This window comes from Athene noctua, chromosome 21, assembly GCF_965140245.1.
Source record: "Athene noctua chromosome 21, bAthNoc1.hap1.1, whole genome shotgun sequence".
In the NCBI taxonomy this organism is placed as follows: domain Eukaryota; kingdom Metazoa; phylum Chordata; class Aves; order Strigiformes; family Strigidae; genus Athene; species Athene noctua.
Genome location: NC_134057.1, coordinates 11,376,806 through 11,517,618, shown reverse-complemented (window position 1 = coordinate 11,517,618; position 140,813 = coordinate 11,376,806). Strand labels below are relative to the sequence as shown.

General features: G+C 46.6%; 5 protein-coding genes across 12 annotated transcripts in view; 3 read left to right on the top strand and 2 right to left on the bottom strand.

The window, feature by feature from the left end:
* The window catches only part of GHITM (growth hormone inducible transmembrane protein), a 10,606-nt gene extending 4,666 nt beyond the window's left edge, over window positions 1-5,940 (top strand). For all 3 annotated transcript variants that reach the window (XM_074924342.1, XM_074924343.1, XM_074924344.1), the window contains exons 5-9: window positions 564-705; window positions 1,779-1,887; window positions 2,982-3,170; window positions 3,716-3,887; window positions 4,705-5,940. In XM_074924342.1, coding sequence (XP_074780443.1) covers window positions 564-705; window positions 1,779-1,887; window positions 2,982-3,170; window positions 3,716-3,887; window positions 4,705-4,792 — 700 coding nt within the window. In that variant the 3' untranslated portion in view covers window positions 4,793-5,940. The remainder of the gene's footprint in view (window positions 1-563; window positions 706-1,778; window positions 1,888-2,981; window positions 3,171-3,715; window positions 3,888-4,704) is intronic.
* Window positions 5,941-38,667: 32,727 nt separating this feature from the next.
* CDHR1 (cadherin related family member 1) lies at window positions 38,668-87,352 on the top strand. Of its 3 annotated transcripts, none has more exons than XM_074924431.1 (17): window positions 38,668-38,857; window positions 39,613-39,708; window positions 48,861-49,006; window positions 49,716-49,766; window positions 51,710-51,799; window positions 52,295-52,381; window positions 54,054-54,170; window positions 55,851-55,994; window positions 58,032-58,110; window positions 60,973-61,073; window positions 62,860-63,063; window positions 65,941-66,093; window positions 70,599-70,763; window positions 72,878-72,945; window positions 75,568-75,796; window positions 76,743-76,997; window positions 83,707-84,714. In XM_074924431.1, the coding sequence occupies exons 1-17, from the start codon at window positions 38,797-38,799 to the stop codon at window positions 83,914-83,916; spliced, it is 2,256 nt and encodes a 751-aa protein (XP_074780532.1). In that variant the 5' UTR covers window positions 38,668-38,796; the 3' UTR covers window positions 83,917-84,714. The 3 variants fall into 3 exon arrangements, with proteins under 3 accessions (XP_074780532.1, XP_074780530.1, XP_074780531.1); XM_074924429.1 differs by having other exon boundaries at window positions 38,669-38,857; window positions 84,596-87,352; XM_074924430.1 differs by having other exon boundaries at window positions 38,683-38,805; window positions 84,596-87,352.
* Window positions 87,353-88,119: 767 nt separating this feature from the next.
* Window positions 88,120-93,815, bottom strand: LRIT2 (leucine rich repeat, Ig-like and transmembrane domains 2). The gene is made up of 3 exons (XM_074924419.1): window positions 93,649-93,815; window positions 92,496-93,277; window positions 88,120-91,251 (listed from the first exon to the last, which is right to left on the bottom strand). The coding sequence occupies exons 1-3, from the start codon at window positions 93,756-93,758 to the stop codon at window positions 90,449-90,451; spliced, it is 1,695 nt and encodes a 564-aa protein (XP_074780520.1). The 5' UTR covers window positions 93,759-93,815; the 3' UTR covers window positions 88,120-90,448.
* A 4,828-nt stretch (window positions 93,816-98,643) lies between these two features.
* On the bottom strand, window positions 98,644-117,299 carry LRIT1 (leucine rich repeat, Ig-like and transmembrane domains 1). 2 transcript variants are annotated; one of them, XM_074924364.1, is made up of 4 exons: window positions 117,208-117,299; window positions 108,964-109,430; window positions 105,133-105,438; window positions 98,644-102,653 (listed from the first exon to the last, which is right to left on the bottom strand). In XM_074924364.1, exons 1-4 carry the CDS (start codon window positions 117,216-117,218, stop codon window positions 101,671-101,673), a joined length of 1,767 nt encoding a protein of 588 aa, XP_074780465.1. In that variant the 5' UTR covers window positions 117,219-117,299; the 3' UTR covers window positions 98,644-101,670. The 2 variants fall into 2 exon arrangements, with proteins under 2 accessions (XP_074780465.1, XP_074780464.1); XM_074924363.1 differs by lacking the exon at window positions 117,208-117,299 and adding an exon at window positions 111,959-112,208.
* Window positions 117,300-124,833: 7,534 nt separating this feature from the next.
* Window positions 124,834-138,733, top strand: RGR (retinal G protein coupled receptor). 3 transcript variants are annotated; one of them, XM_074924392.1, is made up of 7 exons: window positions 124,841-125,052; window positions 127,981-128,145; window positions 128,858-128,983; window positions 135,020-135,173; window positions 135,725-135,842; window positions 137,263-137,376; window positions 138,305-138,731. In XM_074924392.1, exons 1-7 carry the CDS (start codon window positions 124,974-124,976, stop codon window positions 138,446-138,448), a joined length of 900 nt encoding a protein of 299 aa, XP_074780493.1. In that variant the 5' UTR covers window positions 124,841-124,973; the 3' UTR covers window positions 138,449-138,731. The 3 variants fall into 3 exon arrangements, with proteins under 3 accessions (XP_074780494.1, XP_074780493.1, XP_074780491.1); XM_074924390.1 differs by having other exon boundaries at window positions 124,846-125,052; window positions 127,981-128,137; window positions 128,862-128,983; window positions 138,305-138,730; XM_074924393.1 differs by lacking the exon at window positions 137,263-137,376 and having other exon boundaries at window positions 124,834-125,052; window positions 127,981-128,137; window positions 128,862-128,983; window positions 138,305-138,733.
* Window positions 138,734-140,813: the final 2,080 nt, after the last annotated feature.

Below are 140,813 nucleotides of genomic sequence, written 5' to 3'. Positions count from 1 at the left end.
GACCAGGTCGTACTGCAGAAACCCTCAGTCACATCTAGGCCTGTTGCTATTGTTACAGCTCTCAAAATGACGCTCGTGTCTTGTGATGTCAGATTATCCCGTGCACTGTGACTCAGCACTTTGAGAGCTGCTCAGCAGGCTGCTCAGTGCCCAGTATATGTTCTGTAGACATTTTGCCTTAAAGCATACACGCGATGTTCATACACGCGATGTTCATACACGCGATGTTCATACACGCGATGTTCATACACGCGATGTTCTGGTTTTCCATAGTTAAAAAGCATTTGTTACTGTTTTCCAGGCATGCTTCCTCCATAGAATTGAACTGTAACGATCAGTTTGTAATTTGCAGTGTTTCTAGAGTTACCTTAGATGAGCGAGATTTGGAAGTTCAGCCCCCTGTTGTACTCGTGGCAGAAGTTGCTAGACCATATCATCCTTAGGAAACCTCCCTTGTATCCATAGCTGTGAATATATTTAACACCCTGACTGTGATTTTAGTTGGTCTTTATTTTGATGTTGGCAATTGCACAGCTAGGTATGTATGACTGTTTGTTTTTCAGTATTTGGCCGCAGTATGTCAAAGACAGGATTCACTCTACTTACATGTACTTTGCGGGAAGCATTGGCTTGACGGCGCTCTCTGCCGTAGCAGTGAGCAGATCTCCGGCACTCATGAGCCTTATGACAAGGGGCTCCTGGCTGGTAAGCTGACATCCTAAACACAGAAACACTCACTGAGAAGAGACCCTAGATGGGATGGTTGATACATGTGAATGTGATATATGTTGATATACGAAAATGTTGATAAACGAAAACCTGAAATGTAAACTGCTAGTTGAAAAGTAAGGCAAAATTTCACTTAACACTAGTATGATTCAGGATTTGGTGATTCAAATTATATGCTGACATGCACCTTCTATACTTTATTTGGTAGTTTGTCAAAGACAAACTACGTGAGCAAAAAAAATGCTATGCTCTTCTTACCAGCTCTATGCAAGTAAGCCATCTGAGGGTAATGACACTATTTCTGTTGCTTTCTGAAAATGGAAACTGAGGTCCCTGTGCGTTCTTGCTCCTCCCAGTGCTCTTGTGCACAGCTCTTTGAAAGCTGTCTCCTGTTTGCTCCGGCTGAAACAGTACTGGTGGGCAAATCACCCAGGCAGGCTGCTAACGCAATGTGCCTGCTTAGTACATATTTGGTGTGTTACGTGGAGTGGAATGAGAATAGTTAAATGCCAACACATACAGAATTTTACAGAGGTTAATTTAATAACGTGTCCTCGGTGATAAATCAAAGTTGTAAATTTCTGACCAGTTTGCTAGCTACTGGATGATTCTGCTCTGAATCATCAGTAAGGGGAGGCCATGAGGTTTAAAAATCATTGATAGTAAAAGCATGTGAACTGAGTATTGGCTTTGGGTGGAGAAATGTGCAAGAAGAAAGGCAGGCTGACATTTCAGGTACCTTCATGAGGGTTAGAGTGAGGGGTGGAACCATATGTTTTCCTTCTCTTACCTTACACAACTTAAGAGATTGTTGCTATCTTACTCCTAAACTTGGGTTCCTAGAAGATTGAGTAAAAGTAAAATTGTATTTACTGCAAGCAAGAATCTGCAAAGATTTAACTGTAATCTTACAGGGAAAAAAAACTGGTAAATGGTCTAGTTACGAGTTAGGTTGTTTTTTTTCAGAATTATGCTATCGACTTTTAGACTAGGAGGTTAAAATGGAGACCATAAGTCCTAACTTGAGCCCTGTAACGCTGCTCTTACAGGCAATAGGTGCAACTTTTGCAGCTATGATTGGTGCTGGAATGTTGGTCAGGTCCATATCCTACGAAGATAGTCCAGCAGCTAAACATTTGGCTTGGATGATGCATTCAGGTATGTGACTGTAGAGTTCATTGTAGGCGTGTCTGTGCTTCAGTGTGACTGGATTCTTAAACAAAACTTTGGCTTTAAGGTAAATTTTTATGTACTGCTGTAGGAGAGTAAAGTTTTTTCAGACCTCCTTAATGTCAGGAAGATTTTTCAAGTGTCCTTAACACAGCTCTGATTTCCCATAACCTTCTAAAAGTCGTGCTCAAATTAAACTTGAGATACAAAAATGCCACACTGGATAGAATTAATTGGTTTCATAGCTGCTTTGGTTTCGTGACTGCTTTCTGGCACTGTAGCTTCTGTAAGCACTGTTGCCTACACTTGCCATTCTTCAGCTGTACAGGATAAGAAAGTATTTGAAAACCTGACTCGAAAAAATGAGATTTTAGTATTAAACTGTAGCTTCTTAGATACGTGTTCCCATCAGGTACGTAAGCTGTGAGTACAGATCAGTTTCTTACTAGTGATACCTACTTCAAATAACAATGGCTGTAATTTTTCAGAGCTGTTTTGCCAGAAGTAATTTATGGTTCAGGAAGGACATGTGGATGTTAGGCACTGGAATCATATTTGCCTCCCAAGAGCTAACATTTCTACCAAGAAGAAATTATGTTTATTTTAGTGATTGTTATGAAGTTAAACAACCTAATATAATATTATAAGGGACAAGGTAGAGGTTTCATACATAACAAAACCCCTGACTTACTTGCCTAACTAATTACTGTAGTAGAAGTCTGTCCTGCTTTTCGGTGTTGAGTGCTCCTATGGCTATTGTGTGGTTGATTTGTCCATAATAAATATCTCTTACCAGCTCTTTTTTGACCAGTGTGTTGACTTTTGTTAGTCTTCCTTCCAAAGACCAGCTCCCTGAAGTACTCTGCAGAACTAGTTAGAAGTAGGTCATGGAAATTAAGGTTGCTAATTTACCGTGCTCCCTTCTAGATAGGTGCACAATCAAGTGCGTTGCTAATTTGTCATGTAAGTAGACTAGTTTGAGCCATGTTGTCTGACTGGAAAAAAAAAAATTTGTTTTGGCAGGTGGTGTTATTACTGGAACTGTTCCAAATCTGGGTGTTGTTTTGTTTTCCTTTGGCTAGGTGTCATGGGTGCAGTGGTGGCTCCTCTGGCCTTCCTGGGTGGTCCGTTGCTGATCCGAGCTGCCTGGTACACCGCTGGCATCGTCGGGGGGCTCTCGACTGTGGCTATGTGTGCTCCGAGCGAAAAATTCCTGAACATGGGAGGGCCTCTTGGAATAGGCTTAGGCTTTGTTCTTGCCTCTTCAGTTGGTAAAACACTGTTTCATACTGTCACACAAAGTAGGTTATAAACTATAAGCTGCTATGGTGCATCTTGTGTTTAATTGCAGATTGGTCTGTCCAGTTAAGGTTTGCCTTAAATAGCCTTTGCAACAGTAGCACAGCAGAAAATACCCTGTTAAATCTGAAAGCAGACATGAACTTACAGTTCTAGCGAGTTTTAATCTGACAGATGGCCAATACCGGTGGCTTTTAGTTACTGCCAGTGACTAGGGAAGGCAGTAGACGTGATCTTAGTTCTTGATCCACTTGTTATTCTCCCTCCTATGTTTCTAGGCATTGTTGCAGTCCTAGAGACAGAAGTCCTTTTCCATGAAGTACCTGATTCCCTAGGGCGTTCAGAATTACCGGATCAGGCTTTATATGTGTTTTGATACTCTTGGTATCAATGCACCACGAATTGAGAATTGAATAGTCATTGAAAAGCATGTGCTACGGTAACTGAAGTTTGACCAACTCGGGGTAGCAGGTACACGTAGTAGTGTTCTTTAACGCTATTGTACATTCCTCTCCAGGGTCCATGTTCTTGCCTCCTACTTCTGCCTTTGGTGCTGGCCTGTATTCGGTAGCTGTTTATGGTGGACTGGTACTCTTTGGCATGTTCCTGCTCTACGATACACAGCATGTTATCAAGCGTGCAGAAACGATTCCGTACTATGGAGTAACAAAATATGATCCAATCAATGCGTAAGTACTCTGCGTTAACACAGCTGACCTCAATGCTTGTGTAAGAATTTGCTTCCAGCTATATCAAAGTAGGCTTTAAAAGCATCCAGGCCTTTTGTTTACCGTTCAAAAGTGTTTTGCTGTTAAATGTGAAGAATCACGGAGTTTAAAAATACAACGTGAAAATAGCTGCTGGAGTTAAAACTGAAACCATCTGCTTGAAATGAGAGAAATGGGGTTGAATGTGTGGTGTCACATGCTTCCAGCAGTACTTCCCGAAAAGTGTTTTTGTTTTCTGAAGTATTGCTGGGAGAATTTATAGTCGCTTTCTGAAAGTATCTGTTAATATCAGCTGAGAAAAAAAATGTTGTTTCATAGTCACTTAATATTCACTGGTCTTTGTCACTAAATAAAAAAGCTTCATCGGTGTGATAGATAGGGAAAGAAGGATCAATTGACTCTCAGTAAAGACCAAGTCTGACTAATAAGTAACTTGCTTGTAAATGTCTGATCTTGGGTGAACTGTTCACCTTGATTCTCATTTCTTAGACTTAGAATTGAATAATACTGAGCTGCTTCAAAATTCTTGGCGATAAACAGATAAAAGTACAGCATAAAAGCAGAGGGCTACTGCATGACAGCTGAGTCCTGTCTGTTAACAGACTTCTGTACATAGTTCCTACTGGCAGAGGTGATAGAACCAAGCACCGAGGACAATCGTATTGACTTTTGTTACAGATGCTTCATGAAGGCTTTTAAAAATGAAATGTAATGGTAGGAAACACCAAATAATACTATTTCTGTTCAACAATATTAATTTCTGCTTCCTGTTTCCTAGGTGCATGGGCATCTACACAGACACACTGAACATCTTCATCCGGGTGGCCACCGTGCTTGCGGGCGGGGGAGGCGGCAGGAGGAAGTAAACCAAGGCTCCTCTGCAGCTGTCTGACAGCCCACCCAGTGCACAGACTAAATAAAAATCCTGGTTACAAGCCGTTTTGCTGCAAGTCAGAAATTTAAAGCATTTCAGCATATTGTTTCAGTGCAATGTGATTCAGACTTAATAGTTTTTCTTCAAATACTTTCCAGCTCTGTGTTTCAAATAGCGTGAACTGCTTCTAATTGTACGTTATTTTGGGAAAGTAAATTATTTTTAATATATGAGTAAAATAGGCTTACCTGCTTTTTAGTGGGTTTGACAGCAGTTCAACTCTTTCTTTTTTTTTACTGTTACCGCATAGTAGAGGAAGTAATTTCTAAACTGATATCCTATATGCAGATAGAGACACAAGCTACTTCATGGAATGCTGTTGAGATGCATCAGTTTTCAGTTAAGATTGTATAAATGATATTTTAGTGACACATTAAGATAAACTGATCAAATTGGATACGGCACAAAATGCAGTAATGACTTAAAGCTTTCTGAAATTTCTGCCCAGGTAGAAGTGGTAGTCAGAAATGCATTGGATTTGGCAGGTGAGGTCACCAAATAGTGTACAGGAGACAAGATGAGGAAACTGTGGCATCTGTCCCCTGTGAACTTCGGTCTCTTTCTGCAGTACACGTGAGAACTCCTTGCTTTAATGCTGACTGGATGTAATGGCTGGGTTCTCGGGATACTAGATGTATCAAGCTGTTGAGTAGCAATAGAGGTGTGTCTTTCTTCCAGTGACTAAAATCTCAGTATCGCAGATGAAGCCTTGTCCTTCAGAAGAGCTCCTAGTGCTCATCTCTTACAAGCTTGTACAGTTGGCACAGAAAGAGGGAATTGAGAATGGCCTGCTGTAAGCCCAAGTATCACAAATTCACCCTAATGTTGTATGCTTTAGTTTCTACCTCTTCTCCAAACGGGTATGTTTAGCTTGGTCTAAAAGAGATTCCCCTATCAGTAAAATTGATTTAACATTCAGAAATTTGTCCTTACCAAACTCTGTTGCTGTATGTTGGAATAACAAGTGAATTCTTGGGCACAAGAAAGTTTTGAGCTAATGTCAACAACTCGGACTTTCAATTTCTGGTAAATATGCTGTTTATGTATTGACTTATGGAACAATAAAACTCTAGCCTCACAGGTTGCCTACTCTCACTTTCCCTGTGTTAACAGAAATATTTTAGTCCTCCTGCACTAATAACTTGGTGAAGAGTACTATAAATTTTTATTTTGGCTACAATTTCCTTTCTAATAGCGCGCATGTTCCTCTCTCGGAAAAAATCCACAAAGGTGCTTTCCAGTTTCACTGGCTAGCATCTTCTGGGGGATGTATCCCAGATGGAAGACGTTCATCTAAACTTGCTTCAAGTGGTTCTGTTGGTGTAACCTGTTGGCTACTGACTACAGGCGGTGCTGCTTTTACATCCATCATGCTGTAGTGTATTTTTAGTCTCTTCAAGCGTAGGGAAGAAACTGGATTGTGCAGAACCTTGTTGCAACCTCTTTGTGCCCAAAGATGATATGGCATAATCTAGTTCCTGGTGCTCTCACAGCTCAAGGAAGAGAAACTAGTACTTGGATGGAAGAAATCTCTGGATCATGTCAAGTGTAAACAGCCTGTTCAGAGGGTTTTATCTTTTTAAGCAATTCCCTATGCTTAATATACATACTGTTCCTGTAGCTGAACACAGCAGTGTGCTCAAATTCTGAAATCGACAGGGAGCTGTCTTACAACAGAATTCTAATACTTGTGCCTGCAACAAAAGAAAACTTGGGCCAAACTCCTTTGTCTAGATTCTGAGGACAAAGTTTTAGTGGTTGACTGAACCAAGAGAGGGATCCTGGATTGTTTGAGGCAGTAAGGTGTCGAGCACAACACTACTGAAGGGAGGTGTTTGCGTGGAAGTGGGGACCAGCAGGAAGGTCTGATAACCTAACAGAAATCAGGTCGAATAGTGCCTGGGGAAGGATGAGCACTCCCTTGTGCTCAGGCTTCTGAAGAGATGCGGCTTGACTCCTGCGGATGAGAATATATCACTGGGAAAGTACCCTGTGCTACCTAGGGAAAGACAAGATAGAAGCATTGTTCCTTTCCGTTTGAGATCTTAAGTGAAGAATTAAGGTTTGTCTTATTTAAGACAGCTCTTTGTTGGGGAGAGGTGAAAATCTAAGATGTGATAGTTTGGTAGACACAAGAACAGGTGCCTGTTTTTTCTGGGAGAGCATCTGAGGGCTTGTGCTGGCCTGCTGTCAGGCTACTCTTGGAATGCAAATAGACAACTTGATAAACCTAAACATTCTTTAAGTTCTAGAAAGTTCTCAATAGAACTTTTTAGGATGATGTTACTGTTGGCAATCTATTGTGGTGGGGTTTTTTAATCTCCTCAATTGAGAGGTCTAATTGTAAAAAGAGATTATTTGAAGTAGGCACCACTCTTTCTGGGAAACATTTTCTCCTCCTGCCCAGCCTGAGCCTCCCCTGTGGCAGTTTCCAGCCGTTCCCTCTTGTCCTGTCCCTGATCCCCTGGGAGCAGAGCCCAGCCCCAGCCTCTGCAATGTCCTGGCAGGAGCTGCAGAGAGGGATGAGGGCTCCCCTCAGCCTCCTCCTCCTCACACTGAACACTCCCAGCTCCTGCCCTGCCTCCTCACAGGATTGATTCTCCAGCCCTTCCCCAGCCTCGTTGCCCTCCTCTGCCCTCGCTCCAGCCCCTCCAGATCTCTCTGGGATTGAGGTGCCCAGACCTGGACACAACCTCCAGGTGTGGCCTCACCAGTGCCGAGCACAGGGGGACTGTCACCTCCCTGCTCCCGCTGGTCACACCAGTGCTGATACAAGCCAGGAGGCCGTTGGCTTTCTTGGCCTTCAAAATCTTGAAAAAAGTAGTTTGAGTTGCACTTGCTGAAAAGAAACTAGATAAAATTGCAGTCCTTATAGAGTCATTATTTCTGGAGGTGGTATGCAAGATGCATTAATATTTTCTAAAAACCATTCTAAGAAGAATCTGCATTTTGTATATGAGAATTTCTTCTAACTGGGGTGAAGCAGTTGCTTGTGGCATAAGGAGAATAAAGGTCTTGTTATGTTTAGAGATAAACTAACTTCGGAGCTGTGAGAAACCGGGGAGCATTAAGAACTTTCAGTTATGGTGATCCAGTGTAGTCCTCTGGGAGGATGTGCTGGCCTCGGTTTTCCAAGGGCAGAAACTGCAAGCTGTAGTAGTCCCTGTGTTAGAGGCAGTGATGAGCATCGGGGATACGGCAACTAGCAAAGGCCAGAATGAAGACCAAGACTGAGATTATCCTTTCTCCCAGCAGTTTGTGGTGAGTTGATGGTCACTTAGGAGACTGTCCTGGAGCAGGGTTTGAAGCATCTTTCACGGGGCTTTCTCAGCAAGTGTCCTGCAAGTAAAGCCTCGTGTCTCTGGGCTCTGTGGTTCACTCTCCCGTCTCCTCCGGTCACTCCTCTGCACAGCCTTGCACTGTGAAGGTGAGGCTCGTAGCTGTGTTTATTTTGCTTGGTTTTAACTTTCCTCCTGCAGGGAATGTGGTGAAGATGGAATCGCAGATGTGTCCCCTTTCCCCCTGGTTTCTTGGGTGATTTCTGGACTCTCTAGTCTTTCAAGGCCAGAGACGTGTGGTGAGGGCCAGTCTGTGTGGCAGCTCTAGGCATCTAAACAGAAAGTTTACTGAAACAAGGCAAGGCTTCAGTCCAAAAACATTTACATTGAATGCAGCACTAAGTGTGCTATGCCCGAGGGAAACATTTTTTTCTTGTGGTATTCTGGTCCTCTAGTTCAAGCAAGATGTGATTTAGGAAACTGTTTTTGACAGCTAATCTGCCAGAGCTCACACCTCGGTGATGGGGTGATGAGAGGAGCTGTGTAACCTTCTCGTTATGGAAGCAGATCTGTTCCTGCTGTGTGTCACTTCTTTCCCGAGTGGGGAAGAACACAGACACCTAAACAGGGAGGGTTATTCCTTTTGCCGTTTACCATGGCTCTAAAAGATTAATTCTTCTTTCAGCTGCTGCTTGAGAAAGCACTTTTTCTTTCCTTTTTCCTTCTTTCAGAAAGATGATAGAAGAATACAAGACACTGTTGGATCTTCCATGCACAATAACTAGCCTGGTTGCCCAATGCTTAGTTCCAGAAAACGGTATGAGGAAATGGAGTGGCACAATGACCAATGTCTGGGCAGGCACCTGGCTCTTCTTCCTGAATAGATAAGGCATTTAATTCAGCTGGCAAGCCTCCAAAGCAGAAAATACTGTGCAGCTGTCAGCCCCCAGGGCTTCTGGAAAGATTTTTGTGATTGATCTGCATATTGATTTCTTTCTTAAAAACATAGATAAATCCTGTTTGTACTGATCTGTCAGGAGGTGGTTTCAGGAATAGCAGAGGGAGTTTGTCCTTCTGGGTGGGTATAAATGCTGTTACTTGGGCCTCTTCCTGGTTCTTCTGTACATTGTGGATATGCTGATCAATTAACACAACAAAAATAAGTTGGTAATATGCAGTCCAGAACTTGAACTAGGGTGTTGAGGGGCTAAGGCAGTCTGCATTTCTATAGTGACAGGAGTTTCGACTTTTCTTCCTGCCAGCTCATGCAGAGTTGGGAGCTGGCAGGAGGGAAAGACTGTTCCTCCTCTGTCTGAGGGGTATGTTCCATCGTTTGATTTAGTGTCAGCTGCTTGTGTCAGCTTGCATGAGCTAAAATCCCATGATCCAGTTCACTGGGCACCATTTCAATGCAATGAACACAGTCTGTCCCCCAAAGCATTTATGGTCACCTCAGTTGTATTTATGTGACTAGGAAGGAGTGGAAGAAAAAACACATACTTCATCAACAATGGTTTTACTTTTAGCTAGAAGTGTGATGGGATAGGAGAACTCTGCTGAAGCTTTTACTGAGAGAACAAGTTTTGTCTGAATCTGTCTCTGTACAGAGACAAAAAGGAGAGTGAGTTTTTGCATTTCAGCTCAGCTTGTATTTCTTCTCATTCCCTTGGGGCTCAAATATAACTTGAAAACATATCTGGTATTTTGTTTCCTTACATTGTCTTGGGCAGGGGAGGAATCTGAGAAGTTACTCTTGCTCTTACAAGCCCTTCAGAAATCCTAAAGCAATGTATTACTTTAAGAAATGCAATTGTTATTGTTTGGTTTTGCAGTTTGGGGTGGGGTTTGGGGTTGGTTTTTTTTTTTTTGTGGCATTATTTTTCTTAGAATAGATGGTGATGGATGAGGATGCTTAGGAGGAAAAAGTGATCTTCATCTCTGGACGGACCATCGCTGCAGTCAGGAATAAGGTGCATTGACAGTGATGGTAATGTGTGCTGCCCTGTGTCCTGGCTAGGTGGGATGGTGCAGTGATTTTCTCCTTGCACTCAGCAAATGAAGGCCTGTAACTCAAAAGCCATTACCCTGATACACATAGATTATCTCATCTCTGCTAGCTCACCATTGCAGAGGTGGTGAGTGAGTGTCCAGGAAGAAGTTCAGTAGTTCTGTAGATACCTAGACCACTGTACAATTTATGAAAATGTCTAGCTAGTATTTTTCAGGGAAGTTACATTTTAATCTTGGATTTTCCAGTTAAATATTTAATTCTATTTTCCTTGATAGCGGTCAAAAGCTTTTTTTTTTTTTTCCCCTGCCCAAGGCAAATTCCTTCTTGGCCAATTCATTTTCCAAGAAGATGATGTTGTCATGCTATTTCTCTAAATGAAACTGTGGCAATTAAAAAACAGATTTCCAGTAATTCTTGTTGGTGTTTAGCAAGAAGTGGGAATGTATAATGTGTTACAAGATTGCTCATTCATACAAAAACCCCACAAACCCGCTGTGTTTCAGTTAAAGCTTAGCTCTTGTGTACCGGTTAGTAAAAAGAAATGCCTCACAGTAGTGCTAAAGGTTTGTTCAGAAACTTAATGCCAGTGTCTGCGAGAGCAGACCGAGTGTGTCAAAACTGAGCAAAGGAATTAACAAAGCTAGCTTGTCTTTCTGAGCCTACTCCCGTTCATCGCTGGAGAGGAGAGATGGATCTAGAAGTCATCACTCGGGGATGTTGGGGGGGTGTGAATGAGACATTTGTGTTTCTAGAGTGTGTCAGTTCTGCGTTATACTTGTGTTCAGAGGCTGTTCCTGCCTGGGAAGATGGGGGGTGTGGGTGGGGGAGTGACTGGTCTCAGCCTTGTGCCAGCAGGTTGCTGGCCTCTGTGGCAGCCGGCCTCCCGGTGCCAGATCACAGGTCTGAGCAGCGTCCCCACCGCGGGCTGCACAGATTGATCAACTGCTTCCTGTGTTGCAAGAGCCTGCCTCCACTTTATTACGATGACTAAAGGTCACTGCGATGGTTGAATGTCGAAATAAAATCCAATTCTGCCTTAAATACGATGGAGAAAGGTGACTTAAATGCATCTTTTTTTTCAAAATGAGTCCCTTTCAAAATTTTGAAGGGAATGTATGGCAACCATTTTAAAATACTGTTTGCTATAAAGATCATTTATCAAAGAAAAAATAAGCTGCCTTACTAAATTATTTTCAAATAATGATGAGTTAAAGAAAATGTCCTGCTCATTAATGACAGCAGAAATAGGGAGGAATCATCTATGTCTTTTGGAAGGCAGTCCAAGTTGTTAAAGGCACCGGGCATACCCAGTCTGAGTGTTTTATAGGTGTACTGGTATATAGGTTTCATGAAGGGCGGTGCATGTCCCCTCAGCCTCCAGCAGTGTTAGAGGTGGGGCGAGCTGGATGGACATGACAAAGCTAATTACATTCAATACTTTCATAAGGGGAGACTTAAATATTTTGTATTCTGGCATGCAAACAGAAAATATGTACGTGAGTCAGGTCTGGCCTTCTTGCTTTTACCCCGGCTGACCATGAATAACTTAGGAAAATAACCGATTTATATGCTTGTTAAAAAAGTTGAAGTAAAATATTTAAAATTATGCAGCTGCTTATTGACATCATCATTTAAATTAGAATCACTTGAAACATAATGGAAATCCTTAGAAACATCCGTTGTAGTCAATATTTAGGATTGTGATTTTAATTTAATTGCAGGATAAACATACGCCTTGTTTTTCATGTTCTTTAGCATACATCACAAAATAGGGAATTCCTGTAAAAGGTGGGGGGAATTTAGCCATATTCTGTTTACGTATCACTGAGTCATGCCTGGACCCGCAAAAAAATCCCACGGAGTTTTGTGGTCGTAATTAGGTGTGCCAGTTGTCCTTCTCATGTACTTAGAACTAACAGCACAGAAGCACTGGCTGTAGCACGGAGAAGGAAGGAAATGGAAAATGAGCAGGCGTGAGAAATGAGATGAATGTGCTTTCAAGAAGAGCAATTACAGAACTAGGTGGAGCGTGTTTGATAGCCATGTGAATGTGTGCCCTTTGGGAAAAGAAGGCAACATAGTCAAGGGCATAAGGCAGAGGAAAAGCTCTGACAAAGACGGAGTCAAGCACCTCCTGCTGCCACTGTTCTGTGACCTAGGAAGGAGCGGCAGGGATAAATAGTGGAAGGAAGAAAAATCAGCCCTTGTGGTAACGGCAGGCATTCATCCTAGCCTAGGTAAGGGATAACCAACACCTGCATAGGATCTTGGAAATGGGGGGGGGAGGGAAAGAAGGGTAGAGGTGGTGACATCAAAAAAAATCAGACTCATTTCTTGGAAAAAAATAGCTTAAGTGGAAAAAAAAAAAAAACAGTTGAACCGTTGCAACAAAAAATTGTTCAACTACTACCAGGTCACAATAAAGGAAAAAGACTGGGGCAGAACGGGATGAGAGAAACACATGGGAGTGGCAGAAGGGAACAGAGCAGTGTGAAAAGAAAACAGACTGAAGGGACAAAAACTGGAGGTGACTACGAACCCCGGGTGAGGAAATATCTAAAAAGCTGACCTAAATGAGCCTAATTACTGGCCCAGGCATGCTGAGTAGGGGACAGAGCCAGCAATGGCAGAGGTTATGTGTGGGTAGATGACGTGAAATAAAGATTAAGAATCAAAGAATGTAAGACTAAAGACAGTTTCTCTTATAGACAGTGGCCTGTCTCCAGCAGAACGGATGAGAGTATCTGGGCTGCAGATGCTGTACACACTGGAAAAGAGAAAACATGAAAATAAAGTGTTGCCATGCTCTGGCGTAGCGATCACTGATCCTCTGCTCTGAGGGCAGAAACACTTTGCAGGTAACATCTTCCTATTTGCTCAGCCGACGCTGTGGAGGTGGTGACAGCCTCCCTTGGTACAAGCAGACGTGGAGTCCTGCAGGCAATCCTTCAGGCTCATCTGGCAGAGCCCTTTGTGCTCTTCTCGGCACTGTAGTTCTTAAGCAAGTGGCTGGCTGGCTTCTCCAAACTCAGGCTGAGAAATACAGGAGCAGGCTGGAAGGCAGAGGCATAAACCATTTAAAACTGCTCCCCTGGGCAGAGAGCAGAGCTTCCCAGCACCGGCTCCATTCCCCCTCGGTGAGGTACTGGGGCACGCAGTGGTAAGGACAGAGGTTTGTCTCACTCCCATCCCAGGAGCTGGAGGGCTCAGGTTATTGTAGCGGAGGAGACCAAGTAGCAGCCTGCCTCTTCCAGGCAGAAAACAAAGGGCACATCCAAGCAGCACATGCTGCTTCCTTGCTTGGGGTGGCTGGTAAGGTTACAATGGAGTTATCTGTATTTAGAAAACTAAGTCTTTGTAAACACTCCTGTTGCCAGTATTCTGTTGTGAATATTTCAGAAGAAAACCGGGTTTCTTCTGAGGTAGGTGTTGGCAGCAGCTGTGGTGCATTTGACATTCCAAGGCTTTTCCAGTGTAATGAAATGAACATAGCTGGAAATGACAGGAGCATCAGGTGATGAAGTTCTCTTACGCAACTTGTTTCTCTTCTTACCTGGTTCTGTATTCATTTTTTATTTTCTATCATGCACAGGAAGAGAAGGCAATTCAGTGCCAGAAAGACATGAAAGATTCTTTGGGTATAAAGTCTTAGCAGGTTTGAGTTAAGATGTGCCTTTTATGAGTTTTTTTCATTCCTATGTTTAAGGAAGGAAGCCAGTTGGGTGAGGCAGCTGCCATTTTAGGAGACAGATGAGATGCACTCAGTGATGTGACTTTCCTTTTTATTTTTTGTTATCAACAAAGATACCCTGATACCAACAGAGTCATTCTTGGGGGTGGCAGGGGGGTCGTGGTGGGGAGGGGGAGAGAGAGCACAAGAAGACCTTGAGTGTAAATTTCAGATATAACCACCTTAAAATCAGTGAAACTAAAACTGGTTTGGGGAGTAAAAAGCTTTAAAACAGTCAAAATAAGTAACAAGATCTTTTGGTATGAGAGCTTTAGCCATTTATCATTAGAGAGACTGTGTCTTTCGGTTACAAACCAGGCTTTTTTTTCTAAAACGTTCTGGTGACATGGGTGCCACCTATATATGGTCAGGCTAAGTCACAAAATTGACTTGTCAGTAAAGCAAGACATTTCCTTTCTTTTTCGTTCAGGAAAACCAAAGCAATACAGCTTTTGGAAAAAAATCTTTCAATCATGTGTTCAGTGTACAATTTTTTTTCTGTAAAAAAGACTAATTCATTCGCCTAGAAACATGTGTAGTGACACACCTTAAAACACGCTATAGGGACAGTAACATGTGCTTTGCTTTCTTGCTTTCACACTCCACACATGCATCCCTTGTTGCCCCATCGTTCCCAGATGTTTCAGTAGGACCTGGGATTCTAAATACAAACAAAAACACCCACTGAAGATATAATGGAGAATTTGGCTTGGAGTCAGCTTGGTAGAAAAAGCCTCACTGACTTTAACAAGACCAAAATTTAGGATATTCTAATTTCCTAGGTTTTCACAGGCTTAAAATATGTAGAAAAATTAACGACTTAAAGATTTAAGTGATACTTGATTCAAGATTTAAAAGTGCAGTGGGTTGAGTTCTGTGGAATTAGGTATATATCAGTTTTACCTTTGCAGTCGTCAAAGCCATACTGAGAATCTCCATTAACTGCTTGTATCTAGACAGCCTTCGCAGCCGTCCTTCCGTACGGTGCAGTGTCACCGGGTATGCACGAGCTTGCCCAGAACTTTCTCAGGAAGTGTAATGGAGATAAAATACTGTGGTCACAGTGAGCTACGGCCTCGCTTCAGTGCTCCCACCATTCCGACAGCCTGATGGAATGTTGGAGAAAAGTGAGTCCTACCCATCCTTTCACGTGCCTCACTGACATTCCAGATCTCAGCAAACCTTAGCAAGTAGGCTGGCTGGCCCACTCCATTCCCCAGCTCTGTTCTACACGTGCAGTTTGGGTTCTTTATTGTTTGTTTGTTTCCTTGAAAAAGATTGTGTCTCCTTGTTTTCAGCTCTCTGTGCAGATATTTGGTGTATGCAGGGAGGCTGTCACTGCTCAAAATCTCTCACTGGGTATTTGAAATAAAAGATTCAACAAAACCATTGGGACTTTTCTATACGGGAGAGTCACTTGCTGTGTTGTTAAAATCAAGTGAGTGCTTTGCTGAGCAAGACTGGCTAGAAATACATTCAAAGGTTTTCTCGGGGTGGGATGGGCTGTGGCATGGAATTAACACAAACCCAAGTTTGAAATTCTTTGGTAACAAATCCACCTTGGTCTGCTAAACTGGAAAGTTGCTGATGGAATGGAAAATATTATTTCAGGAAAGGCAGTCTGAAAGGGTTCTGTTCGTGCCAGCTTAGGTTGTGTTCTGTGCTCAAAGCGATGAGAGCCACACTTTCTTCTCCCTTTACAGCTCATCTGAAGCAACGTAATATTTCTGCTGGTACATGGAAGCTGTAAATTGGATTGAGTTAAGAAAATGGACTGCAGAGATGTTTCGATATCAAAAAGTCCTTCCTCTAATGCTGGTTTACATAAATAGTTCTAGTTTATATATTTTATGTAGCTAGTTCTTTTTTTTTAAAGTACTTAACTGATAAATCTACTTCAGTAATAGTAATGACTGTTCCTGATTTAGAGGGGAGTATAGAACTTCTCTACAAATTAAAGGATTGATTCTCTTAACCGGCAAAAATGTTGATTTTTAGAAGTACAAGATTGAAGGTTCACATCTGTGTTTCAACTATTCAGAAGGAGCCTGATGTCATCAAAACACTGACACTCTTGTCCATTCATCTTCCTCTGCATCGCTGACGGAACTGTGAAAGTACTTTCTGAGAAGCTTAGCAGGGCTGTGGGCTGGGTACCGCGCTCTAGGCTGGACCGCTGAGGTGTGCCGGTGCTAAGGCAGGGCTGTTCATAAAGCACTTTAACGATAATGCTATCTGTATCAGGTGTTGGTAGTGATTTGATCCGAGAGCCTTGCGAATGTCAGCCTTGGCAGAAAAAGACTGTCAGGTATTAGAGGTCTTTACAATGTTTAGATATTGCTAGGTAGGAATGTAGAAATAAGCTTTTGGGGCTAAAATTGGTAGATAAAGGTGTGACCCGATTTGGAAGGCTGCTGATCCAGGGCAAGAAACAAGCCAAATCCAAAACGTGAAATGTGAAACATTTGTCATTTAGGGGCAGGGGGAGCGGGGAGGGCAGCGTCTGTGCAGCAGAGCGAAGCTTCTGTCCTGCCGCAGCCCCGAGCCTGAGCCGCTTCCAGGTCACTGCACAGCTCACAGCGTCTTCTGGTGTTTGAGACCCAAAGCTCGTCAGAGTAAGCTGTGAGAATTAGATGCTGCCACACCGAAACTTTTGCCTTATTTAAGAGACTCAGGTCTGCAGTTGATCCCTGCGTGAAGGACTCTCTTTTTTTTTTTTTTTTTTTAATGCATGCTCTCTGAACCCTGATACTGTGTTGAATTTGATGGACTTCTTAATCTTGACTGTTAACTGGAATCTGTAACAGACTTAATTATCCAGATAGATACTGATAAGTTAATAATAAACTCAGATGACTGATGCTTAACCAGCTGTCTTGTTAATTATGTTAACGACGCATTGGCAGTTGCTTTGATTTAAACACTCTGGGTTTGGTTTGCCTTTCAGTTCCAGGTCAGTGTCCACACAGTTTCATTTCAGCTGTGCTCTCTGCCTCTCCAAGGAGCACACAGGATCACCCAGGGAGGCTTCTGTGAGCCACAGGACGAACAGTCTGCAGCAGAGCATCCCGGTATATTCTGATGCTCAAAGCCAGGTACTCCTCTGCAGCTGGCAGGACACTCTCTGACGCAGCTGACTGGTTTTGAGTAAACTGCTTCTTGTAATAGGAAGGGCTGTTCCTTTCCATCCCTTGAAGTGCAATACAAAGGCCAGATCTCCGCCCATTCTGAAGAGAGCATTCCTTTTGATTTACCTTATAAAAAGGTAAGGTTGCACTGGAGGCAGACCTGAATGCTGCTTCAGCCTCCTTGAAGACGTCCCGTGACTAGTTGGAAGGATGAAGCTCCTGGCACTGTGTGGCTTTTTGTTTGTCTGTCTTTTATGTGTCGATGCCTTTACTGCAGAAGGTACAGTATATTCTAACACAATTGCCTCTTTTTTTTTTTTTCCTATTCTTTGCTTAATCTCCGTGTTGATTTTAATTAAAGAAAACAAACAGAGCTTGGCAATTAGAAAGGAAAGAATGAATGTAGGAAAGGACTTAGACTGCCGAATGCATTTGCATATCGATGCTTGAGTTTGTACAGCAGTGTTCCCTCTCTCTTACTTCCTGTTGCATGTACTACAACATGATTAATTTTTACCTTAGTCTGTGTCCTGAATGTCCTGAAACCCGCTCCTCTGAAAAAACCTCCTGTTCTGTTTTTCCAGTAGATAACAGTCTGCCAATATAGAAATAATATATTTTCTGGATACTGAGAAACACATGAGTGGGAAAAGTTTTTACCATTATGGAGCAAGGGACTATGAAACTGTGAGGTCACCAGAACTGCAGTAAATGGAGAAGTTCTTTATACAGTAGTGAAACAGGGAAAAGTAGCTCTTCTGCCGTTCAATCAGGCTTGACTTTTTTTTTTTTTTTTTTACCACTGATGCACTTTAATTACTGTATTGCCTTGTGGCACCCAGTTACTCTTTTGCAGTATTCCGAAGTGCACAAATTCACAGAGCAGTTTAGATCTTAAAAACAGAGGTTTTTCCATCTGTCTATGGAGAAGTCATTCTGGGTTTGCAGGGAGACAGTTTAGTAGGATTTTAGAATTGAAAGGTGTAACTTTTGGTTACCCGTTCAGATTTGATGTTTGATGTTATAAATCCTGGGGACCCACCGTGGTTGATTTCTCCTCCCTCTGATGTGTCCAGCACATAATGTGTCAAGTGCAATCAACAGCTCTTACGTAGGTCTGTTGGGGAGGGAATAGTTAAATGGTTTTGCCCATCCAAAGCAATTTATCCTACACTCCTGTGCATATGGACAGAGAGATACTCTTTTTTTCAAGTTCGTAATCTTTTATATTTTCATTAAGTGACAGAACTATAAAGAGAGTGCAGAGTCTCTCTCTTAGGTTGACTGCTGGAGTTTGCTGCCTGTATTTTCTGCCAACATGTGACATTTCAAAGGGTAAAAAGCTTTGCAATCTATCTGGCATATCTGCTAGTAATGATGGAAAAGAACAAATTAATTCCTGTTCTGTGCTACAGAAAAAGCCATGCACAGATGTAAAAATCAGTCACGGTGACCCTGCGTTTCACAGATCTCTCTGTACAAGGATTTCAGTGGTAAATACAATAATCAGAATTTCTGGGGGCTCTAACCCATTGCTGTGTATGTTCAGCTGTTTGCATTATCTGTCTCCACTGGTAATGTATTATTTTTCGCCCTTAGGTCGGAAGGTGAAGAAAGTGTGCTGCTTAAATCTGCCCAAACTCCACAAAAAGGTGCATAAAGGTAATGAGATTTAAGGTTTCATTACGTTAATTAGGTAATCATTATAGGTAAGTCACAGCACTTAGAGGTTGTTTCATCTGCAGACCTCACAGCATTTGCCACGCAGGTAGTATTCTCATTGCACCGCTGAGAAATTGTTCTCTTTTCTCAGTCGCGTTAGGGCGTGTTTGGGTTGGGCAGAAGTGAGTGTAGTAGAGAATCCATTTAACGCTCACTGTGTAAAACAATCAGGAGAAATACGATCTAGTCTAATCAAAGCATAAAGTGTTCATACTGGTTCCTGCTTACCCCAAGGGCAGGAAGAAGAGTACCACCGCAGAGCTCCTCGCTGGTAAGAGCAGAGGCTGCACAAGTGAAGTTTTAGGGTAGCTCTGCCTTGCTGGATTCCGGCACTGTCTCTCTGGGGCTGCACCCATCTCCATGTTTTGAGGAATCAACCAAAGTGTGATTCTGTAAATTTCAAAAAGTTCAGATTTTGAACCCGCAGCCCTACCAGGAACAAGAATTACTTGAGATGGAATTTGTTCTAAACGTGGGTGTCTACAGGCTGCGCAGGAGTACTTGCGTTGAAGTATTTAGCAGCCTTTTCTAGCTGATGTGTTCCCTGCCTAGAGCAAGTGGAAGGGGACAGCTACCCTGTGCTCTCTTGGGACCATTTATTCTAAGGGGTAATGCAGTGGCCTTCAAAGTGAGGGCCAAGCATTGTGTTGCTTTTTGAAGTAGCGGCATTCTGGATAGGAGCTTACAACGGTACAGCTGTCCTTTCAGAAAACCAATCTTCATTACTTTTTTTCTTTATCTTTTCTGACGGGCTGGTGCCTAACTGTGAGCTGGTAGTCAGATGAAAATACTTCCAGCTACAAGCTCAGTGTTTCCTGCCTGTGTGCCGTTTTGTTTACTTAAAATACCCCGTGTACCTGCACAAGGCTTCAACCAGCTTCATTTGCTTGGCTCTGAAACAAGATCATGCCAGGAGGGAGTAAGTCAGCTGCTGGGAGTTAACTTAGCTTCTTGTTCAGATGGACAATGGAAGAATTAAATCTAGTTTTCTAGTTCTAGTTAGAGCTACTTTTGATAGCAAAAGAATGATTTCCTGCAGAAAGAATCAGAGTTTTTTTAAAGCCGTTATTGGAATTTCTGCCATCATATCAGTGCTCTCACTGTATAAATGATAGTTTTGGCAGTCTTGTCCACTTTGATATATCCTTGCTATGATGATTCAGCACCATCACTAGCCCCAAACCACTCAATTTACTTCTTTCTGTATGTCCATAGTATCCCTGGTTTCAGTGAGACCCCAGTAAAAAGAGCTAAACCATGAACAAGTCTAAGATAAGAAGATTAGATATGCTCTTTAGAATAACGACATTTGATGTCTTAAAGTTTCTAAATTCATTAAAATGGCTAGCTGATAGCTTTCATTAAAGGTACAGAATTTGGTCTAAAATAGTCTATTTCCTATTTACTTATTTACCCTCTTCTAATCTTTTAATCATAAAATTACTAATTTCAAGTTCCCAGTGAGCTGATTCCAGCTGATAAAGTACTTTAAAGGCTTTATTTCTTTTTGTATTTAGGTAACCTCGGTGGAAATCCTTGTGTTCCTCTGCGGTTTTCCTTTAGCTGGTGCCTTTCTTTCCCCTCCAGTATCCCACTGCTGAACCGTGGGCTCTGTTTTATAGGCAGTCCCATTGGTGTCAGGGGCCGTGAACACGTTGCAGGTTTATGCCTGTGGATCAGGGGCTTATTTCTGATTTAACTTGTAAATAGCAACCGAGGGCTGCAGCTATAAACTGTCCACAGCAACAGTAGTGGGCTCCCAGCCCATCCCGAAGGATTACAGAAAGCAGTGATGAACACAGAGGTGGCTCTTGCCACTCTTGGCCTGAGTGGCTCAATCTATAACCTTTCCAAAGTAATGAGATTTCACACGATGAGCATAGCTATTACTTTTCAATCTGAGGTACCTTCAGCTATCTGACAAAATAGCAGGCGTTTCAGGCTTTATTCATGCGACGGGCATGAAATCTCTCTGATAAAAAACTCTTCCGAGGAGAATGTTCCTTTGAAAGCAGGCTGCTGTTTCCCATGGGTGGAGTACAGTGGCTCACAGAGAATGGAAGGCACTGTGCTGGGGGGGAGAGGGAAGCACTGAGAGAGCACTGCAGTAAAACCTGTAAATTCACCACAAAGATTTACAAAGGAATTATGAAACACCTTCCTCTGTTGCAGACTCAAGAATCACAGAATCGCAGACTGGTTTGGGCTGGAAGGGACCTTAAAGACCATCTAGTCCCAACACCCCTTTTTTTAGGTCAGGCACTGCTGTTTGGTTCTGCAGGGGGTGCCCCTGGATGCTGGTGGCTGGTGCAGACCTGCTGGTGTGACGAGCCTTGCTCTGCGTCCCGCTGACTCTGCTGCAGATGCAAAAGCTCAGACCTGATGCAGCGAGTGCCCAGAGCTAAACGCAGCGTTTTGTTTCGGTTGCAGTTCTGCTCTGGAGCTGTACAATGTTGGCTTGGCTTTGTGTCGTCGTTCTGAGCTTTCTGTGGGATTTGTTCTTCCGTGTTGCTGTCCTTCCTAGGGGAATGGCGCTGGCTTTGTACACTGCGGGCACAGCACACACTCAGTGCTTCTCTGCACTGTTCTCTGGGCTGGGCATCTGCCGTGGGGAAGCTGCAAAAGCCACTTGAAGGCTCAGTGCAGCTTAAGGAGGGGATAATTTAACCATACTGGCTACTTTTGAAGCAAACCCACTGATTTTCTAGAACTTTGTTCTTCCATCAGAAACAATTACTGCCCCAGAAAGCAAATATTTCAAGCTAATGTCAGCCTGTGGCTTCTTCCCAGGAAAGATGGTGAATGTGATGGTAGTAAGGGGCAGATACTGTGTAATGTGTTGATTGTGGGACTCGGGTTCTAGAGAGAGAACGAGAGTACTGCCCCTGTGTCTGTGAAGCCCTTCATCTGACTGGGGAAACTTTCAGCAGCAGCAATCATACTTTGGGTGATTGTGTACCCTTGGTACAGGGGGGAAAAGCTGCTGGGAATGAGTGATCTCTTGCAATCTAATGAAGGGGAAAAAAAAAAAAAAAAACAACAAACCAACCTGCCATCACATTCCTTTTTATTTTCAGACCACTGATAGTCTAAGCTTGCCCATACAAACATGGCTCAGCTTCAGATATTAAAGTTTTGTGCCATTCTTCACACTCCCAATTAAACATCTCCGTTTTCTCTTCCTTCTATCTTTGTTTTACAGGTATAAATTTCAAAATGACTCAGATGGAAATAAGGAAACACTGCAAGCCTTGTCCTCAGCGAGCCCATCTGATGGCTTCTGGACCCCTTCCACAGTTAAAATGAGCAGACTGTGAGCAGGGTGAAAAGCATCTGCCTGCCAGCGCTTTACTTGCTTGAGGGCCCTCCTGTCACAGATAGGACATGACTCTATATTACTTTATTTTTGGTTTGGGAAAGGCTTCAGTCAGTACTGCTTGTGCATTCACTCAGGCTCCTTCATCTTGTTAACGTTAGCCTGGCAACTAAAGAGTCGGGCAAAGCTGTCTGGCTGCCACTGGACTGTGGCAGTTCCATATTCCTCTGCTCCAAACGGGGATTTAGCTCCTCATATGAGAGAAAGAGGAGAGCTGGCTGAAGGGCCGGCTGAATCACTCGGTTTGCATTTTTGGACTGCCTAAAAGGTGGGAAAAGGCTGATGTTATTGTTTCTAGTTATGAGTGTGTATGCATATTTAATCTTTTCTGTGAATGATTTATAAAATAGTTTTCTTTGTAGCTAAGCACATGATGATTTTTCCCGCAGCCTTTGTTCTCAGTGCTTGAAATCCACTTGGAAGTGAATTTCTAGCGAGTGAGAAAGAGCTCATCGTTTAGAAAGAGCTGAGGAACTAGATAAGCAGGGTTGTTAAAATAGTGGTAAAGGACCAGATTCAAGTACAGTGCTAAACTTTGCAATATCTCCTCTAGGGGTTTAAATCTGGCTTTAAAAGCAAAGGAACTGTTCTTTAACTTCCCAGAATGTCATCAGGTGGTTATTAAACAGCCTACTGAAAGGGTGTTAAAGCTAATCACATTAAATCTCTTCTTTCTGAAGCCAGAAGGCAGCTGTTCTTTTAAGACACCTGAGCTGTGTGTCCACCTTAATAAATAAAACTCACTGGAGCTTGAAATAAAGGCCAAGAATAATACCAAAGGGCTGGATAACAGTGAAACTGAAGCACCCTCTGCTGATGTCGTTAGCAGTGACTGGGTTCTTCGCTCCAGTATCTCCTGTCCTCCTCTGACCGTCCCCCGCGTATGCTGCCAGTTCTCTGCCTGGGGTGCCCCCTTAAACCAGAATTATTGGACGTTCATAAATTTGATTTTCCTTCTAGTGAATATGAAGAGGAGCAGAAATCTTTTCTGCTGTTGGGCAAACTGCAGATTGCAAATAGCAGTTTTTCCCTCAGTACTCACAGCACTGCTGTTTTCCTTTACATAACATTGTATGATAGAAATGGTCTCCCTTCAGAATTTGCGGGGGTTGAATGGGACAGTCGAGGCCTGTTGTAGCTCACACAGGCAAATGCATTTCCAGGGGTCAAGTTTTGGGGCACTTGTGTGTGGCCATGCTCTCTTACTGGCAGTGTTTCTATTGTACTGAGCAATTGAACCTATTTCTGACTCTTGTGCGTGCTTGTTATTATTTTATTTTATTTTTGGTTTTGAGATTAGATAGATCTGACTCTTAGCTTCTTATTTTTGAAGAGCTTACCATGCATAGCATTTTTATATTGAGAATAAAGGAGCTGCCAGTCCTTCTCACAAGATCTGAGGCAGAAGGTTGGTGAAGGATCTGTGGTTGATTGTTCTGCTGCTGATCACTGGGCAAACATTTTATTTTTATTTTGTCTTTTGAAGTTCGCAGAAGGAATCTGTCGAATGCAAATGACAAGTAAATGTAAAAAGCATTTTTGGTATTAAATGTGTTTGCAGCAGAGTTTTACGCTGTAAAATATGGCCACGTGTGTTTACAGCTCTGTATAAAGTCTTGCTAACAGGTACGAAGATTCCGTTCTCTAATGTGAGTTTAAGCCCATTTCTTTTGCATCTGAAAAATGCTGTGTGGTTTTTTTCTTTGCTCCACAACCTCGAACCAGTGTGCTCCACATTCTCCAGTCCTGCTGCAGGTGACATGTTCTCTCTGACAGCAGAAACATAAGCCCCGAAGACTGTTTGCTCAATTGGAGAAACGCTCTGGGTCTCTGGAGGGATGCAGGGACATCATCCAGTGCACTGGAGTATTTTTACTCACTTAGTTTCCCAAACTGGCCTCAACCTAAGGTGGTGGGCTACTCAAATTAAAAATGTTACTTGTGTGAGGTCTTGGTCTTGACTGAACAGACTAAAGCAGGAATCCCTGAGTATTTCAGCATGAACTGTGACTGCTGCCCAAACATGCTTTTTTGCCTTGTCTAGAGGTGTCGGGATGTCGTGTGTCAGCCTCGGAAGGTGATTTGTCAACAGAGTTTGACTGTTATGTACCAGGCCGTTTTCCTCATCTGGTAGAACCGAGCTACCATCTGATTACGACTTCACTTACAGGCATCTGTTCTTCCTTTTGTTTTCCTTTCATTTCTCTGTATATTTGTTTGGCATTACCTGAGGAGAAACATATTTGCTCAGTGGCTTTTCAAAGTACACAGGCTGGATGCTTATATAAAGTAGTAAATTTAGCTTGTCCAAGCTGACAAATGCATTTGTTTGTGTCTTGTGGTTTTGTGTGCATTTGGCTGTCAAGCATGAAGATTGCACAGCCTTCGAGTTTCAGTAAAGGTGTTTCTGAAGTATCTCTGTAACTGCCAGAACAGATGTTGGATCCTGGTCTGACCTTGTCAGCTAAGTGAGCCAGGCGGCCCCTCACTTTGTTTAGAGTTTAATACCACCAGCTTACACCAAATCACTCTGTCTTATTTGGCACTGTGACTGTGAATTGTCAGGCGCACAGGAGAAATCATCCCTGCTGACAGAGCGTGTGGGGGCAGAGGTAGGTTTGGGGATCTCATCTTTCAAAGTGGATAGTAGAAGAAATAAAACGATGTATTCTACACACAAAATATTGTCCCAAAAGGTGTAATGGGGGCTTCTGCTGTTGGCTTTTCAGCCCTCTAGACTGTGTGGCCCACAACTGATGCAAGGGCCTGGGTAGAGTTGCAGAATTAGCTCTGGACAAGTTATGTTTATCCAAACCATGGTCTACCGAGGCAATCTCTTGTGGTTACATTTGCCAAGGAAAACTAAAATTCTGCATGGACAATATCATTTCAAATAATATACTCAAGGAAAACATAAAGCAGAGAGATACATACTGCCTGTTGTAGCTTTATATATTCTGATGAAGTAACTCTTACCAAAACTGAGTGGAAGATTCCTGGCGACTTCAGTGTTCATTGGATCGAGTCTGGAGAGCTGTTGTCTGATGCTGTCTTGTCTGATGTTGTGGCTAACTACTCCCTCATGAATAGCTTTAGCAAAGCATTTTCAGATGGCGAATGCAGATTGGGTTCATACACACTTTTTACTGAAGTTTGTTCTGGGAAGAATTTGTCTAAAGCTCAGCGATGACTTTCTCCTCTTGTAGGCTGAAGGTGAGGGGAAAACCCCCTTACACATCAGTCTCTTTTTGCCTCAGATCAGTCAGTTCTTCCTAGATGTGAGCAGTTGTCTTCATCAAAGTTAATTTCTCTGCAGGACTCATCAAGTATTTTTTTTTAAATTGCGGGTGGGGAGCAAAGGGAGCTCCCTAGACCTACATTAAACGACATGAGCAGGGGGGTTGATCCCAGTGCCCCTATGTCTGTGGTTCCCAGTAGCCCTTCAGCATGATAACACTTATGGCAGCCACTGGATGACCTACATCGTTTCTGAACACGAAGCTCTCTCGTCATGCTTTGTCTTTTGATCTCAGAGCAGGGGTATCAGCACAGAAGGAATTCCTAAAAATTATTTCTGTTTTCAATGTGTCAGTGGTGGAAGTCTGCTGAAAAAGTTGGGTGTCTGGATATGGATTTGTCCAAGTCATCATCCAGCCTTCGTGCCAGCATTTGTTTGCATGGTTCAGATGCGCTGACTGTGAGTACCTTCAGGTGAGAGGGATTTAATTCCACATTTTCGGGCTGATGCTCCACGAGGGAGTGGCTAAGGCCAGAGATTTGCTGTAGGATAAGCACCTTATGTTCACAGTGCCATCTGGTCAGCCTCTGAAAGCGTTATCAGAGAAATCAGGTCACTACGGTGCCTGAGAGATCCTCAGCTGAAGAGTCGTCTGTCCTCTGCAGCCTGACACAATCACAAGAACCTCTGCAGCCACAAGAAGCTCTCATACCGAGCCCAGTTTTCTGCCAAGACTCAAGCTGCATCCAGGATGTTAGTTCAAGAGCCGGTCAGTCCCAGCTGCAGTAGAGCACAGGGGCTCTCAGGCGGTGATTTCACCTTGTGTAGGAGGCATTCGGGCCTAAGCATGTGAAAGCTCAGCGCACACACAAACGCCTGCTCGATGGACGGTTGTGATTAACTGCCCGCTGGGCACTGGTGCAGTCTCCTAGCTGTGTTACTGTGCACACACATTTGTGATAGGTGTAGTGCAGTGGCACCGGCTAACGTGTCCTGGTTAACGGCAACTCTGTTCAGAGGCTAAAGAGCAGCAGTTCCCCTCACCTGGCAGGCAAGGTCGCCCCTAGAAATTAGGTCAGTGAAGAAGAGTGGTTTTCTGCTGGGTTCTGGGATGTTTGGCCATCAGCACTGATCCCGACCTCGGTGGGAAGAAGAGGAATTCCTGAGGCACCGTCCAGTTAGCCTGCACCCAGGACAGTTTGCCCGGTCTCTGCAGCACGCTCTTAAAACTGGCTCCCAAAGCTGGAAGAAGTGTGCTGGGAAGTGCTGCCCCTCCCAGGTGGGTTCTCAAAGCAGAACTTGCTCTTTGCTTTGTTGCAGAGCCCTGTGTCACAGTCAGTGCCAGCTGTGTGGCACGTTCACTGAGCAGTGCTAAAACCTATTTGCATTCCAGAATTTTCCCCAGGAGATCAATATGCCTGGGAAGAAAGATGTTTTCATACAGAAAAAGTGTGAACAAGTCCATCTGTTTACAAATGCTATCAGAGAAACAGTGAGATGGTTGACAACAAGATCCTGAATGAGATGAGATAATGCAGCAGTGTCTGCAAGTCCCTCTTTGAAGTGCTCTTTTCAACTCATTAGCTTTCCAGTTGTTAACTTTTAATTACTTGGGAGACAATAAATGATGGCAATTGTCACTGGGCTCTTATCTTGAGGTTGTTTGAATGTACCAAGGTTAAACAATTCAGCATTGTCATTTGACTTAGTTAAATATCTACCAAGGCTGCTGCTTTCTCCTGCAAGAATCTTCAGGTGAGTCGTTGATGAAAAGCGAGATTAAAAGAAAATCTGAGCTGAAGTCACATCTCGTAAAGTTTATGTGCATGGTTGACCTTAACCTCATAAGCTCCACCTTTGATGATCTTTGAAACGAACTCCCCTGGATTTCCACCAATTTAAGTCAAGACTGAACCGTTTTGAAAACAGATCCTTCAGTCTGAGAAGTCAAGCCAACCTTTTCTTTGAAATTTTATAAATAAAGTGTGCTTTACACCTTTTCCTGGCTATTGAACAAAACTTTATCTCTGCTTCCTTCCCCAACTTTCTTTCCATGCTTTCTTCTGGTCCTACACATGATTTTACCGTTTTTGATGCCAAGTCTTCCTTGTTGGTTGTTCCCACTGACTAGAAAAGTCCTCTTCTGTCTCTTGACGTGATGGTCCCCCACCCATTCTTGGTCTGTGTGGGATCTTATCCCAGAGAAATTATTCTGCTCTTTGAATTTCCTCAACTTTTTTTCCTTGTGCTGAACTACTTTAATTTGTCTCCATGGAATTTCAGTCCACGAGACTGACTGGAGTGAACATTGTCAAAAAGTCATGGTATAAAATGGTGCTGCTCTGCATTTGTTGTTTCCAGACATTATTTTTGTACCAAGTGAGATGAGGAGCTAGGAAATTAAAATGGGATATAGAAATTAGGCACTCAAGCAGTGAAGATATAACTTAGTTTAGAGATAAAGATGAAAGACTTAGAGATCAGGCTAGGGGCTAGAGGCCCGTTAGGTAAAAGATAACTAAGATTAAATAGGATAATAGATGATAGTCGATGGGCCAGAGAGCAGACCAACGTAGAAACCTTGGTTAATGGAAGCTGTGAGGGAACGCTTCCTGATGGAATAGGAAGAAAGCCCTAAAAACTGGTCAAACCCAACCCCATGGTCCGGCCTGAGCCCAGGAGGCTACAGAGACTGCGCGAGGAACCGAGGTACAAAGCTCAACAGTGAGGAAGAGGAGCTACTTCATCTCTGCGACCCCAGCCCACAAGCACCGGGACACAGTGCGCAGACGCGACTGGGAGGAGACCGGGGTGGGACATATGAAAATGACTTTCAGGCTCATTATAATATGAGGCGGGGATAGGTCATGCATATGTATGGCAGTGTTATGAATATGTGATGCTTTGCAGCATAAAGCCAGGACAAGGTGCCAGGGGAGGGGCACACGTCTGTGGCGGAGCCATCCCCCGTGCGCCTCGGCGCTGAGTAAACACACCGGCCTCATAACCACCGGCTTTCCGCCAGTCACAAGGACAGTCTCAGTTACAGATCTGAGCATCTCTGTTTCAGGGCACCATGTAATCATCTTAAAGTCACAACCTGAGTAGGGATTTTTCTGTCATTTAACTTGTATTTCAGCCTTTGCTGCCATAACTTTGGATCGTGTAATCTCCGCTACCAGATGTGGAAGTCTGTTCCCAGATACTTGACACATTTCTCAAATTAACATCCATTGTTGAGATTCTTGCTGTATAGTTCTATTGATTTCTTTTATTGACAGGTTGTTGGCCAAATCATTCAAATAAGAGTAGTACTTTGAGATAAAGTACCTGAATGTGTGGGAGGAGACAGTGAGAGCACAGTGCTCGTAGCAGAGCTAGAAAGCATGAAGAGCCAACCCCTGGGCTCTAGCCACGTTCAGCTGCTTGTTTTGGGAACCAACGTGTGTACAGGACTGCTTCCCGCAAGAAAAATGCTAGATCGTCGCTGAAAAGTGTATGTGGGAATAGAGTGGTAGTGCCATGTGTTTCTGAGGTAAAGCAAATTACTTCAAAGCTGAGTTTTTACAGAATCACAAAATCATCGAGGTTGGAAAAGACCTTGAAGATCATCCAGTCCGACCGTTAACCCAGCACTGACGGTTCCCACCTACAGCAGATCCTTAAGCACTAAATCGACCCGACTCTTCAACCCCTCCAGGGATCCCGGGGACTCCCCCCTGCCCTGGGCAGCCCATTCCAACGCCCAACAGCCCCTTCTGCACAGAAATCCTTCCTCAGAGCCAGCCTGACCCTGCCCTGGGCAGCTTGAGGCCATTCCCTCGGGGCCTGGCGCTGGGGCCTTGGCTCCAGAGACTCATCCCCCCTCTCTGCCCCCTCCTGGCAGGGAGTTGCAGAGGGCCAGGAGGTCTCCCCTCAGCCTCCTCTTCTCCAGACTGAACCCCCCCAGTTCCCCCAGCCGCTCCCCAGCAGACCTGTGCTCCAGACCCTGCCCCAGCTCCGTTGCCCTTCTCTGGCCACGCTCGAGTCATTCAATGGCCTTTTTGGGGTGAGGGGCCCAGAACTGAACCCAGTAAGTGTTCAGTTCATTTAGGCCTTTTGTTATAGATAGAAAATTTGCTGAAATATACCTTGCTTTCTAGGTTAAGGACAAGCTCTGATGTAAGGCTGCCTGGATGCTCGGATTTCCTCTTGTTGAAGGCAAAGGCTGGCGTGGGCCTCGGCCACTTGGATCTCCCAGATCCCAACAAGTTCAATACCTCAGCACTTCGTTCAGGCTGAGAGTTGCTGAGCTGTGGGATTCCCTTCTAAGAACGGTCGAGGCACACGCCTGCGTTCTCAGCAAGAGAGGTAATAGGAAGATCCATCTGCAACCACGTGCCTGGGACTTACCTGAGTCAAACCCCGGGGGTGCGCAGCCCCTGTGGCCTGGAGCTGGTCTGGAGCGAGGGCTCCAGCTCACCTGGGGTCAGTCCTGCCCCTCCTGTACTGAAGAGCTGAGTGTGGTTGTCCACGGCAGTGAAAGGAGCATGTTTAATTTTCATACACACCCTGGTTCAACAGGTCACATCACTGCCTTGTAAGCAGCACCTGTACAGCGCTGGCCGTGCTCGTGTGCCAGCCCCCAGTTACGGGAGAACACGAGCGAGTCCTTGCTCTGCCTTCACAAGTCTTGTTATTTTTCTCAGCCGCGCCAAGTAAACTATAAAATTTTGATTCACTCCTTATTCACACCCCAGCTCTGAGTTATATGTACAGTTTTTACAGGCAAAACAATGAACAGCACTAGTTCTTCCATAAATTACATTGGGCTGTCTGTCTGCTGGTAAATGGCATCCTTCCCTCCCACAGACCTGTGTCAGGATCCGTGGCACCGCATCCATCAGAGATCATGCTGCCCAGTGAATGCAGGTATCTAAATATATCTGGATATTCTCGGGACTATTTGTTCTTTTTCCATCCCCCTCAAAACAAAATGAGAAGAGGGATATGTAGCTTTCAGAGAAGCAAGGTTACTGAATTGTAAATGGATTTTGCAGTGGTCTTTAAAAGCCTCTGAGCTAGTAAAATGTCTTAGCAGGAACTTTAATTACATAGCAGCTGTGGCAAATGTTCTCCTTTCCCCAGTTACCTGCAGTGCCTTTTTTGCAAACACTATAAAACACTCTCTGGCAGACTACAACCAGGAGGAGCCGTATCTGAGATGAAGCACTGGGAGAGTTACTCTTTTTTCTCAGGAATTCCCCAGACCTTCTCTGTGCCACCCACGGTGAATGATAATAACTTATGATAAATCATGCAGGAAAGTGCTCTGACATTTTTGTTTTGCAGACTAGTGTTTTTTCTGAGGGGATGAAAGCACTGTCTCTTTGCCTATCTAGAAAAAAAAAAACAAAAAAAACCCAAAAGAACAAACCACCAGTGCAGTTTGTTGGGAGGCATTTTGACATCTGTTTGAAAGTCACTGTGGCAATGCTAAAACTGTTGGATGTTTGGTGTCTGCTCTCCCTCTGTTTTCTTCCCATTGTCATTTCGTAATTCCTTTGGAGACACAGACATCACGGCCGTGGTTCCCTCAGGACAGCGTCGTATAAAACTGTAGCGTGGCATTAACTGTGTTGTGGTGTGCAGGATAGCAGGGCTGTCAGCCCACACAGAGGAGTGTTAGTTAAGACCACTTTGTCCTGAGGAGCCCTGGGTGCTTTGTGTTCCTAGGCCATTACCTTGTGTTTGCTCTCTACCTGTGTAACTTTTATTGGTTCCTGATGCAGTACAGTGAGTCATTTCTCAGTTTGTGCCGAGCAGAAACTCTATCCAAAGTCCAGTAAACGGGGGCCCACAGAGAACAAAAATTGGTTTTATTTAGATATATGCATGGAGTTTGGCATTTAAAATGCTCTAGCAAGAGAAGATTCCAGTCTGACTCAACTATATTAGGCCATTTAAGGAGTTAGGGACAGCAATATCTGACATTATTTTGTGCCTTACAAAACAATACGCCCCTCCATAACCTGGTCTCGGTCTGTGCGTGCTTGGACAATAAAGTGACTGTTTCCTCCTTCGCGGTCTGTCTTGCAACCTCATGACAAACCCTTGCTAGCAGTCACTGAACGAGGCTTCTGCCTTCCTTCTGGCTTCTCGTGGCAGTGGGAGTGAACACAGGTGAATGTTTTCACTGCGGGTAGACTGCCAGTTTGGGTTCATTGTTTTAAAGAGCTCTTGCCCTCAGATTTGGCCATGATGGCAAAGTGTGTTTCCTCGGGCGTGAGGCTGTGTGTGGATAGGATTGGGCACCTGCCCTCGGAGAGCCTTGCATTGGAAAACACAAGAAGTTTCTTGCTGTATCTATTGCTTTGAATGTCAGGTGTATATGGGATACAAGAAGATAACCTGAAAGAAATTTAAAACTTAGCATGAGGGTGTTGCATCTCTCTAGAGCTGTGAGGACATATCCCACGCTCAGCATCGCCGAAGCAGTTGGGGACGGAAGAGTTATGGTTATTCAGGAACGTATTTTCTTTCTGTTAATTCATTCAGTAATCCTTTATCAGTGTCTGGCAGCACGAGGCTTCCCCGGCTTGTGAAGAGCTGGGCTGGGTGCTGATAAGAGCCAGGGGTGCCTGGGTGGGGACAGCCTGCCTGTGGAGCGGGAGCTGGTGTGTGTGACACCTCCGCAGCCCTCGGGCACCGCTGCCCTCGCCCTGGGGGTTTCTGCAGTTGTGCTGGGCCGGTGATCCAGGCTGTGGCAGTTCTTCGTCAGAGGAGCAACACGGGAGGGGCTCACCAAGAGGAAAAAGCTGCATCCCGGAGGATGAGGGAGACGAGCTCTGCTCTGGATCAAATATGAGAGCGGGCTGTGGGATGGGAGGGCATGTGCCGAGTGAAGCGTGTGCCCTACGAACAGGAGACTGAGACTGGGAGAGGGTTTCTGGTCTGGGTTTCTCTGGCTTTCCTGATTATCCCCAAGGAAGTTACCCCCTTCTCTCTTTCCCCTTCCGCTTCCATTGCAACAACAAGCATACCCACCCCTCACAAATGCCTGAAGCAGGCGGTTCTACCAGTAAGAGTCAGTACAGCAGAATGGAAAACAGTTTTTCTCCCTGGGAAGGCCTGGAGGGAATCCGTGTTTGCATTGCCACAGAAATTTTTAGTTTCTCTGTGTAATAATATTAAGCACAATATTTATGTAAAAAACAAAAATATTTCATATCGGAATGTGGGTTTACTGCAATATGAACATTTTCCAAAGAAAGAAGATGAAAATGTTTAAGGTCAAAAGCTGATTTTCGTATTAGAAAAACTGATGATGAATGGAAATCTTGTACTGATCCTAATAATTTACTTTGTCAAAGCCCAAGACAAAAGTTGCTAATTTTAACCTATGAGTTAGTTATAAGTGCTCCAATTTATTTATAGACACAAGGGAGAAAAGTAGATCACATACAGGCTAAAACTGCCTGCAATTCTTAAAAATGATGAATAAATCAAACCAAAAAAAATTGCCTTTCAACACTGGGAAGGAACCAAGTACCAGAAAACCTCGCTCTTGAAAGGAAATCAAGCCTTCTGGTTGCATGACTTTTGCCAAGATATTCTGTGTCAAAGGAGGAATATAACATGATATATCTTGCCTGACGAAACTGCAGTTTACATTCAAGCTTTAATTATTTGTTTGCCTGGAATTTCAAAAGCAACCGGCCACGTTGGGTGCTTCTGTCCTTGTTACCCTGGTTAGGACACTCCAAGGACATTCAAGCTGACATAAAGTTTGTAGTCACGTCTCTGAATCTTGGGTTCCCTTTCCATGAACAGGGAATGTTTTTATTCTGTTTTGTGGGGAGTATCTCCCTGTTTTCTTCATGGTATGTGTTTTATCAGACTAGATGTAAGGAAGACATTTTTAATGAAGAGGGTGGTGAAACACAGGCACAGGTTGCCCAGAGAACTGGTAGACGCCCCATCCCTGGAAACATTCTGGGTCAGGTTGGACGGGGCTCTGAGCACCCTGATCCAGTTGAAGACGCCCCTGCTCATGGCAGGGGAGTGGGACTAGATGACCTTTAGAGGTCACTTCCAACCCAAACTGGTCTGTGAGTCTATCCAGGGTTTTACCGTTCTCCTGTACGCTGAGGTTTAGCCTGCCTGCCCAGTGGAGCTGCAATATAAATAGGGGTGTGCGGACAGCTGAGCTACAATTCATGTTCTTCAAAGCCTCAAACCAAACAGTTCAGTATTGCTTTCAGTTTTCTGTTACTGAGATGAGAGAGGTTTATGGATCTGGTCAAGATCATTAATGATCACATTTTGATGACTATAATGTGAATTTAATGATCTTGGGCTGATTATTTATAGACTGTCTGTGGTAGAGAAGAAAAACTGAACTTAGACCCCCATGAGTCAGTAACAATGAGATCATTTTCCTTTCAGATGTAGAAGTGTTAAACTCAGTCAATTAATAACAGAATATCAGAGTGAAAGAGAAAAAGGTGTTTGTTGGCTTGCATTTGAATCTTGTAGGTCTATAAAAAAATCCGAGTCATTTAAACAAATTTGCATATCTGAAGTAATAGGAGTGGGCTGTGGAGAGATGCATAAACTCTTACATAGGAGGTGGCTTGTTTGTTCTGGCAACAGGGAGGGTCAGAGTCTGGTGTTTATGGCCAAGGGCTCAAGAACGTGTCTCTGATTAGATTTAACCTTCAAGAACGCGGGACTGCTTCTCCTGTGCTGTTCCTACCGTGCAGTGGTATTGTGAGTCCGCTTCCCTCTTGCCGCTGGCGGTTCAAAACAGAGGCAGTGACTGACGGTGAGGACAGCCGAGGGGCTGCAGGGGCTGTGGGCTCCTCTCTCCCGCCGTCAGCTCGGCGCAGGTTCGCGTGAGCCCCCAGTGCCTCCCACAGCTTCTCTCAGCAGCCAGGCAGAGGCTGCGGTGCTGTGCTAGGAGAGCGCAAAGGCAGCTTGTGTAAAATCCTTCATCGCTGAAAACTGTCCTCTGGAGTGGTCATCGGCACTTGTTCCTGGATTTTCACCAGCATTTGCACTCCAGTGATGGCAGCTGGTGGAGGGTGATGGCATGTCCCAGTGTAAATCATCTCTTTAGCGGGAGGAGTGATGTGGCTTGGGCAGGTGGGAGTGTTGTGCTGTGTCTCGTTTGGATGTGGGGGGAACTGTGCGTTCAACTTTCTTTCAGCAGAGCCATAAGCAGGGAGTTGAGACGAAGAGCACTGTGACCCCCCCGAGGTCCCGGGCGAGAGCGAGCATCCAAGCAGCTGGGGCGTTTGGTACATTTACTTTACCTGGTGCTGTTGTTTGGGAACAGCTTGGACAATTCTCACACCGCGCTGTGGGACCTGCTGGTGAACTGACCCCTCCGCGTGCAAGGAACAGCCCAGGGTTGGTGGGGTGCCTCTCTCCTTCCACCCTGCTCCCTTTGCTTTCAAAGCTAAATAATAACTTCCCTGTCACCTTCGAAGGTGTGACAATAGGGATAGTTTTGAGAAGAGCCTTGAAAATGGCTGAGGCTCCACTTCTCTCCGTCATGGCTGTTGCATCGAGGGAATCACCCTGCGGAATGGTGACTCCCACTGAGCCTGTCACGTGGAGAGGGAAGGCCAGAGGGTGATCTGGCCTCTTTCTGCGCGTGCTGAGGTTTATATAAGGTGTGCCACGCTTTTTGTGTTGAATTTATTTACACACACAAACGCACACACACAAAATGCTGAATATTCCTCTCCAAGGTAATTCTTAATGTCATATGCGCCCAGAGTTGGAGGGTGAGCATGAGAGAAAAACTGTTGTGATAGGAATGTGAACTTCATTACTTACCAATACTGGCCAGAGTCTAGAACAGAGGGGTGTTAACTCAGATGAAAGTAGCCATAAAATCTGAAGACTGTACCTAGTTAATATAAAGCAAAGCAGGACAGTGGAATCTAATTTAATCTCTGTTACTTCTTTAATTTTAGTTTTCTCTCTATTGTTAAACTGCAAATGCATGTAAGCATCCGAAAACTGATTGAAATGCAGCTCATGAAAGCCCCGCATTTATATTCCAAGCAGGCAGTCCACAGGTAGGCAGCTCTAATGTGACTGCCCTGAGGTGAAAGGGCCACCCACCGTGTGACCAGGGTAATTTATCCCTGTGCCAGCTCAGTCCCTGCCCTCTCTGCTCAGCCTCACGGGGCACTTGCTCGCTGCCAGCTCTCAGCAGCCCGTCTCCCACCCCAGCGGGGCACACCCTGGGCTCATACTGCTACTGCTGCGAGGGGCCGTGGTCTTGTGGCATTTTCTGTGCCATTTTAGTGTTGGTGTCTGTTGCCAGTTCTCGTCTGACCTACATTTTGGGTTGAGCTTTGGGACTGGGCTCAAGAACAGCAATCTTTGTGAAGCCCATGATTCCCATATCCAGGGATGTGCAAACAGAAAAAAGCCACCTTCAACAACTGGTGGAAATCCATTTCTTGTCAGCCATCCTTGGTTAAGGATGACTCTTGGTCTTAAGCTTAAACTGGGGTTTAGGGCTAAGAAAAGTAAATATATTGGGACTCAGGTTTTTCCAAATTGCTGAAGGCTCAGAGAGGTAAGAGGGCAGGAGCTGGCCTTTGCATCTGGCTGGTTTTGTGTCTGGTTTCTGCGCCCTGGAAGATTCTGGTTTCTGCTTGGGGTGTGGATTTGTGCTGGGGAAAAGAAGCCTCCGTGGCTCAGGGTGTCCCAGGGGGCCTCACAAAGCACAAACCATCAGTTACAGCCATGCTGCATGTGCCCAAGCTGCAGTCAGAAGGGGAAAAGTCTGCAAAAATATTCATTGAGTTATCGTAGCATCTTTCAACATTTAAACTTTTATTTTATAAAAATTCAGGTTGTCTGACAAACCCCGGTAGATATTGCTAATCGGTGACCCAAACCCAGAAATTTTGTTCTGAAAATATTGGATCTTTCTAGATTTGCTTTCATACTGAGCATTAAACAAACAGAATGCCCTGGGAAACAAATTGGTTCAGATCAGGTGGGTGTATTTCATTCTTCTTTTATGTTTCTTGATATGCTAAAATTCTACAGAATAGAAAATTTCTTCTGCATAGAGAGAGGAATCCTTCCATTCCCAAAACTGTTGGGACAGAACATATTGCTCTTCTGAAACCCCCTCCTGGCCCTTTTCTTCCCAAGGAGAAAATTAATCAGAATCAGCCTGGCTCCATGAGCTGCATTAGCTTTGATCAAAGCATGTTTTCTGACAGAAAAAAATACTCTGCCAGAGTGTTGCTGTGTTTAGGTGCATGTCTGAGTGTGCATAGAGGCATATTAGGCGAGGTTTTCAAACTCTTGAGGGGATAAAGAGCTCAAACTCATTGAAATTCAGGAGGAGTGAGACATTTTGCTTCCTTGGAGATGCAGACCCTAGAGATTTAGATCCCCGGGGGATGCAGCCAGGGGAACAGACAGCTATTAACTTTGACAAGAGCTCTCCATCACTTTTCTACGAAAACACTCTGCAGGAAAAAAAAATGTGTTGTTAGTTCCAGATTGAGGAAGCAGGTGAGGACATTTAGGTGCTAATACGTTTCCTTTTGGGCACGATGGAGGTGCATTCTGTGATTTCATCAGGGCTTAATATTACTGTTGACAGTGGTGGCGTGGTTAAATCTGTAACAGGGATTACATCTATATCTGTCTTCTGTATGTGTATCCCCACCCACACAATTTTCTGCTTCAGATCCCCATATCATGAATTTAAATGCGCTAAAAATACATTTGTTTTCCTTAGTTGCCTGCTGCAGAATTCCCTGGGCTCTGCAGGCCAAGGCTGAAGTCGGATGTTGGTTTGACGTGGAGCCTTTGCCAGCGCTGCGTGACAAGAACGGCCTTGCAGTCACTCCCAAGGTCTGGTCTTGTACCAGACGGTTAGGAAAAGGTCAAGATGACAAAGAGCCTTCCCCAGTTTAACTTCTGAGCTTGTGGCGGGTGGTAATTTTGAGCCTTACTGAGCCAGAGTTTGCATCTCCATCATCGTGTTTGCCTACTCACTGATGAGCCTAATCTTCATTAATTTGCCTAATCCAGTTTGGAGGCTTTTTAGGCTTTTGCCCTCTGTACCGGTCTCTGGTAAGTTCCACAACGGATGGTGAGTTTTGTCAACACAAAGTGCACAAGTTTTACTTCTCCCCTCTGGGAGCCTTACGGGGGTTTGTCCTCCCGGCAGCGCCGTAGGTCCTGGGCAGCGGGGAGGCGCAGCGCGGGACCGTCGCAGCACCGCGTCCCCCGGATGCCTCCCCGTGGGCCCAAGGTCCCCGGGGCTGCGGGAGCTGTGACTGTGCGGCAGGATGGACCCGATGGAAACCCAGAGAAACTGCCCAGCCCGTCCCTCCCCTCCGCGGGCGAGGGGTGGCCCAGGAGCGCTGCCAGCGGGGGCAAGAGGGGACTCAACCTTCCCACTGAGTGGTTTCTCAGAGGGTTCTTTCACGAGGCTGTCAGATGGGGAACAGAAAACTCCATCAGTGCATCCTTAAAGGGCAAGTGCTTCGCCTCAGGTCGAGTTTAAAGAACTAAGCCTCTGTGTAATCAGCTCCTCGATTGGAAGCTAAATATCACCAGATATAAAGTTCCTTTGAAGCAGCCAAAAGCTTCGCCGGTGAACAACTTCCCAGAGCGGCTGTTAACCCTGTAACTCGTTGGATGGTGTGTATTCTAACTCAGTGCAAACACCTTTTGCGTGCAGAACACCAAAACAAGCAATGAAAAAAAGCTACTTTGCTCAGTTTTTTTCCAGGTGTTGGTGGTTAAACACACTTTTCAGTATGTTGGTTACAAATTGCCTGCTGAATGTAAAAGATGCTCTCAGAAATTCATGCAGTTTAAGAATTAAATGATCAGGCCAGCTCATTAAAAGAACGTTTTGGCTGGTTTTGGTATGCAATTTTGTGTATTTTTTGCTCTCATAAATGTGATTGTTTCCTTTACAACTGTAACAATCACGTTTGTTGTTTGCTGCTTATGTTAGATTTTCTTCCTCTGTAGCTTCTCAAGATTACCAAAGCTGAAATAAAGAGAAACCTCTTTTAGCTCTCAAGAATAGAGGATGGGCTTAGAGAATTAAAGATAAGAGTTCAGAAAGAAAACAACTTTCTCCTTTACCTTCTGACTTGCATCTTTGGGCAGCATGAATACGGTACTGACAGCAGAACCTATAGGAGTTACACCGATTCCTCTAAATCTTGTCTCAGAAATTAGTCCCACAGCTCCCTGCAAAGTAATTGGTCTAATTAGGTGGTAGGAAGGAGCTTCTTTAAATTCCTCAGAAATTAAGACGTGTCATCCGCTTAACATCTTAGCATCTGTTAGTGCCTCTTGCACATTTCTGCGCGACATCACTCTGAAGGACACATTCCCGGACCTTTCAGAGAGAAAAAAACAAAACCCTTGAAACAGAGAAGAAATTGGCCCTTTCTTCAGTGGGATGAAGCACGTAAGGCATTTCACCCCCTCCTTATTTCTCAGTTTGGTGCACGTTTGCCTGGGTGAGTACAACAATCAATTTGTTCAGTAAAAATACAGGAGGATATAAGCATAACCCTAAACCCTGTAGTAATCCGTACTGATGTGGTAATGTTGTCCTGAAATATTTTCCTTGGCAGCTGATCCCTGTGCAGTGTTACCCTCTGTGTTTATGTGTTTGGGGTTTTGTTTCAAATTGGGCTCTTCTGACTCTCTAACAGTCAGACAGTAGAATGACAACTAATTTGTTGTTTCTTGTCTTTTTTTTAACTTTGCTGTTGTCTGGCAGCAAGTAAGTAATTATTTAATTATGGCTAATTGCTCATGCTGTAGGCATAATTTTAAAGCAAAGTGTGCTTAGAATACTGGTTAATCCTGGCACTGGGCAAGTTTCAGACTTGCACGTGTAGGGCAGGGGAGAGGTGTACAGTGATCCCAAGCTGAAAAGGTTAATTTTGCAAAGACACTCTCTGGGACTGGCTGGGGGTTTTAGAGAGGTCCTGCTACTTGTTTTGTTTCCGTTGATTTTGTGGTTTTTCTTCCATATACTCTCTCTCTCTGTTTGCTGCTGTACGAATACCGGCACAGAGGCGTGTAGATGTAATTTTATTAACAATACCCTCACAGATAACGGTTCTGAGGGGCCGTTGCAGCAGCCGGGTACGTTACGCACTCCCAGCACTCCCAGAACAGCTCGTGCTTGCTGAGAGTCGGGTAACAAAGCCAAATAACTACCTACAAAATGCTTTTCTTTGGCTCTGTTTTGTTTCATTTGCAGTTCAGGCAAATTATGCACCCTATTTCTTTGATAATGGAGCCAGAAGCACAAACGGGAACATGGCGCTTCTCAGCCTTTCGGAGGACACACCTGTTGGTCAGTATTAAAATGAGTGTGTTTACACTGTGAAACTGGACCTGCTTGCTCTTTTGATTAGCCACATATATTTTGTCGTAGGTTCTTGTTCTCTACTGTGGTCTTAGACGGTTTTCTCTCAAGCTTTTAATTAGCCTCGATTTAAAATGACATGTTTGAACTGTGGCTGTAATTTAAAACACGAATTTTAGCTCCTCTTTTCTTGTTCCCCCAATCTATTCGCATCACCAGAGCACAGACCTCTGGGGTTAGAAATAAATCCATGGTGGTGAGGGACTTCTTACCAATTCTGTAAATGCTGATGAAGAGAAAGCCTAATTGCTAGTAATTTCAACAGCCTTGGTAAAAGGGAGCTGTACATTGAAAAGTAACCGAGGCATGATTTTCTTTGTTATCACATTTTTCATGTTTAAGGTACAAATGGTAGAAAATGTTTCCACTTGTAGTGAAAATTGCTTTGTTTAAATAACTGATGTTTTTTAAAGAGGTTGTGTTTTGTTTTACTGAAAATTCAAAATTTGATTCATTTTTCAGCTTTCAGCATTTTGAGGCAGATTTATTTACACTTCTTTTAACTGCAGTTGCGATAAGAAAAATTAAATAAGAACAAAAAGGTGATTTATAATCAGTACTTTCCATGGGGGAAGAATAACTTCCTAACGTTTAAAAAATTCTGTGTAAAGTACATTACAGCGATGAACACCCCTTTTCTTCAAACATTGCGCTGAGATTTTGTTTAGGATTTGCTCCTGTTTGTCTCCAGCTGTTCCAGGCTAAATCAGAAAAGGATTTAACTATTGCAAATGGAGTACCAGAGCACGCATTTAGCAGCTGCGTCGTGCATAGAGGAGAGGGCTGGTTGTGTGGTGGGTGCACCCCCCAGGGCTGGGGCAGGTGGGGAGGCTAAGAGTGAGGAAGGGGCTCGGAGGGCGCAGCCTCCTCTGGAAGAGCCACGCTGCTGCCTCGGCCTCCCGAAACATCACCAGGGGCTCTCACTGCCTTAGGAAGCAGCTGCCTGGTGTTGCTCAGAGTCTCAGTTTCTGGCCCAGTGGTGTTAACGCCAGCCAGGACCCAGCCCAGGGGGCAGAGGGCGGTTGGGAAGCAGCGATTTCCCCTTTGCCTGCTCAGCTGGAGAAGAGGAGGTGGAGAAGGTGGCACATGGTGTGGAAGTGACGCATCCAGGCGATGAACTTAAGAAGAGCTTGCTTATGATGTACCAGGGATTGTCTGTAAGCTCGGCCAAGCTTAAGTGGAAATCTCAGCTGAAGGCCGACAGCAATGTCCTGGCACTTGCAGGAGCCAGAGGCAGACCAAGGAGCTGCGGTTTTTGCTGCACGTCTCCCTGGATTCACATGGAAACCACACTTGCCCAGCCGTGGTGATCTGGGCAGCTCTGCTGGAGTGAGATGAGCCAGTGGAGTCACTGGTCTAACAGTGTGGGTAAGGCTTGCAATGCCAGGTAGCCACAAAATGGGACCCTGACTCAGTTCGGGGTGGTGTTTGCCAGCTCCGCCACTTAAACTGCAGCCGGTACAACTCACTGCCTCGCTATCAGACTCCCGTCCCCTGGTGTGCTGCCAACCTGCAGACATTTGCAGAGCATCAGCCTCCCCCTGCCAGCTCCGGGAGCCTCCAGCTGCCGGCGTGGGGATGGGGAGGTGAAGATGGCGCAGAGCGGCAACAGTGTCAGAAATGCCTTTCCTGTCAAGACCGGAGCACCGAACAGTCTCTCGGCTGACAGCGCTCCCTGCAGCAGCAAAGCACAGCAGGAATCTTCTAGCACTGGGGCCCAAAGGGTCTGATTCAGGTCTGCAGGCCGGCAGCAGAGGAGAGTGTGCATGCCCTGAGAGCAGCGTGAGGATCAGAGCCTGTGTTAGCATTCTTCTAACTAGCCTGGGTGAGAATAGTAAGAAATATGTGACAGGTTTTTGCATGTGCTTTTGTAACATCAGCGACCAGACTGGTGATGTAGAGGTCCCCGGAGAGTTTGTGCGTTGTTTGCGGCAGTGAGGAAGCTCAGGGCGCTCGGTGCTCAGTGCTGCTGTGCCTCACGCCTGCTGGCTTCATCCAGGACGTGTTTACATGTGTTTACACTGACCAGCTTGTGCTTAAAACCTGCGGGATAAATGTGCTTTAAAAGGCAAGTGAGAAGAGGCTTCTGGCTTAAAGCTCCAAAGGTGCCACCAAAAGTGTTTCTCTGAGGTGAAAGATTAGGAGATGTGGAGTTTAAGCTTCTGCAGAGGGCCTAGAGAAACCTTCAGAAAGGGAGTAAAAAGCTTATTTTTGAGAAGCCCAAATGTGGTAGCTTTGCCACGCAGCTGCCAGTGGGTCTTGGGGCTAATTCCCAGAACCCTGTGACTAAAAGCTGTAGGTACTACAGGGTCCTCTCTTCTGCAGGCACTTTGGGAAGTTCCCTTGGGATGGGGCTGCTCAATGCAAACTGCTGCTGCTCCCCCCTGCCCACGTCAGCACAGCCCCTGCCCGGGGTGGTTCGGCAGGAGCCTCCCAGGGAAGGGCACCCATGACAAAGCTTCTGTGCTTTGGGTGTGAGTTCAGCTCTGCGGAGGGCAAGGGGACCCGGGACGTCGCTTCACGTCAGAGCTCGGTGCGGGCTCACACGCTCTCCGTGCTGAGGGACCAGGCTGGCCCTTTTCTGTCACCCCAGCGAGGGCTCTCACGCTGCAGAGGAGGCTGTTACTCGTCATCCCTCTGCCCCAGTCTCCTCCTCCAGAAGAAGGAATCTGGTCTCCCATACCCATGTGCAGTCCCAAACATCCGGCAGTCACCTTTCAGTTGGAGCAGGGTGATCAGTGGCAAAACCAGGTAATTAAAACTTCTGTTTGTTTGATTCTGGATGGCTTCACTCAGGCGTACGTGCTGCACAAATGGGCAGGTTGCCATCAGGTCTTCCCTGTCCTTACGTAAAATTTGAAGTGGTAGGCAGGACGCTTCTCCTGGCAGCAGCCAGTGTCTGATCTGACGATGCCATGAACAGCAGCTCTGATAAACCTCCAGGATTTTCACAGTCTTCGGCCCCACTGCGATTACGAGGGGTTGGCAGCGATGTGTGTTAGTTCTCAGGCATCTGTAGGCAAGGGACATGCGACGGTTTGGAGCACTGGAAAGAGACAGTGAATCGGAAAGAGCAGTTGCAGTGCTGCAGCTGCAGGAACGCATCAAATTCAAGAAAACCACGTTATCATGCTCATATTATCCTTAACTTGACCTTCTTTTCTCTTGTGCAGTTGTGCTTACTTACAGATAGTTGTGATCTACCAAGTTCCATACATTGTGACACAAGTTATCATAAACCCCGAAAATAATATTTCTGTGTGAAAGCTTGAAGGTGTCTGCAGGTTCCCAGATCCCCTTTCTTGCTGCAGAGCATGAGAGCCCTTGAGGTAAGGAGGGCCAGAACAGCAGCCCCTTCCAGTGCCAGATTTAAGACGAATGGGAAAGGTTATGAACTGAAATAGCAGTTGCAGTTTGGTGTGGCTGTTTGTCAGCCACTTAGGTGGGTGAGTAGCTCTTTGCAAAGAGTCGCAGTTGCGTGTGTACGTACAAACGTACAGGCGCTCCTCAGCAAGGTCCTGGGGCGTGTGTGGATGCTATTTCAGGTTGTTTGTTTCATCCTACCTCAGTAATCCTGTAAGCCCTCGTAGTGGGGACAAAGCGGGGCTGAGAACAGCTGCAGAGCAAGGGATTGAAGCATGCTCAGGAGGCTTAAGTTCATTACTTTCTGAAAGCCCAAGCCTCGTCGGGGCTCTGGAGATCTTCGCATGCCTCTCATTCTTGCATTTTTCCGTTCTATTTTTCCCCATGCCCCCAGATATGCACACACACACCCCTCCACCCCTCCATTAAAAGCCAGTTTGCAGTGGAAGTTCTTCTTTGATCAAAGCTACAGCCGCCAGGTACCTACCACTGACGCCTTCGGGTCCCTCCATCCTTCAGGCTTCCCCTGTTGCTCCTGCAGGCTCCTGGTCTTGTTTCTTCCCATCATTCACATCTGTCTGCGGGAAGCCCTCTTGTCCTCCCCGGTATCCGCTGTTTCTCCTCTGTTTCTGTCACCCTGCCGTTCCCCAGACTGGTACGAGTCCCTGCTGATGTGTCTCCTGGCCCGTCCTCCAGCGCTCAGGGATCCTGCCCTGGCACTCTGCCATCTCTCTCTCTGTGTTTCTGTCTTTCATCCAGCACAGATGTAGTAGTTGAACCCGCAAGGAATTTTTTCTGCTCGCGATTCATTTCCAGCCCTCTTTGTCACATAAAAATGCCTGAGTGAAAGAATGAATGTGCTCTCTTTTGAATTATAATTCCTGTCTGACTAGAATGGACACAGACACGGACAGTTTAGTCCATGTTCTGTCTTGGAATCTCAAGACCCACCAAGACCTCACATTCAGATGACTCCAGAAAGGCTGAATTGTTTAAAGGTGTAAAAATATTCAACTTCTTGCAGAAACTAAACTCTTGCCCCTAGGAAAGCTAGGAGCTACCAGAACAAAACTGTTAAACACAGTTCAGATCCCTTCTGCATCACTGCAGCAGAGCTGACGCTGTGCAGAATGGGGCCCCCCCAAAGCAGCGCGCTGCGGAGGGGCACCCAGGGCTGGCAGGGGCCTCGGCCTTCCTTATGGTTTTATGCCTTCAACAGAAACTGCAGGTACATCAGAAAATTGCCCTCGGATGGCTTCTCCTTGGAGCTGGGTGCTGTGGGTGCCATGGGGACACGCTGTTGCTGTCCATGGGGTGAGTTTCGGGCCCCACGCTGAGCACTTACCCCCAAACCCACCCTCCCCACCAGAGGGGCTCGCGGCTCCAGGGCCTGGTTCAGCTGCTGCTCTGGCAGCCCTGGCTGTTGGGCTACAAGCCCTGGCTATTGGGCTGCCAGCCCTGGCCACGTCTCCCCTTCGCCAGCCAGAGGGGGGTCTGGGGTGCAGGGAGGGAGCAGGAGCAGGACTTGCTCCGGGAGGAGCGGCCGCTGGCCATCAGTGGGAAGGAGCCACGTCTGAGGTAGCCTTGGTGCACGGTCCACGTCCTGCAGGAGCCCGAGCTGCCCGTGCCTGCAGTGTGAATCAGCCATGCGTAGGCTGTTTAACTGCCCATCACCTTTCCTGGGGGGGAAACGGGCATTTGGCTGGGGCAGTGGGGAGCGGGCGCACAACCCCAGGCGAGGATGTTGGCTGTGACACTGGGAGGAGCGGTGTCCTGCCCTGGGAGCGTGGCCAGGGGCGACCCGCTCAGCATCTTGTTAACAGATGTCAGCTGTGCTGGCAAAGGGTAACGGGGCGACTGGGCTGGGCTCAGAATGTGCTTGGCTTGTTTAGCTTGGCAGGGAGGGGATTTGATTGCCAAGTGTCACACAGCAGGGAGGGAGAGCACATCTCCAGCAAGAGGGCAAAACCGGCCCCAGAGCGCATGGACAGAGGCTGCCATGAATAAATTTAAGTCAGAAATGAAGTAAAATGGAGCACTGGCATCATGGGACAGCCGCTCAGCCTGAGCAGCAAAGAGCAAATGACTTTTAAGATGGAAAAGGCAAATGGAGTGAAAGGCTGGTGAGGCTCCTGGGGAGCAGCCGTGGCACAGAGCAGCGTGCGGCTCCCTGGGATTTCTGCTGCACCAGCCCCCGAGGGCTCGGAGCAGTGAAGCTCTTCCCACGGGGGCCCTGACACAGCATCTGCCCTATCTCTGGGTAGAGACTCTTCTGTTCCCTTATCTTACTGACAGGGAGAGGCTGTTTACTTGGTACTCACTGATAAGATTTTAGCTGGTTTTGTCATTTATTTCCTTTTCAGCAAGTGGAGGCAGCACACTGAGAGGAGATTTTTAATTGGCATTAACATTGTGCTGAGAAGTGTTCCCAGGGTGTTAACGATATGGAGAGTATTGTGCAGTGAAATTACAATTCAGACAAAATTAGGAATTATAATGAGCTGGAAAAGAAATTTTGATCCACAATCCAATTTAAAAGGCACACAAGTGTCCTGTATTATGAAAAATGAAGGTGTGTCAGCTTTAGCTCAACATGAGCCACCAACGTGCACTCACAGCCCAGAAAGCCCCCGTGTGCTGGGCTGCACCCCGAGCAGGGTGGGCACAGGGCCAGGGGGGGATTCTCCCCCTCTGCTCCGCTCTGGGAGACCCCCCTGCAGGGCTGGGTCCAGCTCGGGGGCACCAACAGCAGAAGGACACGGACCTGCTCGAGCCTTATAGCATCCTTTCAGCACTTAAAGGTGGCCTGAAGAAAACGTGGGCATGGACTCTTTATCAGGGAGTATAGCGACAGGACAAGGGGTAATGGTTTTCAACTGAAAGGGCATAGGTTTAGATCAGAAATTCTCCCCTGTGAGGGGGTGAGGCCCTGGCACAGGCTGCCCAGAGCAGCTGTGGCTGCCCCCTCCCTGGCAGGGCTCAAGGCCAGGTTGGACGGGGCTTTGGGCAACCTGGGCTGGGGGAAGGTGGCCCTGCCCGGGGCAGGGGGTGGCACTGGATGGGCTTTAAGGTCCCTTCCAACCCAAACCAGTCTGGGATTCTATGATTAGTTAGGAAGCAAACAGTTCAGTGTGAAGATCAGTGATATCCCTCATTAATTGCTCAGAAACCTCAGTAATCGCAGTCTGTACCAATATCATTTAGCGGCAAGAAGATTCCTGTTTTCATTATAAGAAAATTCCTAGAAAATGTAGGCGACAAGATTGTGAGACTGGACAATGAGCCCCGGTTCAAATGTATTCACCTAAACTGCCACAGTCTGTCGTTCTCCAGCTCGACCCTGTGATCCCCGGGGGGTGTCGGTGTGGCAGTTCAGGGCAGCCCCAGGCACAGCACTGGCCCTGGTGCCTGGATGTTGCCCGCAGGTCCAGGGGACCCCAGACGCACGTTGGGGCGTCCGTCGTGTTTCTGCGCTGCAGACACAACACCGGGCAGGACAGCCGGCGGTCTGCAGAGTGGAAGGGACAGGAAGAGTGAAGAGGAAGGGCAGGAAAACAATTAAAGCAGTGAAACCTCCTAATGACTGCAAAAGGCTGAAGGAAAGCGCCGCATTGATAACGATGTGAGCGCTGACCACCCACACGTGAATTCCCCATTTGGCCCCCAGCTGTGACAGCAAGACAGAGCTTTTGAAAACAAGAATAAATGCAGCCAGTGCTGGTGCTGCAGAACCGTCAGCAGTCTTGAAATTTCTGTCTGTGCTGCAGACAGCTACAGGATTTTATCTCAGGCCCAGTTTATTCCTCTCCTTGCATTCCTTTGTTCTTACAAGTTCAGCTGATACAGAGAAGTGTCTCATCATGCTGCTCATTGCCTTTCCCTAATACATTTTTTGGATCTCAGTTACAGATACGTCGTTATTTTCTACTCTGTTTTGCGGGAAAAGGCCAAGAAAAATGTGGAGGTGTTTTGTAGTTATGTGAACCTGTTCTACAAATCGCGGTTATTTGCTGGCTGGCTGAGCCAGCTCCTAACAGGGTCTGCTGTTTGTGCTCCTGTGGGCCCACTGGTTTTTGCACTGTGAACAGAGTTGCCAAATATTGCCCTGGTAATTATCATAAGTTGATTATCATAATGATAATCATAAATGAGCGCAGATCCCACGCGGCTTGGCACAATCTCTCGCTATGTAAAGTAGACAGCCGTGTTTCCAAGCATCGCCACTGATGCCTGCAGGTTCCTTGTCCATTAAGCCCACTGCTCTCTTTGCTTCACACTTTGCGTCCCAAGGAATACGCCAGGGAGGAGCAAAAGGTCCCATTTTGCAAATCTGAGGAAAATCGAGAAGCTGATCTGTCAGTGCTGTGGGCAGGGCCTCAACCAGAGCTCTAAAGTCAAACGGAAGCTTATGGATCTGCTCAGTGAAAAACTTCACTGCCACCGCAGAGAGGGGATGAGAAAAAGGATTATGACTTTTGAGTACGGAATTAAAAATCTCTCAGACTTGGGGCCAGAGTAGTTTAAAGCTGGAGTCTCCTGGGCTCCCTTTACCAGTGTTCCTCCTTAGCTTTATGCTGACTTTCTTAGCAGGGATCCTTCCATCATGTCGGTGTTTCCCACGCACGAGCAACGCTCAGTACTACCCAGTGAGTCTTGGCTACAGTACTTGGAGTGCAGAGACCTTTGTTAGACGTAAAGCAGTTTGTGTTCCGAGCCTCTGTAACTTGAATATCTCATTTAATTTACCCAGGGCACAGCAGATTGGAAGGAAACAACAACAGTGGTTTGTACTTCAGGCTCAGTTAACTGATATTTGTGATGTGCTTGAAGTTATTTAGATGAAGATATTAACGCACAGTAGAATGCAGGTTTAAAAGTATAATACTAATAAACCCTCACCATGTTTTGAAAACATGGGCGTTGTAACTCCCCCAGGGAGTATCACTTCTGGTAAACAAAGTCAGTTTACTGGAAAAACTGGCATCAACTTCTCGAATGATTAAAATTAGAAATAACAATCTCTTCTTCCCCAGCTGGTGAAAGAAATACATTGATGAGTTTAGAGATTGTATTCACTGGTGTGAGCATGAGTGGGTGGGTCGAGAATTAAACGAGAGGGAGCTAATGAGGGGGAGGGGAGTAAGAAAGAGGCTTTTGCATCTGTGAGCTGTGCAAGTGGAGAAGTGCGCGAGTGTCCTCACCCTGCCCAGAGCCTGGGTGCTGCCCCGCGGGAGCGCTGCCTCCAGCTGCACGTCTGCTGGCTGGGTTGCAGGGGGTTGCAGCAGGTTGTGGTGGATTGTGGCGGGTTGCAGTGGGTTGCAGGGGGTTGCAGCAGGTTGTGGTGGATTGTGGCGGGTTGCAGTGGGTTGCAGGGGGTTGCAGGGGGTTGCAGCGGGTTGTGGTGGATTGTGGCGGGTTGCAGTGGGTTGCGGCGGGTTGCGGCAGGTTGCAGTGTCCTTGTCCCGTGGCGCAGGGGGGTGAGGGCCTCTTGCTGCTGCTGAGATTGTCCCTCCATCCTACAACAGCATCACTTCAAGCTCACCTGGGCTGAGAGTCAAGAGCTTGAGCTGCCCGCTTACCCGTGTGTCCCCGTAACCGGGTTTAACGGACAGAAGCGTTGCCTGACACAGGGCAGCGAGTTCCCAGGGAACGCACCAGGGGAACCCTCACTGGCTGAGGTAACCACAGGGAAATGCTGTTGGATTACACTTTTCCAGGTACCCATGTGTACACTCTGAATGGAACGGACCCCGAAGGAGATCCCGTGACGTACAGCCTGGCCTACGAGGCCGGGTCCAGACGGTACTTTTCTGTGGACAGGAACCTTGGGAACGTTACGCTGATCGAGGAGCTGGACAGAGAGGTACAGTGAATGCTTCACTCCACGTGTTCATGAGGAATTTCCCTCAGTTTAATTTGATCTGTGGCTTTGAGGGACAATGCCAACTTATTTGACGCTGCTATCGAATGTTTTGACTGCTGTCTGTCCAGATTTTGCCAAAAGAGAAGTTTACTCTTCCCCCCCCTCTGGACCCCGTCAGGATTTCAGGGGCAGTTACAGTCCTCTGACCCTCAAACCGGGGATTCTTCCGTAATTAATAGAGATTTGCGTGAGCTCTGTTCCAGGACACTTCTCCAGTTACATCACAGTCCTTTACACCATGTAACCGCGGGGTAAAGATGTTCCCAGCAATAGTGGCCTAAACACAGCCTTGTTCTGTGTACATTGGGCCTTTCATGTCTTCTTTGCAGGGATGGGTACACATAATAAACCCTTCAGAATACTGTCTACTGAGATAGAAGAATTTGGAAGCAATTGTGCCTTTTTAGGGAGTCTTTGTTGAAAAGTTGATTCTCGATTCTCAGACCAACCATCTCTTGAGAGAAGCCGCAGAAGGACCAAGGGGCCCCGCAGCTGGACCCCCTGAGCACTCTCCCCACCCTCTGCGGTGTTTGCTTTGTGGTGTTGGTTGTTACTTTCATCTCCCTGCTGAGACATATTTAGATCTGCAGTCCTTTTCCAACCAGGGCAAACACCATCTCTCTAACAAAGGACTTTCCTTGGTTTACAGAAGGAAGACGAAATTGAAGTTATTGTCAGTATTTCAGATGGCCTGAGTACAGTGAGTATTAATTATGCTGTAGCTTGTCAAAGCGTCTGTCCCCACATACCTCCTCCTATTAAAGTACCTTACAGGGACGATCTCATTTTATCAGAAAACACAATCTCATTAGAGTCTTACCTCCTCTGTCAAGAGCACTGAACTCCCAGTAACTCAAGTCTCACTCCAGCTCCTTGCCCAGCTATTTGAGGATAATCACAAAGTAGTGTGAGCTGAAGGACTGACTTAGTGAAGTCAGAATTGCAGCAGTTTCCTGTGAAGTTTCACTGTCAGCTCAGTGAGACTCATACCTAAGGAAGATCTAAGGCTTTTTGGAGAAATGCATGACATCCTAGGAACCAGTGTTGGACACCCGAGAGCTGACCGTCCCTCCACCCCGCAGTGTTTTCTGGCATGACGTCAAGATTTGCTTAGGCCAAGATGTTGGGGGGTTTCTTGTCTGCTGCTGAATAAAGCTTTGATCATGCCTAATCGTTAAGGACTGTCCTGGTTTCAGCTGGGATAGAGTTCATTTTCCCCCTGGTAGCTGGTACAGTGCTGGGTTTTGGCTTTGGTAGGAGAAGGATGTTGCTAACAGCTGATGCTTTAGCGGGTGCTAAGCGGCGCTTATCCTACGTTAAGCACTTCCCAGTTTCCCAGGCTCTGCCAGCGAGCAGGTGCAGGAGAAGCTGGGAGGGAGCGTGGCCGGGAGAGCTGACCTGAACTAGCCCAGGGGATGTTCCGTAGCGTAGAACATCCTGATCAGTGCTTAAACTGGGGGGAGCCGGCTGGGAGCTGGTCGCTGCTGGGGCACCGGTCAGTGGGTGGTGAGCCGTTGCAGTGTGCATCCCTTGTCTCGGGTTTTATTTCTCTCTTTGTTACAGTCCTTTCCGTTACAATTATTATATCTTATTATTGTTGTTATTTTATTTTTTTATATTTCATTTTATATTTATTATTTAGTCATTAAACTGATCTTATCTCAGCCCAAAAGTTTTCCTTTTTTTCAGTTGTCCTCCCCATCCTACTGGGAGAGGGGAGGAGTGAGCAAGAGGCTGCATGGTGCTTAGTTGCCAGCTGGAGTTAAACCACGGCAAAGACTTATCTGAGGCATTGCACAAGCATCCAAACTCCCTCGGCATTTTCAGTTTATGGACATCACAGTTTTACTTTTTTTCAGTTGTCTTTAGACATCCCAGTCAGGACATTAGTCTGCCAATGAGAGGGCCTGGGCTGCACCGCTGGAGGTACCACAAAAGTGTCACCCTCTTACTATCCACAAGACTGGATACCTCTAGAGCTCCTCCCCATCGCAGACAACTTAACTGAGTTATCAGTATCAAATGTTTGGGAGGTGCCAGCACCCTACAGACACAACTTCCCTGGCAGCCTCTGTGAATAGGAAATAATGGGGTCACGGTCACACGTCCACTTGCGAACAGCTGGGAGATTTTGTTGGTCAAGTGTGTTTGCTGCTGTATTGTTAGAAAGAGAAAACACACTTTGTTCAAGATGGGTTGTTACGTATCGGTGGCATGTATTTGTACACGCAAATTATGCATGCTATTAGTATCATGGTATCAAATGAGGCATTAATGAATGCTCTTGGCTGTCAGGTACTTTTACAGTCTCTTATGTATTCTCATAAAATAATCATCGTATCTTGAATGCCATGAAGAAGAAGGAAGACTTTTGAATATTAGCCCCAATCTGTAATTTATAAAGTACTCTGAGACTCCTTATTTATTTTGGAGACGTCTGGGTGTTCTCCAAAACTCAAATTCTTCTCTGTTGTGGGATTTTCTGTATTTTCTTTTATGTGCTCGGTTTTGGTGCTACAAAGATACTCTATGACAACATAATTTTTCACTGCCTTTGACTGCACCTTAGTAGGCAAATGAACAGGTACATGTCGAAAATCAGCTTGAGTTGATATAATATACATTCTTCATATTCTATTTCAGGTTTCTGAAAAAGTCAGGATCCTTGTAACAGATGCTAATGATGAGAGTCCAGAGTTCATCAACACACCTTACATAGTCCAAGTGCCAGAGGTTTGTCAAATCCCTTTGCATACCTGAAGTATATTTCAATGGGATGTAAAGAGGGGCTAGAATGTTTTTGGTAAAATAACAAGATGTACGGGACTAACTTGCATTCGTTTGTTTTAGGGTTTGGGTGCTTATTCAGTATTCACTGCAAATTTAGGGAATAAGTACTTAGGGTGTGCTGTTTTGGGCTAAGCTCCAAGATGTGAATCATTGGGAGTTTTTAGAGTTGACTTCTGTGGGAATAGGATGGGCTCTGCTTTAGCTGAGATTTCCTGTCATTTTTATTCCAAATAGTGTTTCTTCTTTCTTGTTCTTCTCCAGTTTCCTCCATTTTCAATCTCTTCCCTCTTTTCTTTCTGCTCTTTGCTTCCCTCAGTGTGTTTATATTTGTCCTGTCGTCACTCTCTTCTCTGCATCCTTGCATGCTCATTTTTAATTTCTTGTAAGTCACTTGGTTTTCCACTTCTGTGTGACTCTGGTAACTCTCTCTGGTCACAGAACACTCCCTCTGGCAGCAGTATCTTTAAGATTGAGGCAGTGGACAAAGACACGGGTTCTGGAGGAAGTATCACTTACTTCTTGCAGGTGAGGTATTCCCTGTTCCTTCAAAAACAATCTCTCCTTTATTGAGCTCTTAGAAATCAGGCTAGAAAAATATTTTGAGGGTTGAGCCTGCTGCTAGTGTCTATAGGACCAATTTTATCCCCCGCACAAGAAAACAGGCGTTGACAAAACAGACGCTGTCCAGCAGCCGGCAGCCCAGCGAGCAGGAGCGGCCGGAGCCACCAGGACGCCCCATGGTGGGGCCTCTCTTTGGGGGCGTGGGGCGAGCAAGTCTCGTTTGTGATCTTGCATGTATATGGGATTTCTAAAGCATGGAACAGCTTTCTTCAGGAAGCAAAACGCAGCGGGAGCCCAGATGTGCACTTAGGGCACTCAGACGGGTACGTAAGGGAGACCTGGATCGCAGTGTGCGATACGAGCTGCTCTGTCTCCTCGCTGGCAAAGCTGTGCCTGCTTGAAACCGGCCTTTTAGTCACTGCCACTGGTGAGGAACAGAAAGGGCTCCTTATTTAAACTGGCTTTCTGTATCACAGACCTTTTGCATGCCAAAATGGCAACTCTTTACATTACATCCTTCAAATTCCTTCTTCCTACAAGCAGCTTCATCCAGATTAGCTGCAGTTCCCCTTATTCAAAAGGCAACAGGAAAAACAAAACAAAACAAAACCAAACCAAAGCCAATTTGTTGCAATATTTACTTTGGATACAAATACGGAAACAAGTTGGAAGCTATTTACACAGCACTAAAGCTAATCCTGTTAAGAGCTTGGGCATACTGTGAAAGAACACCTTGAGTGCCTTGTTGAAATTTAGTTTTGATTTCACCAATTATGATCCATTTAAAATATAATATGTGCAGGTTTCAATTTTGCACAGGGCTTTTTCCAGTAAGATGATAGACTATGGAGCCAAGGAAGAGCAATTTCAAACTTCTATGCCTAGCTGATATGTTTGTGTGGCAAAACGACACTACATACGTGTGTTTGTCGGAAAAATGTTGCCACGTCTTTTGACGCAGCCTCTGGGAATTCTCAAGTTGCACAGAAAAAAAGCTTCTCCAAAAGTCTGATGTAGGCAGGTGGTGACATCTACTGTAAAGGCCAAGATTGTCTGCCAGTGGCCACTGGGTATGGCTACCCAAGGGGAAGTGACTTTGTAGATGACTCCAGTCCAGAACAATGGAGGGAGACATTTTTTAGGCCCTTTTGGAAATCAGATGTCTTTTAGATTTGTGTATTGCAAAAATCACCAAAACATCACTCTGTTGACAATAATCTATGCATGCAAACTCCCTGCTTTTTTTTTGAGCCAGTAGAACTTTGAAACACTGAGGGATAACACTTCTTTTCATCTTCCTTTTCCCCTCGTCTTTTTTTCTGTTAAGCCTTGATACCTCATTCCATGCAATGAACTGTGTTAACCCAAAATTCAAGATTTCACAACAAAATACTAAAAGATTAAAAATATCTACATTGCAGGTGACTGATATATTCTGAATAATGAGAGCCTCGTGGTTGGTTCATGAATTGTTCATAAACACACAGAGGTGAAATTCATCAAATACATTATTCACCCAAACCGTATCATTATTTCAGTCTTTTCCCTCAGCAGATGAAATAAAAGATGAATCCCTATGGCAATCTTATTTCCATACCTGTAATCTCTCACTGTTTCTTCTTCTCTTTTCTTCTAGAACATCCATGCTAATAAGTTTACGATAGACCGTCACAGCGGTGTTCTGCGCATCAAACCGGGGGTCACCCTGGACTATGAGAAGTCCAGAACACATTTTGTCGTTATTGTCGCCAAGGTATAAAGCTTTTATCTGAAACTGGAGGAGGTGGGGGGTTGTATTTGGGTAGGACTTAGTTTGAATACAAGAGTGGCTTAAAGGGTTGCTGAAACACGAAGCATAACCCTGAGGCAGCAGAGCCGCTCCCTCTGACGTCTGGAGGTGTGGGGGGTAACAGGGAAAAGTGAGGGCGCAAAGGGGACGGTGTCTGCTGCTGGACGACAGCTGGAGGCCTCGGGGCTGGGTTCCCCCGTTTTGCTCAGGCCCCAGAGCAGGATAGTGAGCCCCGCTGCAGAAAGTCACCTAGAAGTGAGGTGTTGGGGTGCGCAGCCCCAGCTTCAAGGAAGCATCAGCCTTTGGGCAGATGCAGGTGCTGAGGCTCCCTCCCGTGAGGGGGGTGGCAGTCCCTAGCCACAGTCACTAGCCACAGTGACACACAGCCGGACCCAGTGCAGCACCACAGTCACACACAGGGTACAGCTGGACCCACTGCAGCACAAGTGACAGACTCTTTTTTTTTCTGGAAAATACTTGTGGATGTTTCTTTCTTTCACTTCTCTGCTGCCTTGTGGCAGGAGCTTTTTCAAATCCTTCAAACATCGGTGCCCATCCCTTCCTGCCACTGTTCATCCTCAGCAGTGCTGCGGCACAGCCGAGGGTTCATTGGGCATTAAAAGTTTATGGATTCTGCAGTAAAGTCTCTCAGGATCCTGTGGGGACCTGTCACACAGACAGACTCGCATGGGTGGAAAGAGGACAATTTTGCTGTTACTTATGGAGACTAAAAGGACAATTTTGCTGTTATTTATGGGTGCTTTGAGTTCCTCGTGTTTTATGAAAAGCATACGGATCTTTTTATGTATTTATTTAGCCAGGGTTCATTTGAGGAGAAGTAACAAGACTTGGTTCAAATGCTGCCTTTGGGGCAGTAAGGAGGGAAAAAATTAGCATACCTTTTCCAAAAAGTGGAATTTTTAGAACTGGTGCAGCAGACACGCTGAACAATTCACACTCTTACACACCAGCATGACTGCTGACCTCCAGCTGGTGCTCTGAGACTGAGGGTGTTAAAAGCTTCTGAAATTGGAGTCATCTTCCTAATTGGCTGCGCTGTATCAGTAGCACAGAGCTGATTGTAGTCAAGTCCCCAGAGACTGTTTATACACTGTGGCCGTCAAGCAGTTCTCAGCTGCACAGCTCCTCCGTGCCTTGACTTACCGTGCAGGAGTCCCCAGGAGCCTCTGGCAGTGTGCACTGTTTAATTCCCCCTTAGAAAGGCACCACCTCGCTATTGCACGTTGTCTTGTGTTTATGACAAGGCTGTATGTGGGATGAAAATCTGCAGACCTCAGTCACTAACTTTTTGCATCAGTTTCTAGCTTTCCTTTTTCCCAGAACCCCCCCCGCCCCTTGAATTCCCTGTCCCCGTGCTGTTGATGTATGACTGCGTGTATTAGCACAACCCCTTGTAATAGAGGAGATTGCTTCCGAAACACTGCCAGCTGTCTTCCTAATCAGAGAGGGAGCAGGACAAGGGGAAAAAAGAAGGGAACAGGGCAGCAGAGATTGATCGTGTATTGAGAGAGAGAAGGGATTCCTGGGGCTGTGCTTCTGGAGGCTCGTGAGGGGCACGCGGTGCCATAAGCTGATTCTCAGACATATTTCAGCAGCGGGATCTGATGATGATTTCTCGTCTAGGATGGTGGAGGGAAGCTCAGGGGAGACAACAAAGTGTTTTCAGCCACAACGACAGTTACTGTTAATGTGGAGGATGTTCAGGACACTCCCCCCATGTTCATCGGCACGCCCTACTATGGATATGTCTATGAGGACACGCTCGCGGTAAGTGCCGGGTGTCGCCAGGAGGCAAACAGGAGCAACCTTTCACATCTCAGTTAAGATAGCCCTATGGTTTCTAGCACAGGCTTTATTGGAAACTGAGACCTAAACTCTGGTTTGACTCCTAGGTGGAATGAACTGACCACATCTCAGACTTGTTCTTACTCTCATCCATTGCAAATGTGCCATGCGAGCTGCCCGGTGCTGTCATTAAAGTCAGAGAGGATTCTGCCCGTTTATGCTGGTCTAAGCCCAGACAGTGATGAAGACCTCTGTTGCTCTCCCTGGCAGCGTGGTTGCACACTCTTTGCCTGATCTTCCCTTGAGTCTCAGGGAAGGTTGATCTTTACTTTCTGTCCAGAGCTCCAGTGCAGCTGCAGCCCGTGCATGGCTCTGTGTTGCACCTCGGTGCACAGGCTGTTCCGTCTCAGCAGAGCAGGGAAGTAATGCTTGTGTACTTTGCAGATGGTTGGAATGAATGGCATTATGGATATTGATTTACTCTGCGTAGTTATGTATAGATCTTTAAATAACTATCAGGTGCACACAGGAGTTAGTGTTTACTATGGAAATGAGAGTCAATAAAAATGTTAATTACATCCAGCTTGAGCTCATAACTTACACCATTATGGTATTACGATGATGGAAGCACGAATCCGTCCTTCCCAGTGTGGGTTTTGCTATTAGAATGAACTCCACAGAGAGAGGCACTAGCTGCTTGGAGCGTTGTTTACACTTTTGGAGTTAATTTTGTAAACTTACTTCTTTTCTCCTTGGTGGAGTTGTCAGGGTTTACAGGTACTTTGTCACCTTCAAGGGGCCTGCACTGCATTTCACCCACTAGGCGGATTTTATTGCAGCTTGCAGCATAAATGATAATACATACGGTTCTGTATTTCCAGTTGCTCTAACAGAACCTTGCTCTTTGAAAAATTCACTCAAGGGTTGTCATAAAAATGCTCCTTATTGCTATTTGTAATTAACTGACAAATACTTCAGTGTTCCCTGTTTTTACAGCCCAAAACAGTAACACTTTAGCTCACAGGCCCTAAATTGCACAGCTCATTGCCACTCGGGCAGGCATTGCAACGCTGACAGTCACCAGTTCCCTCTGAGTTGATCGGAGCCGCCACAGGAGCAAATGTTCTCCAGCAGGCAAGCTCTGTACGTGTGGCCCGTGGCCACGCTACTTGTGCACAGAGAAAGACAGCGAAGGATTAAGGACAGTTAAATCACCATAATTTTCATCGCAATTTTATGCCCTAGATGTTCGGCTGGGGCCGAAGGGCCCCGATGGTTTCCCAGCCTGTGTCCCGGCACGCTGCGTGGCCACGGGGCAAGCTGCGGCACCGGGACCTGCACAGCAGCGACGGGGGCATCTGCATGACCCAAACCAAACCTCGGCTCTCAGACTGGTTACTCCAAATCCTCCCTCCAAGTCTGTGGCTCAGCGCGGGCGTCCCTGGCCGCAGCCCCGACTGCTCCTGTGGCCGCCCGTCCCCGTGGCAGCCCGGGGGGCAGTGCAGTGCTCCTGCTGGTCCCCACAGAGCGCTCAGTGGGGCAGAAGGGCAGAAGGGCAGGGAGCAGGCTGGCAGCAGGCTCTCAGCGGGGCGTGGGGGAAGCCTGGCCGGTCCTGGGGCAGCTGAGCCCAGAGCGCGGCAGGGTGCGCTGCCCTGGGTGCAGGCAGGAGGTGGGTGAGGGCGGGCACACAGGGGTCTGTGGGGGGGAGCATCAGGGGTATCCCCGCTTGGTGTGGAGCTGCAGAGCTTGGGCTGCCGCCTCACTGGGAACCACTACAGCTATTGCTGTGGAACAGCAGGGAGTCGGTCCGAGGAGAGGCATTCAGCTCCTGCTCTGCGGAATCTAGCACTGATTTTTTCTGGTGGGAGTCCATGGCCCTTGCTGTGTTCCCCATACAGCACAAGCAAAAGTATCCACTCTCCCCCCACCTCACTGCAGAATGAGCTCATTAACATGCAGCTGCAATTCCACCGCTCTTTGATCACAGCACACAGACTGTGATTTCCCATTTCTCCCCAGGGCTCCGAGGTCCTCACTGTTGTTGCTCTTGATGGAGACAGAGGAAAGCCTAACGGCATTCATTACTGCATTGTGAACGGTGAGTAGACTTGTCTGGTACGAAATCTGAAGGGCAGCTCAAACTAGATCCGACACTAAATTAGAATGGGATATGCTAGGGTTTAATAAAGCCGAGGCAAACTCTCATGAAATAATGTCAGGTACCTCGAACAACTCCAGGGCCCTGTCTGCCAGAGAACAGCCAAGATATGATTCACTGCTCTTTAGTATCTGCTTCACAGAGCGACGCTCGGAGTTGTTCATGTTGCGGATTTGTTAGGCACCGGTAGCCTGCCTGTCACGTCAGAGAGCGTGAAGGGAGACGCATTCACTGCCACTGAGCATCTCTATCACTTAATCTGGGAGGTGAGAGAATGTATGGGGAGAACGGGGCGTGGTGGTTAGATGGATATTTTTATTAATATTGTGATTAAATGGCTAAATGGCCAGACCTCTGATTTCTTGGAAGAAATTAATTTACCAGTGGAGACACTGGCTGTATGCTGCAGTGGAAGAAAGAACATGTTATCAGAAGATTAATGCTTTTCATCAGCTATTCTGAGAGTGTTTATCACACATCTTTTCATAGCATAAATGTGAGGCTTAGCTGAATTAATGATTCATTAGCTGGTGGAGTCAACAACTTAGTGCAACTGAACTCCAAGCTACAATTTTAGTTTTGTTTGGTTCTCTCTTCCTCCAAAACAAGACTTCCATGGCAACTGGGCACCCCAACTCCCAGACGTCAGAGATCCCAAAATTTTGGGAGGTGTAATTGCAGAGCTATGCAGTAGGTTCTTCACTGTGTTATGTGATCTGAAGAGCAAGGTCTGGAGAGGACAGAGAGGATTGCAATGAGGTTCTGCTTTGACGTGGGATGGGGCCCATGCTGAGGTTCCTTCTCCTCAGTGCAAGGGAATAGATAGAAGATAGTAAAAGGAAGGTAGAAACATTGAGAAAAAAAGGTTGCAGAAGAGAATAGATGGAAAATGAGAAAAGATAAAAAGAAAGGTGGAGAATAAGAAGTAAAAACAAATAAGTGGGATGAAGATATGCTAGACAAGGGAGAATAAGCAAAGGCAAATAAACCAGAGAAAATGTCAAAGAGAAATAGGATTAATGAGGAAAGGTATTAGATTTCTGAAGAAAATAGAGGAGGACAAAAAAGGCGCTATGGGATTAAAAAAAAAAAAAAAAAAGGTGATTAGGAAAGAGTGGAAAATGAAGATGGAAGAGGATGACAGATAAGTAGCACAAAATATGACTTAATGGAGAGCAGGCTTTCCTCATGCACATTAACACAGGGTATTGTTACCATGAGATGGAAAAGAGGGGAAGGGAACATGCTTTTAGTGCATAGAAAGTTGATGAAATAGAGAACAGAAGATTACAACAGGTACTGCACCTCAGGCCCTGGCATCGCTCACGACAAGCCATTATTCCAATCCCTGCAGGCTGGGTTGTGAAAGGGAAGGAAAACGCTAACAGCAAATAGGAAGTTATTTGTCTTTATAAGCATTCTGTATTTGGTGAGTGTGGGATAATTTTAGAAAATACTCCAGTCCTCTGACCATGCTGTTCGAAGGAACGCCCGTCATGTGACTTACCCCGAGTTACCAGTTTCCCCGTGATAACTAGACAATGACGTGACGTATGGTGCCTTGAAACCGCTGTGGGCTTAAGCTTCTGCCCAGCCAGTGTGTGCTTGCTAGGCCGACGTATCTTACTGACTGGCCATGTGTGAGTCTGTTCAGTGTTTGTCTGGCGTGCTTTAGTGAAGTTGCAGTTATTGCAGGTATTAGCAAAACGTGATGCTGTGGGATGGCTTAAAAATCAGTGTTGGAATTCAGTTAGAGAAAAAGAGAAATGACTAGGCTTTCAGGTCGTCATCCCTTATTTCTGAAGGCTTGATCTCCTTCATTGTAAGGGAATCCTCTCTTCTCCTTTCCACAGGAGGCTCTGCCACAAAGCACAGGTTGTGCCCCGTGCTGTGGGAGGTGGCTCGTGTGGGTGCCCACAGCCCCTCGGCAGAGCAGGGCAGGGCCCCCGGCGCTGCTGGCTGGTCCCCTGCCTGGTCCCCAGGTTGTGGCAGTGATGGGAGCAGCCGCTGTGGTGACCCCGCTGCCTCCCTGCAGGCTGGTGTGTCCCGAGGGAACGTGGCCCTGCGGCTGACCCTCTCTTCACACCGGTGGAAGTTAAGGTGCCCACAGCAAATCAGCCTGCAGCCCTGCCCTGCCTGTGTCAGGCTCTGCCTCAGTGCAAAAGGCCTTTTACCCCAAAAGGGAAAAAAACAAAGGGTTTTGCCCCAGATCCTTAAAAAATCCCTTTTTGTTCAGGACAGCCTTGAAAGATGCTGAGAGTTCTTTAACAACCGAATGTCCAAAGCCAGAGGAGGCTTCTCCAGAGATGCTGCCTGCAGACAGAGTGACTGTGTTCTTCTTCCAGACAGATTGTCAGACTTCTCACCTTGGTTGATATTAGTGAGAGAAATGTTCTTGTTTCTCAGAGATTTAATTATGCATTTGCTAATTAAAATGAGGAATGCCTATTTTTGTCTAAACCAGCATATAAAGAAGACAGCATAATAAATGAATGCCAAATCTGCATGCCTGGTTGCTGAGGCTTGAAGGGAACCTGAGCCACGGGGAGAAGAGGAAAGTGAGGGCAGCTGCCCCACTGAGGGCGGGGGGACGACACCCTTTTTGGCCCTCGTCTGTGTTTTCATCTCACTGTGAGCAGACATAGAGATGCTTCATTTTTTAAAAGCAGCTTCAGATCTGCTGATAGATATGGGTACACCTGTGGACAACGATAGGCTTAATGACGTGAATGGTTGGTTGCTCCCGCTTGTCCGGGAGAAGGAGGTGTGGTGTGTAACTACAGCATCTCGGGTTTATTGCAGGAAGTGAAGGCTCATTCAAAATCGGCAACACAACTGGAGCCATTTCGGTCATAAAAAGCCCAAATCAGCTGAAGAAAGAAGTGTATGAAATAAAAGTTCAGGTAAGTTCTGTGGCCGTTTGAAGACTGTTCGTCTTAAATGCGATGAGTAGGCACAATTGTCTAAAATAGCTCAATTTATAGCTGGTTTTACCTGTTTTAGAATGTACCTCCTATATTTGAGCGGAGTGCCAGGCAGTATGAAACAGAACAAACTGCTTTTGTTCCTTAGGATATTTAGTGCCTCAGATTACTTCTTTGACGTAATGAAGTCATCTTGTCCTAATTTCATCTCTGAGTCTAGAGAATCAACACGCCTCACAGTACGTAGATAACGGGTCTCCGTGCTTTCAGATGTTACTGCGAAACTGGGAGCAAATGCCCTGTAACCTCTAAGTGAAGAGCTGGTGACTGTCAAATCTATGCTCAGTGATCGGACTGGGGTAGATCGTGCAATGTCACATCAGCATCCACGCCTGAAGCACTGATCAGCCACATACAAACACTGCTAACACCTCGGTGAGCTAACGCCTTGGTAAGCTGGTGTCAGTGTGACAGGCTGCATTATTTTAAGTAAATAAATAAATTAAATAATAAATTATTTTAATTCTTTATTGTTTCTAAAGACCCAGAGTTTAAAACTCTAAAGTTAAATTGTGAAAGCTCTATCAGTTTTCTTCACCAGACGCATATTCCAACCACCTGAGTTTGTCATGGTGAGGACAATATTGTCTGAAGGCAGCTCTGAGGCCCTGCACACTGCCAGAACCAGTGGAGCATCCCCAAGGGCACTGGGGGATCATGCCTTGAACTCAGGCTCCATTTCTTCCCCTAATCTCTCTGATTTACTGCAGTCTGCTAGCACTTCCCAGATACAAGATTAGTTAAGCCCCTGCAAGCTTTTCTGATCTCCTAGATACAGCTGCGGCAACCTGGAGCTCATGCAGGCTACAAAATCTGCCTGAGGAACCACAAGGCTGTTGTACGACCCAGTACAGGTGGTGACAGGTGCTTCAGTTACCAGACCAGCATCTTCAGAGAAATTTAGCAGTTTAGTGCCTTTGGTTTTGATCACTGAGCAAAAAAACATGTCAGAGAGAGCTGTTTTGCTACAAAAACACCAGCCAGAGTTTCTGTCCTGACAGAAGGATCTAATCTCATCTTAGGTTCAATCCAGTGAGTCAGGCTGCACACTGGAATTGTTGAAACCCAGACAGATTTGATCCTTCAGTTCGGAAAAATGCCAACTAGGTTTGCTTGTCTGTCCAAACTGTACCCAGTTTAAATTAAGCTTGTCTAGACAGCAAAGCAGAATTGTAAATCAGAAACTAAATCTAAAAAAAAAAAAAAAAAAAAAAGAGAGGTGTGTCGTTTTCGTTTTTCAAATATTTACCTAAATACCACAAGGATAGTTTTTCTCACAGAGTTTTCAAGGCTGCAGTCCTTGCAGCAATGTTAAAATCAACTACCTGTGGTACCACAGCAAATTTAAGGATTGTCTTCTTCCTTTTCTATTCTGTCAACACTTTAGGCACGCAATTAGATCTTGCCTCTATTAGATTATCTGTCTTTAGAGAACTGTTTTCACCTAGGGTGAGTTACTAAGCTCACAAAATGAGGAGGAGAATTTTTTCACTGGGGCTTTATTGGGACTGGTTTATTATCATAATCTTCTAATCGCCATAAACTGCAGTGTGAAATGGGCTGAGATTTCTAGAGAAATACAAGGCTGTGAATCTTCATACAAGTTGTGTGTTGGGGTGATTTGGACATGCAGAACAATGGCTGACCGTGGGACTGGGGAAGGAGAGCATACCCTCAGCATTGTTCTCTCCCCTGCCTGCCGCAGGCATCAGAGGTCAGCCAGGAAGGTGATGTCTCAGTGTCCGCTTTTGCCACGGTGACGATACGGGTGGTCGACCTCAACAACCATCCACCAACGTTCTACGGAGAAAATGGTTCCCAGAACAGATTTGAACTGACCATGTACGAGCATCCCCCAGAGGGCGAAATCTTGAGGGGGCTGAAGATTACAGTCAACGATTCAGATCAGGTAAACGGAAACCGTGTGGACTTTCAGATTCCTGCCGCGTTTTCCCGACAACAGAAAGAGCCGCCAGATGGGGAAATGTCATTTTAGGGACTCAGCTATGTCACCTGCATTCCACAAAAGCTTAGGGCAGACAAAGTGGTTGTAGGGTCCATTACCACAGAGAGTTTGGGCCACAAAGTATACTCTGCCATAGGCTGTTATGTGGATGAGAAGGGTGGTCCCAAAGCTGCAGCCCAGTTCTCGTGGCAGCTGAAGTTGGACAGACCTTAGGAACGTCCCCTGGCTGGATTCACTCGTGGTCAGTGTCATGGCCAAGAATGTGCTCCCTTTGGAGATTTACTTGGTGTTTCCAGTCACTTTAGTAACTTCAGGTGCAGTTGCTGTGCGTATCTTCTCAGCCCTGCAGGACACAATACCGTCCGTGCCCTTACACTGGCTTTATTACAATATATTATCCTTCTGGCCCGTATGTCACAGCCAGAGTCTGGAGTGCACGCTTTGATAAATCATTCTCACTGGAGTGAGATTTTTAGGTAATCTTAAAAATTATGCCAGAGCCAAACTAACTCTAACCAGATAAAGGAAAAGAAGACTTCATCCATCTCAGCCTGCTATCTGACTGACCTGTGATGCCCGTAGATGCTATGGTGATGGTTGCTATAGGGATCCCTGAGCTAAATCCTCTATGAATGGCATCCATCTGAGTTAGCCTGAGGTTAGGTGGTGACAACAGAAAAGCTTAATGCATCTGAGAACTGTATTACTATTGGAAAGAGTGCTCTTATATAACCGTGCTCAGTATTGTGCTGTTTTGGCTGTATTGTGCTCTGTCAAACCCACTGGCTTCTCCCCCTCCCTCCTGCTGCTCTGCAGCCAGCAGATAAACGCCTGCTTCCAAAGCAGCGCCTCGCCGACTCTGCCGCTGTCACGGGGGACGCAGCTGGAGAGTGAAAGAAACAAAACCCATCTCTTCTATTTAGAGACAAAATATGTGTGTATCATATGTAGACTGACAAAATATTCAGGCTGCAAGTTAGGCTCTGAAATAAGCAGGAAACTTGCTAAATGCACGGTATAGATTTCTCAAGAAGCTTCCTAGCAACAGTGTAAGACATCAATCACTCTAGAGGGGTGGGTTGCTTTTCTTTTAAGGCACAGTGTTTTTCCTTCCACACAAGAAGACTGTATAGAGACGAAAATTAAACATATCTCTGTTTCTGTCACAGCCATTAGTGACTCTTCTGGAGGAGCGGACGGTGCAGGTGAGGAGGAGGAGGTGATGGGCAAGATCTGTTCTGGGCCTACAGTTGGATGGAAATGCCATCTTGGCTTGCAAGAACAGAAATTTCTTCCTCAGCCTTCTTCATCTGACAGACACAGCTTAGGGCTCAGCGCTGTTGGTCCTTCGGTCCTTCCCGTGTCCCGTGGCTGCCTGCTTGCCCACAGGCGGCAGCGTGGCTTGCTCCCAGCCGCCTGGGCTCCCTGGGCATCCCTGCCAGGAGCCACCCAGCTGTTGGGGGAGGCAGTGCTCTCCCTGCCCCGTGCCACTGTCCCTCCGGCACGTACAGTCCCGAGTGCAGAGGGCTTTGTGTGCTCGGATGGTTCACTTTCCCCATCAGCACTGTTTTTCATAGTCCAGCAGCTCTGGCTTTGTGTGTTTGACTTTACTACCCAGCAAAAGAGCCTGTTGTCATCTCTGTAGCTGTGGGGCTTGTACGACCAACAGTGCAGACCACTGGGTCTGGATCCAGGGTCCTTCTGTTCCCCTGGGGGAACTACTGCTGAATCCTTTTTCTCCTGACATGAGCTAGGGCTGCAGCAAGAACTGCTCACAGCAAGGCCTCCGGGGATACATCTGAAGGTAGAGTTACCCTGTTTGAAAGTTATTATTAGAAATTCTTCATCTCAAGATTCATGCTAGGGGGTGAATCTGGCTCGTTTGTCACAGGGTAAACGTGATATTGTTTGAGGAAGTGGTGAATTCAAAGAGTTGCTGAAGTGGGCTCAGCTCATTTTCCTACTTCCCCTGTAAGGCAGAAGTATGAGAATCTCCATTCCATCTTTTCTCTTGTATGCTCCAGCTTGGCTTAAAAGAATTGGTCTGGCCAACTGGCTCTGGCTCATTCTCCCCATTTCACACACCGTGGTGGTAACCCTTTAGATGCTGCTGCTTCCCTGTCCTCTGGCCAGAAGGTTTATCTGTATTATGGGATTTGACTTCTCACTTCACCTGGAGCTGTCAAATGTCTGTCAGATTTTATTCTGCACAAGTGGAACTCCTCTCTCCCCCCCCGCAGGTGCATCAAATCCCAAAAGGTTTAGCGGCTGGAACTCTGGGCTGGCTTAACTCAGTCAGCACAAACTGTGGAGTACCGCCTCTGTCTGGAAATTTCACATCTTCACGGCTCTGCAGCATCATCCAAGGCTGCGAGCTCTGAGGACACAGGCTGGTTTTGAGGGGTCCATTGTCCTGACGCAGGCAGGTCAGTCGTCCTTCCTTGGCAGGACCAGGAGGAGGCAGGACGTGGTGTCACCTCTGTCAGCTGCACTAGCTCCCTGCGTGTGGTGCCAAGCCTCAGGCTGCTTGCCACGAGTCCCTCTCTTAGCCAGCCCTGCTTCAGGGTCCTTCCATTGTGACTGAAAGAATAACCTAGCTCGTCAATCTATTTTAAGAAAAGCTGTGTCTGTCTTGTGACCGGGGCTGAAGGGATTATATAACTAAGCTTCTTAGCAGTCTCTTGCCCAGGGGATGGAGAGCAGAGGCCTCTAAGCACTAAGACTCATTTTAATTTTATACAGTGTGAAGAAACAGAGCCAATCTAGGCTGTAAGAGATGCATAATTCACTGAAAACTGCCATATCTGCTTTTATTCACAGGGAGCCAATGCTAAATTCAACCTCCGTCTTGTTGGACCTGGTGGCATCTTCCGAGTGGTTCCCCAGACTGTCCTCAATGAGGCTCAGGTTACAATAATCGTCGAAAATTCTGCTGCTATTGACTATGAAAAATTCAAGGTGTTCACCTTCAAGGTACTTCTGCTTTCCAGGCCCTCTCTGCCTGTGTGCATGATGTGTGCATGATGGCTTATGTATCGGATGGGATTTAGCTGCTCGATCCACCTGAAGCTGCCTGATGCATTGTCAGTGATATTATATTCCACGTGAGGGAAACTCGTTTCTGCCTCTGGTTCATCAACTTCCAAAGGTTTAATGGGTGCATCTGTGGATTAATTTAGTCCAGTCAGTGCAAAACGTGGTGTATTATTTCTCTGTGGAATCTGCACATGTTTGCTCTGAGTCATTCTAGACCGAACCCTAAGGGTGTTATTTCTGCTCTTACAATGATAAATTCACAGGGTAAAATCCTAATTTCTCTGGAGCCAGAATTCTACCTGCTTAGTCCTAAGTAATTTGGTTCACGATCATGGTTTTGCATGTTGGCCGGCTGAAGGCTCCAGCTGACTGGGAGCTCATTTCCCCAGATCGCTCCCTGCCGTGTCAGAGTGTCAGTCTCCTCGGCCGTTTGCAGACTGACCTGAGGCGATCTCGCCCGTGCTCTAAGCCAGCCAGACAAGAACCAGCTTCCATCCAAAAGCTGGACCCTTGCATTATCACCTTCCCTGATGGATTCATTGGCTCGTCAACAAGATAATTAAGTAGTCTGGTTTTGTGTTGGCTGCCTCTGAACATAAATGGTTCACTTCTGACTGTAAAGAATGGTGTAGACAATCCCTATAATAATTTAAAAAAAAAAAAAAAACAAAACAAACAAAAAACGGAACTATCTAGCTGAGTATTAACATATGCTAGTTTTGATTTTGTACAGAAAAGTGGCATTTTTTGCACAATCCAGAAGGCAACTTCCTGAATTTTGTCCTCACCCTTGCTGCATGGTTTGCTCTGTGTCCTTAGCGAATCATTTCGCTGCGGTATGCTTCATGTCTCCTCTTGTAATGTTCCGTAGGCATTTTGAGCTTCATAGGTTATAGATGCTACAAAAAAACGAGGCATCATTACTGTGTTAAAATGGAAGATTCTGAAAGGGCTATAAAGTGCTACCAAAACTAATTAGAATAAGTGCACATTTATTCAGGTTAAACTACCAAAAGACCAGTAAAGAAGTTACACGTGGCCTCCTCATGAATACTAATAGAAATCAAAGTAGTTAATGTGATTGTCGTGAACACTGAAAGAATTAATTACCAGGAAAAAAAAAATTATATATTTTTTAGCTTAAGCAATTATTCACTTTTTTTTTGGATAAAATTATTTCTGCTGGAGGGAGACCATAAGGCTTTACTAAAAACGTGGAGCTTTTGTCTCGATTCCAAATGGAGAAGGTGCAGCTGGATGATATGGCAGTAATAAATGGCAGCAAATACTTTATAAAGACCTCACTGCCATCTCCATTTCCCTGAAAAGTTCAGATCACTTCCTACCCGGTTTTAGAGTTTTGGATGAAATATTTTCTTATTTCTATTCAACACGTATCCCACAGCAGCTTTGAGAATCTAGTACCAGGGGTTTTTTTCTGTAAACAATGATCCCTCTCCTCTGTTTTGTTATTGAACGGCAAAATGCCAGAGAAGACTTGAAGCTAATTTGGCTGGGAGGTGCACTGAAAAACTACCCACAGCACAGGCTACTCGAGAAAATTTATGTTCCATTTAGGGCTGTCTCGTAAATGCCGTTGGTGGTCAGGACCTCCTTCATTTTCAGCTGTCCAGGAGCTAGAGTGGGTTTCCCCAGGTTCCTGCCAGGTCTGGCAGCTCTGGCTGACTCCAGCCTGGCCTCTTGGATTTCCAGTCCCTCTGCCACAGGGCCCCGGTACTGCTGGTCCCACCCTGCCGTGCTCTGACATGCTTTGGGGGCCAAACCTCCTGCCTCCACCTCCTCCAGCTCGGGGTGCAGCCTGCCTTGAGAGGAGCCTGAGCAGATTCTGGAGATGCTCACACCCCCTGCGGGCCAGGACTGCATGAGGCTGCAATTAACTTCAGCTGCCAAAATCAAATTCTATTTTAAAAATTTACCTGCCACTTTTAAGTTTACATCTCAGTCTGCTCTACTGGCTCTGGTATGAATCGTTAATACGTAGTCCTGTGAAATAATAGTTTTCTGCTATTTTTCTTCTCCCTCTGCGTAAAACAAACAATACAGCTCTGCATAAGGAATTGCAGGCAGGTAAGCTGACAAAAATCCCTCCCCGAAGGAAGATGTTGTCAGCGTGTTGACATAGCTGGGCTATGGCTGCTTAGGGGAGAGGGAATAATGAATGAATGGAGAAAACAAGGTAAAAATAAGCTCTCAAAAGGTGTTCTCAGATGGGCTGATTCCAGCAGCAAAGATTACTTCACTGCGGACGTTGTAATTTGTTATAGATCCATGTGCACAATAAGCAATAAGATTTGATCTGTGCTGCTTTAGGAGCTGAGATTGCTCACGAGCAGGTTTTTGCTGATGTCTGTGTGACTGTCCCTTCAAAAATTTCTTTTGCTGGAACACCACCCAAAACTCCCAAACGCGAATGGTATCACAGAGACGCAGTGACCAAACTCCCCTTTTAGAGCAGAGGTGCCAGTAGTGATCACAAGCAACCCTCCAAGATTAATTTCTTCAAGAACCCTCCCACTGTTTATTTCCAAGCATTAGAAATGTTCACCCAGTGGGCACAGCTCCGGGAGATGACACTGAGATGGCATTTTCCCTGTCTACTTAGACGGCTCCCCACCCTCCCCAGACCTCTAGGGGATACAAACTTCTCCAAACGTAGCAGAGCGGGGGCTCAGCAGAGCGTGTGTCCCGTGGCCAGGCAGCGGTGCCACCGCTGTGTCACCGCCTGCCACCTGCCCCGCGGTGGGAGGGAGGGGGAGCCCCCACAGCCCTCAGCTCGGTGACCCCTGCACCATCAGAACAGGAGATGCTGTGGCAGCCCAGCCCCACCTTCCAAAGCTCACTTAAGCGTTCACCCTCTTTGAGGGAGCTCCTGAGACATGCGGCTGCTGGGAATTGAAACCCACGCAGCTAGATTTTTTTCAGCTGAGCCTTTCATATCTCAGTTAAGCGTCCCGCTCCCTAGTCTGTTAGCGGTGTGCTGTCCTCGGCAGGTCTCTGGAGCTCTCCTGCTTTGCGTTACAAGGTCTCTGCCCAAGCATGAAAAACAAAAGGTTGGCCGTTGGTCACTGTGTTAGTCATTTGAGTTCAGCCCCTACAGAGCCCAAGACTCACATCCTAGTGCTGGTTCTGGGGGATGCAGACACCCACCGGGGACCAGGCGCCTGGGCTGGAGGCTGTGAAGGCCTCGGTGTGTCTCTCGGTGCCTTTTGCTGAAAGTGCTTTTTCTTGCTCAGTCTCACACCACCTGAGCAATAGCCTTGCTGCTCCACCAGACCAGGCTTCCTACAGACAGTTCCTTAATCTACTGAGGAGCAAACAGAGGCACAGCAGAAACACTGCTGCTATTTTGTGTTAAACTAAGAATAAGAAAGAAAACCTTTGGTGCTAAGTAGCTGAAGTCCCGTGGAAAAGGGCTGTCCGAGGCTCTGGAGGTGACTCAGATACCAAATACTCGCTCGGGTCTGTTCCAAAGCAGGATCTGATAGCTGCTGCCTGCTGAGAACCGCCCCGCACCAGGCGCCCGGGTTATCCTCGTCCTTCCCTGTGGTGGCTGCTCCCCCCTGCATCAGTTAGCTGTGCATTAAGGGAAATGTGAGAAACCAGCTTGGTAACCCAGCTGACATGCACTAGTGAAGCTCTGCTGCCGGGCAGCCAGAACATCCTCGCCAGCCCTGGCCTGCTCTGGGTGGTCGCTGCCCTTCAGATCAGCAGAGTTAGGAGAATGTCTTATTCCAGAGCTCTCTGTTCCTCCCCAGAGACAGGGAGGCAATTTAAAAGCCCCAGTGGGTATCTGGTGAAGTCCCAGTCAGCATGAGGCAGTGAGGGCAGAGTCTCACGGAGCATGGTGGCAAGAGTTCTCACAAACTTTGTGAAATGGGATTCTGCCGCACACGCCTGATCCCTGAAGGTCCTGCATGTGGGGTGCGGCTTCCGAGCATCCCAGGGCACTGGTTCTCTCATCTCTTTGCCCTGTTTGGTGCAGTTTATTGCCCTGACTTCTTTCCTTTTGAAGAATTTATGCTCCCTCTGTAAAGGATCATGATTCAATTTACATGATTATTCAAAATTATTCAGTGCTTTGTTTCCCTAAGTTCTAGGAGCTGCCCAGGGATGGATGTTTGCTGGCTTCTGTTACGGCTTTTGGAGCTGTGTTTGTTAGTGATAACCAATCATATCTGTCACGTGAAGTCTAATATGTACAGACAGGTTTGAAGTCCTCTCTCCACAGCGTGACGGCCCATTGCAGTCATGCACAAACAGGTCTCGGCTGCACGCTGACCTCGCTCATCATCATCTCTGGTCCTGAGTTGTCTGGTCCAGCTAGGCTAAAATGCACCAATGTGCCATGGGTAGTGGAAGAAAGCTCCTTTAAGAAGCAATAACAGCCGATTTGTAATAATTTCCTGTTTTTCTCTTCTTAGATTCTTGCAATAGAGGTAAACACTCCAGAGAAATTCAGTTCAACAGCTGACGTGGTGATACACTTGCTGGATACCAACGACAACGTCCCAAAGTTCTCCTCTGACTACTACGTTGCCAGGGTCCCCGAGAACTCCCCAGGGGGATCAAACGTAGTTGCTGTTACAGTAAGTTTCATTCATCTCTTAAGAAATGCTCTCTTTTCTAGGTCTTTGTGGAGACAGTTCAAGCAGCAGAGGCAAGTAGCAAATCCTGCTCGCCAGTCAGCTTCCAGATTTCAGCTCCCATTCCTTTCCAGAATAAAAGATGAAAAGAAAAAACACTTTGGGGAAAATAAAATAAAAAAAAATTTAAAAAAAAAAGAGTTTTAGGCAAACATTTTTCAGCACAAAAAGTTTATTTTGGTTTTTCATTAAAAGCCATCTGCGTTTAAGACGAGTCACGTGATCTGTGAGTATTTAAGAAAGCCCCAGCAAATCCGTGTCCAACAGGAATATCCAGTTATGACTAAGATTTACTGGATTTGCTTGCTGAAGTATGAGTAAAAAGAAAACAAGATGGCAGCTTAGTAGGTTTTATTTTCCTCCTCCTGGGAAGAATCTGGCTACTAAATGCATAATTAGACAGCTAATGAGGGCAAGAATATAACCTTAAAATGCTTAGAGCTGGGAGAGGTCCCGCGTAAGTGTCTGTATGCCTATGGATTGTCCAGTGTCCATTTCCCTAGAAAGAAAGTCGGGGTCTTACATGAACCCTGTGTGCTGGAGAAGCATTTCCAGCAGTTGGCGTGAGCTGTAATGTCTTTCATGAAGCTCTAGGACTGGAAACAGATCTCGTGTTGCAAAGACGAGAAAGCTCCTGGCTGCCTGGGGCTCCGTGGGTGATGCAGGGGTGATGGGGAGGGATGATGGGGGCACATTGCCAGAGATCTTCAGCACAGTCTGGCTGCAAATAAGAAAGAAGGTTAAATAACCAGAATAATGAAGTGTTGAAGGCAAATTTTAGGGATGGAAGAATGAAAAAAGTGGACCATAAACAATACAGAAAAGGTTATTAGAGGAAACTAGTAGGAAAGCTGTAGGGAACAGAGACTCCCAAACGTTGCTACATTGTTTGCGACAAGAGGGATAAAAAATTTTAGGAGGTGGACAGCAAAAAAAAAAAAAAATTTTAAAAAAGTTTGCAAAAGCAACAAAACTAGCCATTCTGAGCCAAGGTGCACAGCACAGCGTAGCTGAGGAGCCCGTGTAAAATTGACTGTCGTGTGCTGTCAGCTCAGCATTTGACCCAGATTCCCAGATACACTTGACAAACCGAGTTCTCCAAGTACTCAGGATGGCAATTCTGGCAGAAGGCCCAGGTATGCAAATGTTCTAGGAAAAGTTAGGCAGGCCTAAAGTAGACTGCGGTTAAAATTATGGGGTGAGAGAATCCGACAAGTTCATGTCAAAGAATTAAAACCCACCTACCTGTCCGTGGGGCTGCGGGTGTGTCGTGTTGACCATGCGGGAAGCGAAGGCATCGCCCCAGTTTTCGAGCATCTGAACTGGAAGGTGAATGAGTCAACCACTGGCACCGTGAATTCTGGTGGTCAGACACAGGGTGTAAGGTTAAGCCATGGGAGAGGCAGGAGCTCATGGAAATGGCAGTTACCAAATCAACAGCTTTCCTAGTCCTGAGCTGGGGGAGGAAACCAGCAGGAGCCTGGAACCAAGATATCACCTGGGGTAGTGTCTGCATTGCTAAAAGTCACACGGGGGCGATAAGATATAAACAAAGCTGGGATATTGTGTAGAGATTGGAACGTTTGTTATGTGTTACTTTAAGTTGAGTCAATTAAAGAAGTAGAGGCTTAAAAAAACACTCTGTGTAAAGTAAATAATTTTGTCTAGGGAATATACATTAATATTTAACCGATAATTAGGAAAGCTTGAGAGTGGGCAGTTTGTTCGTGTCACCGATGAGCTCCATCTCTATCAGAGGAGGGATGTGATAAAGGTCGAGAGCTGGAGCATCCAGCGCCCTTCTCCCCCCTGGAGCCGCGGGGCACCGGCCCGGGCAGGCAGCGGCACCTCGCAGCTCCCCCGGCACAGCCAGGGACATTTCCTCCTGGTAGATTTTGTGGCTTTCGAGGTGACATTTGTCCATGTGATTTCCCCCTAAAAATGTGATGGCAAGGAGGGGGAGAAGCATTTGGGTTTTTACATGGCCTGTTGTTATATGAAAAATGAAACGTTTCTTTTGGCAATTCAGTAAAGGATAACTCACTTTCTTTTCTTAGGCTACAGATCCAGATTCAGGGCTTTGGGGAGAAGTCAAGTACTCTATCTATGGAACAGGAGCAGACCTGTAAGTAAAAAAAAAAAATCAAATAACCTCTAAGCAGAGTTTTAAAATAATTTTTTTAAAAAGAGAGAACAGGCTCATTCTGGACCTGCTCATTTCCAAGGACATTTATGCCATGTTCTTTGGGAGTTCTGTGAAAACAACAGACAAACTGGTGTGATCATTAAACATCTGCCTCGTGAACCCATGGAATTTTACCCACAAGCCCCCAAAGAGACATAAGGCAGCTGAAATACCAAAGCACAGGATCTGTTCAATTGCCATTTGAAAAATGCTTGTAAGAGAAAGAGGAGCTTTTGGGCTAGTTGTTGTGAAAAGTCAATTCTGGAGGAAAAAAAAAAAAAAGTAGTCCCTCACTCCTTCCCCTTCCCTTTCCATCCTTCCCTTTCCACATAGCTGTGCAAATAGTTCAGTTGGAACTCTTGTCAAAATACATCCAAGACAAGACTTTCAAGAGCATAGACTTCAGCTCTGGAGGCCAGCTGTGCTCAAAGCATTGCATATAATTAAACCTGATAGTCCTGCGTCAGGGAAGAGGGGAGCCCAATGCTTTCGGATTTTGTAACGATGCCTTGCTCCCTCCCCTGCCCTGGGGACGGTGCCAGGGTAGGAACATCCGAGACCCCGGTTTCTCCCACACTGCTTCCATCCCAGCAGTTGTCCTGGGCTGTTGGCTGGGACTCAGCCACGGCTGCCACCACTGCCTGGGACAGACATTGTTGCTGAAACCTGCAGCTCCTGGACATGGTGGAGCTGCAGGGTGGAGTTTTGGAAATGAATAAGCTTTCCAGGCACTCATCCCCAGAATCCCTTTTTCTCTGCACATTATCCACCCGGGGTTAAAGCTGAACTCTGCTTGTTAAGGTGAAAGCCGTTTAGGAGGCACAATCAAAGTCCAAAATCCAAGATGTTAAGGGTGAGCTTCTTCCGTAGCCAGAAGGATACGTACGTGGGAGCATTTCCAGGATGGATTATTCTGAGCTCTTCACTAAGTCCTTTAAGCTAGCTGCTAACTGCACAGAGGCAAGCAGGCAAAGGTCGTGTCATGCAGGCAGACCTTTTAGGTCTAAAACGTAGCAGCTGGTGCAAAGAAGCTTGTGAAGAGGTTGTTGATGAAGGATTTTGAAAAAAATTTGAGTGTAACTTTATTCTCACTGGACTTACGGGGATGCTCATACTGTTCTTATGCTGTTGAATGAGGAAATTAAGATGTGAAGACTTGGGGGTTTTTTTTTTCCTTCTTACGATTTTTTTTCTTTTCTCTTCCTTGTGCCAGAATGGCGTAGCTCTGCAAGGCTGTATTGATTTCCTAGCCCTGGGACCTCCAGATCTGCTGAACACACAGTCTGATGCAGATTTGAGTTTTAATTAGAGGCACGATTTTTTTCTGTCTCAGGGGTTGCATCAGTAGATATGCAGTTGTGTGGGCAGGAAGATGAGTTGTGTGGGGTAAGAGCAATAGTGTTAACTCTTGAAGGTAAAACCACTCTGCTGGCAGTCCTACGTCTAAGTTAGCAGTGGGAGAGGGGGACACCACTGTAATCTCTTCACATCTCAGTGCTTCTATTCCTCCACTCAATGAGGGTGATGGGAGTCTTCTCCGCACGGTTAGGCTGGGTTGGGTTGGGCTAAGGAGGCACTCGGCACACACACTGTCTCCTACCAAGACTTCGCACAGCTCCTTCCACCTCCAGGTTTTGGCTTTCATCAAGACTTATATTTGTATTTAACAGGGTAACGAAAACAGTTGAGGAGTCTGGATTATTAAGTGCCCCTTTTATAATCACTCTCAATCGTGCTCACAGGTGGAATGCAGAAAACTTTTTGTTATCCTGTACATTAATTAAAGGGTATATAAAAGGTTTCATCTGTTAAAAACCCGACTGCTTGGAGCCTCCACTGGCAGTCCGTTTTCAATAGACACTGCGTTGGTATCTCCTATATAAATCCAAGCTTTTGGCTGACGCTTTTGACAGTTCCTCAGTAATTACAAATGTGTAGAATCGAACTTGCTACAGATAAATTTGAACACCCACTCCATCCCAGTGCCAGTCTATGGAAAAGTGATTATTTTTGGAGGAGATAATTTGCCCTGCACTTTGGGGGATTTGAGAGAAGCCATTTTTCTTACCCTTTCTGAGAAGTGAAGAGCCTCAATATGATATGCAGCACACTTCCCTTAGCTATTGAGGTGATGTCAATCAATCTTAATTTATGCAGGGCGTGATATAATACACTGTAGTTATAAACTGAAAAAAAAAAATAAGCAGTTTGTTAATGTTTTAATGCAAAGAAATCACTCTGGGAGAAGGCCATCACACTGAGCATTTACTGAGGACAAACTAACAGAAAATGTAATAGCTAAAATGGCTAATGCACAATAGATGGAAAAACACCAGACACTGATAGTTCTCTCGTTTTCAAGCCTAAATGAATTAGCCAGAAATAGGTGGAGTGAATGATTTGGAAACATCAGCCAGACAGGAGTTAGGTGAGGAGGACCAGTCTCTGGGCACAGCATTTCAGTGTGTGAGCTCTAAAACAATGTTTAGAGCCCACCCTTGCTCCAGACTGTAAACACACAGTGCCAAAAAACCCCAAAGTCTTTTCATGCCTCTCTTCTAGGTTCCTAATCCACCCATCCACAGGTATAATTTATACTCAGCCCTGGGCTGTATTAGATGCTGAAGTGAACTCGAAATACAATTTCTACGTGAAGGCAGAGGACACGGATGGGAAGTACAGCTTGGCTGAAGTGTTCATCACCGTGTTGGATGTCAATGACCACTCGCCAGAGTTCAATGAAAACATCCAGGAAAAGACGATGATCATCGGGTCACCGGTGAAGATAGAGGTGAGAGATGACTCAGTGTGTCACAAAGCAGAGGAAAGCTTTGGAAAACCCCCAGCTCTGCTCTTTATTGCCTTGGGATCACGGTGAATGTCTGAAAGTTGGCTTGTCCTGGGGCTTTCTTTTGCACATCCGTTTGTACGGAACAAACGGATTAAAGTGTGGAATGATGGTATTTATAGACTGCTGAGAGGGAGAAATAAATTCTGTAGGCAAAAGATAACGTTCTGTTACAGTATTTGAACCATCAGCTGGGGAGGATCCTGGATTATACAGCGATCATAAGAAGCCCACAGAAGATAAGTGAATGGAAGTACAGGGTGTGAATACTTAACCTTCCGGCCGTGCCTTTGTGCTCAACCACACAACTCCTTTCCCTTTGCTTTGTACAATTGTGTTTATTGATCCAGTATGGAACTAGAGGTTAAAAAAAAAAAAAAAAAAAAAAAAGCAATAACAATTCACAGGCAGAACAATCCTATGTTACACATATTTGAATACATATAGTGAAGCCTAATTACACAACTCCTAACGATAGCAGAATAAATACCACAGCACCAAAATTAAGGCAGCTATAGTTTAGCGTGGAGCTAATCCCTTTGTTTTTTAGCGCTTCACATTTGCCCCCTCCGTGCTGTGTGAGAAACTCCCCGGCAGTGGATCATTTGCATTCTACAGATAAGTTACAGTTCAGTTTTTGCTCTGATTTTACTTAATCTCAAATAGAAATCGCTTATACAAAAAGAACTCTCTTCCTGCTGTCTTTTCACTAGAAAATGTAGCATAACTGATACCAGAAAAGGGGAAATTGTTTCCAAGATGCAACAAAACCAGCCCAGTTGTGTCGCAGATGGATATTATCGGAAATGAATGTTCAGAAACTTCTAGTTTTGTCTTCAGGGAAAGATACAAACAATAACATCTTTGTTCCTTACACTTCCTCTACCAGGCTATAGATCAAGATGCAGAAGAACCCAACAACATTGTGGATTATTCCATCATGCAAGCAGATCCAGCCAATGTGTTTGATATCGATCAAAGCACTGGGGAAATCAAGCTGAAATCCTATATCCGTTCCCTGGACATCATCCACAACATCACAAAGAACAAAGACTGCATTTGGTCAGTGGTGGTGCAGGCCAAAGACCGAGGCTCCCCATCCTTCAGTACCACGGCAGTTCTGAAGATTGATATCACAGAGGAGGTAAACAAAGGTTTTAGAAAAATCCTCGTGTGAGATGACCCTTGAGAGGCACCCAAGAGTAGTCACTGCTTGCTCCAATTCTGAGAGTACTTTAAAAATGCTTCAGGAGTTGAAATCAACAGCCAAAAAATTGCCAGCCATTGCTTCTCCTTTTTTTTGCTAACTGTCTTGTAGAGTGTTTCTAGAGCCTTGTGGTGAAGCTGGATCCTACAGCCACAAATCTAAACGACATTTTGACCAGAGAAATTGCAAAAGTACAAAGGCAGGAGCATAATGTGGTTGGGAGATGAGTTTCTTGCATCTGATTGTTATAGATAGATGCAAATTAAGGACTATAGATTCCTGAGAGGAAAGGTAAATCCTGACTGCTAAATTTCTGCTTTTTTGTTTTCATTCAGGAAAAGAAAACAATACTTTTCCCTACAGAAAGTGAGTGGGAAGTAGCTGGGGCCAGAGTGAAATACATCAGACCAGTTTTGCAGGTCGACATAGGCGACATAGGAAAAGTGAGAAAACTTTATAAAAATGCTTTAAAGTACATAGAATTCTGGATGTGGGTTTAACCATCGGAGTGTTATTAGCAGACAGAACAAGACACCAAACGATAGCAGAGGTAGGGTGAGAGTTTCCTGTTAGTCCAACACTCACATCGGCCACAGAACAAGCAGCAGTCTGTGGTGAGCAGCACATGCTTGTGTGGTTCTTATTTATTCTAAGTGCCTTGCCATGCCTTTAAGTAGGTACCAGCAGGGAGGAAATGGGCTTTAAAGTAGATGAGAAACACATCATTAGCCTGACAGCCTGGACCACACACGTACTGGGCCAAGATGCAAATCTTTTCCTACAAGACAGCAGCTGGCCTTTTCGTTGGGCCAGAATGCGCCCGCTGCTCCTTTATCTTTTGCAATCTTCCTCTGCTTTTTCCATCTCCTCTCTTCCCCTGATACTCCCTATCAGGTGCGTTTATGTGTGTGTTTCTGTGTGCAGTGCAGAGCCTGCTGGGAGCCCAGAGGGGTCTGCAGAGAACACTTGTGCACATCCCCAAGGTCACCTTGGCCGCCAGCAGCAGAGGAGTGACTCCGGGCTCTGGGGCAGTGCCTGCCCGCCCCGCACTGCCCGAGGGCCGGGTCTGCCCTGGCAGAGGGGCTGGGGCGTGGGGCTGGGCCGGGGGGCTGCCTAGCCCCTGTGGGCCCTGGGACACCTCTGTGCACACCGCGGGGCTGGGCGAGGCTCTGCCCCGGGGGACCGGGGCACTGCGCCTGCTGGCCTCTGCCATAAACCCGGAGGTTTGCCCATTCTGACTGATAGCACTCTGTAACGCTTGGATTTCCCATGGAAATACGATTTCACATGGTTTTATACAAAAAAATAAGAATTGCTGCCCGCAGCTAACAGTGGAGCACCCGCCCTCCCTGCCCTGCTGCTGGGATTCTCCAGGGTGCCCGTTTCAGGAATGGGTGGCACCAGGTGGCCTCAGGCACTGGCCCCCCTGTTGGCCCGCAGCACCTACCCTCCAGCTTTCCCTCCCCTTCCAGATGAGCTGGTGGCCTCTCTGCCAGGGCCGAGCGGTGTGGAGGGGAGGGAGGGTGCCCCACACTTGCTTTGCTAGGGCAGAGGTGTGTGCCTGATCCGGCTCATGAAGGAATGGAAGGGAAAGAGCAGCTGATGCTTTGGGATAAAGTTTCCTGGATTTTGTTCTAGTGCTGGAAGCAACATCAGCACCTGATGAAGGAAGGTGTTTCGTATGAAGTCCCCTCTCTGCTTCCTTTTCTGCCCCTCCAGGGGTACAGATTTGGCACAAAGAGGGGGAGTGCCCCTCCCAATAAAGTCTAAAGGGGAAGCAGAGAGGTGGAGACACAGATTCCTCTCATGCAGTTTTTCCTTTCTTCCCATGCTCTGCTTGATATCGAGTCCCAGTGCAGAGCCTGAGATAGCAACAGCATCTTCTTTCTTCACTTGAATAGATTTTTTCAGCAGGACCTGCACGACTAATCTGACGTCGCATCCTCCATGAGCTTTTGCACATTTCTCCATTACCTCTTCCATTGCTTGCAAGGATCTGGGTCGGGATTTTTTTATCTAAGAGCATCACATCTCCTTGCTAAACCACTGTCACATTTCAGCCTGCATGTGAGTGACGAGCAGTGCCAGTGGACAAAGCCCTTGGTGACTCCCTGTGTCCCAGGGACAGCACAGTCCCTGCTAACACTCTGTGGAGAAAACATTCTCTGGGTGTAGGGGATTGTGCTCACACTCGCCCTCTCTCCGAGGCGGTTACAAATGTGCGTTTCATCCCTCTGTGCTCCAGCTGTACGAAGTCTCTTTTAGTTAGCTGTTTGGTGGGCATTTGTGTACTACTGATTTTGGATAAGGAGGATATTTCTGAATGCATCCTCTAGAGGTTTCCTGCAGTGTTAATCACACTAAGTAATTAAACAGGCATATTTTCTGATTAACATTTACCATTGCAATTAGCACAAGGCTGTGCCCTTCGAGATAGATGCCTTGTGGCTAAGTTCAGCAGTATTGCACATCAAAAGGACCTTTTGCTCTTGGAATAATACAATGATAAAAAATTCCAGAGGCCTTTTAATTTAACCGAGTCTGGGTTTATGGAAATTGGTATTGAGTGGCGTCTGTTAATCTCTGATCCTTTCTCAACAGAATAAGAAACATATGCTGGAAAAAACATTCTTTTTTTCAGCCTTATGTCTTCCTCAAAAATCTATTCCTGCTGCCCAAGCTTTTCACAGAAATCTGATTCCCACTCCTGATCCTGAAGGCTGACCTGATGGGTGGGTCCCTCTGCCTCGTCATGACTCCACTGAGGTTCTGCAAATATATGGGGGTGTTTATTTACACCTCTTCATGGACTTCAAGTCCACATTTAGACACCATAATCTGTGTTTCTTAATAGCTTTGGCCACCCATTTAGACTTCTAAATATACCTGGCGAGTCTCAGTTTTAGATTCTCCTAATTGAAAGGTTCAACAAATACCTTCTCTGAATTAATGTGGATACTCCTCCTCTCTCATACTAACTCTGCAGCCATGGGAACTGTGGTTGCTGATAGCACTAAACATCCTCTGCCATATCTGCAGAGCACTTAGCCTGTTCTTTTCACAGTTACATGGACCATGAAAAAAATTGTTCAGAGAAGGTTGGTTTGATTTGAGAAGTCTTGCTCCATGCTGGTGTTTGTGTGCAAAGCGAATGCAGCCTTCAGCGATGGTGATAGCACTGCTCTTTGGGACAAGCACTGGAGGGAGGCATCGTGTGTTCTGCCCCAGGCCAGGAGTTACTTCTGAAGCAAATCTTCTGACCATCCCCACATACTTGGCATGGCTCGTGTCCCAGACAGCTCCAAGCACACGAAGTGGACTTCTTGCAGACGAAAACGTGTTTGGGGAGCCCACCTTGGCGCGCTTTGGCGCTGGCAGGCAGTCTGTCCTTTCAACGCAGCTAGAAAAATCTGAAACAAAACCCCAGAAATGTCGAATATGTGGAAGTGGCTCCTCAGACCCAGCTAGTTCATTGTACAGATCCGTTTGCCCAAGTCGACACAGCCTGAGTTGTCTATAATCTGTGGTAGCTTGGGCTCTTAACAGCTTTGCTGCTTACTTAGGCTTCTAAATATAGCTGGTGAGCCCCAGCTGGTCTCGTGGTGGAACAGCTCAGCCACACACTCCTGCTGGGTCCAGCTTCTGGCTGCATCACCCGCTTGTCCTGCTCACTGCAACCCCTGCGCTAGGAAAGGCTCTTGGGAAGCTGCCAGCAGGTGCGGGTATGTGCACGCTGCAAACTGTCATGGCAGAAGAGACAGAAACAAAGGACGTGAGTCACCGTTTCAGTAGCAAAGAGGGACACGGGCATCTTCTTCGGAAAACTCAGATTTTGGAGAAGGAAGCCACTGTGGAGGAAGGATGGCAAGAATAAGCCCCACGTGCTACAGAGGGGTGTTTTCCACATCCTGCCATTCAGGTCACAGCCTGAAAGCATCTGTCTGCACTTAAACTTCACAGTGCTGGGTCTTAGGAAACTGGTTTCAAAGGGATGTGCCAGTGTTAGTGGTGACAGTGAGTCCCAGTGACTGCTGCACACTTCAGCATCCCACAGGCCTTGGGCTGAGGAGCTTCTCTGCAGGGGACAGACAGTCACAGGGATTCTGCAAGGGACCATGCATGCCCATTCAATAGAAAATAGGTGATGACATCTTTTAATCCAAACAGTTGCTTTAATCTTTTAATTGCACTCTTGTCCCAGGATTGGACTTCTCCTTTCCGAAGGCAGTATGACCAGCTGAGCTACTTCCAAACTTCTGACGTGGTGCTGTAACCCCCTAAGTGTCCCCAACCCTCTCTGTGAAGTTGCAGAAAAAAAAAAAACAACCCAGCAGAGCATTATCTTTTGTGAGCAGTGGCATTTTAACTCCTTTGATGGCTATTAAGAAAGAGAGTGTTTCCTCCAGGTTCTTCCCACAGAGCTATGACAACGTTTCCCATACCAGATTTCATTTCATTGTGCGGATGCTTTTGTTTTACGTGTAGGGGAAAACTCAGTACTCTCCAGAATACAGCATGTCCCTTAGGAGGAAGCTGCATCAATGACAAAGTAGTACTGCTTGTTGGCCCAGTTCCGAGGCGCTGTTGGTAAGCAGCACAAGGACTGGGAAGTGTTTTGAACGTGCAGGGCCAAACTGCTTAAACGTGGGTGCCCAGGTGCTCCCAGACAGAGGGTGCTCAGACCTCTCAGACCTGGTCTGTGTGTTAACGGGCTGGGCCGTGGCACAGACAAGGTTGCAAAGCTTTTTGGTGACAAATGCACTTACCAGGCTGCCTAAGATGATGACATTGCAGATTTGGTTTGCAAGTTATTCTTTATCCTGTGAGTGCCACGGCCATGACAAACAGAAATTCTCGCCATATGCTTACAAAATGCTTTATGTTTTTATGCAGACACTACAGAAAACTTGGTATCCAAGGGTCACTCTAGGCAAAGCTTTGTATAGGACAGGCCCAGCAACTAGAATCCTGGCCGAACCAGCTAAATATTAATGGGTTTAGTTTTGGTATTAATCACCTCTTTGTGACTGGAAGCTCCGAACACCTGTGAACACCTGAACACCACGTGCCAAACGCGGTGAGACAAGGGGGAGTTGAATGAAGCCAAATTCTGAAACTCCCCATATGATTTCCATCAGTTCTTACCCCTGCAACTGTTGTACACTGGCAACAGCAACATGTGCTTCTGTCTAATCCCATTTATTCAAGGTTTTCAAATAGCTGGTCAAATAATTATTACTGAGCTATAGCATCTTCTGAAGTATATGTCATCTTCTTGTGTTGGTCCTATACTATTTATCCATCAGTGTCTCACTACAAAATAGATCTTGACAACACTCGTAGTAAGTGGACTCATTCCATGTCATGTACTAGTTAGCAGGGTTTATCTGACAATTCATCAGCCTTTCGCATGAAGTTAAGTAAACCAGGGCAGAATTTCTGTCATCTGATGGGATTTAAGTAGACAAAATCCGTGTAATGCAGAGCAGGAAAGCTGATGTGAAACCAAGCTCCACCAAAGTCATGGCTGCTCTGCTTTTGGTTTCTAGCTCAGGTCCCTTCCTAATTAAATAATGGAAAAACTCTTTGCACAACATAATGATTAAAATTGGTAACTACCAGTGAGGTAACACGGTCCATGAGTTTCAACAGTGTTTCTTCACCCATTTCTCCGTGGCAGTAGGAACATTCAGGGTAGGGGAAGGGTAGGCTTGGATAGTATGTTTGAGATAGGTTGTGAACACGCAGAAGTGAAGACGCTGTGGGGTTTATTAATGAATTTACATTCTTTAAGTTTAGGCGTGTGATTTAAAAATAGTGTCCCTGTGTGCTGAATGACAAAAGGCACTCTGAAGCATCCTTTGGCTTCAGAGACTCTTAGTCACCTTCCTCCACAGACCGGGGAGGATAGAGATGAGCATCCTAGTTCAGAGCCATACAGGGAAATCTGTTTGATATGTCTAAAAGTCAGAGGTTCGAGTCCAAGCTAGTCACAAGGCTCTCCTTATACTCACTGCCTTTGATACCTATTTTAGCATGTGGTGACTACTACTCTGGAGGTGCCCGTGTCTCCCCATTGACTAAAGGCTGGGAGTTCAGACTGCTAACTAAAATGCAGATAACCTGTTACCAGACATGCAGACTTCGGGTGATGATTCCCTCCTGGTGCTGAGGCCAGTGGGGCAGAGGGGGTAGCCCTGTGACTCTGCAGCCACACGTGGCTTATGATCAGCTCTTGGTAAACAAACCTCGTGAATGTGCCGTTTCTGAAGGATCTCCTGGCCTTGCACAGCACTGCTGCCTGTCCAGAGACCGTAGCAGAGGTTGTATTCGTTACGAACTTCTCTTGGAAACGTAGTCCAAGGGTGGACGGCCATGCTGTGAATAAGGGTGACCTCTGTGCCTTTATTCCCTGATCAGCCAGATGTCTATACACGCTTCCTAACCTCTTGTAGTGTTTCTGGGTTCAGTTCAATGTCATTGCAACTGTCTCCTCTCCTCAACACTTAGCTCCCTTTATTTTATAAGCTCTCTATCCTGCAGGCATTTCACCCTAGTTCCCTAGCTGTATTTATAATAGATACTGGCCTCTTTCAAATATAACCATGTGAGGGTTGACCGTTTCTCTTATTTTTGATATTTCCAGATCAAGTCCAGGGTAAAATCCTATATTTTAGGCCTCAAGAAGCATCCGTGGACAATATTTGGAATTTGCATGAGTGGCGTCCTTTCCACCATTTCTGTAACAATGGTGATCTCCACCATCATGTATTGGAAAAGTGTGAAAAGATCCAGGCTCCACCCGCAGGGCAAAATCCGCAAAATTACACGGGGACCTCCGAAACGCACAGCATGATAAGCTGCAAAGTCAACTGGCCATTCATTTGTCCTTAATATGCCATATGTAGCTTATGTTATTGTTTATTTCTAAAAACAAAGCTCTTTAGCTCTACTCATCTCCCCTACCTCAAAGAGTTTTGTTATGTCTGTAAAAGAGTACTTGAAAACAGAACGTAGCACATACCTGCCAACTACTCTTTTGTAACTGTAATTTTATAAAGTGAAGTTTTCTGATAATCTTTTCAATGCCGTGCTCAGTCCTATAAACTGCATCACCATATCACCTGCAACTGTTTTTGAAAGATTGCTTTCTGCTAATAAACTTCTGTTTAGGTTCCACACTAGTATTAACTATGAAATGTAGTGTAACAATACAGCTGCAGATCCTGGAGCCAATTATTTTCCTGCTCAGTCCTTGCAAGTTAAACAAACACTATGGGGACGTGCAGGAATCTCTCCCAATTCGGTGGTAATACTTCTGTATGTTGGACAGTCTTCCATTTCACAGTTCTTGCCCAGTCTCCTGCTCCATCTAAATTCTCCAAACCTGGACTGGGTCTTTGAGCGTCTCTTTTTTTTTAGAGACAACTCCCATTAGTCAGCCCTGCCTGTTACATATTTTGGACAAATGAAATTTCTGGGTCGCTGTCTGTCCCATAGAGTAAGTCACGTGTTTTCTTTGTACTCTTTTACAGACTCTTCACAAAGGGCCTATGGCCGCCTTTTTGATGCAAACTAAAGATAACCCCATGAAAGCCTTAGGAGTGCTAGCTGGTGTCATGGGCATAATGGTGCTGATAACTATCATCATCTCCACTGCCATGTTCTGGCGCAACAAGCGGTCCAACAAAATCACCCCAATACGCAGGATCATAAAAAAGAGACAGACTCCACAGTCCCGGGCAGTCAGGATGGAGTGGCTGAAGCTCAGGAGGCCCAACAATGCTGCAAAGTTTGTTGTTGAGGATGATAACAAGAGCCTGCACAACGAGAACAGCAACAACAATGCCCAATTTGCCCCACTGCCACCGACCGCCCCCTTGCCCCCGCCACCCCCCTCCCTGGCTCCCCGGAGGGATGGCCCAGGGTGGCAGGTGCCAACCGTGTCTGGCTCCATCACTCCCAAGTTCATAAACAAGCAGCTGAAGAAAAGGGGGCACAGCAGCGTCCACAACGCCCTCGTGTCGGAGCTCAAAATGAAGTTTGAGAAGAGGAACGCAGCTGTCGGTGAGCCCCACATCTAGATGCTCCTGGAAGCCCCTAGAGACAGCGGATTGTGGCTGAGCATGGAGATATTTATATGCTGTGGTGTCCCCCGTGTCTGTCAGCACCCTGTGACCTGCGAGCCGCGTCCTGCTGCAGCAGCCACCCCTCAGCTCTGCAGGTGTTTCGTGCTCCGGAGCCGCGGCTCCCACGGCACACGCTGCGGTCCGACTTCAGCGGTGGCTGCGGCTCCCTCAGCTCGTGTCCCGGCACCTCATCCAGCCACAGTCTCCCCGGGGGAACGGGGATTCAGGTCGCCCCCTGGCAACCCGAGGTTTTGGAGGTCCCTACCCAGAACCCTGACTGTCACACAAGGCGCTCTGCAGCGAGGCGCTGGGTTATGCCACTTCTGACCCGGTTTGGGTGCCCACAAGCCTCTCCGTTTGAACCCGGACCCGCTTGCCAGGGCGCTGGCCTGGCCGTGGCACCAGCACTGCATCCATGTGCCAGTGTCCCGCAGCAGTGACACTGCACGTGGCGAGAGGGCACCACGCAGGGGCACGACGCGCGTGGCTACGGCCAGCGGGGCCATGTGCTCATGGCCAGGTACCTTCATTCCCTAAAGGTAAGCGGGCAGGCTTGGAGAAGGTCTTCATTTTCCTGAAGCTTACACTGGGTTTTGCCAGAGTACGTTGACGTGATGCTCTGCTTTGCTTCTGCCCTGGACTTGCCTGCTGGTCAGGGGTGGGGGGGCACCTCGGCCTCCCCTACGCCAGCTGGGACAGGCGAGTGGAAGCTGAAGCGCAGCACTCACCCCGAACTGCCCCTCCCGACACCGCTGCCTCCAGCGGGGAGGGAGCCAGCAGGAGAAGGACACGTTTAAAGCAACAGGGTAAAACCAGGAGAAAAATGATAAGTGAAAAATATAGACGAGTGCTGGAAAGTCACAGATGTTGGTCGGGGAAGTGTCTGGACACATCATTTGGTTTGCACACTGCTAGCAGACGGGGCCGGGGAGTGATTTCACCACTTCTGGCTTGCTCCAGGGACTGGTGAGCACAAAAGGAAGTTTCCTAAAATATTCTAGTCTGTCCTATCAGTATTTCTGAGTGAATTATGCAACAGTTAAGGGGGGGGGGGGGGCAACCGACACTTCTTTTCCTGTTATGTGACAATACCAAGGCACTGAAGGCAGAGCACTTTTTTTCACTGGATCTACCCCACAGTTTCTCCCTCGCATTTGTTTGGGAGGAGGCGTTTCTCAGCCGGGCCTGGCTGTTCCCACCCCTTGGGGAGACGGCAGCATGTGCCAGGCTGGCCGGGGAGCAGCACCCTGCACCCTGAGCCTGAGCTCCGGCCCCGCGGGGCAGATGTGCTGGGCTGGATCAGCACCGTGAACACCAAGGTGGGGAGCAAACCCTACAGGATGGGATACTGCGTTAATTCAGGGGCTTTGTGAGGCTCCACCTGTCAGTTCAGCTGGACCAGCAGACCTGCCCCTCAGGGGCTCTTTTCTCACCCTGTTAGCTGGTCTAATTCCCTTTGTTTGCACCAAGAGTTCATCAGCTTAGCCCTTAGCTGGTTGAATAAGAAGTTAGCCACTGACATGGAAAATCCCGTATTTTTTAACTCCAGTTCAATCCACCCAGAAGCCAGAAGGTGACTGCGGCTCCTGTCACCACGAACCCTGGCTGATCCAGGAGATGTAGCCAAGAGGTGCAGGAGGGTCCCATCCGGGGACTGTGGCAGCAGTGCTGCTCCCAGAGCCTCTCCTGCCACATCGCTCATTTTCTCCACACTTGTCTTGTTTATCCCTCCTGGGACCTCGTGGCGTGAGGCCCAGGCTGGCACATTGTGTGGAGTCACCTCACCCTTGTCCTCCAGCCACGGGGCGGTGGGAGGGACCGCGCAGCCCCTGGCCCTGCTCCTGCTGCCCTTGCAGGTTGTGTCTCCGCCAGGTTCTGCAGGTGTTTCCCGAGGTACCAGAAGTTCATGATTTGTTCCCCGTACTCCCGTTTTCCCGTTGTTGTGTTGAAGCCAGTATTCAGTGTTCACTCTCCAAAGAAGAAAGCCTATAAAGACCGTTCAATTAAGTGAGATTTAACAGGAATTATAGGTTTATAGTCTTAGAGATTATATTTAAGAGGGAGTAAAGATGTTTTATTACTATGTTGTGAGACTTTTTTCTGGTTACTCTGTATTTCCAACTTCAGGGGTTTTTTTTAATAAATAAAAATTAAAAAATTCCAGAGGTGCTTCTGTGCATGGTGTGCTTCTGCTGGCAACGATGCCTCGTCATTGCTTGGTACGTGACCGCGCGGGCACAGGCAGCCAGACAGGTGTCTAGGGCAAGGAAATGGCCCCCTCGGTGGGCTGCAAGTCAGGCTGTGTGGGTTTTGGGTGGCGCCACCCTGGAAGGAGACGAGGGGAGAAGCGGGATGCCGCGGGACAGGGACAGGCAGGGTTGCAGAGAAGCCCCTGGCTGAGCACCCTTTGAGCTCTGCAGCCCCGCAGCACGGCCTCGGGGTCAGGCAGGCTCCTGGAGAGGCAGCAGGTTTAGTCTGATGCCAGTGCTCACTGGGTACCGGTTTATTATCACCTTGCTACGCATGGTGATGGGATGTTTTGTCTTTCCCGGGCTGTTTCCTCGCTGTGATTCCGCAGCTCTCCCTACAGTCTCTGGTTTGCCGTTGTCGCTCTGTGTTGACCGGTGTGGGAGAAGCACTGGATTGTTTTCACTCCCCCTCGCCCACAGCCCCGTGCTGGTCCCCAGCCAGCACTGGCTCATGCCTGACCCCATATGCCCAGCTCCCCAGGGGCTTCTCCAAGACAAGGTTCTTTCCCCACTTGGCTGGTTTTGCCCTCTCCTCACCCCTGCAGAGCCCTGTCACACGTGCTGCAACCTCCCAACCTCCCCATCCCTGCTGCCAAGCCCCAGAGCTGCTCGGCGTTCAGGTTTCTTTGCAATTTCTAACTGTGAAAGAATAGAAATGAAGCAGAGGACATCTGCGTCTTCTAAAAATCCATCGTGTTTATTACTTCAAAGCTAAAAGACTGACAAGACTAGGAAGTCCCTTGAAGTGTAACACCAACAGTCAGCACGGATCAACCAGGTCAGTTCAGAAGCTGCGCAGTGACCTCGGCGCTGGGGGGGGAAACGGGGGGTCTGGAACACACGGCAAAAACCAAACTACAAGTAGGAAGCCAAACTGCCATGTAGTGAAGCTCACGTTAGGCTTTATCTCTGCTTACTGCTGAGGTTTCTACTCTAGTTTTTTTCTTTCTGAGGCGGTCTGTAACAACACCTGTGACGAGGGCTGTGGGTCTATCCCCATGCCTTTTCATTGTGCTGGAAAGCACGAGGCCAAACCAGAAAAGTTAATCGTGTGTTCTCAGACCCCCAGGAAACGCAGCGTGAGCTGCTCTGTGAGGGGGGCTGGTTGCTTTTACACGCATATTTGGGGGGTTTTGCCTCTAAAAAGAAGGCAAGCTTTGGTTTCAAAGCATCGGGGTGGGCAGGTGGCCTGTATGCACATGGGGCAGATGCCTGGTTTGCGCATTCGACTCCCAAACCCCGGCTCCACCACCCTCTCTGCCCCTGGACGCTTGCCCCACCCGCCTGGTTCAGGCTGAGCATCCCCGTCACTCCCTGCGTCACCCCGCAGCCACGGCACCATCCTGGGGAAGAGCAGACGAGTGGTGGGGAGGGTGGAAGGGCTGGAAGTTGAGTGTTTGCCTGCAAAAGACAAACTGTTCATTTTTCACCATTTTTCTCTCGTTCCTAACTTCAAAAAGAAGATGTTAACACAACAGTGTGTAGCAATAGCTGTTGGGAGGGGGGGGATGGCGAGGGGGGAGGTGTTTGTTAGAATGAAACCAAAATGGTCCTCTAAGACATGTTTGGACACAAGTAAAAGCCCCCCCACCCTTCCCCACAGTACAAAACCCCCGCCCAAACCAACTCGAAACCACAGCCCCCGTGCTGTGGCCACGTTACGCTGGAGTTCAGTGAGCACTCGCAGGTCCCCTCTTTGTGGTACAACTGAGGTTGTGAACCTCTGAGGGCTGTGTAAACTTTAAGAAGGAGTAAGAATAAAAAAAACACCAAAACCAAGCAAAACAAACAAAAAGCAACCCCACCCCCAAAACCAACACCCAACACCACTGATCAAAAAAAAAAAAAAAAAAAAGTTTTTCTTCAAAAGAAACAAAATAGCTCAATCGTGTTGACCCAATCCTTCCAAACTACTGTTTGTTGGTGGTTCTGAGCCCAGCCCTGCCCCGGCTCCGGGAGCAGCTCACAGGAGAAGCCGAGCAGGGCACAGGGCAGAGCGACAGACAACCATCCCCCCTCACCCCCGCCTGGGAAAAACAAAGAAATAAAGACATGCTGAAATGCCGGGGTTTCAACCCCAGGCCCCCAATTCAGGCTGACATCGGGGTGACTCCCCCAGCCCTTCCCAAAGGGGGGTGAGGTTCCCTTTAGGCTCCCCCCAGGGTGCTCTGGCCTGGCAGACAGAGCCATGGGGTAAAGGAGCCCCAGGGGTCCCGCAGTCAGTAACCCAAGGTCAGGTGTCCCGCGCAGGGAGAACAGCCGGGACCCCTGGCAGGAGGGGCAGTGTCTGTGTGTGAGGGGGACGCCCTGGGCAGAGTTCCCTGCTGGGGAAGGGCCTCCCGCCTCCCTGGGCTGGGCTCCAGGCAGGTCTGGCTTCTGTAAACGCGGGCTGTGCGGAGATTCAGTGTGTGGCTGCCTTGGTCTGATGTGTTGGGCTTGTTGACCCGGTTGTCTCCCGTCCCTTCTCTGGGAGATGCATGTCACCATTTACCCCACCCACTGCTGGTCCTGCGGTGTCGTTGTTGGGGGCAGTGGGATTGATGTCCATTATGTATAACCTGACTGACTTGTCCGTACCCCCAGCGCTCACCCATGTGCTGACCCTTTTGTGTCAAATACAATCTGGTTATTGGATCATCTTGATGCTGGCTGTGTCCTTTAGGCTCGGCCTGATAACTGGCAAAACACATGCCTGTGTGAGGGAACGAGGGGAGACCTTTGGCCTTTTGCCGCATACCTTGCTATTGGGTTTGGAGGGTTTTTGTTAAAGCTTGGTTTCTTGTGTGTCTGTGTGTGGCTCCGTGACAGTGGTGCAGAGGCAGCCTGGGCTCCATGCTTGCAGCCAGACACCCACACCCTTACCCCCCCGCTCCCAGGGCTCCCCAAGCCTGCTGCTGTCCCAGACACGTGCCCTGCCGTGCCCCGAGTCCCTGAAGCGCGGAACCTTCCTTGTGCCAGCACGTGCTGCGGCTCCAGGGCGTCTGCGAAGGCGCCGCCGGGCAGGGCTGGGCTAGTAGAGGTCCGCGCTGTTCCTGTGGGGCGGCCGGGCCTTGTCCGGCTCCTCGTGCTCTGGGGGCTGCTGGGCTCCGCGGCCGCCCTGGGGGTGGCAGAGCCCGTCCTGGCTGCCGGCGGGCAGGCTGTCCAGAGTGCTCTCCTTGCTGCCCGCCGCCTGCTCTTGGCCCCCGCGGCGGCGCCGGGGGCAGGCGCCGGGACAGCGGCCCAGGCAGCCGGGGCGGGCCTCGGCCGTGCAGGCGTACATGCCCGCGGGCACGGCCAGCACCATGGCGCAGACGATGACCACGATGTGGATGAGCTTCTCGCGCTGCTCCAGCTGGCTGATGTCGCTGCCTGTGACGAAGATGACGCACTGGCCCTTGCGAGGGGCCTGGTTGCGCACGGCCACGCAGACCTCGTACTTGGTGGCAGGCAGCAGGTCCGTCACCGAGTAGGTGTTGACGCCGGGGCCGATGTAGATGGTGTCCTTCCGGGCGGCGTCGTAGCGGCCCACCAGGAGGGTGTACCAGGTCTCCCCCGGCTCCGCCGCCGCCGCAAACCACTCCAGGGTGATGCCGTAGACCGTCTGCTTGGCGATGCGCACTTCCACGTGGGCGCCCGGCTCGGCGGGGGCGACGGCGGCCCAGCCCGGGGGGGTGGTGGGTGCCCGCGGAGCGCCCACGCGGAGGGCGATGGCCGCCGAGGAGTTGCCCAGGAAGTTGGCAGCCGTGCAGGTGTAGGTGCCGGCGTCCGCCGGCCGTGCTGCCGGGATCAGCAGCTCCGAGCGGACCGTCTCCTCGCTGATGGGCTGCGTGGACACTGCGGGCACAGGGGAGAGTGTCAGCCGGCGGGAGCCTCTCCTGCCTCCGTGGGCAGGGACCCGCCGCGCCCCGGGGCAGCCCCGGGACCGCTCTGGTGTGGATGGGGCCAGGCAGGACCTGCCCTGCCCGAGGAAAGAGGAAGAGGGGCCCGGACTGTGCCCTCTGCCATCAGCATCCTCAGGTCAGGGCACGGCGCGGAGAGCCACTGAGGTGCAGGAGGCACAGCTGCATTCTGCACACCCCCGAGTGCAGAAAAATGTCAGCTTGGGCCAAAAATGTGTGTGGAGCCAGGAATTTTGGGGTGGAAGGAAGATGCAGCTTTAAGGATAGTATGAACCCCCCTGTTGTTACCCAAACAGGGAGCACGACTCTGGGGTTGGGAAGAGCCTCTATGTAGTTAATCCTGCAGGTGCTTGTGGAGAGCTGCCCAAGTGCTGCTGTAAGGCAGCAATTAAAGCAAACACCATCCAGGATGGAGGGCTGATGCTGTCCTGTTTAGCTACCTGGCTTATTAGGAACACACGTAACCCAGGCGGTGCCCATATGCACCTGATAAAAATAGCAACTTGTCCTGGTGAAGGCTGTTAGCGAAAAATAAATGTGAGGGAGATCATGAAAGAGCCGAGCTGGATGGGGAGGAAGAGGGAAAGGCCTCATATTATTTATGTTCAATAAAGAACATAAATAAGCAAAGCAACCACCTCTGTTTTGGTTGTAGAACATGAATGGACACAGGCAACAAGGCTGCAAGGTTTTGTGGGTTTTGTGCTCCTACAAACACACACGGACATATGAGTGTGTGCATATATATGTAGTATATAATATATAGTGTAAATATTTACACGTCTACATAACTACATATTTATTATACGTGTATGACTGATGTAGTATTAATAGTTCTTGACTGATGTACTATTAACAGTTCTTACATCGTGTGTCATGACGAAGAGCTACTACTAAAAATCCGCACATAAAATAATTGTGTAAAAATGAGGCCACACTCCTTTCATCTTTGACTGCTATCCTGTGTGAAGCAGCTCTTCTCGTGCTCAGACATGCTTAGACACGTAGGATGATTAAGATTATTTGGATTATTGCCACCACAATAACTGTGATGCTCTAAAGGGGCTGAGAACTGGTGTGGTGACTGTGATGGCCTGAAGACCTACATAAGTAGAATAACAGAACATAAATTTTTAATGAAAAAAAAAAAAAAAAAGAAAAAGAAAAAACTTTTCTTACCATTAAATGCCCTTAAAAGTTTGAGTGCATAGTTCCACCAGACAGCCGGGGAAGGGCTGGCTTGCACGAAGCAGGTCAGGGTGACGTTCAGCCCCACAGGGACTGTCATGTTGGTGTCAAGGGCTGAGGTCAGGGGCTTCATGCAGCTGTTGAGCTCCACTTCATGAAAAAACTTCCCTGCCCTGAATTTCGGGCTTGAGCAAGTTAAATAGGGATTCATCAGGATAATGGCGGGGCCGACCGACTTGATGAACTGGACAAATCCCCGCAGGCGACAGTCGCAAATCCAGGGGTTGTCATGAAGGGCCAGGACAGTGGTGGAAATAGCTTCCGTCTGCCCCTCCGCCCTCTGGCTCCTCTGGTAGACAGGCCAGCTGGAGAAGACATCCCTGGATATGACAGTAAGCTGATTTGAGGATAGATCTAAATAGGTCAGGTTGGGCAGGTAGCGGAGCGCGTGTTCGGGAAGGACATCCAGCCGGTTGTGCTTCAGATCCAGGATTTTCAGAGCAGGGCTGTCCTGAAATGCTGTCCATGGCACCGAGCTTAACTTGTTCCCTTGCAAGCGCAGCTCCTTCAGAGCTGGCAGATACTCCAGGCTCTTGATGTGCATCACTGTGATGTTGTTAAAATTAAGCCAGAGATACTCCAAGGCACTAACGTTCTCAAAAGACCCGCGAGGCAATTCTGTTAGGTGAGAATTTTCTATTCTAATTTTCCGGATGTCCTGAGGGATGTCTGTAGGGATCTGCCTCAGCAGTGCAGACATGCAGAGCAGACTCCTAAGGAGGAAGCCAGAAAATTCTCTGGGTCACACACAGTGTTGGTGGCTAACAAACTCCTTCCCTATACAGATCTACAAGCACTTGAATAATTATAAGTTATTGTATACAGGGCACACATAAGCCATACAGCCACCCTTCCCTGGGTTTTACACCCATTTTCCCACAAAGAATACAATTAAGTGCTACATATGCAATGACATATCTCAGGGAAATCTCGTTCTATGCTCAAGCTAGTACTCTTCAAGTATTAGAGCAGGCATACCGTGTGGCCAGCTGTTGGTTTTGGTGCTCCCATCATCAGCAAATATATATTGGGACGCTCCAAGCTGCTTCGCTGGGGCTATAACTAAGGTAAGTAGCGTTCTTACCTTCCATAGCTGTCTTGAGAACATGAGCATCCTGTGACACAAGACAAAACAGATGGGTTTATCTTGTGGAAGACCAGAAGTAGAAGGAAAATATGACAAATAGGGTCCATATTCTCCTTTAAGAAAGCAGTGTGCAGGGTTTGCACCAAACATGCCAACCGTCTCCAAGAAGCAAATCCTATTAGGTGTAATCTTCCTTGACGCAGAAATAAATCCTGCTGGCGACCCGGCCCTAAAGAAGACAAGTAGGATGGTTCATAGCCTCTGTCGAAGTGTTAAAAATTACCCCCGGGACCACTCTTGGCATTTATTCATCAGCTGCAGGGATTCCCACAGACGTGGGTGGTTGGTTGGTAACATGAAGATGGAGCCAAAACCCACTTCTGTTCCCAAGCCTTTACAAGTAGTTAACCAGGCCTAGTTACTTTTTAATTTCAAGAGGTCTGTCTCAATCTCCTTTATTTTAATGGCATTTATCAAGGCAGAAAAGCACAGTAAGGGCCGGATTCACAGCTGTGATTTGTCAGTGCGTGGTGCCCTAGTGCACAAGCCATCAGGCCCCAGCTCTGTGCAGGGTGCACACGGCGAGCGCCAAACCTACTCCCCAAACTTAGGTGCTCTGTCGTGGGAACAGAACCACGACACTATTTCTCCTCTGAAAGAACGTCATCCCACACACACGTCATCTCCACTCTTACATGTTGGTATTGGAAACAAAAAGATAGCTGTAGCCAGTCTGTTGTCTTCTCTGAGAAAAAAATAATCTCGAAAGTTAATTATCTCTCTTGTATAAGTATAAAATGTCAGTGCTCTTCTCTGGTTTCCCTGTTAGACATGTGATGATTGCCTTTTGGTCACCTTGAAAAGCTCAGTCTAAATAATTCCATGAGAAGGAATTTGGAGTAACCAATTTTTATTTTTTTTTTTTAATCCAAAATAGAGGTTTTGGTGATAATTTCCAAGCAGGGCTGCGTTCTCCTGGGGCCATCTAGTGTGTATGGAGTTCATTACAGGCTGCAGAAAGCACCACGCAGCCGGGAAAGGGCTTAACCTCATCGCCAGTACTTGTGAAGCTGGGTCACAAATCACCATTAGCCTGAACCTACTTATCCTCTAACCTACGGGACCAGGGTGGAAAAATATTTATAGTGCGATGGCTTAGACCTGTACGTGGCTGTTGGGGTTGGTGCAATAGCGCAGCCACTGTGAGCCTGCAGGAGCTGTGGGATTGATTCTTCAGCTTTTTAATCGACGGGCGTGTTGAGTTCAAGGCAAATCACCAAAAAGAACTGGTGGGGAAAGCACAGAGGGCTCTTGTGCAGTGGCCTCCCACGTACACGCAGCAGGACCTGAGTAGCGGAGCTGCTCTTGCTCACTGTGCCCAGCATCTGATCACAAGCATATGGAATCTTTTTTTTTTTTTAAATTGAAATATTCCTTATTTGTCCATGCTGTGGTACTTGATATTTCTACAGCTCTCCCACATTTTAACGTGCCAGTAAGCCCCGGGTGAAGGAGCAAGGCTGCTGGGCTGTAGCACAGCAGATGCCGCAGTGACAAATCCCTCACCCGACTGTGGTGGCCTCTGGGGACGTTCCTTGATGAAGTTGTTGCTGTTGCAGTGACAGTGGCACCAGCACAGTCCCAAGAGCTAGCAGACTCTCCTTGTGCACTTTCAGTGGAGCTTTAGCAGCAAAGAGGACACCGGTCAACAGGGCTGGCTAAACTGGGAGCGCTGCCGGAGCGACACTGGCAGCTGCAGTGGGACCAGTGTCCTTCCCAGTCACCCATCACCCGCTGAACAGAGGCCCTCAGGGACCCCCGTGCCCACCCTGCAGGAGCGTGGGCACCCGGGGAGACAAATGCCTTTGGGCCTCTTCTGTAGTCTGCCATGGAAATATTCCCTAGTAAAACAATTATATTATTATTTTATAAATGTAATTGTATAATTTTACACCTTATTATGGCTGGTAATAACAGTAGTAAACTACATACAACGTAGTTAGTTAGAAAACAGTTGGGAGTCAGGAGCAAACCTGGAATTTGCCCGTGTACGAGCTGCAGAGTCTGGGAGAAAAAAAATCTTTCAGCAGAGGCAGGAGAAAACCAGTGTCTTGATGGTGTTCAGCCTCATTTGGAGGTGGTGAGACACCTCCTCGCGATGGGATCAATGGTTGCAGCCCCCCAGATCACTGGCTGGGCCGCTCATGCTGCCCAGGCACCCACAAGGCGTAGGAGATGCCCATCGGAGCATGGGGTTGATGAGGAAAGGGCAGAAGAAAACCGCCCGTTTTGTGAGCGGCACACATGCCACCAGCAGGGCCACGGGGTTGGGGTGGTTTGGTTGGTTTGGTGGCCACCAGCATCAGGCAGGTCAGCAGGAGGGATTTTAAGGCCCAGCCTTGCGAAAACCTCCTTTGCCACCTTCACGTCCCTCCTCCATGGTCCACAGAGAGGGTCTTAAAGTATGTGGCAGCTAAAAGTCACCCAAAAAAATTTCATGAAAAAAGTGTTATTTATTAACAGGTTTATATATGGAGTCAAAACTATTGGTCGATCCCCCCATGTACATCTTTGGGCACAGTACAGGTGCATAATGCTCCATATCCTGGGATGAAGCAAGTAACATTTCATCCAGGCTTCTCTGTTAGAAGAGAAATTACATTAATTTAAATAAATTAGTTGATTAACAGAAAAAAAAAAAAAAAAAAAAAAAAAAAAAAAACAACACCCTAACATTGCAGTTTTCTTTCTCTCACATGAGCTCTTCTCCCAGTCCCACCTATCTTCTACAAGGCTGGAAAACAGCTTTTCAAAGAGGGTGGTTAGTCAGTACCATGGGGGGATGCTCCAGCTGTATTCAGGCTGCTCAAGAGGCCGTTTCTCTAAATATTACCAAACCCCAAGTGTACTCAGAATGTTCAGTATTAACCTGAGAAAGCAGTGGTGAATCACTTATCAGATGAATTAGCGGGCAGAAAATTTACTCACTCTCTAGGAGAGAGGGGGAAAAGAAAAAAAAAGTTAAAAAAAAAAAAAGTAAAGGGAAAAAATCCCCTAAACAGTGTCAGCCACAGCTATTCTGTTTCTGTTGCCTATTGGAGTGGGATTTTGTGGCCTTTTTAGTCCAGCCCAGTTTATATCTGCCTGTAAATTTAATGGTCACTTTGGTGACGGCAGACGTCCGCTCGGTTCAGCTGCTCTCTAACATCAAGTGGCATCCTGGCTGAAGCCAAACTGCGGAACAAGCTATCTAAAACCCAAGCTGTCAAAATAAATCTCCACAGAGCCACTGCCTGCTAATCTGTGGGAAGTGGAGCCCAAGAGCCTGCGCTGGCTGCCAAAGCAAACGCCCAAAGGTGCCCATCGCGTGCTCCCAGCGGCGGCGAGGGAGGCAAACTCCGTCTCGAAACGGCGGGCACACGCGGGGCTGGGAGGCGCCAGGCCCAGGGCGATGCTTCACACCTGCAGTCCCTCTGCCAGGGCCACCAGTGTTAGAAATCCCTGCTGGGGGGGACCACAGCAAGTCCCACGCCAGAGAGGTGGCAAAGGGGCTTTACCTGCCCCTCCACCCTCCCACGGAAAGGAAAGGCGTCCCCCCCCCAGGAGGGCACCTCAGGGCAGGAGCAGGGGCCGTTTCTGTGCAGAACCAGGAGCCAAGGGCCAACACAGTCCTGCGGGGTGTCACCGCGGTCACAGCATCACACGTCACCACCAGCAGCCCCCCATGGGCCCTGCTCCAAGGGTTGCCCCCACCCCTGGTCCTGCTCTCTGGGGCATATTCATCAGTTTGAACCTTTGCTGGCAATTGCTAAATTCTTCCTTTTCAATTTTGATGAATAGGGACCTGAAAAGGGGGAACCTTTCCTTTGCTCTGTTTTGGGCAACCATTTGCATCTTCTGCTCGTGGACTTTAAAGCAGGTGAAGCTCCCACGAAGCCACAGTGTGGTAGCACCGAGTGTTGATTAAATACGTACTGAAACTTCTCAGGCATTCCCAGAACGCTCCTGACACTGAGGGGCTTTGAAAATATTCCAATGGTAAAAAAAAATCTCAAGGTTAAAAAGTTCCTGAAGAAGCTTCTCATCAAAGTCATTCTTCAATGTCCTTTTTTTTTTTTTTTTTAAATACCTTGAAAAAATGTTTTACTGTCCTCTTGACATTTTTAGGTTGTTCTTCGGGTTTTTTTCCCAAATTTATATATATGCACATGCACACCTTGTGTCCTACATTTTTTGATCATTTAAAGGCCTTTTAGTCTATTTTTTCTGGGCACACAGGAATAAATATGAGAGTGACCACACAACACAACTACAGCTGTCCGGCATGCTGGAATCACATTGTGGAAATGAGATGTTTGTCAGCCTGAACATGATTTTACAAATGTGGAATTTTTATACACAGGTGGCATTAAAAATATTTGCAGAAATCAGAGCCGATACTAGCCTTTGTCTGAATCTACTCACTGGATAGCCTGGACACTTTTTAAAAAGTTTGGAAAAATATATTTCAAAGCCTTTACCTTTTTCTTTTTTTTTTTTTTACATTTCTTCTTGCACTTCAACTACTTGCAGTAATCCTTTTTAATCGCTTTGGGCACATTATATCATTTATAATCTGATCAGTTCCCTCATTTTGATAGCTGCTTTTCTCTAGATCATAAATAAGAAATAACAATTTTTCAGTACAGTTCAGAGTTATTTGGATTAGTTTTTAAAACACAATTACCTTCTTTTTAAAACCATATGCTTAATTTTTCGATTTTACACTACTCTGATTCCCAAAACAAGTATAAAAAGATACTGCAGAAGGAGGAGCTTGTCTGTCCTTGTTCTGTATCGCATGAAGTGCTCGCTGAGGAGTGGCTCCTGATGCTCTCCAAAGCCTCAGCCCAGGCAGCCAGTGCAAACCTCCTGCCTAATGCAGGTGGACAGTTACTTTATTCCTAAGTGTTACCGAAGAGGTCCAACACTCATCTGAGAAGAAATTTTTCAATTATTTAATAGTAAAAGTAGGGAACATTGTACTACAAGAGATTCCAAAATATATCGTTTGACAGTGGCAAAACATTTGAAATAGACCCCCAAAAAGCAACTTGACACAAAGAGATTATTAACAGACAAAACATTTTCCAAGGAAAAAGAAAACCGAACAGAACAAAGTGTCAAAAATAAAATAAATAATGCTACCAATGCAGTAATTCTAAAAGATATTCAGATGTTCATTTCAGTTCTTGCAGCACATGTCTGCCCAAGGATTGACTTCAACTGAGTAAGAAATTGTTTCCAGGGGTGAATATTGTCCTTGCCTGAATTCTGAGGCAGCTCCATTCACATGTCTTATGACCAGAGAAGAAAGCTTGCTTGAGCTAACCCGGCTGAAACCCAGTGACTAACACCCCTTCGGTTAAAATAACAACAAAAAATCCGGTGAGGTGTTTATCTTCATGCGCGTCGTACCACTGAAAATCTGACCCAGAGCACTGAAGTCGCATTCAGCAGAAAAGCAGTATATACTGAATAGTTTGATATTTCACCCACGGTTTAGCAAGTATAGGGTTTCTTTTCTGACCAACACCAGACAACACAGAGCTTATGCAAGTTTCCATCTATCGATTATCTCGTTGAATCCCAGCGCAGTGGAGGGGCAGGAGGGGTTTGGAGCCGCAGCAGCTGAGATGCTGAACTGTGCTGCCTCACCTGTGAGCCCCTGAGAACCGCCATAGGACACAGAGAAGAAAAATCATCTTTGTTCTACTTGGGATCACTATTTATTCAAAGTGCAAAAAATATTCAGTAGAGTGTGTAAAACTTCACACCTCCACAGTGAAGGGACAGGACGACCTCTCCATCCTCCCTCGTGGCGAGCAAAGAGCGGCCGCGCTGGCCCAGCCGGTGCCTTTTCCTTCTCCAGCTCAGGGACAGGGTGATGGAGGGGCAGGAGCGGCTCCTCCCCAGGCCTGGATGCAGCCGATCACCCACCTCTTCAGGGCTGGCTTATCCACCCAGGGCCGTGTCAGGCTGATTCCAGAGATACTGCTGCAGCCGGGGGCAGGAATGGGCTCGGTGATACAGCAAGCCTTGCAACTCATCCCAAAAACCGCTACGGGAAAAATATTTTTGTCCTACTTGGAGAGGGACTCTAAAAATCATCCTGGGAAATGCAACTGCATAAATAACTAATAGATCTGTTACATACGACATATTTCATCAGGTAATCTGTTGTATTAAAATACATCATTTTGCACAATGTTATTCTGAAACCTAAAAATCTATGCAGTCCGGGAGTAGCATGCATTATTTTATACAGAGATTGACAAAGTTTCCCAATGAGAGAGAACTTCTTTATCATTGACGTAAGGAATACGGGGAATATCAGGAACTGTTGTAATGTGTCCCCTGTTGCTTGTATTCATGTTGAGATCAAACCACTTGTTTCTTCCATCAGGCCAAGCGACCTGATATAACTGAAATCCTTCTGTACAAGGGGGGCTTGCAAAATCCATACAGGGCTCCATCCTAACAAATTCCAGCGGTGAATTTTGTTAACCCGCACTGTACATACACACCCAGAATGTGAGTGGAGATCCTCCCAATAAATTTACAAGTACACATTTTAAAACAATCCAGCAAGCTTTATCAGTTATCATTTCAACTAGGCTGGATCCCTCTCGTTCAACATTTGGCAGAACGTGTATAAATTTCTTCGTGAAGTATATTTATTACAAAGAGAAAAACTTTATATACAGAATTACTACATGAGGGACTAGAGTCAAAAATTACACATCTGGGGAGTGCTTTGTGATAGCCCCTCAGATCCACATTCCAGTGGAGCTGCAGGACTTAAATAACTGCTTAGCTCACCCTGGCTCTGAAAGCACGTTTAGATTAATATTAGACAGTTTTTTTCAGGGTTCTTGAACCTGTGAAATGTTCGAAACGCACCGAGCCTCTGCCACCACTGATGCCGTGGTGGAAGAAGGGCTGATGTGCGCGGGCAGCAGCCGACCACCACGTCACACGCCCCTGCTCCGCGCAGAGCAGGCGTTGCCACGACCAAAGCGCGCGTGCCCGGCTGAGCCCTCGGGTCCTCACCACCAGCCTCGTCAGGAGAGCAGCAGCAACGACAGGGCTGCTCTGGGACAGTTTTGCAGAAATGTCTAACGTAGGTTTTTCAGTATTGACTACAAAGCCTCACAACACCAAACACAATTTGCAGAGTGGGCTGCTGTATGACTATTAACGAGCACAGCTGATATAAAACATACTCCACTAATTACAGTACAGCTACAAAATGCCAGCAAGAGCTGTGAGGTACCGTTGTTCAAGAGAATCTTAAGAATGGTGTCTAGGGCCAAAATGCAATCACAAAACACTCTCTTATGTGTTCTTAGCAGTGGATTGGGGTTTGGCTCTTGATTTCTACCTCCTTTGCACGTTTCTCCGATTTCAGAGCATAAAGCTGTTTTTACGACGGACGTACCCAGAAGGGTTGCACCATACGTACATCTGTGTTCAGCGATCGATTGAGCATCAAGTTGCATGTTTCATGCAAACATGGGGGATGTAAAAGGTGAGACTGTCAATTTTCACCTTCATAGACATTTATATTAAAATTACTAAACACCCCCCCTGTTTGTCAACCAAAAGAACATCAAAAGAGCTGAGAATAAAATATTTAGCATATTGCATAGCAGGTACTAAACAACACCAGGCAGCACGCACTCAGAAATGTTGCTTAATGTCCTCACACTCAGTGTGCATGCTTCATTTTATGAAAATAAAAGTGGTCCAGTAGAAAGAGGCCATTATCACCGAAGCTTTTGACTGGGTACAAAACAGCAAACCCCAGGTGGGATGAGCAATGTTTCTGTAAAGCTGGGGCACCATCTCCCCTCTTGCGTTCACCCCCAGAACGTGTCAGTGCCAGAGGCATTGAGAGGGTGACCTGCAGTGCTGGAGCAGAGTCCCAATTACAGCCACAGGATTTCCCCTAGGAGCCCACAACCAGCCTCAGTAGTGTCAGCAAAAGTATTCGTTAGGCTGCCCCTCTATCTTTGGGATTGCTACTGAGTCCACACTGGACCGGGCGGACAGCAGCCTGTTGGACTCGTCGGGGGTATGTCTAGTCAAGTATTCTCCTTCCACACCTTTCGCCTTGGCCCCTGGGGACAGGCTTTCAAAGGTTACATAGGACTCCTGGATTTCTTTGGGTTTCCTCCCAAAGCACTTCTTGCAGCGCCTCTTCAGTGCTCCACAGCAGACCACTAGTGTCAGGGGGACAGCAATGACACAGGCCACGCTGATGACAACAACGTTGATGAGCTTCTGGGTCCCTCCCGCACTAGCAACTTCATCTGTGGAAAATATGATGCATTGCTCCTTCTTGGGGATCAGCCCTTTCACGCAGACACACACGATGTATTTGGTCTTTGGCAGGAGCCCGTAAACGGTGACCTTGGTCTTTCCTGGCTCCACGTTGATCCGCCGCATGTCTCTCTCCCCGAAGATGGCGTAAAGGACACTGAACACTGTGGTGTTCTTTGCCAGAGGGGCCTTCCAGACCAGGGTGATACTCTGGTCGGTGTCCCCTATCACCCTGACAGACCTCACCACGCGCTCCGGCTCCTCCTGACCCGTAGGTGGGCTCACCAGCAGGTTTCTGGGGCCGTTATCTTGTGCCACATCTGGGAGGACACCCTCTCCAGTGCCCACCCCAGCCCCCAGGGTAGGCACGGTGGAGGTGGTGACAATGTACCTTGCCACGAGCTTGTCATTGTAGGCAGCTGCTTCCATCTCACTCGCCTTTCCCCTCCATGCGCCTCTGGCATTAGAGTTGGGGTCATCCGTGCTTTCCGAGTCTGTGATGATCAGAGATATGAATGCCTCTGTTGCCCCCAGAAAATTCTTTGCTTTACAGATGTACTCTCCAGAGTCCACATAGGAGACTACAGGCAGGCCCAGAATAGACCAGCTCATCCCATCACCAGAAACCTCTTCGTGAACTGCAAGGGCGGAAAAATGTAACATAAATAGGCCATAACCAACAGAATTAATCACACGTTTCATAAAATATTAAGATTCAATCAGCCAAATGTCCGCTCGATACAGTAGAATCATCACTTCTTTTTGCCACCAAGAACATTACAAAATCAAAGTAAATCCAAGAAAAGGACATTAACCCTAAAATTAGGTTATGTGGGGATTTACACTGCTTCAGACTGAATATATGTGAAGAGTTTGATGCTATTTCCTCCAAATTGATGTACAGTTTGAAAACAAAACAGGAAAGGTTCTTCCATTAAAAAAAAAAATAATAAAATAAATAAAGCTTAAAAGCTCTTATGTAGGTACCATATTGGAGTAGGCGGTAGCACGATCTATTTGAACATCAGGTGCGGTCCTCTGAGTCACAGAAAATACAAACAGTGGAGATTTTCTTCTAAAAACCATATATGGACTAGACTAGAGTATATGGGGAAAAATAGCTGAGAAATAATATCCCTTTTACTGATATATTAGTGCAAGCTTTTCTGTTGAGCTAAACACAGGGAAGTCTGATCACTGAACGAACAGCTGAGTGTTGGTTTTCTCATTTGGTTTACCAGGAAGCTAAAACTAGCTTTTTTTTTTGCCTTTTTCTATTTGTGCAGGGGAAAAAAAAAAAAAAAAAAAAAAAAAAAAGAGCTGGGAATCATGCAAAAGGGTAAAGCACCTTCATTATTTCAGCAGACTCCTTGGGATGAGCACATACTCTCTCTGCCCTTTCCCACTGAAAGGTGAACCAGGGAGATGTCTGAAAGGAAAAGGTGAGACAGAATTCAAACTTCTCCCAGGCCCTTGTGGGGGCAGAATCCAGCCTGGGCAATCAGGACACATTCCAATGGCAGCAAAATACAATGGCAGCAGTTCAGTTTGATTATTTACTGAATGGGTATATTATTAAACATAAAGCTACTGGTCTTCCTACGGCACCTTCCCATACATACGGACTGTGGGGTGTTCCTCACTCCTTTCTGTTCGGAACAGCAACATTTCAGACAGTCGTATCGCAGCACTGGCCCAGAAGCTGCCATTGCTGAGAAATAATGTATTTTTTCGGCCAACTTTTTATTGAAAGGTGCTAAAGTCTGATTTAATGGGGCACAAAATACATCATTCTCAGTTGTAGCTCAAAGTAAACTCAACATACGCTTTCAGGAAAACATTCTCTGTTTTATTTTTTGTCCTGGCTCTCTTTCAAGTGTAGGAGGGATGCTCGCAGCATGATGGGTAGACATTATCATTATGAGGAGCAGCTCTGCGACATCCTGCGCATCCTGCACAACAGAGCAATGGCTTGTGCAGATCCCAAAAAGGATATTTATTACAAGTGGTTCTACCGCTGTGAAAGAAAAATGGTCTCTCCCCTGTTTCCGTGCACCGAGGAGCCCTGTAACCCTTCGAACATCAGATGCCGTACTTAGCAATTCATCCACTGAGTTTGGACCCGCTGTGAAAGCCGGTGCCAGGCCTGGGACACAGAGCATTCAGGGGAGGCTGGAGGGATGAACGTTCAGGTCCTGACCTAAAACCCCTAGGAAGAAAAGCTAAGGAAAATTGCCTTGAGTCCAGCAACGTTTTTTTCCCTAAATTCCCCCCACATTAAAGGACCAACATCGCAATTCTAGGTCTGAGCATTCTTGTGAATGGAAGTCAAAACGTGATCAGGTCACAAACGCAGTGGCTGTCTGAAGGCTTCCCCCACAATATCGGGGAGAACAGAAAGGGACCTGGTCACTGTTCCCCCCACAGAGCATTGACTCTGTCAGTCCATCGGGAACGAACCATTTCTTGGCAGCACTGTCACTGAAGCATTGTATTCTTCAGCAGATTAGTGGCTTTTTTTCTCCTTTAATATATCAGTAATGTTACGTTTGCAACCTTTCTTCCTTTGCCACATCAGATTTGAATCCCAGTTGAATTCGCATCAGACATCTCTCTGCCAGAAGTGTTTACTGACCGATTAGCAGCAGCTCATCGTTAGTCTCAAAGACCCATAAAATAATTCAGTGGGAAGCCTTTTCAGTGATGGAATAACTAAATAACTAAAACAGCCTCTTGTTACAGCCGGACGTATTTCATTGCTTCAGCTCCAAGAGATTTGCAGAAACCCCCTTGACTTGTGTCACCACCACAATTGTAATGAAACAAAGCAAACCCCACTTTTTACACATGATAATATACATTTATCAGATGATGTTTACATTAACATGTAAGTAGTTTTATAGTCCACAGAAAATCACAGTGCAATAGTGAATTACATACACTACTATTGTGGATTAGAGTGAATCTTAATTTTGCACCACTTTTTTGGGGTCTTTTATCAGTGGGAAGGATCTATTGTCGTAGAAGCTTCCATTTGCTGGACAGTCTGTAGAAGATAAAGGTGCGGGTCTCCCTCACTCCTTCCACATGTATGAGAAAAGCTTAAACCAAACCCACCTGTGCCGTTGAGTTGAGCACCATCAGCTCTTCTCCAGCTGAGCTCAGGAAGGGGCACCCCCGTTGTCCCACACCTCAGTAGCACGGTGCTGCCCAGGATGGTCTTTACTTTGGCCACGGACGTGTGTACGATGGGGCTTTGACACTTCCTTAGCTCAACTCGGCTGAAGGAGACTCCTGCAAGGCTCCGCGGGGTGAAGCATTTCAGCCGGGGCTCGATGAACGCTACGTTCGGGGACTGGAAGTTTAGGAAATGGACCATTTCGTAGAGACTGCAGTCACACACCCAGGGATTGTCTTGCAAGCCTGTCGAAATAAATCAGAGCAGGAAGTCACTCCAAGAGCACCTCCTGTTTCTGTTTTTCAGCAGACAAACTGCGACAGGCTCCTCACCTGCCCGACAGGGACTCCCTGGGCACATGCAGAGACAGGCGGGGTGGGAGCATCCCAACAGCCTGCCGCTGCTGCTGGCCGAGCCTGAGGGACCCATCCCTGCCAGGATAAATACGGCTGACTAAAGTGTCTCAAAATCTGGGGCTGAATTCATGTTCTTTAAGTGCAAAGCAGAATTATTCATATCATGGAAACATTGCTATTTAAGCACCTAAAGCAGCAAACCAAGAAGCTGTTATAAACACATCCGCTTCTGGGATGGAAAAAAGAAGTAGCCATGGGGGAGGGTTGAGCTGGTCTGGGGTGAGGATTTTTTTGGTTTGAAGAGACAGGGCAGGAAACTCTTCTCGCTGGAGATTATTAAAATATTAGCCAGATTGTCGTGCCAGCTGTGAGGCCTGCAGTAGGTGCAGGTGATCCTACCTGACTGTGACAGTTCTTTTGCAGCCTTGTTATTCCAAGTTATTTTCATGATTTTAATAATCAGTTGTTTTTCCTGAAATGCTAAGTTGCACTTGATAAAATCAGAGAACTGTTTTAAGGATGAAATTGAAGAATATACATGTTATGGTATATAAAAGTAAAAAATCAGTAACTATATTAAGAATATACACATGGGAAGGGGTGTATTGAAGAATACACTCCTGTTTTTAGAATCCCAGAATGTTCCTCTTTTTCTTTTTTCTGCTACCCCAGTGTGTACCTATTGAACTCAAATTCTGAAAAAATGAGACATTATCAAAAATAGACCTGCGGAGACGGTGCTGAAAGAGCAAATCTGGAACTGGAGTAATGCATCTCCACGAACAGAAATGGCTTCATTCCAACTAGATCTCTGTCATCCTACAGACAAATATTCACGTTCACCTTCCCGTGGACAGCTCATGGTCTCTCACCGCCTGAGCCAGCTGACCTGGCACTGGGGATATCTTTGCCCCCTAAGGCCAGGCCCGCGTTTGAAGCTGAGCCAGGAGCGTGGCTTCCCAGGGCCCTGCCCGCCCAGCACTGAGCTTTGCCGCCTCCAGGAGGGCTCCACCTCCTCTTCTCCACAAGGACGTGGCTTGGGGCTGGCACCTGCCTGACGGCAGAGAACACCAACACTCCCTCCGTCCCCGGCAGGAGGAAACAACAGGTGCCCGCCCTGCGGTGCCGCTCTCGCTGGCCCCGGTGCTCGCGGCAGCGGCCGTGCGAGAAGCGGCTTTCTGGCAAGAACCAAGTTTTGATAAAAACGCAGGGGGTGGCCACCAGGCTCCCCGACCGTCAGGGGGATGCTTGAATTTGCCAGAGACAACAGAAGCACAGGCTTGGTCAGAAGTCCTGGAGGCCTCAAATAAACTGTTTTAAAGATTCTGCTGATATCTCCCTTCGGAGACGGCTGCATAGCGCCTTCCCTGGGTTTGGGAGGGGATTGTGAAGCCGTGGGCCTTATCCGGAGGGCACTTCTTGTAATTTAATATTTCAAAGTTAAGGGATGAAATAAAGAATGGAAGTTCAGCTTGGCTTTGTCGGTTTATGGCAGTTTTTGCTAGGAGCTTCCTTCTGACTCCGTGCACTAGGTAACAATTTATTCCAGATTCCCCAGCCCCAGCTGATGCCGTGGCACCCCCGGAGCCCCAGGGAGCCCTTTGCTGCCCTGCAGAGCCAAGTGGGCTCATGTGGGCAATCCTCGTGCAAAACCTTGCAGCCTCGGCACGGACTATCAGCCAGCAAGCTGCCCCTGGAGGTACTTCTTGAAGTGGTCTACAAGCAAAGTCTCTGCAGAGGAGTCACCGTTGTGCACTGTAGACAGAGGAAGAGACTGGGCTTACTCTGCATTATTCATGGATTTTTTTTATGCCTCCATGAGAAGCAGCAACGAGCAGAGTGAAACAGAAATGTGCAGCTGTGTTCTCCCGTTCTGCTCCTGCAAGGGACAAGTCTTTCATACACCTGGTCCCCGGGGGTGTCAGCAGGACAGGGCCTAGGAGCTGGAGTGCCTATTCATTACCGTATTAATCTTAGCATTATATTCATTTGCCTGCATTAATTTTTTAGGATCCTGGCACAAGCAACCTGTGCACAGCTGGCTACATAAACACTCAGGTTGGCCACAAGCATCAAGGCATGATTTGTTCTCGACAAAATACTCTCCTAATCTATATTGAATGGCAAAACGTTTTTACATGTAGCTTGACTCTTAAAAAAAAAAAAAAAATGAAGACAAATAAATGATCTAGGAAGCGTCTTGTCCTGCCACAAATAAAATGGGCAATCCCAACCAGCCAGTTTTGGCTTAAAGAACTCGATACTGCATCTGGCAAAACAAGATGATGAAACACCTGCTCCTCTCCTGATGCTAATGAAACCTTAAACATCTGCTAAGGACACTAAAAGCTTTGTCGGTGGCAGTTTGAATATTTTTAAAGTCCTGTGTCTCTTTCTACTGCAATCTGGTTTTAAAATCTTTACCCCCTTAAATTTATCCAGAGAACAAAGAGCAGCAGGTACGTCCCAGAGTGAGAGAAAACTGGCAAAGTCTCTGGTGAGTTTAACAGCAAATGCCTGAACTCACATCTGTGGCTGTAGAGGCAGCACACACAGATGCCCACACACCGCAGACCAAACGCAGGCGGTGGAGGTGGATCTGCTCATGGCAAGTGGAGACATCAGATGGCAACAACTCCGCACCGTCATCAACCTGCTCTGGATTTGAACCGGTGCATGATGGCTAAAAGGCTGAGTACTAATCCCCTGAACTAACAAATGTGCTCTAAACCTCATCTGGGGATGCTGCAACAGTCCTCTGTCATATGCCCTCCGACACAAAAATGGACAATTGCCCTAAAGCCACCCTTCTGAGGACCCCAGGACTGTCACCAAAAAGGAGATTCTTGTAACTTTATAGCTGCCCTTGAAGGCAGCACCGTCTTGGTGGCTTTGGAGAGACTAGGGTTTCATTCTGTGTGAACAGATAAACAGGGATCTTAAAAGAGACAAACTGGCCGTCCTGAGCCAGATTTTATGCTCAGTGATGGCTTTATTCCTCTTTGATTTGGACATAATAAATATCTATCTTTTTATTTAATGCTGCTTAAAATTGATCGATTCCATAGTAACTGTTATTAGAAAAGAGCACATGAGTTATATGGAGCTCTAATCATATTTGTGTTTCTGTCAAAAACGGCACCATCAGTAAATAAAACGGGCTTGAGCAAGAGTCACCAATTCCACATTACAAAGATTCAAGCGAGTGATAAAGTTTATGGTGTAATAAACTGGGTGTGGGAACCCTGAGATGAGTTTTTTAACATGTAAATGGATTTGCACACTTTATAGCAGGGTAGTAAATTGTACACAGCGGTGTACTTGCTGTGGTAACCACCGTGGATGAAAATGCTGCAATAGGATGTGGAGCTCCTGACCGTGGTGCCCCTGCAAAATAGCGGGTGCTTCTCTTACCCAGGATGATTTTGGAGTTGTCATTGGGGAAGTAAGGAACGGCCTGGAGGTTGGTCCAGGTGGCAATAAGAGCCTGAGGAAGAGTCATCAGTTTATTGCTGGACAGGTCCAGGTATGTGATATTCCTGACGTAACGAGCAGCGTCTGGAGGGATGGAGGTAAGCTCATTGTTGTGTAGATCCAGAAGCCTCAGCTGTGGCACGTCAGCCAGGGTTTCCCAGGGGAATGATATTAAGTAGTTCCCATCCAGCCTCAGCTCCAGCAGGCGGTGAAGGCCCTTGAAAGTGATGCCACTGAGGCTGGCCAGGGAGTTATAGGGCATCCAGAGGTACTCCAGGTCGTGGAGCGCGTGGAAAGCCTCTCCCGGCACCCTGCGCACGGCCGTCTTCTCTATCCGAAGCTTGGAGGTGTCTACAGGGATGTTGACGGGAGTGATGGTCATCTCGGGGTCGTTACACAGCACCGTCCTGACGGGGAAACAGAACACAGATGTGACTTCTTGTATTTTGAAAAGGTTTTGAAACCTTTTCAATGCAAGATTTTGATCCACCTTTCTGTTTTTTCCAAGCTGTCTTGTCGTTTCTTACCTGCTGCTGATCCCCACATCACCACCACGAGTACATCAACATGCAGTAATTCGTAGGTACCTTCTGACTGCAGAGGCTGCAGCGTTGTGCCTCTCCTGGAGTGGGGCGAGTCTGAGTCTGGCCCATATAGTGTTGCTGCTTTTTTTTTTTTTTCCTTCTGATTTTTTTTAGAGTACTTATGATAGACAGCAGTGACAACGTTTATGCACAACGGAGGATCCTAGTGCATGTTAAAACGAAAGGATCCATAAATTGAACAATAGAAGACATATGAAAAAAAGCCTTACTGACATGTGGAATGGCAGGAAGTAATATAGATTAAATACAGCACAGGATCTTTGGTTTATGAAATAGGGATAAGAAAGTCAGCTGACAACTCACTGGAAATACAGTACAGCAAGCTCTGCTTTACTATGAAACGGTCTGGAAGGCGTGTACAAACGGTAGCCGTCACTGCACTGCAGGCACGTACAGTTATAAGAGTGAAAGCGCAGAAAATTAACTCTTTGGAAAATGCTATACTAAAAGCAAGGCAGATTTATGTGCCTTAAATTGTTCCTTCTCATTTGTAACCTCTAGAGGTCAAATCATTAAGACCCTGCGGCTGCATTTTCACAGCCTTCGTGCAAAAGAATTGTCTTTGCCATGAGGAATGAAGGGAGACAAAACAGGTCTCTCAGACTGCACTTTAATTTGCCTGTCAGCAAGGAGAGAAAGGCAAGTTCTTAACAAAACACAAACTCACCTTGCAAGAGGTAACGAGTTAGATAGGCATGTCCCACTCCACATGCTAAACAAGATACCACGAGGAATGCAATGTGATCAGTCAAGCAGCGTTTTCTTATCACGCTGCCTGGCAGAATATTACAAAGCTGCCAAAACCAGATTGGTTTTGGCTGAAAGCAATTATTCCTCTACTATCAACAAAAACAAATAACATCACTGAACTGCTCATGCAGGTTTCCCGGAGTTAAATCTTATTTGAGCCTACAGTTAAATTCTTAATTTATAATCAAAGCACAGAACATTACTCTCATCCAACACTTCTGTTGTGGCATTAAATCCTGACACCCTCAGCTGAAGGTTGAGATTCTGAGGAAGAGAAAAATCTACCAAATAAGAAGAATCCAGAAATCTTCTTTCAATAAAACTTGTGTGTGTGTGTGTGTGTAGGCATGACACAAAACGCTCCCTCAGAGCCACGATGGCAGCGAAGCAGCAGATGCTGCTCGTAGTGTCCCCAGACTGTCAGTGAACACTAAACATTTAATCTATGGGATAATCTCCTTCGACTAGTGAGAAATATGAATCATAATGCAGAGGAAAAATTATTCTCCTTAAGGGACTAATGGATATTTGCTTTATTATGTATCTTACCAAAACACACTACAGCTTTTTCCAGTCACTAAGGGGAAATTCCCCTGGGGACTGTGACATTTATGGAGCAATAATTGGCTCTCTGCTCTTGCATTCCCTTTTAACAGTTGCAGACGACTTGTGTCTCTACCACGCTTCTTACTGGGGAAGTTTCTGGTATTAAATCTGGCATTAAATCTATAGATTTATAAAAGAGATAAGAGAGCAGATCTGTTTCATGGGGACCCAAAAGATAGGGGACAGCCTTTCATTTCAGTACTGGGGTCTTGCCAAAAAAAAAATTTCTTCCAAAGGATTTTGCAAGTACTGCATCTCTGTCACAAAATCTCCTCTACTGTGAACCACACCTCATAAAAATGTAGCCTGTATTTCATTAAGTCAGATCATTACTTTGTCATTACCCTTCAGAAAGACTTTCCTACTCCAATCCCCCAGAGGAATGCCTGCACAACGGTGTTGCATTCAAAAATAGATGTCTTGCTGGTCTTGTCTTCTGTTTTAACTGAAAGTTTCCAGTCCAAGAATTATATTATTATTATTATTATTATTGTTGTTGTTATTATTATCTATTTTTTGGTTCATTCTCATCTAGAGTCTATCACTTTGCCTAAGATCTCCAACTGAGGGATTCTTTAAGTAAATGGAATGGCAATTTTTGGTACGATGGCACAAACCAAATCTAGTTACACTTTAGAAAGAAATCAGCAGAGCAGAACAAAGTCTTTGAAAATTACTATTTTCAGCATAAAGGTAAAGAAAGACAACGTTTAAATTTTATTCCCTTTTTGCACTGGCAGTAATTATGTCACTTCTGTTCTCAGAGTGGAGATGCCCAAACGTTTTCTCTGAAATCAGCTTACTGTGTTTTCAGAAGCTAATCCTCTGCAAATAAAGCTAGAGCACAACGCGATGGGAAAAATAATGGACACAAAGTCCGGACGCAATATTTTCTCCTCTGAGCATCCTTACTGAGAAGAATTAAACCCCCAACACCCAGAGAAGGAGCAGCACCCCCGGGAGGATTGGCATACCTGGCTCTCGTCCCCTCGCCGAGGCTGTGGAAGGCGCAGCTGCACTGCGATGGGCACGAGCCGCCGGCCCGCGGCAGCCCCCCGAGCGCCAGGCACCAGAGCAGAGCCCCCAGCACCCCCATGGCTACCTCCGCACCGGGAGGGCGCCCGGCTCTGCACCGCGGCGAGGCGGTCGCCTATTGTTTTATCCATTGACTGGTCACATCTTGTTAACTCCCTTTTGTTTTCAGCCACACTGTGATCTTCCAGCCCTCGCTGAGTCCATCAGATAAAAAAGGATAGGCAGGGATTAAGGATGGGGACTTGAGTTATTTTCATGAAGGTGCTTATTGCTTCCTGGAACCATACTGACAGCATTTCTTCTCTCAGGGATCCCCATCAAAATACCCTCCTCGGGCAAGCTGTGGCTCTTGTGCAAGAAAAAAGCAAGTATAGTTTTTGGGGACCTGTATCACAGGCAAGATAACTGACTAGGAATTAGCAATAATTTATTTCCTCACAGGGAACCGGGAACACTTAAAAACAGTTTCTTCTGCTAATGGAACGTAAGCCTCCTAGACAAGAATACTAAAAAATATATAGTGATATTATTAAAAGGCTTTATTTTATTTTAAAAACTCCTAGTTTGATCAAGCAGTTATTGAACTGTTGGCAACACGCCCGATATTAACAGACAATGACTAATCCAGTAAACATGCACGTATTTCAGTTCATATCAGGGCCAGCACATGCCTGCAGGACTGAGCACTGTGCTCTGACTTGCTGGTGCAGCAAAGCCCAGCTCAGGGACTGTTTTTGGGAGCGCCACCTGATGCAGGGCTGTGGGACAGCCTCAGGGATGCTAAGAAAGGCTCAGCTTTGTCTTAAGGACAGCCCAGGACCAAGTGTCAGATTATGCACTTCCCTTGAAGACAGTTTTTTCCCATCTGTTAGCAAAGGCAGCCATGACTGCAAAGCTGATGGAGACCACTCGTGTCTCCAGCAGTCTTCATCTGACTCCAAAGAGCACAATCATTGTGAGAAAAGTAGAGCCCAAATATGCACAGAAATAGAGCTTAAGACGGGAGCAGAATTCTATTCGTATTAGCAAGGACACCTCATGTTTCTAGACTATTATTTTCTGTTGAGCGTGAAAGTATATAAATCACTCACACCACAAATGTGCAACGCTCTCCTAAAAGTAGAAAAGCTTTGGAGAAACTAACAGATGATTACTTGAAACCTGATGGGGTTGTTACTCCCTCACTTCCCGGCCATTACTGCGTTATGGCTGTGCTGGAAAAACTGACCCATGTGTCAGACACAAGTTAGAAGTTAACAAAAACGAGGAATAACTGCATGGAGCTGAACAGTCAGCAATAAATCGCTAACCAGACACTGACTCCTCCAGAGATGCTTTAGGAAAATATTTCTTTTCCAGTCCTGTCGCTCTGGAAAGCCTCAGTGCCCAGTGGTGTTCAAGGGGAGAGTCCCAGGCGCCTCACCCAGTGTAAAACATGAGCAATTCTACAAAAGTCCTGGGCCCTGTGAACTCCACGGGAACTCTGCCATCTGCTGCACCCAAAGAAATGGGAGTGGGGGTCAGATGTGGCTGACAGGCAGAAAGCATCTGCCATCCTGATGGCCTTTCAGCACTCATCGCTTCCCAGCTTCCCTTCCTTTACCCATGGGCAGGGAAGAGGGGAAAGGAATTACAACCACAAAGATTTCTCTAAAAATTAAGTTTTCTTGGATCTTAATTATAGTCATATTGATCCAAAAAAGTGCCCATCACAGTCTCTTGAAGACACCACACCTCTTCTGTTCACTTTTTTGTAGATAACCATCTAAATTTGGATTTCTCTAGGACAGAACTAAGGCTCTGCACCTTTTAAAAGCCTGATTGTCTCCACAGCTGCTATTCTGCAGAGATCATCATAGAATCATAGAATGGTTTGGGCTGGAAGAGATGGTAAAGATCACCTAGTCCCAACCCCCCTGCTTGGACATCGAGCATAGAAGCATCAATTCATGTGAACTGCCATAAAGCCAAGGAAGAAATGCGAACAATATAGCCCAAAAGACATCTTGGAGGTTAGAAAAAAAGGTTTAAAAACCCAACCAAGCAATAAAACCTGCCGCAGACCATTCAACATGCAAAGCTTCCACCTGAGATAGCTGAGACACAGCCGTGTTCCGAGGAGCTGCTGCGGGTGTTATTCCTCAAAACTCTCTTCCATGACGTGCACCCATCTCCAATCCCTAACAAAAGACAGTCCAAGGTAGCTGTCGGGATGGATAGGATGTTCCAAAATAAGCATAATATGGGCAACTTGAGTTGCCTAAAGCTGCAGCTGGTCTCTTTTCCTGTTGGAGACAGAAGGAATTAAGGGAGTCCCATTCCCCAGCCAAGCTGGATGCAGAAGGCTGCGTGATGTACCTGCCCCGATGTCTCCACCGCTTCCCCACTGCCCCTGCTCTCCTCACCAGGCTGAGGGTCCACCAGCGCCAGGAGGATCCCTACGGGATAAACTGGCTGAAGTAGCTCCAAGTTCCAGAGTTCACCTCCCGCCTCTCCTTTCCAACACTCCTCCCTGTTGCAGACCTGTTGATTTTGCTTTTCCTTTCAAATACGTGATCAGAATTGCAGCAAGAACGAGCTGATTCCTACGTACAAACTACCTGCAAGTTAGTGAGTCAAGCAAGAGTATGAGGCATTGTTCCTAACAAAGATTGCTGTCGTGTAGCTGTTTGCATGACGAATTCATCCTGTGTTCTTCAGCAGAATGAAATTACACTGGCAATTTTTCAATAATTCTGGGTAACAAACTCTTAGAATTTCAAGGTAATCTAGAGTCGGTTTGAGGCTAACTGTTAAACAGACATCTTATGGTGCCATAATTTCGCATAAGCCTGTTTCACGAGTAACTCCGATAATTAATTAAGGCTTGTAGAAATCACTTACAGAGAGGATGGCCCAAAGGCGTCTTTTTTCCCCCATGCTATTTTCACATTCTACATTTATTGTTGTTCAAAGAGAAATTCAAGTATCTCACCATTTATTTCCGAAGAGATGAGAACACGGTGCAGTGCTGCTCATTAAACATCCACAGTTGTTCTCCCATCGACCTCCATTAGGTCCCATTCCTGGATTTAATGATTTCTCAGTTTCCTTTGTGATCGCCAAGTTAAGATCAAGCTTATTGGGTTTTTTAGTGCACTCATTGGTCAGCTTGCCTGGCTGCCCAGACTCTGCCTTAGCTCAATACTCACAACATTGACTGAAACATCTCTCTCCCAATGAGGTTAAATTCTACTTGAAAAAGCAATTCAACATAATTAACCTCTTGCCTCTATTTTTTTCAATGCATCTGATAAAGCAGTTTCCCTCCACTGGAGCTCTGGAATAATAAACTTGTAGAAAGTAGCCAGTAACTGTATGGTAAGATTTGCTTTTATGAGCCTCAGTTTTGCCTCACAAATGAAACATCTAAGTTACAGCTAAATGCCAGGAGCAGTAGAAGTAAACCGAATTTATAAAAACCAACAGCAATCGATAAAGCATGCCTTAGCAGCTGCTGATGCTATGCACTTTGTCAAGAAAACTGCTGTTTAGTTAGCGTGGCAGACTCCTGAAGAAGAAAGAGAAAGACCTGGCGGCAGGCCGAGAGATTAATAAAAGAATATAAATAAAAGTGGTAACAATAACATGTTTCTCTCCTTGGAATGTATCTGCAAGTGTCAGAGACATGTGGAAAAGGGAGGGAAAAGGACCAGTTAGATAACAACCCAATTCTGTTTATCAGCACTTAGTGTTTGAGGTTCTCCTCCCCACTGGCTATTTTCCTGTATAATCCTTCACGGGCACATCACCCCCAAGCCATGCAAATGATGGGTTAAGCATCAAGGCACAGATACACCCCTGTTAGGCTTGGTCTGAATGTCCAAGAGAGTGCAACTGGCCTCACCATGAGGAAACTCGACAAGAGGAAAATCGGGAGGTGAGAAAACCAGCTAAGGTAGGCTTTGGACATAAGGAGCTGGAGGAGGAGGACGAGGAGGAGGAAGCCGCCTTGGCGCACAGATACGTTCCCCTAGTGCTCAGGCTTCATAGATGTAACAGAGAGGAGCACGCAGAAGAGAAGAGAGAGAATTGGCGAAGCGAAGGCAATGAAACGAGATGCCTAAAACCCCCAGGGTAGACGCCGGTACTTCAACTTCAGGGACGGCGTGCGCGAGGGAGCATCCCGGAGTGGGCTGCAGTAGATGCTGCTGCTGGTTACACCCGCGCTCCTCCCCTAATTCAGTGGGACGGAAGGAGAAAACTGGAAGCAAAATCTGGCTACTGTGTTCAAGGGACCACGTATTCGCTTTGACACACAGTTCTCGTTTGTCCTGAAGCATTTGTCTGCAGTACAGGAGTTTTCTAGATCCTCATGGTATTTGTAAGGCTCTCAACTACCGAACACACACGCTGTGCTACTTAACGTTAAATGAACACTCACTAGTTAACTTCCTTGTAGGTGCAGGTCATTATTTATATCAGGCTTTTTAAAATCACTATCACCTTTTGCAAGTGCCAGAGGTACCAGTGCAGAGTAAAAACAGTTTTTCCATGACAGCCAATTCCATAATGAAACCAGTGGGAGCCAAGCCCATCACATCCATGGGCACAATTCTGCACTCGAAATCGTAAGAATAGTGGTCCTTGTGCTTACTTAGGAAGTAAACAGATTCTTCTGCATCAAGCTAAAAATACCAGCTGGAGAGAAAAAACCCACAACATACAAAGAGGCAGCCAGCACATGTCATTCAGCAGAAGTGTAAGAATTTGTTTTGCATTCTCTGAGAATAGCCGGGTCCCCTGTTTATATTTTTGGTGTAAGTAAATGCGAAGCAAATGGGGTCACAGTCTGCTGCCAGCAAAGTTCAGCACACGGCAATCTTTATTTCCTAAGCAGGGTATAATTCAGAGAAAATGTTTTGGTTTATTTTTAATAAGATTAAGTTAATTACCTGACATCATAGTTTCCATTTTTATTCCCATACAAACTTGTGAACCCAAAAATGTTTTATCAGCAGATTCTACTCACGAGCTCAAAAGCAAAACCTGAGTGACAAACTCAGCATTCTCCACCAAGTCACTCATTAGTAATATGGTCATTGGACAGAATTTATTTTTACATCTTTTCCCCATCTACTCAGAGAAATATGGCCTAAAGCAACCCCCAAAAAAGCATATTTTGTCACAAATTAAAGCCATACAATACCTTATTACCATGGTTCTGTTTGAAAGGTTTGATTAGCAGGCAACAGAGGCCAGACACTAAATCAGGTTCATTAGGTAAATGCATCTCCAAGAAGGTTCTGGCAGGGCACATCTTGTAAAGTGGAAAATCCTCCCCACTGATGCAAGTGGAGAGCACGCTAATGCATTACGTCATTCTAAATTGGATCTTGCACTTAATGCTGATGAATGCAGCTCCTCCAGACCTGTAGGACTGAAGTCATTAACAGGCCTCTAGGCGTGCTGAAGAAATAAAATAAATCCAAAGGGGTCTGGGCATGAAGCACTGAAAGTCTATCGGTGGCATTTCTTTTGTGCACACGTTCTCCTTGGTGGTTACAGGCAGCACAGAAGAGCAGAGGCGAGTACAGACCTCTGACCCAAGGGGCAGACAAACGCACACACCTCCCTCACGAACGGAGCACCTGACCCATCTCTGGCCGGGCAGCACGAGCTGCTTCACGAGGCCACGTTTCAACCAGCAACGCCCAGTGAGGCCAAGGCTGCAGAAGATGGTGGAGGACACCACTCCACCTGGTCTCTCCCTCTCGTCTCCTTTTGGGCTCCCGCACCTCGGCCTGTCTGGGCGTGACTGATGCAGATTTAAAGCTCTGGGTGTCCGTGACAATATCGTACCCAGGACCTCCAGGCCCATCGGGAGAGTCAATCCCGGCAGTAACCAGCGAGGCACGTTTGGTCCCAGGCCCCACAGGGACAGGCAGACGTCACTGGGGTCAGATGTACAGGACCCCAGAGCAAAATTCTCTGGGAAAAACCCTCTGCAGAAGGAAAACAACAGAACTAAATATCTCTTTTGTAAAAACCCTGTGCAAACCTGGCTTTGAGGCTATTAGTCTTGAGCACTAACGAGAGAATGAACTTGTGTGGAACTAGATGGAAGCTGGAAGATGCTTCCACCCACAAACAATAAATACACAGAAAATGCCTAATTTCATGTCAGTAAATGCTTTAACTACCGAAAAAACATCCAAAAAAAAAAAAAAAATCACACAGATGGGAAAAACACAACTGAGTTGCATGGAGTGAATCTTTTTGGGGATACTGATGTTTCTGACTAGTTTTGTTACACACACGAAAAGACCTTTAAAGCTCAGAACTATCACTCACACGGGCTACAGCCATCTGTCAGCTCCCTGCTATGCCAGCTCACCTGACATTGCAGCTGGGAGTAGGGTGAGGAAGAAGAGGAGGAAAAGAGAAGGACTGCAGCAAATTCTCCCTGCTGGAATAGGTCGTTTACAGAGTGCTTACTGTTTCACGTTTATACCGAAACAATGCCCAAGAGCTCCAGTAAGGCACAGGCACTGTGGAAGTTTTTATCGAAGACCAACACCTGTATCCCTAATGGAGCACAGCAAAAGACATGACACAGAGATTAGGGAAAGAAATATACAAACAAAACAAGTTTATCATTGACTTGTACAAATATATACACATAAAAACATCTAGATTGAAAGCTTAAGTTATCATGAATAGAAAAATTAATGCTCTGCTAGCCATAAGCTCTTCACTGATTTTTGACCAGAACAGTAGGGTTCTGTTCAAAACCAGTCCCCTTCTGGTCTGAAGGGGAATTTTTACACGTCTTCTAGAGCAGAAAACCAGTGAATAAGACTGAAGCGGTATGTATGTGTCTGTCCACACATGCACACACACATAGAGTCACGAAAACTTACACGCAGAACAGCGTAAGTGTAATGTCCAGCAGCATCATTCGCAAAAACAAACTGTTCTTCTCTGAGATGCCACAGACACATACCAGTAGCGTGTAGCCCACTGTAGTCCGTTCTGATGACTGGACATGTCATAATCATATCTGACATGTGTGTTTTAAATAGGTAAAACTTTTTTGGGGTTTATATTCCTGGCCCCTCTTCTCCATTGTACCTTCATTCCCTAAAATCCAGTGAGGTTCCCACAGTTTAACAAAATGAGCTAACTTTGGGTTTAGCATCCTTAGCTGCATGACAGAGGGGGTCACGCAGTAATATTGCTGACTTCAACAACCCTTTCTGATATGGACCTTAATAGTATTAGTCTAAGCCCTGCAGAGTCACCTCTGCTTAGGAAACAGTGCCTGGTTTATTTTGCTTCCTCGGGCATGCAAGAAGAATTAAACTTCCAGTGCTGTTTATCTGGCTCCTGACTGCAGATGGAGCGTAATGTTTTACACAGCAACCCTCTGCCCTCTTTCCAGTCTGATAATCACCAGCTCTCCTTTCTGATTTACCTGCCTACAGCCCCAAGATTTTGCAGGCCGAGTACATGCCCTTGAGGCAGTTCTAGTAAACCTCCTGGAAGCTGCAAGTCAAGTCTTACACGCAGGCACAAAGGAAAATAGAAAAAAAAAAAAAAAAAAAACCCAAGAAGGGGAAAAAGGTAGGAAGAAAGGGAAAAGGAAAACTTTTGCCCTGGTGTATTCTATTTTCTTAATATTTTTTTTCTCAGAGCAGCAAGTTCCTCTCAATCTGTAATCTTCAGTGATGCAATGTATGTGTGTGTATATATACGCATGTGGTGGGGTCATAATAGGAGAATTACTTTGCTGGTGTAATTATTCTTATTTTTACTCTGATTATCCTTGGACTAAATGCCTCATTATATATATTTTTTTTTCAAATATGATTATTTGTGAAATAAGAGAAGGGGAGTTTGGGGAGGTAATAGCAGGAAATCGGGGCATGCCTCAGGTAGTTTCTGAGCCCCACGACTGTCCTACTGACCCACGAAGGGCGAAGAGGAAAAGTGCCACACTTTGGTCCTTCTGATTCGCTTTACAGCCCATCCCTCATGCGTCCAGCTCCTGAAGATACGTAAGTGGCTCAGTTTGATGAGCTGCCCTTCACAAGGTAAGAGTGAGAAGGAAACCCAGGAAGATGAGGGAAGCCTAGGATGCTCAGGACCTTCCCCAGGCGCTGACCCCCCTCCCGAGACCCCTCTCCAGAGAACCTCAGCTGGGCTCAGAGGGTCCTCGCCAGGGCAAGAGCCGTCCCACCATCCCGCTCCGGCCAGAAGAAACACGGGGAAGCCTGATGCTCAAAGGCAGGAGGGACCATTTTTGCCTCGGCCTGCAGGAAATGTAGAATGAGATGGAGTTTTGGGGTGGGCTCTCACTGAGCAATTCCCACAGAAGCAAAGGGGTGTGCAAGACCCTCAGGCACTCCTGTCCTCTGGGGAGATTTTAATAATCTATCGTAACGGACATTAAGGGGTTTTTACCAACGTATTGGAAAAAAAATACCAAACTTCTCTTGTTTTGTTGACAAGTTTACTCCTCAGTGCCTTTATTTTAACCTGAATAATTCCAGGGATTTCTACCTTATTAAGTAAATGTGTGAATTAATATTTTTAAACTACCATTTATATTTGTTTCAATGTCTCATGTAAAGCGTTTGGCAGGTTACTTCATTTCACCTGAGGAACATAAGCAAAGCAATTTGTTTCCTGGGCATTCTCTCTTATTCCAGCCGGGTACACTACCTGTAAGATACCCCTGTAACATACGATTCACATATTTTGCCTGTCTGAAAAGCAATTTCCTAATCAAGACTTGCACTTTATGGTGAGATTCTGCCCACTAAAGATTCTATTCAGGAACTGATTGGGGTGTTTTTTTCTGCGAAAAGAAAAAAAGTTACCAGGACTAAAGTAACTGAAAGCTGAATAAGAGAACCTGGAACTATCATTTTGAAATGGCACATTATGAAAACTCCTCCTTTATTAGCTGGCTACAAACCAAACAATAATTCAGAAGTGATTTTCACACAGCACTGCTCCGGCTCTGACTCTGAGGATGCTCCTCCTGCTTTCTTACTTTCCATGGAACCTACAGCTTCTTCACCCTGGCTCAGCACGGCCGAGGATCTTTCCCTGATCTTGGCTCTCTGCACTTGCAAGTGAGCCCCTTCCTCTACCTTTCCCTGCTCAGGCAGCACCTCCCACCCTCAGGCCCCCCAGAGAGCACCAACCCCACCTCAGAGCCGCCCACATCCTCCCCACCAGACCTGGGGCTGACACACTCATTCCCCAAAAGCGGGATCCTGCCTCCCCCCAGCCTCCTCGGCCATCCCCAGGCCTTCACCTCTTCTTCCTCCCAACAGTTCTGGAGGCAGCTGCAGAGAAAACGAGACTGAGGAGCACATTAGGCTGCCGGACTGTTGAGGAGAACAGTTCTTGCGTGGCCACAGACTTGTCCAAAGGGCTGACGCCTGCCCACGTGCTGCCGTGAGCTTTCTCTGCAACGGGAAGCCGATTTACAGTCCGTGCTGTATTCCCAACCGCTGCTTCCAAATCGAAACAAATTTACACAACCGCAGCTAGAAGGTGTGCAGACAATACGCTTCCTGGCTTCCTTTCCTCCATGAGGAGGATTTCCCCTGGGCACCATTACCACTCCTCCCTGTGATACCGAACTGCAGCCCCGCGTGGCTGCGTCCCCAGCCCGCTTCTGCTGAGATGCTGCAGTTTGTCATTTAAAGGTGTTTTTCAGTATAAAAAGTCAAAGATGATTCGGCTAAACCTGAATCAGAATAAAGGATTAGGAGGGTAGAGGAATAATAATACATCAATTTAGCAAAGTTCTTGCTGTGAATATAAAAAAGTGTGTCAGTAATCTGCATTGATTGCTTGGAGAAAATTCAGAGTGCACGAGCGCTCTGTTATCTTTATACTGCACCTTTTTTTGTTGTGCTTGTACCAATGCATATTTTACAAAGATTAATATGCTCCCACCAAATCCATACAGTCTTATGAAATCCATGGGGACATCTGGCAAGAACCTAATCAGATCTTTTTTCTGCGTGTTCTTTGCAAACAGATTAGTAACCAGTGAAGTATTCTCAGGCGAGAGGGTAGAATGAAATGGATGTTTTATTGATGCAGAGAGGAGATCGCTGGGAATTCAAGATATGAAGTTGCAAGATAACATCAGGTTGAGTGCAAGACCTTTTCCCCTGAATTTGGAAACAGCAAGTAGCTAGTGAAAGAGTGCATAAAGTAGAAAGGGATCACTAAAAACTTCATAATTTAAGGAGTTAATCAACGTCTTCGGCAAACCTGTTATTCTTCTCATGTTTTCACTGACTTCACAGGAATACATGATGGGAGGTTATGTCTTACATGAAAAGCAGGAAAAGGAAAGGAATGCAGCTTCTTTTTATCATCTGGAAAGAAAGTAGATCGTACCAAACTCAATAATTTATTCCCTCTTTACACCCCCTCTTTGCTTGAAGAAAGCCCTTTATAACTAATTGAATTTAGCAGCTGTATTAGACCAGACATCATCCCATATTGTCCTAATGAACTATTAGAAAGCCAGCTTAAAACAGCATCAAAAATAGATATAGACAGCCTGATGCATAAAGTTTCTGTTAGTACCAATTGCACTTGAGTCAGATGCCGAGCCGCCACTGGAAAGCTTGCCTGTGACTGATCTGTGTTATTAGACTCAGCACTGATGGAGTAAATAAGGATTGGACACAGAAATTTTGAAGATAGTTGAAGAAAAGCAGCCAAGAAGTTCGGAGTATTCATTCTAATAAAGGTCTGCTAAACCCAAAGGGGTTGCGGTAGTGGCCTACTTTAATGGAAAAAATAGTTTTGGAATAAGCAAAGTCCGCGCCACAGACTTTAACACACACCACAAAAACCAGCAGGAGTGTGACACGTCGGGGAGGTTGGCTTGGAAGTGAGGGCGAAGTGCAGTGGCAGGTAGGAAAAGCTCCTGATAGCCCTCATGAGAGCACTTCATACAGTACCTGTGTCCTTTATCCCTCCTCTAGAAGAGCTGTGCAGCTTTATGTTGACAAACATTACAGCGAGCCATCTATTTTCAAAACTCTCCCACTATCCAGCACTATTTTTTTGCAAGAACACACAATGGATCACTATTAAAACACTGGCTTAGATCAGTCATTTGCCCTGCTAGGAGGCAGGGCTGTCACCCTCTCTGTCACCGAGACATGTGGGTGAGTGAAAGACAAATATAACGATGGATTCATGTGGTGCAATGTAATTTTGCTCTGCTTAAAGCAAACATCTGTATAGGCTAACAAATATCATGCCCTCCTGAATCCTACTTCAAAATCCAAGAGCATAATCCATCAAGGCAATTACCTACATCAAAACCAGCTGTAAATCGAATGCCACAGATCACAAAACACAGCAAGATGGTTTCACAACAGCCTTGAAGCTCTGGTCCGTTCTCCTGGGCACCACAGATTTCAGGAAAACTGCAAAAAATCCACCACTTGTTCAACCAAGCCCCTTGACCGTGGTCGCACCCACACTGTGCCGTCAGGAGAACCACGAACAAGCTCCGGCTGCACCCGGAGCAAATTCAGTTTGTCTGACATCTCGGTCAGCCAAGGGCCAGGTTAGCAGGGTGCGGGGCCTGAGCCGAGCGAAGCCACTGTGCCTTGTGCTTCATCTCCCCTTCTGCCCCTGTTTTGCGGTAGGATTATGAGGAGGTAGAAATTTATGTGTCAAAGGAGCGACTATCACGCTAGCGGCACTTTGCTGCGAAGGCAATGAGTAGGTGTCCTTTGTGGAAAAGTAGTAAGGAATGAGAAGTGAAGAATAAGGAAACAAATGCACTAGAAAGGGTGGAATAAAGCACTGTTAGAAGAAAACAGCCTTATCTAGTAGTTATCAAAGCTATTGCTACTCTAAGTGTAGGTTAAAGATTGGGAAGTGTGGCCAAGTTGCTCACTTTTAATGGACAAGCTTTGAAAAATTACATAAATAATAGTTGTAAAGCTAAAAAAGTACCCTCAGTGTCACTTGGACTCTGAAGGCTGCTGTCTGCAGGACCCAGGCATTCAAATTCCCAAGGAGTTAGTTCATCAACCGGTAGTACAAGATAGGAGAATGGTTGACCCTGCTGGGAAATGACCAGGGCTCATACACACCTCGGACCCATCACGTGGTTTGCGCGTGGTGGGAAGTCAGTCGGCAGGTGAGGATCTGGAGGCTGAGCCCATGCCCGTTGCGCACACTCCAGAGCCACTCGACCCAAGGCCCCAAACATCGCCAAAAGGACAGTAAAGTCACTCCTGTGAGCGCTCACCACGGGGCAGCTCCGGCACGTCCTTGTGTGCCTGGGCCCCGAATCAGTAATTTGTGTTTGCCTTCCATCAGGCTGTGACAGTGTGCACCTCAAGTTAAGCCTCGGTCATGAGAAGGAGACACGTTACTGTACAGAACAGTCATTGCCAGCAAAACACACTGGCTAGTTCCTAAAAAAGGGTGCAGGGAAGACCCTCCAGAAATTCTCATTTCAAACTTTTCCCCTAATCACCAACCCAGTGAGTGCCCCTTTGTTTTTCAGGTCACTCCCCAATTAGATATTACATGTTTCCTTCATTCCACAACCTTTAATTCTTTTCCAGTGTTGCAGAATTAAGTGGACAGAATTAATCTTGTCTCTCTATAAAGAACTTGTTGTAATTGCAATGAATGCTTTCATTCTGCTGGTGCCTAAATACGATTTGCAGGGGACGGGGGAGGGCGGGTTGGTGCTAGTCCCGTCATTAATAACATTCTTGCGGGGATTGTAATGGTGGGAGCAAAAACCCCAAAGCTTTTATATAATAACGAGCATGTGTCTGCACGTGAGCTGCTCCTTTAAGAAGCCTTGGGCTGGTGGGAGAAGAGGGATCCGGGGAAAAGACAGCCCTACGGCTCTAGCAGAGGGCAGAGGTTAAATCTGTTGGCATTTTTATCACAAGCATGGTCACTGCACACCCTCTCCCTGACGGCTTCACTGAATTAGAGGTGTTTGCCATCGGCACTGCCCTGCTGGTGGAAGGTAAGCCTGGTGTGGGACTTCAGCAGCAGTAAGATTTTTGTCCCTACTATTCCTGGTGGGAGGGGGAAGGAAAACTGAAGCAAACGGCAGCGTTTGTGGTACCCTGATCCACCTGTGGTGGTGACTGGGCTACTTCACCAGCACTCCTGGTGAGTAAATCGGGGCGAGCTGCCGGCTGGTTGCGGGTCAGATCTGCTCTCCCTGCGGAGCCGCACGTGGCGGGGAAGCACTTGCTGCTTCGCTTTCTTATCAGGACTTTGCGATGTGATTCGGGTTGTTGTGGACTTTAAAGGCAATTTTGTCTTCCTCGGGGGAAGGATGTTGAAACAACTGATAATCTCTCAATAAACTCGGGCTGCTTGTTTTGTGGGCTGTGATGGCTCTCTCACAATCAAAGACGATAGGTCCACAACAGCCTGGGAACTGTCAGCACGCGCTCGGGTTGCATTGGGTGCTGCCGTTAATGGCTGCTGGGTAAAAGCAAGAGAGATGTTCTGCCTGAGATTCAAATGCTCTCATAGTCTTAAGAAGCAAAATTTGAGGTAGGAGATTGAATTTAGCCCATGTGAGCTTTCCTTAAGGCATGTGCCACTGCACTGAGAGACTGCAACAAAACTGGATGTGCATCTACCTGGCAGGCAGGGAGGGACGGGCTGGTAACTGGGATTATTTCAGTGTCCGTCACTGGTGCCTCTTCTGAGCCCCGGCCCCATCCCCGCTCAGTACTGCTCGGCTGGGGATGCAGGGGTCGTGGGGACCAACAGTGGGGGGAGAAGTTGTAGGCACCATCAGAATGGGATAAAAGCTCATCAGCTCACCCTGTGAACGTGAAGCACGGGCCAAAGGAGGATGCTCGCCCTCTCCCTGCAGGCAAGCTCCGCTGGAAGGCAGCGTCCTATCTGCCTACAGATCGAGGCTGCAAGAGCTGTGTCAGCTCCTCCCTGGAAGAGACGGAGAGAAGAAAAACCTTCTACTCTGGCCCATGGGCAAGCTGCGGCCTAAACAGAGAGTTCGGAGTTCAGTCTGGCCAACGCCCATTAAGCCATTTGCGGGGTCTGGCGGGTCCTGGCATGACTTTGTGCTTCACTCCGAGAGGCGGGAAGCAGCGAGACGGGGGCACCGGCGGGTGCTACCAGGGTCCTGCTGGGGAGCGGCTGCCGTGGCACCTGCTGGCCCTCGCCTGCCCCCCCGGGCCGGGGCGCAGTCTGCTGGGGACCTGCCGTCGTGAAGTCCAAGCAAAGTACCTGCTGGCAACCTTCACTGAAAACTAGATGTGGTCTAACACATTCCTGTTCTACTAAACGCAAGGATTGTCCACATGGTTTTAGGCAGAATGTGCCCAGCGGATCAGCAATAACACTTTGTCATCTGACTTAGAAGATCAAACTAATTACTTAAAGATTAATTCTCTTTCTCAGAGGCTCTGAGAGAAAGGCAATGAAGATCTCCTCTTCTTTTGCAACTTCTAAGTGCAGTTTGCAAAAAAGTTCTGGGGAAGAGGAAAACCTTGTATTCACTTTAACTGGACACATTTGCTGTTCTAAAATTGAAAACTCAAAGCTATTTTGGTTTAATTTAGCAAGTTCTCCATTTGTATACTCATGCTGGCCTTCAAGAAAGCAGAGTGGGGAGAAGCTTGGAGCTTCCAAAAACATGGGAAAGGTGCAAAAAAGTTGATACAGTAATAACTCTTCAGCTCAGCTCTAAGTATGGTCACGACATACCTCTCCTAAAGGCTTCACTGCGTTTGGAAGAGTTGGCAGCAGTTTTACCCTGCGGGTGGGAGGGGAGCTGGCAGGGAGGAAATAAGAGCAGCAGATCTCAAATGGCTCCAAAGATTTCTCCTGGAAATATTTTGTTATATGTTGTGTAATGAAAGACGTGCTTCAGCCGTTACTATGGTTATGCCATCAGCCATTAATGCAATTAAGGTAGGAGCAGGATTTCTGACTAGACAAAACCATCCATCATACATAACTGCAGAATTAAGACAATCAGCATAAGTAACTACACTACTTTAGAGAATTAGGGAAAATGGATTTTTTTTTCTGCACTACGTCATTTCTCTTTCCAAGAAGAACACAAAGAAATAGACATACTGCCTCTCATCTAACGGAGACTTAGAGATGGGATGTTGAGTCAGAGCCTCATCAGCACTAAAATAATTCAGGTCATCTTGAAAAGGACATTAAAGGACAAAGCTCGAGTTTAAACCAGTGAAGGTTGGGTTTCAGGGTGGCACAGCTCTGCTGCATGAATAGCTGGGATAGCTTGGATGCTCCTCTCCAAGGACCAACATTAACTTATTTTTTTAAATCTATCAGTGACTGCTTTTTACAATTAGATTATTCCTCTCTGTGGACGGTCTCCTGATGAAGGTCAGTAATAAGATCAAGCTGGTGTGATTCAAGCATTGCCTAGGTTAACCTTAGAAGCCCAGGGGGAGGCAAGCTGACTGAAACACAGCTGAGGGATTTCGCTGCTTAAACACACGAGAATGTTACAGTTGATGCCGAACACAACCCCTTTCTCTACCAAAACAGGCCTGGGGATGTGTGCCCCAGCAGCACGTGCTGCCAGCCCCTCTGAAACTGCCTCCTCGGCCTCTCCCCGCTCTGACCCACGCGTCCCTGCATGGAGCCTGGAATCAGGTTTCTCTGTTAAAACAAAAGGCAGAATCACAAATAAGATTAAACCGTCTCTGCTCTGCATCCCGATGCAGGTTGACGCACTGGCTTCAGCTGTCACCTGTGACTTCTCTCCCGAAAGCCTTTGTGCCTTGCTGTGCGGACTGTGACCGCTGCAGGTGTAATCCCTGCGCACGAGTTCCCACAGCAATTATCGTTCTCTCCTTAACGAAAAGAGCAAGTACCATTGTAGATATTTTCCATTTCCAGCTGAATCACACCAAACAATTCTCTATTTCAGCCCTGCTTGGTTTCTGTCTGAATGGCTTGACAATTATTTCCTTCCGAAAAATCAAAGCCCTGCGGACACCCGGCAATCTGCTGGTCCTCAGCATCGCGCTGGCCGACTGCGGGATCTGCATCAATGCCTTCATCGCTGCCTTCTCCAGCTTCCTCAGGTATGGCTTCTTTTCCTGAAGGATGCTCACAAGAACCCCATGAAAATTAACAGCTTAACTTCTAAGAGGTCAGATTTATTAGATACTCTCTCTCTAGCATATACCGCCTAACCAACCTTCCCATTCTTCCGATCTGAAACAGGAAACTCTCTATAGTTCTACCAGGCAAGTAAAAAATCTGACTTTCCTGCATATAATCACTGACAGACTGTAAGACTGATTACAGAACACACTTAACCAGACAGCTATAGTAGAAGCTACTCGAATATTGAAATAGTAGTACATTTGACTCAACCTCTAGATTTACACCAAATTTATCTGCAAGTCTTTCTGGGTTTTTTATTAACCTTTCCATTAAAGCACTTATTTAAGAAGTTTGTGTGAGATGGATATGCAGATCTGTTAGCAGGGAGTTCGCATCAGTTATGATACATTCTATTTTCCATGTTTTCACATGTCAATTCCAATTCCATTCACATGTAATTCCACCTAAGCAGCATTTTTTTAAACCCTGGAAATACCTTTAATAGACAATGGAAATGCATTTCAAACCAGAATGCTGGCAAATACCTAAAGGCAACCACAGGAACATCCTTCACAATGTTCCCCAGGCTCAGAAAGCACAGACACAGGCTACCATTTCACCCTCTCCGTTAATGCAATTTCCAAACGCGTCTTCACCTTTTTCTACTGTTTTCTTCACACATTCCTTGTTTGTTGACAGATACTGGCCCTACGGTTCTGACGGCTGCCAAATTCATGGCTTCCAGGGCTTCCTGACAGCGTTAGCCAGCATTAGCTCCAGCGCCGCAGTCGCCTGGGACCGGTACCATCACTACTGTACAAGTAAGCGTCACAATTTTCCGAGCAGCTTTGCCCAGATCCTGATATAAGGCAGCTTGCTTACATGCACATATTTATGATCTGCATATCTTACATGTAAGTTTATTTATCGTACACACCAGAGATAGAGCAAATACAGTCTCTGCAAGGACCTCCTGCCCTACAGGGGCACTAACCAACCACCTCCAGATGACACCTTCTCTGTCAGACCATACCCAAGTTGTGTCCCTCTTGCCATGCTTTCACCTTCCTCATAAGTCAGCTTCAGTGTCCCAAACAAAATCCGACTCGTACTGAAGAAAAATCTGTGCACCGTGGGCGTCCATCCAACACCCTGCTGCGTACCAAACAGATCCTCACGCTCAGGCAGGGTTTACTAATGACAGGCGAAGCTGGTGCAGCTGGAGAGCTGCCTCTGCAGAGACAGCAGGTGAAGAGAGCCCACGGCAAAGCTCTTCTGCAGAGGCACGGTCAGGAGACAGAGCTCAGCATCCCCGCTGGCCACACACGGGCACTTCGGGGTGCAAGAGCTGCCCGTGGGGTTTGTGCTACGTTCCACCCCCCTTATGGAGACTGGAACTTGGTACAGTTGTTCCCAAGGAAGGAATAAGTTATCTGCAATTTTCAGTAAAAGCAGAAGAGCTATTTTTAAGTACTGATAAGAGGAGGAATATGTTATTTTTTCTTGTCTTAGTGAAGACCATTTTTTTGTTTTTCCTTGCAATTTACTTTTTAGCTAGATCTGACACAGCTGGGTTTAATGGAAATCTAATATTAAGCAGGGAGATCAACACAGGAAAATAAATTTGCCTTTTTTTGTGGACTTACGAAAGAATATTTTTGATTTAGGTGAGAAATAGAGATTGATGGGATTGACAAATACATGGATTTATAGAGATAGATAAGCTCTGTCTTTTACCACAGAACTTCCTCCCAAGCTTTGGTGGCACGGGATTTGTGCATTCGTGTAACATGAGTGGAAATTTCTGTTGAATTAGGGTGCTGGGTTGGATTTAGCCTCTGCAGAGATGTTGGGGTTTGTGCTGGGAGTCCAGCCGTGCTCCAGCCAGTGGACAGAAGACAGAAAGCAGAGCAAGGGGCATTACCATCTGCTGTAAAACGAACGACCAGCCTTGCGAGTACTGGAAATGGCAAAACCCGCCGTCTTGTGAATATGGGGCACAGGGATGATGTTCGCTCTTGTCTGAGATAGACTCGTGCTGACGGCCGTGCGAGTCCTTTAACGGGGCCTCACCTCTCCCCAAGCAGCATCTTAGCACCTCTCAGTCCCCTCTTCCTTCTCCAGTTCACTTCTGGGTAGCCAGTGTCTTCACAAGTTATTAGGAAAGGGCCGAGTGTCAAACACAGGGTGTACAAACTCATGACCCTCATTAGGAAAAGGTAAAGGCACACGATCTGAAACACAAACTCACTCTAAAGGACACCCTGGCACGCCCTAATGCTACCAACGCCCTAGTGACACTACCTGGCCAGCTGGCAGTCGTGTGGGAGCTGTCACCTGGAAGGAATGGGGGAGGTCGCCCCAAGCAGATCTGCAGTTTCCACGCTCCCCGACAGAACCAGGCTCTTTCCAGAGGACTGAGTTGTCCCGAGCACCTCACGTGACCGCGCCATTCCCCAAAAAACTGTGTCCCTGTGGCAATGTTGATAGACAAACACAGCCCTCCTTTTCTTGTGCTAAAGCACAGGTTGCTCAGACCACCTCACAAAATATTTTCTAAATGAAAGTGTAAATCTGGCTGGGGAAGAACCTGCTGAGCAGCAGCGTTTCAGTCCCCTGCACCGTTAGCATCCACAGCCTGGCACGGCCTCCACGGGATTAAAGCAGCAAGTGCTAAACACACCCCGAGCACGCAGCCAGCGTGTTCACTCTGATGATGCCAACCTTTTGTTCTGCAAGTTTTGTCAAGAATTCAGCTCAGGCAAGGAAATTATTTCTTTTCATGTCCAGACAAAGGCCCCAAATAATGCAGGCTGTAAGCTAAATCCATACTAACACCCTTCGGATTGTGAAATGTGTTTGGAGCTAGAAGAGAAGCATCTGTATTTTACAAGCGAGAGATAGCCTGAAAATAAGCGTGTCTTTGGAAAGACGTTTCACTCCCTGCAACATTGACTTTAATGCTTTTGTGTCATGCACTTCTCCAGTCAAGAGCATACTACACCAAGAGCACAAGCAGAGAGACCCTAAGGGCACAGGCTTCTTTACTTTGCTCCAATGTTACTTACTGATGGCCAAACATTGCTATTACTGAACATTTTGAACAACAAATCAAAAACAGAAACCCAGAAGATTTTAAAAGCTCATGCTCTGTGGCTATTCCAGTAAAACCAGCCACTTTTAGCTTCATCCTTCCCGTGCTGATTGTGAGGAAGATGAAGTCATGTTCCATAGCCCTGATACACCAAGCCCACAGACCAGACCGTGTTCTCAATCCACACATTAAATTCCTGTTGACACTGCTGCAAGCTGCGTGCCTGTACAGAAGGTACAAAATACCTCTGCCTGAAAATCAAAGCTACCAACCCTTTATCTTCATTTCCTGGGAACTGGCACTCCTTCCAGGCTCAGTTACATCATCCACAATGGTTTCATTATGTCCTAACAGTTTCTCAAGAAAACCTTTGCTGTTGCATTCCTCGGCTTGACACTTGATCACCCACTATCCATATTTCTCTCAGGAAGAGCTGGTGAGAATGTGAGAGATTACTACAACGATGAGAAAAAGATGGGACTTTTCAGCCATTCTGGATGCTGTTAACACAAATATGCTTACCAACATCCCGAACACTAACCAAGTTTTTAAATTTGAAAGCCAATACAACCCTGTGACCAAGTGCTGGCCTTTAAAACGTGTTGATAACAAGACATCAGAAAACATGTCAATTGGCACATGGAAGAAAATAGTATGACCACCACACGTGACAGAGAAATTAGAGTCTCAAGGCACTTTAATCTCCCCGCTCTTGCTTTCTTCCTCCCAGGCAACCATGCTGGGCAACTCTCTTCGTCCCCCAAACGTGGCTTTGGGGCCTATGAGATGCCACGTTCCCAGCAAGGAGGAGAGAAGTACAGAAATCTGTAGTGCAGAAGTATGCAATAAGAGGAGAAAAGACAGGGGAGTCCGAGGGGTTGGAATGTCAGCCACCAGCAAGATGGGAAAACAGATTATTGCCTTTCAGAATTTGATCATTAGGGGGGAAAGGATTAAAAAAGAAGCAGTTTTATGTTTGTGCCTGGTGGTGAAGGAGGAAAGGGCAAACTGAGGAGGTGGTCTATCAGTAGCCAAGCATTCGAGACAGAGGTGACATTTTACGGTCAAGGCAGACGTTGTTAGCTCTCCCTCCCTAGCCGTTCAGATGAGGAAAACATCCTGCACTGTGTCTGGAGGGAGGAAGGTCTCACCCGAGCTGGGGCCAGGCGGGCAGCCGGGGGCAGCGACCCGCACCAGGAGACCCTGCTGAGAGCATCTGTATCTAAGGCACAGCGCAGTTTGGGGAGAAGGTACCACGCTGCCACCAGCGGATGGTGGATGGGGAAAGGATCCTGATCAGCTTTTTCCCTTCCCTAACCATGGCCATGACAGTTTTAATAGGAAAGAAACAAATCTAGAGCATTTTACACTCGCATCTAAGAAATAGGGGGAAAAGGAAAATCTGAAGCGATTCATGTCAGTGCTTTTCTCAGTATTACGAAAGAAAAGATGAACAAAATCAGCAGGGATTTCACAGCAGCATTCAATTTCAAGAAGCAGAATTGCAGTCAGTTTTATCTAATCCTTACCATGCAAGGAAATCCAGGCTGTTACATCAATACTCAAAGATTAGCCACTGCCACGTGCTCCAATTGCAGCTGTCAGCTCCGTCAAATGAGGGGCGAGTCCTCACCCCCTGTCACAGTCACTGCAGCCACCCTGCACACTCCCTCAGCTCCTCTTCCACCTGCATCCGTTCCCCCTGACAAAATGCCAGGGTTTATACAGACCTGAGGCGGGACGTAATGGCCAAGACAGCTTTATTTATGATCGTGGAGAACCACAACAAAAAAATGGAGTAAAAAAAACCCCCTGTATTAGGATATTTGAAAGAGCTTTTTCTAACTATATGCACAAAAGAATCTATTACACAGCACAGTCTTCTTATTCCTACAGAAAATGAATACTTGTGAGCACTAGTGACTGGGGCTTTTTGCTGCAGATGAATTAGGTACCAACACCTATTTTACTTATGCCTGATATATATTTTCCCTTATAAGATTTTCAGATATTTTTGTCTTCGAGAAACTTTGCCGATTTTAAGTGATGCAAGCCATGAAGCCTGGTACAAGCCATATTGTTTTGGAGTATCAGTTATTATAACTTAACCATTTGCAAGAATGAGGAAAAGGTACTTTTTTTCCCTCCACCCTAGAAAATCCTGTTGACCTTTTGTTTGGCAAATTCCTTTTAAACACCAGCCTGAAATCTTGCTGAAAAGTAGCCACTGCGTTGGAGATGTGGTTTTTCCTCTTTCTGTGAGAATCAGCCAAATGTTTGACCAATTTATAAATCTTCAAAAACTCAAAATGCATAAATGTCCCCACAGACTAAAGATGGAGAAATAGTTTATGATCATGTCACTGAAAACAGGGCAGCATAATCAAAAGGATTAAGGCTCCATGCTCTATCTAGCACTTCCTAAAATTTAAGCTTTTGACATCTGTCGTGGTTTAACCCCAGCTGGCAACTAAGCACCGGGCAGCCGCTCACTCACTCCTCTCCCCTCCCAGTGGGATGGAAAGGAGAATTGGGGAAAAAAAAAAAAAAAAAAAAAAAAAAAACACACAAAACCCACACCTACTTTACTAGCCTACTTCAAATATACAAGAGCAGTACCACACACAGCAGAGACTGTGGAGTCTGCAGTCCCACCCGGAGCTGCTGCCTACGGCAGGGCCTCGCCTCATGCATTTCTCCTCCAATCCTTCACCCTTCTGAGAAGGGTCGGAACTGGCCTGAATCTTCCTGGCCTGCTCTCACGATGCTGCTGTTAAAGGCAGATGAAAAGATTATTTTTATTTTCCCCAACCTCAGTGAAAATTACATCATTACTTCTCCCTAATGGGAGATTTGATTAGAAAGGAGCGGTTGGAAAAGTCACCGTGTTCCTTGCTGGCGTCACGGGCTGCTCAGCGTGGGCATGATTTCAGTGTTGGCCTCGGTAACAAAATTATAGTGGGCTTCTTACACGCGAGCAGCGAGGCTAACACGATGTCCTGCAGCAGTGGGAAGCCTGCCTGCTTTCTCCACGAAGGAATACTCCCTCTGCCTTCTGAAAGTTCCAGTCTTTCATTTCCTTCATTGACCTACTCCTATGGTATTTTGTGGAACTGGATGAGATAAGCACAAGTGATCATTTTTATTATAAAATCAGGGAAAAAAAGGTACTAATGCTGAACTTCACATTTCCTGTTGCAGACTAAGCAATAATCTTAAGGGCAAAATAATTTGGCCAGCAGTATGTTTAGAACAAGATCTGTTGCCAGGCTGTGTATAGCAAGTTTAGAACAGGGTGTATTTAATATCTGTGTGTGGACGGGAATAAGCTGGGGCTGGGGAGCGTGTGCAGAGTCACATCTCTGATCCGACCCACACGCTGCCGCGGGGCCCTGGGTCTTCAGACTGACCGCACTGCTCCGTCCCTGCTGCTCGCTGCCTCATCTGAGCCGTTAAACCTTCCCAAAGCACCAGAACTCGATGTGATAACAGCAGCGGTGTCTCCAGCGTGGGACCAGCCTGAGCAGCAGTTCAGCGTTCAAGCAAAGCACACAAAAGAGAAGTACAATTTGCTGTTTCCCAAAGTCTGAAAGCTTCCTTCAGATGCTCTGCAAGGCTGATGACCCCAGGGTCAGGTCGGCTTTCAGGCTACAGAACACAAAGTGCTCGTTTCTGCCCAGGGCACTGGGCTCTGGCCCGCGGAGCCCGACAGCTTTCCTGGCTGGCTTTGCCCGGGCACGGAGAGCCCCTCTCTCTCCCGCAGGGAGCAAGCTGCAGTGGAGCACGGCCGTCTCCATGGTGGTGTTCGCGTGGCTGTTCGCTGCCTTCTGGGCTGTGATGCCCTTGCTGGGCTGGGGGGAATACGACTACGAACCCCTGCGGACCTGCTGCACCCTGGACTACAGCAAAGGGGACAGGTGAGGGGGGGCAGCCCCCAAGGGAGGGGGTGGAGGCTGCTGCGCCCTGGGGTGGCTTCGGCAGCGCACCCACAGCTGTCCCCGTCCCCGCTGGGCAGATCCGCTGCCCGGCAGCCGGGGTGAGGGACACGCGGCCCAGGCTGCCTCGGCTCCACGGCGGCTGAAGTCAGCTTCCCCCATGAGAGAGGCTGGTGCTCCGCTTTCTGCTCCTCCCTCACTCTTCTGTGAGCTGCATCTTTCTGGGCTGAGGACCTGAAACTCTTTCAGAATGGTTTAGTTTGTATGGAGCCCGGCACAGATGTCTGAGCAGGGATGCTTGGGTTCGGAAACAAAATGCCTGTTGTGATTTCCTGCAGCACTGTCCATCCCACGTACCACAGCACGGCACAGCCTCACAGGCCTTCAGCAGACACGGCACCTAAAGCATGCTGGCAAAACTCCTTCTGACAATGTTAAAAATACAGGTTAATGACTATTTACAGCAAGTTTACAGAGATACCCTAGAGAGGAATTAACAAACTCTTTTTTTTTTCCTCCCTCACCCTTTCCAGAAACTATATCACATTCCTTTTTGCTCTGTCCATTTTCAATTTCATGATCCCGGGCTTCATCATGCTGATGGCCTATCAGTCCATACACCAGAAGTTCAAGAAAAGCGGGCACTATAAGGTAAGAAAGCTTCTCAATCCCTACAACTGCCTTGCCAGAATAGGGCTGCATCCAATAGAGACAAAGTCCTCAGAAAGCCCATTTCTTTCACAGAGGCTTTGGCTCACCCCCTCCTGTGCCACCTCCCCAACCCGAGCAGGAGGGAAGTGCCACACAGGGTGGGGACACCCAGAAAGTTCGTGGGAATTCCATCCTTGGAGATGTCAAGGTTGGCCAGACAACCACATATGCCCCGACCTAGCGCTCAGGGGTCAGACTAGCGACCCCGAGGATCCCCCTCCACCAACACTGGGCCAGTTCCAGTCACAAAGCAAACCCCCAGCGTGCAGACAGGGTCGGAGTTCGCTGCTGCCGTGCAGGCTCTCAGCTCATCGCCGGCGAAGCCAGAACCACGGCACTGGAAGGGAACAGGCACACCCCGTGGGGGAGACAAGGGCCGTCCTGTACACATCGTGTTCACACTTGGCTGAGCAAATTCAGAAATCTTTACGAGCTGGAAACAAAGGAATTGCTCTGGCGTGGCAGGTTTATGGGAGTGTAATGTGGTGATTGTATGAGATGCTCCCTGAGGTGCGGGCGGGACAGTCCGGGGCACTGTGCACTGCGGGCACAGCCCGGCCCTGAACTCAGTAAAGACAGACATTCCTCAAGGGGATGTCAGCCCAGCAAAGAGACAGTCGGGCAGGCTGGTTTGTAGCTGTCTGGAATAAATACATGTGCCCTCTACATATTTCTTGAACAAACCTCAGTGTTTGTCATTGTAAATCTATTACCTTTTTTTTCCTCCGGTGGGTTTATGCCATAGCATGTGGTTTCTTTCTTACAATATTCTGTAGCTGCCCAGACTAGCTATGATGCAGAAAATGTAAGGATGTAGTTATCACTTCTCTATTCGTTAATACATCTATAAGGTACTTGGGAACACCTGGCCATGAACACCATGGATAAGGCTCTAACATGAAGGGCGGAGGGATCCTGCTACTACAGCACAGATGCCACCGCGCCCGCCTGCTGCGCTGCCATAGCAGGGGCTTCACACAGTTCATTTGTCTGCAAGACCCTCTAAGAAGTCACCAAAATGTTGTTCCTTTTTATCTGTTTTTAAATTTATGCATTTCCCTCCCCCCCCTCAGCAGCAATTACTGGCCATGGTCCCTCACCCAGCACCCCCCATTGAACTGTTCTGACAGGGGGGGTTTGTCACCTCTGCCAGGGAGCAACTGCCACTTCCCACCCGGCTCTGGTAGCCCTGGAGCTCTCGGGGGGGGCTGTGCTCACCCCCTCGGCCACGGGAGCAGGGCAGCGGGGACAGAGCAGATCCTGCCGGCTGACCCCCCCCTCCCACTGCGCCCAACCTGTCCCGTCTGCCTGCTGCAGCCCGCCCTTGTCAAACACAGAATTTATTGCTCTTATTTTTCAGTTTAATACTGGTTTACCCTTGAAGACGCTGGTCGTTTGCTGGGGTCCCTATTGCCTTTTATGCTTCTACGCAGCAGTTGAAAACGTGATGTTCATTTCACCAAAATACCGCATGGTATGTCTGTGCCCCCGAGGGGCTCGAGCCGTGACATCTCCTTGCTGTCCTCTCTCCATGCCTATGGAACAGTCCCAATTCACCCGCAAATGGGTTTACTCATTATAACATGTATGACAAGTGGATTTTTTTTCCTCAAAGCATTCTGTTCATCTACCACTTCTAAGGCAAACCAGCCAAGCACGGCGAGAGAACAGGCATTATATTACTGCTCTGATCAAGAAACAATCTAGGAAGTCAGAGGGTTTTTTTCTTCAGCAGTCAGTTAGGGGTCTGTAGCTTGTATTTTTTCATGGTTTGTAGGAGCTTTTTGCATCCTTCCCAGAGTCAAGTACCAGCTCAAAATTTTCATTTTTGAAGTCACTGTTTGTCTCATTGATTTTTTTCAATACTCCTCTTTCCTCGGGGAAGCTGCAATTGATCACACTTAAGGTTATGCTGCCTCCTTTCTTCACTTTTTTCCATGTGTCTTGGCTCTGGGACTGCCTCTGGGACTCAGTAATATCACACCAAACCTTTCAACTTTTATTCAATCCCCAAATTTCAGCCCAGTCTCAGGTCACGGAATGCATTACTGTGCTTAGGGATTCAATATCCCAGATACAATGTGTTAGCAATAGCACCCATTTATCCGTCAGAGCGCATGCACAGCACAGCCCTCACTCCTCCCAAGTGTCTGTATTCACTCTCAGCTCAAATACACCCATTTCAGGCAATGCTGCCCTAAATTCTTTCCCCGGGAGACTACAATTTCCTGAGCTAGGGCCTCCAACTGACCAGATTGCTTTTACCTCTCATCTCTGTGTGGATAGCAAGCTACTGCCACTGGGGACAGGCATTGGGTAAAGGAAAACTGAGCCTGGGCTGAAATCAGCCCATTGGCTCCTTGGTGCATTTTCCTACTAATAAATATTGTGTCTCACGACAGATTCCAGCCGTTATTGCCAAGACTGTGCCAACAGTGGATGCTTTTGTATATGCCCTGGGGAATGAGAACTACAGAGGAGGAATATGGCAGTTCCTCACAGGGCAGAAGGCTGAGAAAGCAGAGGTTGATAACAAAACTAAATAAGCCATTACAGCATCAAGCGGAATTAATGGAGGCACATCACTGGCAGGAAAACGCTGGAGGAAACTCTCTGCGTTCTCCAGTATGTGCGTGCAAAGGTGGTTCCACATTGGAAAGGCCACGCATTGGCTACAAGCAAAGAAGTACTGAAAGAACACCCCAGAAACTGCCCAAACCATCACGAGCTGCTTGTCAGACAAGCTGCCTTAAACCTGTGTTGGTTGTCATCAGTCTCATTTTATATGTCACTGCAAATAAACTATGTGCTGGAAAGCATTTTTTTTTTTCCTTGATACCTTAACATAAAAGCTCAGCAAATTAACTGAAGCAGGGTATCCATTTATCCAGCGACGTCTCCTCAAATCAATTTGTGCAGTTTGTCCATATGGTAATGTTTGGATTACTGAAAGATTAAAGGAGTATCCAGCATTACACCACATGGCTGTATAAATAGCTTGTTCATCTGAACAAGGCGTTTTCAATGCGCCCAGAATGGGAGTTCCCAAATTTCCACCACGAATCTGCTGTCCTAATTCCCTAAAAACATTTTAGTGAGCGTTTTATCCCAGTAAGGAATATTATCTTGACTCCTGTTCAGATGAATTGGAGTGTGACATTCAGCTTTGTCTCACACTGAACTGCGTCAGATTTTGCAGCTGCTGCTTACCGGAACAACCAACAAGCTCACAGCCCATCATAGAAACATTAATCTTTTTATCGAACACTGAGCAAAAACTGAAGGGAGATGTAGGTCAGATTCTGTTCTAAAGATGTCATAAGAATAAAAATTAACTTCACATCTGCCATTCAATTCCACTCTGCTCCACATGAATGAGAACAATCACTGAATCCATTGTGACTAAAGAGTCTGAGCAGTTAAAAAGCGACTTGTTCCCTAATTATCAGAATTCACGTAGCATTTAAACTATTAGAAATGTCCGTTTTTTAAAAGTTTGTGTTTGCTCATGTTGCCTGCAGAATGAAAAACTGTCAGTTGATGTTGCCTGTTACTACAAGACGTGTCTCAGAATGACCCATTTGCAAAAAAAATACGTGTGTGACACACAGCGTAGGAGAGACTGTGCATACAAAAAGCCGGAGCTGATTGATCCTTACAGGGATCCTCCTGGTTCATCTCCAAGCATTGACAGCAAAAGAGCTTTTGAAGCTAACCAAAGAAAAAGCTGATCTGCCCCTGTGATGCTTTCCAACACATTGGAAGGGAAAACAGTTGTTGCGGGTTCCAGTAGGGTAGATGGAAGGTAACCACTGGGTAGGAGGGGTGTTCCCCTCGCGGCTGGAGGTAGGGAACAGACGTCACTGGGTCACAAGTTAACCAGCAGGATCCCATTCAGAGAAGTGCTTTGGGACCTGGGAGGCTGAATCTAGTCACAAACTACCTGTCAGAGCAGCGAATAACGCCGTGATAAAATTACTCAGAAATGATCGCATCTGAAGCTGACAGCTAAGACATCTGAGGTACATACAACATCAAGTGAGCAGATGACAAAATGTTTGCACTGATAAGTGCAAAATAATGTGTATGGGCACAAAATTACCTTTAAGTATGTATCTACAGCGACAGGCTCTGAATCTGTCATTATTATCTCAGGAGAGAGACCTGGGCAGGTCTTGAAATCATTGGTTCACTGGTCAACAGGGTCATACTGACACATCCCAGCAGAGCACTAAAAAACACTAAAAAAGGAACAGGAAACACAGGCTAGACGTGGTCACACCACTTGAAAGCCACTGTGCTCAGACTTACTGGATAGGGTGCATGGTTCGGGCCATTCCGACTCTCAGAGGACACAGACAGGCTAGAAAAGGGGCACAGGGATGAGCAAACATAAGGAGCAGCTGGACACAGCAGGGGTGAAATGGAGGAGAGGGCGTAAGTGAAGAGGCAAACGAAGCACTTGAACAAACTGGGTGGAATTAAACACCTCAGTTCTGGTTCATAACGCCTCGGCTGCCGACTTCCCACCAAAGAGTGGAGGAAATGAGGTTGCTCATGGCTCATTTATTGGATCGTGGATAATCACTCTCTCCATAAAAAAAAAAAAAAAAAAAAAAAGAAAGAAACAAAAAAAGAGACCAGGAGCTGGTCACCAAGGCAAAAATCCTCTTCTAGCTCTAACTCGTTCTCACCACTAATTTATCCACATGAAGAGGAGCTGGCTGACAAGCACAGACAAGCGGGCTGTGTTTCTCTCTGAAAAATGTTTGGAAGCCAAGCGCAGTGCATCAAGAAGCCCCTCACGTGCTGCCAGTTAATGACACAGTTCGTCTGTAGAGAGTCAGCCTTCACCACAAGGGCGCTGGCCCCGCGCCCTCTGGCACTGCCGATATCTGGTGCTGTTCTGAT

Bases quoted from the DNA above. Each gene is read 5' to 3' on its own strand.
- RGR (XM_074924392.1), top strand. From the start codon at position 124,974: ATGGTCACTGCACACCCTCTCCCTGACGGCTTCACTGAATTAGAGGTG. The intron at 125,053-127,980 runs GTAAGCCTGGTG...TCTCTATTTCAG, and splicing joins CACTGCCCTGCTGGTGGAAG to CCCTGCTTGGTTTCTGTCTG. The intron at 135,843-137,262 runs GTAAGAAAGCTT...CTTATTTTTCAG, and splicing joins AGAAAAGCGGGCACTATAAG to TTTAATACTGGTTTACCCTT.
- LRIT1 (XM_074924363.1), bottom strand. From the start codon at position 112,080: ATGGGGGTGCTGGGGGCTCTGCTCTGGTGCCTGGCGCTCGGGGGGCTG. The intron at 105,439-108,963 runs GTAAGAGAAGCA...TTATTTCGACAG, and splicing joins CAACTCCAAAATCATCCTGG to GCTTGCAAGACAATCCCTGG. The intron at 102,654-105,132 runs GTGGGTTTGGTT...CCGCCCTTGCAG, and splicing joins TGCTCAACTCAACGGCACAG to TTCACGAAGAGGTTTCTGGT.
- LRIT2 (XM_074924419.1), bottom strand. From the start codon at position 93,758: ATGGACCCTATTTGTCATATTTTCCTTCTACTTCTGGTCTTCCACAAG. The intron at 93,278-93,648 runs GTAAGAACGCTA...CTTCCTCCTTAG, and splicing joins TCTCAAGACAGCTATGGAAG to GAGTCTGCTCTGCATGTCTG. The intron at 91,252-92,495 runs GTAAGAAAAGTT...CTGTGCCCGCAG, and splicing joins ACTTTTAAGGGCATTTAATG to TGTCCACGCAGCCCATCAGC.
- CDHR1 (XM_074924429.1), top strand. From the start codon at position 38,797: ATGAAGCACGTAAGGCATTTCACCCCCTCCTTATTTCTCAGTTTGGTG. The intron at 52,382-54,053 runs GTGAGGTATTCC...CTTTTCTTCTAG, and splicing joins GTATCACTTACTTCTTGCAG to AACATCCATGCTAATAAGTT. The intron at 54,171-55,850 runs GTATAAAGCTTT...TTTCTCGTCTAG, and splicing joins TTGTCGTTATTGTCGCCAAG to GATGGTGGAGGGAAGCTCAG.